The 144,179-nt window shown below is 34.0% G+C and overlaps 3 protein-coding genes across 5 annotated transcripts; 2 read left to right on the top strand and 1 right to left on the bottom strand.

The window, feature by feature from the left end:
- The first annotated feature begins 1,967 nt into the window (after positions 1-1,967).
- On the top strand, positions 1,968-75,694 carry LOC129233020 (UDP-glucose 4-epimerase-like). Of its 2 annotated transcripts, none has more exons than XM_054867102.1 (10): positions 1,968-2,090; positions 39,041-39,169; positions 41,444-41,559; positions 44,750-44,863; positions 47,346-47,522; positions 59,481-59,661; positions 61,850-61,935; positions 63,842-63,919; positions 70,651-70,765; positions 75,418-75,694. In XM_054867102.1, the coding sequence occupies exons 2-10, from the start codon at positions 39,043-39,045 to the stop codon at positions 75,492-75,494; spliced, it is 1,071 nt and encodes a 356-aa protein (XP_054723077.1). In that variant the 5' UTR covers positions 1,968-2,090; positions 39,041-39,042; the 3' UTR covers positions 75,495-75,694. The 2 variants fall into 2 exon arrangements, with proteins under 2 accessions (XP_054723077.1, XP_054723076.1); XM_054867101.1 differs by lacking the exon at positions 1,968-2,090 and adding an exon at positions 17,790-17,936.
- A 5,752-nt stretch (positions 75,695-81,446) lies between these two features.
- On the bottom strand, positions 81,447-101,672 carry LOC129233028 (UDP-N-acetylglucosamine transferase subunit ALG14 homolog). Of its 2 annotated transcripts, XM_054867112.1 has the most exons (5): positions 101,432-101,672; positions 97,534-97,658; positions 96,223-96,360; positions 85,567-85,626; positions 81,447-81,663 (listed from the first exon to the last, which is right to left on the bottom strand). In XM_054867112.1, exons 1-5 carry the CDS (start codon positions 101,592-101,594, stop codon positions 81,493-81,495), a joined length of 657 nt encoding a protein of 218 aa, XP_054723087.1. In that variant the 5' UTR covers positions 101,595-101,672; the 3' UTR covers positions 81,447-81,492. The 2 variants fall into 2 exon arrangements, with proteins under 2 accessions (XP_054723087.1, XP_054723086.1); XM_054867111.1 differs by lacking the exon at positions 85,567-85,626.
- Positions 101,673-104,420: 2,748 nt separating this feature from the next.
- Positions 104,421-140,809, top strand: LOC129233015 (deoxyribose-phosphate aldolase-like). The gene is made up of 7 exons (XM_054867095.1): positions 104,421-104,553; positions 104,628-104,731; positions 115,378-115,525; positions 124,117-124,356; positions 128,420-128,551; positions 133,588-133,700; positions 140,513-140,809. Exons 1-7 carry the CDS (start codon positions 104,508-104,510, stop codon positions 140,717-140,719), a joined length of 990 nt encoding a protein of 329 aa, XP_054723070.1. The 5' UTR covers positions 104,421-104,507; the 3' UTR covers positions 140,720-140,809.
- The last annotated feature ends 3,370 nt before the right edge of the window (positions 140,810-144,179 follow it).

Genomic DNA, 144,179 nt, shown 5'->3' on the forward strand with positions numbered 1-144,179 from the left:
CATTATTCATTTTTTTCATTTTAAATATTAAAGTATGAAATCTCTGGCATCTCAATGGCACCTTTATCTAAAGTTTATGAAGATGGGAAGAAAAAGAAAGTTTCTGATTAAAAAAAAAGCCTAAGAAAACATTATTTCTGTATCTACTGTACAGTACTATTATAGTTCAGCATTTTATCATTAGTACATACTTTGCGTACCGTGTTGTTTTATTTTGTGTCTATCACTCCCATTCAGTTTGTGCATTTAAAACATTTCATGTTGAATAAAAGTTTTTTTTTTATTTTTTAAATACGGTAGAAAGTTCCGTTCTTTATTTAAGAAACTGTAGTGTACAGTTAAGGAATTTTTTTAAAGCAGTTTGAGTGGTGTTAATAAGTGTCTAAAAGAATTTGGTATGCTTGAAAAAAATGTTTTACATATATTTTTCCACAACGCGAAATTTCGAATTACGCGAGGAGTCTTTGGACTCATCCTTCGCGTAAGTCAGAACTCGACTGTATAGTGTCGCAGGGTTGCCAACTTAGGGGTTTTCCCCCTAAATTTAGGGGGAAAATTTTAGAATGGGATTTTTTTAGGGGGATAAATTTTTTAGGGGTTTAAATTTTAGGGTTTTATTAGGTAAAAATGTTCTTCTTTTACCTATGAAAATGCTATTTTTCGATTGTTTCATGCATTTTTTTTACTTACATACTTTTTGAGCCTTGTAACCATTGGTTTTGATCAGAAATGACATAAAAATGATGATAAACGACTTTATTTCACTCAGCAACGAAAAATAGCAATGGTCACGTGATCTTTTAATCCCATATGTGACGTCACAGTTAAAGGATCACGTGACTTTCTGACGTCATTTAGGCGTTTTTAGGGGTTTTATGAGTTGAGTTTAGGGGGAAACATTTTTAGGAGTTGGCAACACTGGTATTAGGAGGCGTCTTTCAATTATGTACGTCATGCGGGGAGGGCGGAGGGCGTTTGTGAAATTGTGTGTCATCACACTTTTTTTTATAACACTATGCATATGAGAAACAACGTGACAAGTGGAGGGGGGAAGGACCGAAGTGTGACACCTAGTGACGGAGGGGCGGGGTGATGTCATTTTTAACAGGAATCAAAATTAGTGTGAACGATGCAGAGAGGACTCTGTGCGTCTTTTTTCTCTCCCCAATACTTGCGAATAGGGAAGTTTTCGATTTTTCAATTTTATTTTTATATGATAGAGTAACGTGTATGAACATCATAGGTGAAAAATTTTTGCGATACGATAAGTAGTTTTTTTTAAATTAATTTTTAAAGTTCAAGCCCTTGTGACGTCATGCGCTCTTCCGATAGGAGAGAAACGCTAGCGAACCGGTTCCCGATGGGAGAAACCGAAGAACGTGCATTCGACTTCGAAGACGGAACGTAAAAGGCTTATCTCCTCGCATTTAACTCCTCGTGTTTCTGGAACATTAAACCTCTCATCCTCTCTGAAATATTCGAATATCATCAATGATATTATTTGAGGAAGATTATTTAGATTGTGCTTTGACGAATCCGGCCTCCATAGTGTGTTCAAAAGGATTATTGAATTTCTAAAAAATTCAGCGCGCTCAAAATGTCCCTAGCGAAGACAAGGGATCTTCGGCGGAAGGCTGCCCATTCGCGCCCTGTGACGTAGGCTCGTGACGTTTCAGAAGCGCGCACTTTTGCGCGTGGATTTTTAAACATTCATTAAAAATCAACCACGGTGTTTTAAAATTCGGCGATGGTGAATTATTCAGTTTTGAGGGTCAATTTACAATATCCAATAGCCAAAATATGAACATTTAATAGGTTGCAACTTCCCTATTTCTTGAGGAGGCAAATGACCTTTGCCAATGTCCATCATCAATGTACGGAGCACAGTGGCGTGTTGAAAATGTTTCGTCTTTGACCTGAAGGCCGGGTGAAAGGGCTGCCTCAAGATGAGGGAAGAGAACCGGTTGCGAGTTTTTTTTTTCTTTTTTTTCATCTTCCTTCGTGCTCTTCCGTCTGCCTTTCACAATTTCACTTTCTCCTCGACGGCACTGCAAGGTGGGAATCCCTTCCGTGCACCCGGCATTTTCGAGGTAAGAAATTCTTTTACTATCGCTGTAGAAATTTTGCTTAGTCAAGGCGTCACAGTGGGGCCAAAACGCCAAAAAGCGCTTGTATAATTTTTTTTTTCCTATATTCAACCAATTGAGGATTGATAAATTTGTACAAGCTTACCAATCATAACTGGAATTTTAGAGCCCTTCGTCCACTACAAAGCTAAAAGAATCCTTTGGAAAGTTGATGAACCATAAGCGCGTGAATTAAAAAAAAAAAAAATACTTTTAAGTGGTCTATTTTTTTTTCTTATTAAATGCGGGTATATTTAGTTTCTCTTGTGTCCAACAACTGTAATAGGGCGAAAAAAAATTCAATAATCGAATACTCAAACCGAAAATCGGTTTTGATCAGCACCGAAAACTAGAGAATTCAAAGTTATTATTTTTTTTTTCAAAACACTTTACACAGAAATGTACTCTTATGTACTCTTTGAAACTAATATTAATTAGTCATCAATGGTCTGTAGAAAGCCCTGAAAAGGAATTAGCTGCAATAAACCTACGAACTTTGAACCCTAAGCCCAAACAAATCGAAAGAGAACGAAAACCCCACTGTGCGCTTGCCGTGGCCAAGGTGGCAAGTACGATGGGCAGGGGCGGATACAGAAAAATCTTTTGGAGGGGGCACGGGAAATTGAATACCCCTCTCGTTTATTTATTTATTTTTTAGGGGGGGGGGATTCCTTAATGTCAATGAATCTACTTCTAAGTACATGAATATTATGCACTAATATACTTTGAATGTGGACGGAATACATCTTTAACGTTTCAAGTCATTTAAATACTAAACCCAATATAATGTCACCAAGATGCTAGACAATGAGCGGCTTTACATAGGAACATTGTTACAATGATTATAACACGAGGGCAAGGGTATTAAATAAACCCATACCTCTCTTGAGTTTTTTAAAATTAATTTAATCATAACTTCATAACATATATAAGTTTCACTGAAGAATTCAGAAACTATTTCTGTGTGAATTTCAAAACAATTGCTGATTTGTTCTTAAAGCCATGATACAGTTGAGATAACATAGTGATACTACATGCCGTTTCTATTAAAAATCATGGTTTTTCAAAGAAACTACCACATGATTTCTTTCATTTTGCATCTTTTATTAGCTGAAAAAGAAATCTATTATTTCACAAATAGGTTCCTAGATAAAAATGACTATTTTAGGTGCGCCAACACATTTAAAAAAAATGTTAATTATTGATTCCATCAAAGAAGAATTGATGGACGAATCGCGATAATGCGGTCTCTTGAATTTGAAGCCAATGAGTTAAATGTATTCTGCAACTCTGGGCCTCTGACTCCAGTAATACTTCTTTAGCAAACAAAAATGCTTTTATTCAAAATATGCTGTGTGTTGAATACAAACTCAAATTCTAACGATGAGTTATTTTATCAGGACTGCATTAATCAATGCGTGGTGCTGGAATCCAAGAAGTTCACCTTTTCTTCATAAAAAAAAGACATTTATTTTGCTATAACTACCAGAAAACTACAGAGCCAAAAACATTTGTGCATTACAGCACCATTTTTAAACTCCGACTTATTTTAATTTTATTTTTCAGTGTTCTGACGATTTCTCGTGCACACATTTATCATTCACTTGGAACTCTCTTCACTTCAGTTTCTAACACTGTGTGTGTTTTGTGTTCTTTTTAATTAGCTACGTAAAAAAAGTGTAAAGGAAAGGTCAGTTAAAAAGTAATAAATAAAATAGTGAAAATAATTAATCCTTTTGGGGGGGCACGTGCCCCCTGTGCCCCCCCTAAAATCCGCTACTGACGATGGGGCAAGGGGGTAAATGCCCCCTCAGTAAAAGCAGTAGAACTTCCACTTTTTTTAGTTCAAAATGAACTATCGATCGAAAAATGATAAAATGGATCGATTCACGTGTTTAAAGAAGGAAAATTTGATTTAATATGCAGGTTTTTATTTTTCTCAAGTTATTATTTTATAAAAAGTAAAATGGAACTTAAATTTGGGAAGAAAGGAGTTTGCTGTGGCATTCCGTCTCGATTTCTGAGGCGTGTTCCGATTTTTTCAAAGGTCATTTTATCAATAATGGCATTAAACATTAATTCATTTTAAAAAATTAGCTGTAGGGACACCGCCCATCTAACCTGCCCCGTTCTACCTTCTTGCCCCCCCCCCCACTTTTTTGGTGACCACCAGCTGCCTATGTCGATTTGGCTTGGAGTTGAGAACATAATGCATCTTCAAGTATGTGGGTTGTATTGCTGTTTTTCTATATATCCATTTCTCAGGTCCGGCTCTTGGGGTAGGCAACCTAGGCCTCAGATTTTAGGGGCGGCAAATTTCGAAATTGATTTTTTTTTTCTTTAAAGTATGAATCTCTGTTTCGGCGTCCTGAGATTCACTGCATCAATGCTAAAAAAAATAATAATATTAATAATAATAATAATTTAGAGTGGGGTGTACCAGTGCTTGGATATGCAAAACACAGTTCGGAATTGAACTAGAAATTTCGATTTTAGAGGCGGCAAATTGCGCAATTTAAAAATCATTTGAAAATATTAATATCTGTTTCAGCGCCATAAGATGCACTACTTTAATGTTAAAAAAAATATATAATTTAAAGTGTGTACCAGTGCTTTTTTGAAACAAAGAGTAGGCACACCCTTCCCCCCAAAAGTTCGTAAACGCTTGCTAATAATGGAATTTTTAGCATTTTGAAAATTTTGTTGTTGTTTTTGCTATTACTTGGCAGGTAAAATTTAATTTTTTTGGAATTGTTTCGAACTTTGGGACATCCCTAGTAATTAATAGGCAAAAGTAAATAAACTCGCATGCAGGCCCATCATTTGGGGGGGGGGGGTCAATTATCCCCCCTGCTGTTTTGGCATTTCAATGACAGTCCTGCATTTCCTTCAGTTATACTTCGGAGCACCGCGAAATATTGCAAAAGTTTCGTTACTAACAAGTCTCGCATTTGAAGTTGTTGCAGAATTTCGCGGCCCGACTTCAAGGGTTCCCGGGGGGCCGCTGCGTACAGTTTGGGAACACTTATGGCTATTTTTTCCTTTGTGAAGCATTAGTCATGTTTTTTTTTTTTTTGCTTGATCATTTTTTCATTCTTTAGACATTTTTTTTCTTTTGAACATTTTTTTAGTCTTTTTTTTTTTTTTTTTGTGTGTATTTTGAATAATGCTTCCTATTTATCAGTACTTGTTTCTTCTGGAGTGGCTTGAAGCAACTTATGAATATTTTAAAAATAGAAAAAAATATTTAAGTAGAAGCCATTTCCGTAAGTGAATCTAAGTGATTCCGTTAGTGAAGTGTGTCCAATTGCAAATGCTGATGTTGGAGGGAGGTTTTTAAAATTAAAGAATTTGCTTTTGTATATAATGCTTTCTTTCGGTACCGTAGACCCTCGTTTTACGCCGGTGTTTACGCGGTTTAAACTTTACGCGCCTTTATTTTAGTTAACGCATATGAGTTTTGATTTTACGCGGATGCGACAATGCAAAAACAGGTAACATTTTTTCCTCTTCCAAAATCCAAACTCCTGAGATTGGAGATTACACGCAATAAACTGCATTTTGCCGTGCTAATTATAGGGGTGCCCCCCCCTAAAATGAGAAGAATATCCCTTAAAACACCCCCCTTTAAAAATTTCAATGGTGCGCTCTGTGCCATGACTCCCCTAGGTGGGCATCGAGCTTGGGCCATTGGAGACATTCAGACATTTTATGCGAGAGTTCTTTGCAAGAAGAAAGTTATAAAACTCATACAATTTTGAACTCACTGGAAGAAGAGCTTTTAGGAGTGACAAAGGAGGCCAAAACCAACGAGGGTACCTACATGCGACATCAATGACACAGAACCAAAAACGTTAACATTGAAAATTTTAAGTCATTCCTTGACAATAGCAAATGATTTTTCTGATTGTGACCTCTCCAATGAGAAGTGACGCGAGTGACCGTGAATGCGTTAAAGCTCTGCAAAGATCTACAGAGAAAAATTCTTAATGACTGCCAAAAGACTATCATAGCCCCCAGCTCCTTTTTATAAACAAAACACGAAATTAATTTATGTTTTCTTTATACATGTTGTGCATAGAAATCGATATAAGTACATAGTGTACATTAAACTTATCAGGAAATTAGTTATCACTAGAATGAAGTATTTTTTTAATCTAAGGAACCGAACACCTACTCTTAAGTCTTAATTTAAGCGGCATTTCCATGGAACGTAACCCCCGCGTTGAACGAGAGTCTACATTACACAGGCATGAGATTTTTCCGGCTTTTTCTGTTGGTTTTTAAAACCTTTCCTCCTTTTTTTGCCTCTTTCAGGAATTATTTTTCTCAAAAATCGGAAAAAAAAAACGATTTTTTTAAAATTTTCGGTCCCCGATTTCTTATTCTTTTCATTTTCCCCCCTCGAACCCTCATCCTCCGCGATATCTGCCAAAAACGTATGTTTTGGAATCATGCCAACGAAGTCAAACACGTGCTGCGCCGGAAGTTGCATGCCTCGCTTGAGATTTCAATCTTTCTGCATCCTGCAAGTATTTCAATTATTTTTAATGTCGGGTGGTTTTTCACTATATGCTACTTCATATCTGCTTGTTTTATTCATCATTTCAATAATATTTTTATTTCTTAAATTTATTTTAGAAAAAAGGCAAAAGTCAATCAAAAAACGTAGCTTAGCACCCACAGTCTCGAATTTATTGAAACTTGGCATGGTTACTTTTTTTGTGTATTTATGAAAGTGTAAAAAATATTTATGGTGAATCTCAAATGGTTTACAGCCTATTAAAGATTTTGAGATTTCATGATTAAATGAGGCAGCTGCAAGTTGTTCTTTTGATTCCAAAATTGTATTAGTAAGTTTTTAAAAACAAATTTTGGGTTCCAATGCAAGAAAAAAGATAACCAATCGTTTATATACATATGTATTTATTTTCAATTCTTACTATAAAAAGTATGTTCTACCACATAAAGAAATTTTAGATTTTTCTCTCTGTTGTAAATTTTTACTTAACAAACAGACCTAATTTTAAAATTTATGTTCTCACTCATTTAACACTATGAACTCAAATTTTTCATGATAAAAATGTATTTTTCTCTAAAAAAAATATGAAATGTTGACACTATTGTGTGATGCAGCCAAGATTGATCTCTGGATCCCCCAACAATCAATCAACAATCAATCCCCCAACCCTTTGTTCAGGGACTCAGGGGTTAGAAATTGTTGCCTCTTTTTCAAAATGTAGATTTATTTAGGAATAAGCCTTCTTGCAAGAAATGGTACAATGCAGCAAATTGTACAAAATTATTACGTATACTTAGTTAAATACGTATTACCTTTAAAACTGGTAAATTGGCCATTTGTTGTTGAAATTTTGAATATCATGGTTTCCAGGTTTTTCACGAATTTGTTTTAGATATCATCTCTTTTACGAAATTGTTTTGGATTTCCTCCTTTTTGCTCTCTGACCGCTCTCATCCCTGATTACAGTATTCAATTTATGATAGAGCATTTAATGATACAATCAAGGTAACTCCGAATCCATGAAGATTGTAACTAAGATGAACAGTGGCGGATTCACTCAGGGGCGTGCACAGAGGGGGGAGGGGGGAGAAAGACAGAGAGATATGGGACACCGGTTGGCTCGGGCCCGAGATTTACATTACAGTAAACTCCGGATTATCCGCGGAATTGGGTGGCACAAGTGCCGCGGATAATAAAAATCGCGGATAACCGCAAAAAGACTAAAATGGGGGACAAATCAGGTAAAAATTGTCCTATCTCAAATTCTTAACTGTATTGATGCATAACACTTTCTGCAAACAGTGAAAATATATAGAGAGTACAGTACAAATGTTTTGTATTTTTGCACAACCGAACTTAACATCAATAACAAACAAGTGTATGTACGATGACGAACACACAAAAATAATAATAATAATAATAATAATAAAATTAAATCAAATCAATCAATCAAGCAAAAACAACTGAGTGTAAATTTACAATTTTTCAAAAAAAAAAAACAGCCACTGGTATTCGTTTTTTACTGCGAAAATACATGTTCGTGATTGTTGATTGATTCGCGGATAATCCGCCCCGCGGATAAACCGCTCGCGGATAATCGGGAGTCTACTGTACATTAAAAGTGAGGGTTGAAATATATGTAGGGATATAGGGGTAAACAATATGGAGGAGCGCCCGTAAAAATCACTTGTGGCGGGCCTCCAAGTTCCTGTGCACGCTCCTAGATTCACCATGTCACACTTGCGAGGGGCCCCCAAGACCAAAGGGGGCCCTTAGGAGATAAAAAAATGCACGCGATAAATGTTTTATACAGTTCTAGGATTGACAAGGAGGTCCCCAAAAATGCGTTACGACAAATGGCGAGCCCTCACTAAAGACTAATTAATTCTTATTGATCTTGACGATCAGGCATTTATTTACATTTTAGTTTATTCACAAATTATTATGTTTTATTACTACTTGGTTTTTTACTAGTGGTACCCGCACGGCTTCGCCCGTAATAGCAAATTAAAAGGTCTTTTGATTCGCCTGTATATTTACAAATGATGTGTAGTGAATTTTCTCGCCAATTGGCTTGTGCCCACGTTAAGGTTCCACGTTATGATCATTTCGTATCTCGCCAATTGGCTTGTGCCCATGTTACGGTTCCACGTTATGATAATTTCGTAATTTACTCGTCCATCTTATGATATTTTTGTTCTTAAAATTGGAATAGAAATTTTGTTCTTAAAATTGGAATAGAAAAAGAACCACATCGAATTTTCGAAATATCTCTTCGAGGTGCACAGCCACATGCTACAAACTAACTTTGTGCCTAATTTCATGAAAATCGGCCGAACGGTCTAGGCGCTATGCGCGTCACAGACATCCTACAGACATCCTACAGATATCCTACAGACATCCAGACATCCTCCGGACAGAGAGACTTTCAGCTTTATTATTAGTAAAGAAGATTAAATTCGTAAATACCAGTTACGGTCCATTATTCGGGAAAAAAAAAAAGCTGATGCAGAACTATATTCAATCATTTTAGGGTAGTTATATCCATACAAAATTATTTAATACCGTTTACCTACTGAATTAAGATTAAAACATTCAAAATTATTCCGTTTCCAGTTGCAATAATTTTGCATGAAATGACTGAATTCTCTGGCACAAAAACTCAGTTAATACCTCCCCCTCTCTCTTCATCAGAAGCTTATTCTTGCGGGATTTTTTTAAATCATTTAATCATTAATTTTAATCGTTTGCTGCTGAAACGTGCACACTGCGTTTTAGCTATAGGATTCGCCTACAAGGGGGGGGGGGCATTGAAATATAAAAGGAGAGCAGGGGTGCCCACAGGGTGAAATTACAGCGCAAGTTGTGCCATCAACATTTGGGGGGGGGGGAGATTTTTAAATTTATTTATTTTTATTTTTTGTTCATTTATTTTTTACTAGTGGCACCCGCACGGCTTTGTCCGTGATAGAAAAATTAAAAGATTTTTGGTTCGCCTGTATATTTACAAATAATGTATGGTGAATTTTCTCGCCAATTGGCTTGTACCGACGTTACAGTTCCACGTTATGATAATTTCGTATCTCGCCAATTGGCTTGTACCGACGTTACAGTTCCACGTTATGATAATTTCGTATCTCGCCAATTGGCTTGTGCCCATGTTACGGTTCCACGTTATGATAATTTCGTAATTTATGATAGTTTTTTTTATTAAAATTGGAATAAAAAAAGAACAAAATCGAATTTTCGAAAAATCGCTTCGAGGTGCACACCCCCATGCTACATACTAACTTTGTGCCAAATTTCATGAAAATCGGCCGAACGGTCTAGGCGCTATGCGCGTCACAGACATCCTACAGACATCCAGACATCCTCCGGACAGAGAGACTTTCAGCTTTATTATTAGTAAAGATGTTTTATTATTTATTTTATTTTATTTTGTTTTGTTTATATTTTATTTCATTTATTTATTTAGTTTGTGTGTGTGTGTGTTTGTATGTCATTGGCTTAGCACAGAACTTTTCCAATAAATGAATAATAATAATAATAATTAAAATAAATAAACAAATAAAAAATATTTGAAAAAAAATAATACAAAATAAAAGAAGATAGCTGAAAAATAAAAAATAAAAAAAGGAAAGAGGGTTGAGAAAAAGGGGGGGGGGTTGCTCCATTGAACTTGGGGAGGGCACCCCTGAGGGAGAGTGTTTAAAAAGGTCTGTCGGTGAAGGAGGTTCGTCATCGCTTTTGGGGAGGGTCAGCCTTATTCTATTAACCAAAATAATAATTTAAACTCAGCTATCGATTTTAAACTTTTATTTTCGAGCAAATGTTGACGACTCATTTTTAGAATCTTTGAAGGAGTAATTAGTCAGTTGTAACATAAGTGCCTCGTCGCTAATGCCTTTGGACTTTCCAAAAAAAACAAATGTGTTCCCAGTTTTAAAAAGAGGAAATAAAAACAACGTATGAATGAAAAATAGTTCTGCGAAGAAATAAGTTACGAAGTTAAAATATGTCTTCAATAAATTGTACCAGTCTGCAGATATTTCAAGGATGTCGGCAAATAAAATAATAATTCAATGTGACGAAACTTCTGGTCGAATCCCAAACCTGCGAAGTGAAGAAAAAAGTTTTTTTCTAATATGTCTCTAATAAATACTCTTCTCATTTAATTAAAAAATAGATTAATTAGAAAATATTATTCCATGAAGTCGGACTTGCAACAACATCCATCCTGCAGTGAGAATGAATGGGTCCTTGGTCAAGCAGACTAAAAGCAAATGTCTAGCTCTCATTGCGTGATGATTTTACAAGTTGAGTTTTCTTGTTAATAATTCAAGAAGAGAGAACTGGAGAGCGGGGGACTTCATGGGGGGGGGGAAGCAAAGAGTCGAAATCAGTGAATTTTTTAAAAACGACTCCAATTTAATGTCATTTTCTCATTATTGGCAGTTTTAATGTGATTCAACAGTTTACTCTCTAAATATCACCAACAGGGGCCAAATTGAAACCAGATTAAAAAAAAAAAAATAATTTGAATTTTGACCTCTTGAATTCAAATTATGTTTTTCGCAATCACGAGTGTGTGTATGTAGGCGTGTGTGTTTGTGTGTGGGGGGGGGGTATGTGTATGTGGGGGGGTATGTGTATGTGTGTGTAGGCATATGTGTTTGTGTCTGTGTGCAGGCAGGAATGTGTGGGTAGTTGTGTGTATGTGTGTGTATGTATGCGTCTGTGTATGTCGGCATATGTGTTTGTGTCTGTGTGCAGGCATGAATGTGTGGGTAGTTGTGTGTATGTGTGTATATGTGTGCGTGTGTGTTTGTGTGTGTATGTGTTTGTGTGTGTAGGCATATGTGTTTGTGTCTGTGTGCAGGCAGGAATGTGTGGGTAGTTGTGTGTATGTGTGTGTATGTATGCGTCTGTGTATGTCGGCATATGTGTTTGTGTCTGTGTGCAGGCATGAATGTGTGGGTAGTTGTGTGTATGTGTGTATATGTGTGCGTGTGTGTTTGTGTGTGTATGTGTTTGTGTGTGTAGGCATATGTGTTTGTGTCTGTGTGCAGGCAGGAATGTGTGGGTAGTTGTGTGTATGTGTGTATATGTATGCGTGTGTGTTTGTGTGTGTATGTGTTTGTGTGTGTAGGCATATGTGTTTGTGTCTGTGTGCAGGCAGGAATGTGTGGGTAGTTGTGTGTATGTGTGTGTATGTATGCGTCTGTGTATGTCGGCATATGTGTTTGTGTCTGTGTGCAGGCATGAATGTGTGGGTAGTTGTGTGTATGTGTGTATATGTATGCGTGTGTGTTTGTGTGTGTATGTGTTTGTGTGTAGGTGTATGTGTGTGTATGTGTTTGTGTGTGTAGGTGTATATGTGTGTAGGTGTATGTGTGTATGTGTTTGTGTGTGTGTGTGTATGTGCGCGTGTGTGTGTGTAGTTGTGTATGTATGCGTGTAAGTGTAGGATATTGACGAAACCTGGAGACGGCTTTCGCTATAGGTGCAGCATCGTGAGGATCCGGTCGACGGTGATGCTGCGGAGGGTGGCGATGGTGGGGGGAAAATAAAATGATAGGAATTCAAAACAGTCAAATGAAAGCAATAAGCAATCGTGATTGCTCAAAAAAAAAATCGCCAAGTTGGCGACAAAACTTGGCGACCAAAAGACTGGCGATATATTGCCAAGTGTCCGGCAAATTATAACGCCACTTGAATTTACATCGAAATTAACAATAATTTCTCCCCAAAAAGGGGCAAGAGACTCCCTTTGGAGCATCCGAATGCAACCAAAAAGGGAGGTGCACAACGAGACCCCACTAGGAGTCTACGTACCAAATTTCAACTTTCTGGGACATACCGTTCTTGAGTTATGCGACATACATATGCACATCCGCACATACGTACATACGGACGTCACGAGAAAACTCGTTGTAATTAACTCGGGGATCGTCAAAATGGATATTCCGTGTGTCTGTGCGTTCCTAGGCACATATCCACGTGTGGTCGGGTTGAAAAAAAACCTCAACATTCATTCGGGGGTGAATAAAATGGAAATGAAGGCCGATTTTTGAGTGAAATTTTTTTCGCGAATACAATACTTCCTTTTTTGTAAAAGGAAGTAAAAAGCGAAAAAGGTGCTCTTGTTTGTGTAATCATCTGGCTTACGTCTGTGACAGCAAATTTTAGATTTTGAACGTTCAAAGTTTTTCTGAACAGCTCTTTGCTTTTATGTTTGTTCAGGAGTGTCATATCATAGACTGTATTATCAAAAATTTTGGGGGCGAACATGGGGCCCACATAACTGCGTCGCTAGTCCTAAAGCTCAAACTTCTGAAAATCCCCCCTCCCCCCCCCCCAAAAAAAAAAGAACTTACAAGCGGTGGAGTCGGAGGGAAAACGTTCGATTCACTCCTTTACCCCAAATTCATCACGACTCTTACTGTCTCCACAGCACTGGTAGAGTTCAGGGTCGGATACAGAAATAACTTTTGGTCGGGGCCGGAAATTGATTAACACCCTCCCCCCCCCATCCAATACAATGTTTCATACCAAAGTATTCATGACTTTATTTTTAAATGGTTGTTTTAGAAACACTTAAGCCCAATTAATCTACTTTTAGGTACATAAATAAAATGCAATAATATGCTTCGAATGCGGAGGTAAAATATCTTTAACATTTCAATCGAATTAAATACTAAATCCTATATAATACCGCAAAGGTGCCGTAAAATGAACGGTTTTAGTTAGGAACAGTGTCATAATGATTGTAACAAGAGGGCAATGTTATTAAATAAACCAATACCTCATTTGAGTTTTAATAGTTTAATTTAAATTTTAATTACAAATTAGTATATAATCAAGAAAATCATAACTTTATAACTCGAAAGTTTTATTGAAGAATTCAGAAACTATTTTTTTGCGAACATGGTTTTGCAAATAAATTGTCGTTGATTCTTTCATTTTGCATTTCTTACATATAAGCTGGAAAAAAAAAAAAAATCTATTATTTCGCAAATAACTCCTGCATTAAAAAAAACTCTTTTAGGCACGTCTACACACACTTTTTTTTTTTTTTTAAATCTGTTAATGGACGAATCTCAAAATTACGTTCCCTTGAATTTGAAACCAGTGTGTTGAATACATTTTGGTGCTTTGGCCTTTGACTCTAGTTCAGCAAACAAAAATGCTTTTATTCAAACTATGGTGTGTGTTTTGTGTTCTTTTTAAATATCTGTTTTAAAAAATATTATAGAGAAATCAAATGAAAATAATAAATGAAGTAGTTCAATTATTTTATCCTTTTGGTGGGAGCCAGCCCCCCCCCCCCCCTAAAATCCGCTATTGGTAGAGTTGCGGACTCTGAGAGAAAATGACTGACTCCGAATCTTAAAACCTTCGACTCCCCAACACTAATTTCTTTACTCCAAAACCAGTGCACGACTATGCTTACTTACAAGCCCCTTTCACCGCCTCTGTGCCAACTAATTAGTGACCGTTTTTCTTTACTAATAATAAAGCTGAAAGTCTCTCTGTCCGGAGGATGTCTGGATGTCTGTAGGATGTCTGTGACGCGCATAGCGCATAAACCGTTCGGCCGATTTTCATGAAATTTGGCACAAAGTTAGTATGTAGCATGGGGGTGTGCACCTCGAAGCGATTTTTCGAAAATTCGATGTGGTTCCTTTTCTATTACAATTTTAAGAACAAAACTCTCATAAGACGGACGAGTAAATTACGAAATTATCATAACGTGGAACCGTAACATGGGCACAAGCCAATGGGCGAGATACGAAATTATCATAACGTGGAACCGTAAGATGAGTACAAGCCAACTGGCGAGAGAATTCACCATACATTATTTGTAAATATACAGGCGGACCAAAAGACCTTTTGATTTTTCTATTACGGGCAAAGCCGTGCGGTATCACTAGTAGTAAATAAAAATCCAATCCTATGAAATCGAAGTGAGTTCTCCAAGATAACTTTTCCTCAACTACAGCGCAGGACAGGTTCCAATCTCTTTTAGCCAAGAAACAGTTCACAAATGATAAGGTAGAAAAGCATTACTAAATATATTTCACTTCTGAAGCAACTATTTCAACATCACGTGGTTTTCCGAAGTCACCCAATCAAGATAAATTTCAATGAGCTTGGGAAGATGTTACGAATGTGGAGAAATGAGTGCTTCTTGCTCAATACGAGTCGGACCTCCATACATCGAAGTAGCAAATTTCCAGGAAAAAAATTCGATATATAGAAATTTCGATATAAAGAAACGATTTTATTTTATCGAATCTCCTAAAACACTAAAATTAAAGCTAATTTTCGTGTATGAAACCCAATTTCTAATTTAAGAACTTTATTCTTATAGAAACAATTTTTACATGTAATGAAAGTTGAAAAATAAAAAAATTACAGAAATTTCATTTTTGCGTCGTCATACATCTTCATTCTTCGGCAATTAACTTGATTCGCAACATTTGGGGGGGGGGGGGGTTGTTTTGACAGTGTAATCGAGAGAAAAGTAAAAAATCAATCTATTTAACTTGAATGATTTTTACTGAAGCTGAAAAGACTAGAAAAAGATAATCAACAGACAAAAGGGATAACGTGAAACTGATTTTACAGTAATACTGGTTACAACTTAGATTTGAAATAAACTTGAGGGAATTTAAGAATTCCAAAACGGAAAAACGACCTATCTACACAGACCTCAACCCCAGATTCCTTATGAGTTTCGTAGCAACCTTTAGTGAACATAATTTTCTCCCCTAATTTTCATTTTTCATGAGACAAACAGTCTGAAGTGGAAAAAAATCTACGAATGTCTCGAAATTTTTTTTTTCGATATATAGAGATTTTTTCGATATATAGAAACAATTTTTACATGTAATGAACATAGAAATTTGCTGGGATTTCTATATGTGGAATTTCGATATGTGGAAGTTCGATACATCGAGGTTCGACTGTATTCTGTGGCATTACTTTTGCAACTTTTCGGTAGAAGACAATCTTACTTTAATTGGTCAATAAATTCCCTATTTGATGCAGCGATTCTCAACTGAAACTCTTTGCGGGAAAATCTGACCTGTTCTTGAAGATCTTTACTTGGCCGAAAAAGAAAAAAAGTCTCTTATTTAAAAAAATGAATATTTTAAATGAATAAAGTTAAAAAGAAATAAGTAAAACATAAAATGTACGATATTATTTTACGTAGGAACGGACACTCATTCATTCACATTCTATCTTCATTTTTTCCAAAAAAAAAAAAGCTCTTTGTATTTTGTTTATTTTCAGTGTAATCCACTGGTGGTGACTGGGGCTTATAAGGGGGGGGGGGTGATTTCTTTACACAAGGGAGGCAGTAAACAATGAAAAAATATATATATATATTAATTTGAATTTTTGGCATCTTGAATTCAAATTATGTTTTTCGCAATCACGAGCGTGTTTATGAATGCGCGTGTGTGTTTGTGTAGGCGCATGTGTGTGGGTGCGTGTGTGTGCGTGTTGTGTATGCAGTGCTGTGTGTGTACGCGCGCGTGTATTTGGCGTTCGTGTGTGTGTATGTAGGCATATGTGTTTGTGTCTGTGCGCAGGCATGAGTGTGTGTATGTGTGTGTGTGTGTATGCGTGTGTGTGTGTAGGATATGGATGCAACTTGGAGACGGTTTTCGCAAGAGGAGCAGCATCGTGAGGCCGGTCGACGCGACGGTGGTGCTGGCAGAGGGAGGTGGCGGGGAAATATAATGATAGGGATTCAAAACAGTCAAATGAGAACAATAAGCAATCGTGATTGCCCAAAAAAATGTACAAGATTTTGTTCGGGAAGTTTTCTGAGAGAATTGGAGCAGATAAGTGAAAATTGTGAGTTTGGTAACTTAGCTAGCGTTTTTCATTAGACTTTAATGAATTCTACGCACTATAATTAATGATTTCGATACTGGTAACTGATTTCTGAAATCAAACAATACCTCTAGAAATAAATAAATACCTACGTGTAGAAAAGTATTAAAAAAACAAATAAATAATAATACGTTATAATAATAACAACGTTAAATCGAAAAGAAATTGACAAGAATCGCAGACACGTGCAGAGGCGCCCCGAAGTTAAATTTTTGGCAACGCGGAAACTTTCAATCTGACAAAACGAATTCCGAACTTTGCCGAACAATCAGACAAAATTTGCCGAATCAAGAAACTTTTGGGAGGTCGTAGTGACCTCCCATAGGGTTGCCCCTCGGCACGTGTTTCGAGTTTTCAAGGAGCCCCTTTTCCAATGCAAAAAAGTGAGCATTTGGATAAAAAATCTTCCGGTAAACAGGGCCGACGAGCGGTCATGTCAACCTAGTCGGAAAACTAGGGGCCCGTCTCGGAATCGAAGTAGCATAAATTTAGCAAGTTTTAGGGGTCGAGGGGCCCGGTGACCAAACTAACAAGGTGTCCTCCTTGACTCTTGGCGACCCTCCCAATAGAAGCAGCGAGATAATTTTTGTCTCTCCTATAAAATTTTTAAAAATGGACTGAGCTGAGATTGAAACAAAGTTGACTTTTCGAGGGAAAAAAAAAAGATTTGACATCACTCAACTACTGTTTCAAAAATGGACTGAGCTGGGATTGAAACAAAATTCACTTTTCGAGGGAAAAAAAAATTTTTTGACATCACTCAACTACTGTTTCAAAAATGGACTGAGCTGGGATTGAAACAAAATTCACTTTTCGAGGGAAAAATTTTTTTTGACATCGCTCAACTACTGTTTCAAAAATGGACTGAGCTGGGATTGAAACAAAATTCACTTTTCGAGGGAAAAATATTTTTTTTTGACATCACTCAACTACTGTTTCAAAAATGGACTGAGCTGGGATTGAAACAAAGTTGACTTTTCGAGGGAAAAAAAAAAGATTTGACATCGCTCAATTACTGTTTCAAAAATGGACTGAGCTGGGATTGAAACAAAGTTGACTTTTCGAGGTAAAAAAAAAGATTTGACATCAGTCAACTAGAGAAACTACAGATTATTCAGTAGTTTTCACTGCAATGGGTCACAAGCGGAAACACAACAACAGAAGGCTTTGAAGCGATTATGCGCCTTCCATGTGTGACCTCTTAGCAAGGAAATTCATTCTGTCGACCTCAAATCGCCAATCAGAGTTGCCGTTACAAGAGGACTGTTTCGTTGTGAAGTGACATTAGCTCGCACGTCACTGGAAGAGGAACACATGGCGTTAGTGCAGGAACGATGGGGGTGTAGATGCGTTTACTAGAGTTGGAAGCCAAGCAACAGGTTGGTCTCTTGAATTCTCATCCGATTGTTTTTTCTGTGAACATTATTCTTTGAAAATTTTACTTTCAACTCAATGAACGTGTCTTGCTAATTGACTTCCAAATATAGCGGAAGTAGTTTTAATAGCAATAGTATCAGTGACATGTTGGTGTTGTTGGATTAAATCGACTAATTACGAATATATCGAGTAAATAGACTTGCATAATCAATGTTGGTCATTTGGATTAAACCGACTGATTACAAAATAATTTATCGAGTAAGTGGACTTGTAGAAACTGTTGATTACTCGGATTAAATCGACTGATTACAAATTTATCGAGCAAATAGACTAGTAGAAACAATGTTGATTATTCGGATTAAATCGACTGATTACAAAATAATTTATTGAGTAAATGGACTTGAAGAAACTTGATTATTCGGATTAAATTGACTGATTACAAATTTATCGAGCAAATAGACTAGTAGAAACAATGTTGATTATTCGGATTAAATCGACTGATTACAAAATAATTTATCGAGTAAATGGACTTGTAGAAACAGTGTTGATTATTTGGATTAAACCGACTGATTGCAAATTTAACGAGTAGACTCGTAGAAACAATGTTGATAATTCTGATTAAATCGACTAATTACAAATTTATCGACTAAATGAACTTGTAGAAAGTGTTGATTATTCGGATTAAATCGACTGATTACAAATTTATCTAACAAATAGACTAGTAGAAACAGTGCTGATTATTTGGATTTAACCGACCAATTGCAAATTTAACGCGTAGATTCGTAAAAACAATGTTGATAATTTGGATTAAATCGCCTGATTGCAAATTTATCGAGCAAACAGACTAGTAGAAACAGTGTTGATTATTCGGATTAACTCGACTGATTACAAATTTATCAAACAAATAGACTAGTAGAAACAATGTTGATTATTCGGATTAAATCGACTGATTACAAATTTATCGAGCAAATAGACTAGTAGAAACAGTGTTGATTATTTGGATTAAATCGACTGATTACAAATTTATCGAGCAAATAGATTAGTAGAAACAATGTTGATAATTCCGATGAAATTGACTGATGGCAAATTTATCGAGTAAACAGATTCGTAGAAACTGTTGATTATTCGGATTAAATAGAATGATTACAAATTTATCGAGCAAATAGACCTATAGAAACAGTGTTGTTAATTTGGATTAAATTGACTGATTGCAAATTTATCGAGTAAACAGACTCGTAGAAACTGTTGATTATTCGGATTAAATCGACTGATTACAAATTTATCGAGCAAATAGACTAGTAGAAACAATGTTGGTTATTCGGATTAAATCTACTGATTGCAAATTTATCGAGTAGACTCGTAGAAACAATGTTGATAATTTGGATTAAATCGACTGATTACAAATTTATCGAACAAATAGACTTGTAGAAATAATGTTGATTATTCGGATTGAATCGACAATTGCGAATTTATCGAGTAAACAGACTCGAAAGTGTTGATTATTCGGATTAACTCGACTGATTACAAATTTATCGAGCAAATAGACTGTAGAAACAATGTTGATAATTTGGATTAAATTGACTGTTTGCAAATTTATCGACTAAACGGACTCGTAGAAACAATGTTGGTTATTCGGATTAACTCGACTGATTACAAATTTATCGTGTAAATACACTTTTAGATACAAATCGATGCATTTTAAATAGGAAAACAAGTTGAATAAATGTGCCAGATTGTTGTACTTTTATTGACAACGTTTTTAATTAAAGTACCTAAATCCATGGCGTTTCAAGGGGAAAAAAAGAAAAAAATCAGAGGGAGATATGGATAGTTTTTTTTTTTCTGTGGTCTAAAAAGGAATAATTCTGAGTGTCGGGAGGAGCAAAATCTCCCCAAATCTCTCCCTTTGGATATGTCAGTCTTACATCTAATATCAATTTTTATGGTGCACTATGGAAATTGACTTTGTAATTTTGGGCTCATTACAAATATGTACTTGACATAATCTCAATTTTAGCAAGGTAAATATCGAGTTAATAAGTATGGAACTGGATAACAATTTTCGAAGCGCTTTGTATTCATTTAACACCAAATACAAATCCCGAGTTTTACCAACCACCTGTTTACGTAAAAATGCGGCATTCAGCGGAATTTAGAGTTTTCGACGTTCTTGTTTAATTACGATTCCTTCATAGAAAACATTTGCTTGCATTGTTTATTTTTATTTGTGAATTTTCGTCATTTATTTCGGGTGCTTCAGATTTTTCCCGTTCTGAAAACTTGATTTTGAATGAGGTTTTGAATTTTTGGGAGGGCGGAAATTCTTAATTTGCCGAATGGAACAAGCTTTGCAGAAGGATTGTAATTTTGCCGAATAGAGCTTCAATTTTGCCGAATAATGGTACTTTTGCCGAATCGTCAGAAAAATAGCTACAGTCGAACCTCCATATATCGAACTTCCACATATCGAAATTTTCTATATATCGAATTCCCAGCAAATTTCTACGTTCATTACATAGAAAAATTGTTTCCATATATCGATAAAATCTCTATATATCGAATTTGTTTTCGAGACATTCGTAGATTTTTTTTTTTCCACTTTAGACTGTTTGTCTCATGAAAAATAAAGGTTAGGGGAAAAAATTATGTTTACTAAAGGTTGCTACGAAACTCATAAAGAATCTGGGGTTGAGAGGTGTATAGATAGGTCGTTGTTTCGTTCTGGAGTTCTTAAATTCCCTCAAGTTTTTTTCAAATATCTTAGTTGTAACCAGTAACATTGTAAAATCAGTTTCAATTCATCCCTTTTGTCTGTTGATTATCATTCCTAGTCGTTTTAGCTGCAGTAAAAAATCATTCTAGTTAAGTAGATTGATTTTTTACTTTTCTTTCGATTACATTGTCAAAACGAAAATCCCCTAATATTGCGGATCAAGTTGAATTGCCGAAGAATAAAGGTACTTGAAGGCGCAAAAATGTAATTTCTGTTATATTTTTAATTAACTTTCATTTAATCCGATGCTCGTATAAATTAGAAATTGGGTTTCATACATGAAAATTAGCTTTAATTATAATGTTTTTAGCAGATTTTTAGGAAATAATAAAATCGTTTCTATATATCGAAATTTCTATGTATCGAATTTTTCCCGGCAATTTGATACTTCGATATATAGAGGTCTGACTGTATGTGAACCAGCTGCTACTCGCATACACACAGGTCTACACACACACACACACACACACACACTCGTGATTGCGAAAAGCAATTTGAGAATTCAAGAAGTCATAAAATTCCATGATTTTTCTTACTTTTTTGCTGGCTTTTCAAATGAAAAAAAAATGGTTGACAGCGGAGCGAAACTAGAAAGAAGAATTTTAATATGCATTACTATTTATTATAGTTATTTAAGTTTTATAAACGATCGGCCAACAGAGGTTTTTAGCGATTCGGAAAACCGGGAAATTCAGATATCCGGGATAGCGATGGTCTGGATAATTTAATTGATTCTCTATTGTAATAACAATGTTAATCTTACTAAATTTGTTTATGCATACATGTTTCGGAGTTTAAATAAACCCCTTTCTCGATGCAAAAAAGTAAGCTTTTGGGTGTAAAGACATCCGATTAACGCTTTTATCGGATATATATAGATGCGCGCTTATCTTTGCATCCAAAAGCTTACTTTTTTGTATTGAAAAGTCGGTTCCTTGAAACCTCGAAACACGTACATGCAATAACCTGCAAATCTTTTGCGATAAATATTATTTTTGCCAGTGCATATGTGACACCCGGGGCGGCGATAATTTATTTTGCGGGGTGGTCACCCCGTTCTACAAACGCAAAAAAAGAAAATTTTTAAATATTCTATGCAAACACGAAAACTTAAAATTCATACTATCTTCAGAATCAACTACAGTAGGCGCCGCTTGATGTGATCACGGTTAATGTTATCATTCGCTTAATGTTATCAGAATCACGAAGTCCCGGAACACTTGTATGTTAACTTTAAAGAAGTCGGATATTGTAATCAGCGTCTTCGTTTATTGTTATCACTTTTTCATAAACTTTCAATTTTTTCCCCGTTTCTGTTCCTCAATTAACAGAAATACGTAGGCAAACACTGACGAGACTAACTTTCTGTGTAGCATTTTGTGGTTTTCAATAGCAGTTCAAAATTTTTCTAGGAATGAAGTTACAGAAAGTTCGCCCCCCCCCCCAGTGACCACAGACTCCCCCTAAGAAAACTTTCTTTTGCACCTAAAAAAATTCAGTCGCTGGACATGTTGCTAACTAACATGTTGCAGACATTGATGTAGGACCTCCATTGTTGCCATTACTTTGTAAACTATCAAAGAATTGTGTCGAGGTTGAAAACAAAGCGAAGTTAAATTAAGATTTAAACAACAAGCAAAACCATGCTGGAAAAGATAGAAAAGCTGAATGTGCTTTGAAACTGGTTTACGAATGTCAGGGAAAACGGTCATAATTTACTTCACCTATTACTATGTGATTAAAAATTGCATAATTTAGCTTTAACTTTTTATAATTCAGATATTTCCATTCTGTTAATTTAATAATTTATAACTTAAAACTGCGTTCAGTTGAGTCATTGTGATTTTAATTTGAGATTGCCAAAATAAATTCACCTTAATTGGAAAAAAAAATCATTATTTTGTGTCTCCTGAATTCTTTTCGTTTATTGTTATCGAATTGTATTTGTCCCAAAGTGATCACATTAAGCTGCGCCTACTGTACATTTGTTTTTAAATGAAATTTTAAATGAACTAGCGTTCAAAAGACAAATAAAAACTATAAACAATTTTTATATAACATGACCTAGACGCAATGAGCAGGCCGTCGAGAGAGGTCAAAAAAGTAACGGGGTGTATGTAATTGATGGTCCCCTAATTACGTATCTCAAACACAGGGAAAGATAATGGGGTTTAGTGTTTTGGCACAAGAGGAAGTGACTACAAGGTCTAAATATTGACAATGCGAACCTAATCCTGAGTATAGTATTCACTTCATGATGAAGGGTGGGAAGGAGGGGGCCCGGAAAATTTTCAAATTTGAAGCCTTAAAAATGCTTTTTAACTTCATATTTTTCAAAAACTTGCAATTCCACTTTGAGTGACACCCCCCCAGTTGGGTGTCACCCGGGGTGGACACCCCCGCCCCTTCGTCCCCCCGTATCTCCGCCACTGTTTTTAAGGTATTTATTTTCCATTTTCTACAGAGGCTGTTTAATTGTCTGTTTTCAGCCAAATTTTGCGACTTTTTTTCCCCAATTTTCAGAAATTACATTTTACTAACACGGAAACGAGGGCAAAATACCACTATTTATTTCACTATGGTCTTTCAATCGCTACTTATTTTTAAAAAATTAATTTTTCACCAGTGTCAAGTGTTGGAGAGACCTCCTCTTGAAATATTTTCGTGAAACTTTCGAGTAAATGAATTGCGATTTTCGACAACAATCGATTCTTGGAAGATTTCTATGACAGCAAAAAGTTGAACAATAGGGAAGTGATTCTGCACTTGTTTCATCATTTATGCCTGTCATGTTCTGCAGATGTTTCAGCATTTTTTTTCTTCTTTTTGACTCCGGAAGTATAATGAAAGCTCAAGGTTGGGTTGCGTAAATACAGTGTTGCCAGATGGTCAAATCCAGATTTCCCCAATTCCCTTCCAACTTTTCCCCAAAAAGCGATGTGTTCTATCAAAATTCCCCAAATTCAAAAATTATTTTTCCACTAATGTTTTCATGAAATGAATCGACTTCCTCTGATAGTTTTGTCTCTTGAAAAAATTTTTTTCTCCCCAAATAGCCAAATTTTCTTATAAAATTCCCCAACTTTTTTTTTCTTCCCATTTTCGCTTTTTTTTTTTATGTCTTTATCTTTATCTTTTTTCATCTTTACAAATAATAAGGCTGAAAGTCTCTCTGTCCGGATCTCTCTCTCTGTCAGGATCTCTGTGCCGCGCTTAGCACCTAGACCGTTCGACCGATTTTCATGAAATTTGGCAAAGAATAAATTTGTAGCATAGGGTGTGCACCTTTGGGCGATTTTTCGAAAATTCGATTTTGTTCTTTTTCTATTCCAATTTTAAGAACATTTTCTCGAGCAAAATTATCATAAGATGGACGACTAAACTACCAAATTATCATAATGTGGAACCGTAACGTGGGCAAGCCAATTGGCGAGAAATTCATCATGCATTATTTGTAAATATACAGGGGAACCAAAATACCTTTTAATTTTCTACTACGGGCAAAGCCGTGTGGGTGCCACTAGTCATAAATACAAGCGCCTGTCCGAGAGATAAGAAATAGCCACATCTGTGCCATATCTGTGACGCGCACAGCGCCTAAACCGTTCGGCCGATTTTCATGAAATTTGACACAAAATTAGTTTGTAGCATGGGGTGTGCACCTCCAAGAGATTTTTCAAAAATTCGATTTTGTTCTTTTTCTATTCCAATTTTAAGAACATTTTCCCCGAGCAAAATTATCATAAGATGGACGACTAAATTACCAAGTTTTCATAATGTGGAACCGTAACGTGAGCAAGCCAATTGGCGAGAAATTCATCTTGCATTATTTGTAAATATACAGGGGAACCAAAATACCTTTAAATTTTTCTACTACGGGCAAAACCCGTGGGGGGTGCCACTAGTCATAAATAAAAGCGCCTGACCGAGAGATAAGAAATTGCTAAATATTTCTTTTCTACTTGCATTTGCTACTCTGCTTCTGTATGTTCAATTAAACTATCTTTTTTGTATATATTTATCCAAGAACATTCTCCATCAGACTTATTTTTACCTGTTTCACGTATCAACTAGTTACTCACGCAGAACATTAATGCGAATTCCGTAGCATAATATTCCACATAATGCGAAATGCGAATGCCATAAAGTTGAGCAAAGCTAAACCAACGCTGTTTGATACAATGTAACTACCAGATGTCAAGACGCGAATTTAAATATGAAATTTTTTTTTTTCCCAGAGGTTGTTTTTTTCCCCCAGGTTTTCCCCAAGAAAAAAAATTTTTCCTCAAAGAATTCCCCTCAAAACCCATTTCCCCAAAATTTCCCCAGAGAGCACCAGATTTCCCCAAAATGGGGAAATTTCCCCCAATCAGGGCAAAACTGCGTAAATATGGCGAATAATAAGGGTTCGGGAGTGAAAAGCCCTTTAGTTTTGTGTGGACAGAATAAGTGAAATTCGTTCAAGCAGATCAACCAAAAGTCGGCATATTCACCATGTCTTAATTTCTTGTTCTTAGATAATTATTCCCAGGCAACGAAAAATTTGCAAGCACTTCTTGAAGAAGTAAAATTGAATAGTTCTCTCAAGAAAAAAATAATAATAATAGTAAATTTGACATCTTGAATTCAAATTATGTTTTTTGTAATCACTAGTGTGTGTGTGTAGGCAGGCGTGTGTGCTTATATGTGTGTGTGGGGTATGTGTGTTTGTGTGTAGGGGGTATGTGTATGTGTAGGCATGTTTGTTTGTGTCTGCGTGGAGGTATGAGTGTGTGGGTAGTTGTGTGTATGAGTGTTTGTGTGTGGGGGGGATGTGTATGTATGTGTAGGCATATGTGTTTGTGTCCAGGCATGAGTGTGTGGGTAGTTGTGTGTAGGTTTCTGTATGTATGCGTGTTTGTGCGTATGTGTTTGAGTGTGTATATGTGTGTAGGCGTATGTATGTGTTTGTAGATGTGTACGTACGTGCGTGTATGTATGCGTGTAAGTGTAGGATATGGACGCAACTTGTTGACGGTTTTCGCTAGAGGAGCAGCATCGTGAGGAGCTGGTCGACGGTGGCGCTGCAGAGGGTGCTGGTGGGAAAATAAAATGATAGCATATCAAAACAGTCAAATGAAAGCAATAAGCAATCGTGATTGCCCCCCCCCCCAAAAAAAAAACTTGCGGAATTTTAAAGGAGATATTTCTTAAGACTTGGATGTTTTGATCGAACGAAATTTTATAAATGTTTTGAGTTATCACACATTCTTGGATGGTTTTATGATGAAAAAATATTGCAGACAAAAGTTTACCTTCATGGAATAGCATCGTAGATGCAGCGTCTTGTCGTATGTCAAAGTTTAGAAGATGGTTCCAAAAAAATAAAAAATAAAAAAATGTGGCTCCAAAATGTAACAGCCAGTTAATAGTGCATTTTTTTTTTGCAACGTCCATATTTTTCTGGGCAAGCTTAGTTCAAAATTCTTCGGCGGGTGCAGTTTTATATTTTGGCACCAAAATGTCGACCTGCCAGTGTGTTATCTCCATTTGTTGGTCTGTGAAAGACAGAACAAGATTTTTTGCTTCAACTTCTTTACCTTCTGCCAATTAAGGAAGTTTTCCGCGAATTCATTCTGCAGGTTTAACATAAAACTTGAAAAATTCTTTCTTCAAATTTAGCATGAAAATTGAACAAATATTCATACACTGTCTCTTTCAAAACTTTTTTTCCATTCAAAAAGTGAATTGCTTGACTTGCAGTTGAAGGGTTTGCAGCGACGAAGAGTTATCTCCATTTTCACTTCCTTTTACAAAAAAGGAAGTATTGTATTCGCGAAAAAACTTTCACCCAAAGATCGGCCTTCATTTCCATTTTGCTCACCCCCAAATGAATGTTGAGGTTTTTTTTCAACCCGATCACACGTGGATATGTGCCTAGGAACGTACAGACACCCGAAATATCCATTTTGACGACCCCCGAGTTAATTACAACGAATTTTCTCGGGACGTCTGTATGTACGTATGTATGTGCGTATGTGTGTATGTATCTCGCATAACTCAAGAACGGAATGTCCTAGAAAGTTGAAATTTGGTACGTAGACTCCTGGTGAGGTTTAGTTGTGCACCTTTTGGTTGCATTCGTATGCTCGAAAGGGGGTCTTTTGTCCCTTTGTGGGGGGAAATCATTGTTAATTTCGATGTAAACTCAAGTAGTGTTATAATTTAGCGGACACTTGGCGATATATCGCCAGTCTTTTAGTCGCCAACTTGGCGTCAAATTTGGCGATTTAAAAAAAAAAATTTTTGAGCAATCACGATTGCTTATTGTTCTTATTTGACTGTTTTGATGTCCTATCATTTTATTTTCCCACCGCCACCCTCTGCACCATCACCGACGACCGGGTCCTCACGATGCTGCTCCTCTAGCGAAAGCCGTCTCCAGGTTGCATCCATGTCCTACACACACGCGCATACATACACAACTACACACACACCCGCACACACACACAAACACATACACAAAAACATACACAAAGGCAATTACATACAGACACCTACACATGCACACAAACACATACACACAACTACTCACACACGTATGCCTGCACACAGACACAAACACACATGCCTACACACATACATACCCCTACACACAACACACATACCCCCCCACACACAAACACACACGCCTACATACACACACTCGTGATTGCGAAAAACATAATTTGAATTCAAGATGTCAAAATTCAAATTAAATTATTTTTTTTTACTTTTTTAAATCTGATTTCAATTTATCCACTGTTGGTGATATTTAGAGAGTCGACTATTGAATCATATTAAAACTGTCAGTGAAAATGACATTAAATGGGTGGTAAGTCACGTGATGCACGCTCATCAGCTCGCTTGGTTGTTGGGAAATCTCCATGTTGCCTCAAGCGAATGAAGCAGCCAACTCATTCCAGCGAATAACTTGAGAACTATCAACCAGGAGATAACTCCTTGTTGAACCAAACAACCGAAAAATGGAGTAAGCTCTTTGTTGCTGCAAACTCTTCGATTTGTTTTTGAGGTGGAATTCTTTTTGAGAAGGTTTTGAAATTCTGATCGACAAACTCTTGTGTGAGGAAAGTGACGTAGTTGTTTTTTATGCGACGAGAAGTGGCCAGATGCGCTCTTTTCGCTTTCTTTCTTTCTCGTTGTCCGTGGTTATGTGTACTGCGTTGAGCACGGCTGTCTTGTCAACAGAGCATCCGTTGAAGCACGTGCGTATAGCCAGCTCATTTCGAGTATTGTTTAACGGTCCCGTTGCTTATAATCTATTTTCTTCATTTAAATATATAATTTTATTGTGAATATGCCTGAATCGTCTTGGCATCAGATTGCACAGTGCGGCAATATTACTGTGTGTACGAAAACGGTAATTGAGAAGTTTAATTTCAAAGCGAATTGCATCCACTTTAGGATTTTTGAGCAATCACGATTGCTTATTGCTCTCACTTGACTGTTTTTGGCGTGCTATCATTTTATTTTCCCCCCGCCTCTCTCTGCAGCACCACCGTCGATCGGCCTCATGATGCTGCTCCTCTAGCGAAAGCCGTCTCCAGGTTGCATCCATGTCCTACACACACGCGCATACATACACGCACACATACATACACAAACACACACGCATACATACAGACACCTACACATACACGCACACAAAAACCTTTCACACACACATACACACACAGAAAAACATTCACACACACATACACACAACTACCTACACATTCATGCCTGCAAACAGACACAAACACATATGCCTACACACACATACACATACTCCCCCCTCCCAAACACATTCATACACACAGTGGCGGCGCGAGAGCAAAAGTAGACGTCGGTGACGCAGTTTTGCGAGGCCCTTTTAATCATAAAATATTCTCAGACAAATAATTGAATTCATGGAATTAATTTTTGTACTAACTATTGGCACTTAGGGTTCCTAATTCACTTAATTGCTAGGACGAAAACATTTTGTGATTAGTAGTGCAGTCTAAAAGAAGTTTTTTTTTGGTGGCGGGGGGAGGAGGCGGCACATTGACGAGGGAAAAAATTACCTGATAAAAAGGGGGTTCCGGGGGTTCTCCCCCGGAAAAATTTTGAAATTTATAGTTTAAAAACGCCATTTTAGGCTTTCTTTGCTGACATTAAGGGAAAAAAGGTACAGGGTGTCTCGGTGAAAATTTCTAGAAAATGAAGCATTAAAAACACAATTATAGGCCATATTTATTGACCTTAGGGTCAGAGACTGTCCCAGATCGATTCTTTAAAAAAAAAAAAAAAAAAAAAAAAGGTCAAAACCAATCATTTGCAAATTCTCTAAATTGAAGTTTCAAAAACGGAATTTTAGACAAACTTCGAAGATTTTACGGGAAGGAAAGGAGCTCTTCCCTCGAAAATTTTTGAAAATTATGGTACTAAAAACTTTAGCAATATTTTACATTTAGGAGCCATTCCACTTAAACTTTTTGTTAATGTAGTTTAAAAAGCCTAATTGCTTATGATATAAAAGAAAGACGGTATGGGGACCCTTGCCCGAATATTTTCTGAAATTCAAGCCTCAAAAATACGATTGTAAGGCTATTTTTTGTAATATTAGGCTCGGTAATTTTTGAAATTCAAACTAAAAAAAACGCAATTTTAAGCGATTTTCGATGTTGTTGAGTATTTGGTGGCTTTAGGCTGGAAATATCGCGAAATTAAGATCTGGAAACAAAATTTCAGTAGTTGCTCCATAATGCTTTCGATGTGTGCGTTTGTATGTGTGTGGAGGGGGGGGGGGAGTTCAGAGGAGCAGCATTTTGAATATTTTCTTACTTTTAGATGAACTTAGGAAACAAAAGAAAAAAGAAAGGAATTGAAAAGAAGAGCAAAAAGAAGGGGATGGGGAGGAGTAGAGTTAACTGATCAATAAGCTGCTGCCATTGAATATTTTTAACTCAGGCCCCGACAGAATTGGACCAAATATTTGCTAAGTCTGGACTCTGTGCACTCTCCCCCTGCACACACTATTTTGATTACTTTTGCGTCTGTTGTATTTAATAAGAGCTTCAATCAAAAACATGGAAATATCTTAAAACTTCTGAGAATTTTGCGAGGCCCTATCTGCGCGAGGCCGTCGGCAGCTGCCGACGTCGCCGACGCCTAGCGCCGCCACTGCATACACTCAACTACCCACACACTTATGCCAGCACACAGACACAAACTCATATGCCTACATACACATACTCCCCCCCCACACACACAAACACTCATACACACAACTACCCACACACTTATGCCAGCACACTGACACAAACTCATATGCCTACATACACATACTCCCCCCCCCACTCACAAACACTCATACACACAACTACCCACACACTTATGCCAGCACGCAGACACAAACTCATATGCCTACACACACATACACATACCCCCCCCCCCCCACAACAAACACTCATACACACAACTACCCACACACTTATGCCAGCACGCAGACACAAACACACATACCTACAAACACCCTACACACAAACACACATACCCCACACACATAAACACACACGCCTACACACACACGCGTGATTGCGAAAAACATAATTTGAATTCAAGATGTCAAAATTCAAATTATTATTATTATTATTTTCATTTTCAGAATCTCTAGTATAAGACCTATCGCGACCCATGAATTTCTTTCTTCTTGAAATGTTTTATATCTACTGCTACAAATTACATAAACATTGGTTTTACCATCACCTAAACGGTGCATATCCATTCCCTTATTTCTCGCCAAGTCTTTTACAGCAAAGTAGAACTTATCCCATATTTGCCAGTACTCACTCATTCACTTTCGTCTCATAAGGGCACAAATCCAAATTTGAACTCGCCACATCTCAGTCAAAAGTAGTTCGCAAATAAAACAGCGGAGCAAAGCACTGGTTGAGCACTTCCAATCAAGCATGATATTGTCCGTTTTTCACTAGTTGAGACTTGGCCACGCCCCCAACACGTGGTATCGGAAGATTTTATATGCGTCTTTTGGGGATGAGGCTTCAGACCAACACTGAGAAAGGTTGCAATTGGTCATCGTTATCGCGCTGTAAGAATACGAGTGTTCTATAATTTTCTAAGAAATTACCTCCCACCTTCTTTCCCGAAAAAAAGGTGTGCTACTAAGACAATTGTTCGACTTAAAAGTATTTTAAGATTTGCAGTGTATTTCTATACGTTTTGGGTTAAATTATCATTGATTTTGCGAAGGAAATCCTAAACTTTCTGTCTTTCACGCTAAGTAAACAATTTCTGAAAACACGGTGAACAGTTGCAGGTGAAATTGGAAGGAAAATTTTTCCTTCTATTCTGCTGAAACTTGCACAGCTCTCACACGTGGGTTTTTCATAGGTATTCTAATTATAAATCTCTAATCGCATATTGTTAACTTTGCTGGTCAACCATTTCTCACCTTATTTTCGATCCACTCACCTTATTTTCACCATATTATTCTTCTTTAAAGCGTTTATTCAATATTACACAGTGCTTAGGGATAAATGAACTACTTTTGCAATATTTCGAACTGTTTTACTTCGAATATAATGAAGAATTAATGCGTTTTTGAATTGTGTTTGTTGTTACTTTGCGAATACGAGTCATTTTTAAAATAATACGTAGATTTGTAAAGTGAACAAGCAAAAATTAATGCCAAAAGATTTTTTAACTATAACCGTATTGAAAAAATAACAAAAAAAAAAAGAAAGAAAGAAAGAAAACGACAGACGATAACTTTAATTTCGAATTTTTCTGAAAATATTTCTCTGTCACCTCATTTTTGGCCCATTTTAAACAGTCAATATTTTGTAAAAAAAAATGTTGAATTGATGTAATCATGTAGAGACAGTATAAAAAAGTATTGAACTACTAGTTCGATTCCTAGGCACTTCATTTTTAACCATACACATTTAAAGCCTACGAACAATTTTGGAAGCCTCAGTAGGTAAGTTGCACTCTGTGTGACACATTTCAATACTTTAATACTATTTTTTTTTCCAATATGGCTTTTATTCTTCAGAAATAAAAAAGGAACAAAACAAAAATTAAAGCTTTTCACATGCCAATATGGTTATCTACAGAATAATTGAATAAGTGCCTGAAACAACGTTTTATGTTACTGTTTTAACCTATTTATTTTTGTAAATACGAAAAAATAGACATGCTTTTTTAATTCAAGTTTTTTTCGATTACTCTAAAAGTAATTCAGTTCTTCCAGTACTTTTACGGAACAGCGTTACGTGTGGGGATCATAAAATAGGCAAAAGTTTGTTGCCCGTATTCTAATACAGATCCGAACAAGGACGGACACAATGGAGGGGCGATGGGGCGACCGCCCCTTCCTTGAGTCGAGATGCAGAACTATTCCACGGCATGTCTTTGATACTGAAGTTGAAAATTGTTTTAGCCTATCTTCAATAGTTTGACGAAGCTCTTGCTGTCTGGAAAATGAAAGTGTAGCACATATCTTATTCTTAACACATTACTGATAGAGATCTGAACTTTGTATAGGAAGTATTTTAAAGTTCCAAAAACTCAATTTTAGAAGATTTTAGATGGTATTAAATAGGGTTATAGGGTTCAAGTGCTCTTCTCAGGAAAGTTTGGAAAATTGAAGTCCCCCCCCCCCAAAAAAAAAAGAGGAACTTTAATGGGACACCTTTGATGGCGTTAAGGTAAGGGATGGGGTTTGGTACACTCCTCCGCAATTTTGTAGAAAAGGAAGTCCCTCCCTTTCCCAAAATAACTGAAATGAGACGATCTTTCATGGTGTTTGGAAAAGGGGGGCGGAGGTTTGCGAATTTATAAAAGGGTAAGGGTGTGAAATCAATCGCCCCCTCCTTGAATAGTTTCTGGATCCGTCCCTGGCTCTGAATGTAAAATGCGTTATTTTTATCAAGAAACGTTGCTATAGTCAACCTATTCAGTTGTTCAACATATCCCACACTGGCAAGGAAACTGACTCAACCACAAGAAGAAAAAAAAACAGCAATGGAGAAAATTAAGGTTTGACGCAATAGTAATTTTAAGTGATTTAGTCTCAAACATTACAATATGCGCAGTCAACTTATTATGTGATGTTTATTAATTAGTTTTTGAAGTATAGATACATAATGCATACTTTAAGCTCGAAAAATATTCTTCCAAATTATGAAATTTTAATGATGTGTCATTATTGATGAAATCGTTTCTACGCCCCCCCCCCCCCCCCGCACCATTTAGGTGAGCTAACTTTGCGGTTTTTGTGTCGAGAAAAAGCACTAAATTTAGATTTTAAATCAATAGCCGGTACGGTTTTCCCAGATTTTGAATTGTGTCACTTTCCTTGCCGGAGTGCGATATGATTCTTTATTAAAAACATACATGATCATAAACAAATTGTGACTAGAGCTATCCAGGAAGGAGGGGGGGAAGCCGGTCTTTTCCCTTAAAACAATTGTTACTGCGATTTTGGTGACTTAGAGCAAACCTAAGGAGTCGTTCACAAATGATGTCACGCTTGAAAGAGGTAGGGAGAGAGGGTTCGGGGTTCATGAACTTCGGACAGTTAGTCTCAAGGGGGAAGGAGGGGATTATAAGAAATATGACTTCACATATTTTGGTCCAAATAAAAGCGTTCGTTATAGCAATATGTTTATCGAACATTGCGTGAGATGTGACGAGGGGAGAGGCTAAGGTGAAGTGTAACGTCCTTTATGGACAATTCGTGTTTACGTTAGGCTACTGTGTACTGAAGTGTTATAACTAACTTCGTTTCTGCTCCCCCCCTAGAAAAAAAATTGGTTAGCCCCTCCCCCCCCCCCCGCGCTGGGAAATACTCGCCCTGGGGGTAGTCGTCATGTCTTAGGACGGCCTTACCCATGAACCTATAATTTTAAAACAGTATTCAAACCAAAGACACTTTTTATAACGCATCGCAAATTATTACATATTTCTAAACATTAATATTCATGCAATACTTAGAGAAATAGCCTTGATTTTAATAGTCAATTGCTTTAAATATTTCAGATTGATTTTTTATTGTTTTCTCATTTACTTTTATTTCTCACATGTAAATCCTTTCTGGAACAATTGCTCAGTCCCCGCCTTTGGTTCAACCAAGTTTTTTTTTTTGGGGGGGGGGGAGAGGGGGGACAACTTTTGTTCGAATAATGTTTTCATCATTTTTAAAAAATAACTGCTACTGTAGATCTACTGACTGTATATCCGCTCTATATGATCTGAAATTTTGTACAATCCATACAGATGCATCAAAAAGACCCAACCCGTAAGAGCTACTGAGTCACCCCCCCCCCCTCAAGAAAAGGGAGAGGGAGATGGAGAGAGATATTAAGTCTTCAAAACGAACGCAACCGTTAAGCATTTCAATGCCACAGTCTGTGTAGCAATGAAGTTTTCCTGTCCCCCCCCCCCTTTTTTTTCATCAGCGCACTTGCAATTTCGAATATAGGACGTTAGTGTTTAAAAGGATATCGTTCAAAATTCAGAAAACCTATCCTTAATAGAAATGTTTCATTCGGAAAACAGAATACCTTACTTTTTTTTTTGTAAATACAATATTTTTGTTCTGAAATTTTCAGTTTAAAAAGTGTAGATTCCCCGTAGACGACAATTACGCGAAGCTAGAAACGAAAGAACACAAAGACATTTTTACAAATTTAAATGCCCGCCAAATTTAGGGTTGTCTCAATTGAAAGCGGTAGCGATCACCCCCGCGCTTAACTTAGCTTTGCTTTCGGGAAGGCGTTCCGAAGTCTCTTCTCCTCATGAACGCACAATACACGTCCGTATTAAGCGATCGCTGCACCTTGCGCCTTTTGCAAGTCTGTTATCAGTTAAGCAAGCGCGACCTCAAATTGTGATTAGTAAATTAATGTTAAATAATTAATATTACTAAAGTAAGAAAAACAACTTTAAAAAAATATACGTCGGATGTCTTATGGATGAAAAGACATCCGACAAAAACGCTTTTGTCGGATGTCTTTTCATCCATAAGCTCATTACTTTTTGCATTGAAAAAGGCGTTCCCTGTAACGCCGAAACACGTGTCTGCTGTAATTGGCAGATTTGTGCTTTTTTTAACGTTGTTTTTCTTACTTTACTGTTTAGCACAAAGGTTTATATTTATCTTAATTAATATTACTATTTAATTGTAATCAATTAATGATTAAATTGCGATTAATTGTGATAAAAATTGATCTACTAATCTATTAATATTAATGCCTGTAACGCTGTTGTTTGAATCGGCTGGCTAGGGTGATTTTATTGTTCATACTTAATTAGATCGAAGGTCCTTTTTTTTTTTTGAAATGTTCAATGAAAAGAATAAAGTAAATAGTAAGGAATAAAGTAGAGTAAAAAAAAGAATATATTACAGAATCTTGAATATTTTGTTTCAATCTAATAATGTTTATTTCTGAAGAAAATACGTGTTTTTTTACAAAAAGGGATGATATCCACTGTTTTACACCAAAAGATAATGTATTCAAAATAAAATTGGCAATTTAGGTCTGGGGGGATAAAATTGAGGAAACATTTCTAGACCTATGCAAATACAGTCGAACCTTGATATCTCGAACCTCCTTATCTCGAAGCCCTTGATGTCACGAAAAAACATTTTCCCCTGCATTTTGTATAAAAACCCCAATGTATTTTCCATAGTTATCTCGAAATTTATTTTTCGAAACCCTTGATATGTCGAAATTTTTGCACAAAAGCAAGTTTCAGTTGTCGTTTTTCTTAGACAATTTTTGTAGTAAAACCAGTTCCAGGGACCAGTTTTCATCTCTCTTCATTTTCATCAGTCTGTTTTTTTAACTCCTACAAAATGGCTACTGAAAACTTTTTTGAATGTGGGGAGCTACTAGTTCAAGATAAGGATTTTTAAATTTTTAGGTGAAAAACCCAGTTGAAGTTGTTGTTCATTTCAAAATCTCTTCCTGTGCACTTTCGACAATTATAAAATTTCAAATCTAGTAAAATATTGAAGACTACTTTATTGATCGTAATTCAAAGTGGTCTCATAGTACATATATAAATGCATATAGCGTACGTGCATGTAATTGTGAGAATTTCTAGTGTAATTTTTTCAAAACCTTGATAACTCAAAAACTCGATATCTCGAATTTTTTTCCTGTCCCGAGAGATTTGAGAAATCGAGGTTGTATTGTAGTCAGTTGTTATTCTCCCCAAAACATAGTGAGAAATTCGAAATTCGAACAGTTAGTGTTTGTGCGTAAAAAGTTTTGTTTTTTCGTTTTGCCAAAAAAATACAAAACTGGATGTAATTCGTTTTGAAAGTAAACTCCTCAATTTCTCTTTTTAAGAACAAAGATGATGATGCAGAGTGGCACAGATGTATGTAATTTTATGTAAATAAACGAAAGGCTGATTATCTCAGTACTAATTAGAATGGCTATTTACCGTTTAGTTAACTTTCGTCGATTTCCATCCGCAGAATTGAATAGGGAAGTTTTCGATTTTTCAATTTTATTTTTATATGATGGTGTAACATGTATTAACAGCATAGGTGAAAAAAATTTTGCGATACGATAAGTAGTTTTTTTTAAATTAATTTTTAAATTCCAACCGATTGTGGCGTCAAATGGCACAGGAAGTGACGTCATGAGCTCTTCCGATACGGGAGAAGGCGAAGGACGTGCAGTTGGCTTCGAAGACGAAACGTAAGGCTTACCTCCTCGCATTTAACGCCTCGCGTTTCTGGAACATTAAACCTCTCATCCTCTCGGAAATATTCGAATACCATCATTGATGTTACTTGAGGAAGATTATTTTTTTTCTTTCTTTCTTTCACACACACAGATTGAGGTTTCTGCTATTCCACTAGGGAAGCTTATACCTCTATTAATCCACAACGTTTCCAGGATTTTGTTTTTCCAGGACAACACAAAGACAACACAATAGATGGTGGTGCCATCTATGGACAGTTCGAGAGACAATTTAGAACCAGGCCAGGAGCCGAATAACTTCCTAGTCTGGCACTCCCAGAGGTATCGTTTCACTTGGAGGACATTGTGACCACGAGCATATTTAACGTCGCCCAGTCACCATTAATGACGACGGTGGGTCTTCGACCAGTGGGGATCGAACCCGAGACCCTCTGGTTCCGAGTCCAATGCCTTACCGATCAGGCTACCGCGGCCCTAATGATTATTTTGATTGTGCTTTAACGAATCCGGCCAACATCGTGTGTTCAAAAGGATTATTAAATTTGTAAAAAATAAAAATATCAGCGCGCTCAAAATGTCCGTAGCGAAAACAAGGGATCTTCGGCGGAAGGCTGCCCATGAGTGCCCTGTGTCGTAAGCTCGTGACGTTTCAGAAGAGCGCTCTTTTGCGCGTGGAAAAATTCGTTTAAAAATTCATTAAAAACCAACCACGGTGTTTTAAAATTCGGCGATGGTGAATTTTTTAGTTTTGAGGGTCAATTAACAATATCCAATAGTCAAAATATGAACATTTAATAGGTTGCAACTTCCCTATTGTATGGTTCTAAGGGGCGCATCAACAAGTAACAAACTATTCTTTCGAAATTCACTATTGTTTGTTACAGAAACGTAGCTGATTAAAGAAAAGCACGATACGGTTGCGAGTTTTGCTTAGAAATGTGCACTACGGCTAGCGTATCGGTATGAGGAAGATTGGGAAACAACAAAGGAACCCCTATTCAATGAAATAGGGGTCGTTCGGCACAAGTGAATGGAATCGTTTCTTTTGAAATAGGATTTTTTAGTTTTAATTTTTTTGTGAGAATTTTTATGTATATCACTTCATTTTTACTTTCTTCTATATCTAATATATAGAAGAAAGTATTGGATTCGTGCAAATTTTCGAATTTCGACGGATTCGAACGTTTTGAGGTGTGCTGAGTCCATTTCGACTATTTTTGGAAAATGTCTGTCTGTCTTTCTGTCTGTGTGCGTCTGTGTGTGTGTGTGTCACGTCTGTGTGTGACCAGTTTTTTGTGGCCGCTCTACAGGAAAAACTACCGCATGAAATCGAACGAAATTTGGTACACATATGTGCCCCTATGTGAACTTGTGTCCATTGGTTTTTGGCGCGAATTCCTCCAAGGGGGATGGAGCAATGGGACGTTTTTTGAGTTACGCGTGCTTGCTATTCCTCAGGAAGTAACTGGCGGAATATAAAAAAAAAATGGTCCATATGTTGCCATTAACAGGAACAGGTGCTGATTCAATTTTGGTGACAATAACTCAAACGGGGGTTGAGCTATAGAACGTTTTTTGTCGTCCATTGTGACTGCTGTATCTCAAGAAATAATGAACGGAATGAAAGAAAAATTTATCGGCAAGTAGCCCTTAGTGGGTATAAGAGCTGATTTTATTTTAGTGTCAACAGCTAGAAAGGGAGTAGCGCAATCGCCCGTTCTTTTTTTCCATTGTGAGTGCCCTATTTCAAGAAGTAATGCTACGTTCTGGTTGAAATTTGGAATATATGTGAATTTATATGTAAGCAGGCTTTGGTTCAATTTTGACGCCGATCGCTCCAAGAGGTGTTGATTTTTTTTTTTTTTTTTTTGCGAATAAAAATAGCTTTATTAATGCAACAATAAGAAAGATAAATCGTAATAGATTGTCGTCTGCGTATTTCTCGTGATTTTAATTGTATGGAAATGATCGGAAATATTATCTCAATGATTTAAAATTTTTAACTGTTGTCATCTTTTGTTTGTTAACTAATAAAATATTTGTGATTAATTCAAGCAAGGCTTTTAAAATAACTTTCAATTCTCGCTCTTTGCTTTGCTTTTGCAATCATTCAGACATTGGGATGGTCGTCAAGTTTTTGCATGTGTCATTTCGTTTTTGTTGGGAATATTGCTTCCTCATCAAGCATGGGGAGGGATCAGAAAAAAAAAAAAGAAAAATATAGAAGAAAGTTTCATGATGGCCACAACATACTAGTTTAAAAATGTTTTTGGTAATGGCTTATTTATTTCATTATTTGCCAAAACTGGAATTTCGTTCGGCAAATTGAGAATGATCGTCATCCTGAAAATGTTAATTCGGGGCGCCCCGAGTATCTGAGCAAAGTTTTATTGTCGAGAGCTGCTCGAATGCTTGATGCTTCTACAATACATTCCTCCATAAACCAAAGGAATCTGAAAATGAGAGAACCCGAGGCCAAGTTGTTGACCTTGAACGAAAAATCTGAGACTGTTTCTTAACGATGACAACAATAGCGGTGATGAGAGAGAGAAAGAGTAATATAATTCTCTTCTTTCTCTCCCTCCAGGTATGAGCTCCAACAAGTGCGTGTTCGTGACCGGCGGAGCGGGTTTCATCGGTAGCCACACCGTCATCGAGTTGCTGCAGGCCGGATATGACGTCATCGTCGTCGATAATTTCGTCAATGCCGTCTCAGGTAAGGCTCAGCTGTGACGTCACGACCGCAGAAGAGAGGATGACACCCCACCATGTCAAATGATGTCATGCTTTCGGGGGGGGGGGGGGGGAGCTAGGGAAATTGTGGTAAGGGGGAAGGGATAACAAGGTGCGACATCACAGAATTTGGTCGAAATACGTTTCTTCTATTTTTTTGTAACAATATAGTATTCATCAACTAGCGCAGCCAGAAAACCTTCTGGAAGGGGTTTTTTCATCAAAAATACCTTCTGGAGGGTTTTTTTTTCATTAAAGATTCCCAATGGAGGGGTTTTTTCATAAAAAATACCCACTGGAGGGGTTTTTTGATTAAAAATACCTTCTGAAGAGGATTTTTGATCAAAAATACCTTTTGGAGGGTTTTTTTTCCATCAAAAATACCCACTGGAGGGGTTTTTTTCATCAAAAATTCCCAATGGAGGGGTTTTTTCATCAAAAATACCCACTGGAGGGGTTTTCTGATTAAAAATAATTTCTGAAGAGGATTTTTGATTAAAAAGCCTTTTGAAGTTTTTTTTTTGATCAAAACAGCCTTTCCATATGCAAAAACTACTGTATTATATTTTGCATTTATGTTAAAACCAATGCCTTTGGGGGGTGTTTTCACCCCCCCCCCCCTCACTGCGCCACTGTATTCATCTAATATAGTGAGAGATGTGACAAGGAGAGGTAAAGTGAAATGTGACACTTTGGGACAAAGGTGGTCAAATAAGTTGAAAAAATGTGAACATATATGGACAGATACCCAAATAACATGAAACCAATATAATATACAGGGTGAATTTGACCTAATCTGCCAAACGAGGGGGGGGGGGAGGGGTATAGGAGAGCCAAGTTGCAGAGAATTATCCATTATCTGTCCAATTTGTAACCGTAACCGAGTTACGGTAGATATAAGGATAATAAGCCAAAAAAACAAATTTCTGAGAAAAAGACCGGTTTCTGGAATTACTGGAACATTTACACACAAAATAAGTACATATTTGAAAAGAGCAGACAAACTCCTACAAAATGACTATTTTTTTTAAATCGAGGTTGTTAAATGTTTCAGCGGCTACAATCTTTGAAACATTCGAAGTACTCAAAGTTGAATTGACGCCAAAATCTTTAAGCGGCATTTTCAAAATTTATCGTTTGAGCTACAATCGGTTAAATCTTCAAAACACTTGCCCAACCCACTAGCTTTCAAATGATATCATAGTATATCATATTGGGATTTAAGTTCGGAAGAAATTCAGACTTTTGTTTCTAAAATTAAAATTATCGTTTGTCAAAAAAGGAACCTAAACATGCCATACCCCTTTAAGTACGAGATCCCCCTGCAAATGACTACCTCCATATGGTTTTTGAACAAAACACAATTTTTATACGTTGTTATGATAAGATGAAAGTTCTTTTGCCGTGTTATTTGTCAAAGTATGGCCGGACGTAGTGGGAACTAGAGATGAGACGGGCTCAGCCCGAGCTCGGGCTCTAGAACCAAAAATAGGTTTCGGGCTCGGGCTCAAGCACAGATATTCAATCGCCAATTCCATACAAATTCAAAGCAAATAAACATTTTCCTACTGTGAGAAAATGAAAGGAACATTTAAATCAGTTCAATCAATGTCAAATTTACCCACCCCCCCCTCTCTCAAAAAAATAATTAATTAACTCTTATTTATAGTGTTTTCTTGCGATTACTATTGCAATATGTCATACAGTAATGCATTTGAAGTGGAGCATTTTAAGAAAACTTAGAAACTTCTGTTAATGGAGAATATTTGACGTAACATTTTTCATTGACAGAGAGATCATGTCAGACTGTAGAAGGCTCAGTTTTTGATACGAGAAAGTTCCCTCCGGGACAATATCACTCGGGCGGGCTCGGTTACAAATTTTCGCGCTCGGGCTCTCAAAAATGAGCCCGAGCTCATCTCTAGTGGGAACTCGCTCCGCCATCTAGAGTTCTAGGTGCGTTTCTTCAGTTTTCGTTTCACATTGCAAACACAATTTACTTGCGGGTAAAACTATTCTTTAATGAATTAAAGAGCATAAAATTACCTTTAAAAAGTTATTTTTTAGTTTCATTGTAGCTGTAAGATGTGCTGAAAAATAATTACATTAAATAATTAAAATATCATAAAAAAATAGTTTACTGGACAGCTACGGTAATAATAGAAGGAGATTTAATTCAAAAATAGTGTTTTGTACATTATGGCGTATTATCTTTGTTATTGATGCTTTTTTTTTTTTTTTTAACTTGAACATTTAGGTCAGAAAGGTGAAGCTCCTAGCTTGCGACGAGTGGAGCAAATAACAGGCAAGAAGGTTCTTTTTTACGAATGCGATCTTATGGATAAACCCAAACTCTCTGGAATCTTTTCCAAAGTAAGTGATCGAGCTTTATTCGAGTTTATTATAATACTAGTGGTACCCGCACGGCTTTGCCCGTAATAGAAAAATTAAAAGGTCTTTTGGTTCGCCTGTATATTTACAAATAATGCATATTGCATTTCTCGCCAATTGGCTTGTGCCCATGTTACGGTTCCACGTTATGATAATTTCGTAATTTACTCGTCCGTCTTATGAAAGTTTTGTTCTTAAAAATTCGAATAGAAAAAGAACCACATCGAATTTTCGAAACATCGCTTCGAGGTGCACACCCCCACGCTGCAAACTAACTTTGTGCCAAATTTCATGAAAATCGGCCGAACGGTCTAGGCGCTATGCGCGTCACAGACATCCTACAGACATCCAGACATCCTCCGGACAGAGAGACTTTCTGCTTTATTATTAGCTAGTGGTACCCGCAGGGCTTTGCCCGTAGTAGAAACTTAAAAGGTCTTTTGAATCGCCTGTATATTTACAAATAATGCATATTGCATTTCTCGCCAATTGGCTTGTACCCATGTTACGGTTCCACGTTATGATAACTTGGTAATTTACTCGTCCATCTTATGATAATTTTGCTCTTGAAAATGTTCTTAAAATTGGAATAGAAAAAGAACCACATCGAATTTTCGAAAAATCGCTCCGAGGTGCACATTCCCATGCTACAAACTAACTTTGTGCCAAATTTCATGAAAATCGGCCGTACGGTCTAGTCGCTATGCGCGTCACAGACATCCAGACAGAGAGACTTTGAGCTTTATTATTAGTAAAGATAATATTTAAAGCTTATAATAGCTCCAGTCCAGAGTGTTGCATTTTTTGATGATGATACGTTGTAACAGCGGAAAAAGGTACAAATCAAGTGACTACACTAAAATGATATTCAGTAAAACATTGCATTCATCTTGTCCCAATCATTAAATGTTAGTGCCGTTGAATTATCATTCCGTTGACATTGTCACAATGTTTACTGTCAAGGCCTGTGCAAGAAAATCTCAAAGCCATATGGCAAGATAGGTTGAGTTGAAAACATTGTATACATCTTGTCATGACGACTAACATTGACGCGGCAACCTTTCTGCAATACCCTTGCAAGTATATTTTTGTAATATTTCATACACTTTGCAATTTTTTTAATAACATCGATATGATAAAAAAGTTTTGAAAACATTTAGGCGAGGTAGTTTATTTTTGCAGTACAGGTACTGCATACATTTTGCGCACTAGTTTCTATTAAAAGAATATCTAAACGAATTTCTGCAGAACATGCATAACTGTACAGGACCGTCCTAAGAAATGACGGCACACGGGGCGAATGTTTTCTGACCCCCCCCCCCCCCATACATACAGAATGGTGGGCGTATAATGGAAAATTACTGAGCACTTTTATATTATTCATTAGCAGTGATGTTCCCATCTAAGTCGAACCTCCATGTATCGAACTTCCACATATCGAAATTTTCTATATATCAAAATCCCAGCAAATTTCTATGTTCATTACATAGAAAAAATGTTTCTATATATCGAAAAAATTTCTATATATCGAAATTTTTTTCGAGACATTCGTAGATTTTTTTTCCTCTTTAGACTGTTTGTCTCATGAAAAATGAAGGTTAGGGGAGAAAATGATGTTCACTAAAGGTTGCTACGAAACTCATAAGGAATCTGGAGTTGAAGGGTCTGTAGATAGGTCGTTGTTTCGTTCTAGAATTCTTAAATTCCCTCAAGTTTATTTCAAATCTCTTAGTTGTAACCAGTAACATTGTAAAATCAGTTTCAAGTCATCCCTTTTGTCTGCTGATTATCGTTCCTAGTCGTTTTAGCTGCAATAAAAATCATTCAAGTTGAGTAGATTAATTTTTTACTTTTCTCTCGATTTGTCAAAACGAAAAACCCCTAATATTGCGGATCAAGTTGAGTTGACAAAGAATGAAGATGTATGAAGGCGCAAAAATGTAATTTCTGTTAATTTTTTAATTCTTAACTTTCGTTTAATCCGATGCTCACATAAATTAGAAATTAGGTTTCATACACGTAAATTAGCTTTAATGTTTTAGGAGATTTTCAGGACAAAATAAGATCGTTTCTGTATATCGAAATTTCTATATATCGATTTTTTTTCCGGCAATTTGCTACTTCGATATAGGGAGGTCCGACTGTATTTTTCTGAGGGTATACTCCCAGTAATCCACTACGCACAACATGTCTATGCGATCATATACGTAATATGTCACTATACAAAAATTTGAAGCTTGAGGGTATACGCTATATGTTCGAAAAATGGTTGAGAGTATACGGCGTATATGGAGTATACCCTATGGGAACACCACTGTACATTAGACAAATGAACATGTAATTCGAAATCTATACGCTCCAGGAATCTCTACTAATATTAAAGCTGAAAGTCTCTCTGTCCGGAGGATGTCTGGATCTCTGTGACGCGCATAGCGCCTAGACCGTTCGGCCGATTTTCATGAAATTTGGCTCAAAGTTAGTTTGTAGCATGGAGGTGTGCAACTCGAAGCGATGTTTCGAAAATTCGACGTGGTTCTTTTTCTATTCCAATTTTAAGAAAAAAAATATCATAAGATGGACGAGTAAATTACGAAATTATCATAACGTGGAACCGTAACATGGGCACAAGCCAATTGGCGAGATACGAAATGATCATAACGTGGAACCGTAACATGGGTACAAGCCAATTGGCGAGAAAATTCACCATACATTATTTGTTAATATACAGACGAACCAAAAGACCTTTTAATTTTTCTATTACGGTAAAAGCCGTGCGGGTACCACTAGTTGAATATAAAATTTTAGCATTTTAAAACTTATTTTTTAAAAAAAGTAGTTGCGTTGTTGTTGTTTTGTCCATGACGTGCAAAAGAAAAGCACTAGATTACTTCGAAGCTGTCGAAGATAACCTCGGCAACCTCTGGAAAAAATAAATAACTAAATTGTTGTGCAGTAAAAGTTTAGTTTACGGCGCGCCCTCTCATATCTCGGTTACCAAAGATTGCCCCCCCCCCCCCCTCTTTGGATGGCCCTACAACTTTAAATGTGAATTTGTAACCAATGAAATCTTTCTTTTCCCCCAGAGTTTTTTTTTTTTTTCATTTTTTGACGGAATGCATATGTAGAAAACAATAAAGAACTTAATTAAGAAAATAAAAACTTTTTATTGCAGCACAAAATTGATTTCGTCATCCACTTCGCTGCGGTCAAAGCTGTTGGGGAATCGATGCAGAAACCGCTCCTTTACTACAAAAACAATGTTGTCAGCACAATTTTTCTCCTGGAGGTAAGATCAATTGCATTTTCATTGGTTCTTTGACTTAGTTAAAAAGCTACGCTGTTAACACATGTTTCGATTTAATTCTCGCATTTTTTATCAGTTGGAATAAAAAACAAATGTTTGCAATGAAACTGTTTAATAACGCTCATTGCACGAACGTTTATGTTTATTGAAAGCATTAAAAGATAAATTAAAATATGATATTGCTACAGTTTTGGGCGCAATAAAACGGACTACACTCTTGCAAACTTAAAGGATTTTAGAGCAGATCTAACGTTATATTTATGAGCCCTTTATCAAAAGAATTTATAAAACCTCCAACATTTAGAATTACTGGTTGGGAGGGGGGCCAGTTTCTATTCATATTTACCTGGATACAGATGTTCACTACTTATTTCAGCGCTCTCTCTTTTTTATGTCTGTTTTTAGGGTGCTTTTTTCTAAAATTTTAGTTTTTATAATAAGAAAAAATCAGTTATGCTTAAAATTTGAACACTGTATCTCAATAAAATTTGGCGATTAACTCGAATAGTTTCAACTTTTTTTCTTCGAAATTCTAGTAAATTTCTCCTCGTGAAAAAAAAAAGAGAGAGAAATATGAAAGAAATTCAAAGCTTTTAAGTATATAAAAATCCCCAGAAATTCGGAAAACTAGTGTTTCGAATTTTTAATTTTTACTGTCTGAAACAAATCTAAAGCAAAAAAAAAAAAAAAAAACAGAGTGAAATTCGAAACCAATATTTAAATCTTCAGTACAATATTTAAATTAAAAAAAAAAAACCCTTCGAAATGGGAGCTAAGAAATGAAATCAAATACTGTAAAACGCTCTTTTTTACAAGGTGAGTACGATTGCAGTAAAGCAAACTTTACGCAATTCTGCGGCGCGCTAAGCACATAAGTAGTCGTATCTGCACTTTTTGTCAAAAGTTGAGTTACGGTCACCAGGTGGTTTTTTAGTACATATGTCACCTAAATTTTACATTTTACGGTCCTTTGTCAATGGGAAATATTCTTCTTCTTCTTCTTATTGTTATTATTTTAGAGGTGTGCATCTGAATCAAATACACGGAGGCACACGACTTTAAACGGAAATTTTCCCTTTTGAATTTAAGCTCAGTACGGAATTATTCTTGCCTTCTTTTTCCGTAAAAGTAAAAAAAGAAAAAAAAATGCATAAAAAATAATGTACTTTCTTTAAAATATTGCATTAAAAAAAATAAAAAATTCTAAAATTGGTAAATAAATTTTGGAAAATAAAGAATTAATAAGTAGGCTAAGTGAAATGGAAAAAATCTATCAGTTTGTTTTCCTGTAGTAATAAATTACAAGGGATTTCGGATTGATTCGGGAGGGTCAAAAATCTCTTTTCTACGATTAATTGCTATTATTTTTTTCACCTTTGAGCAAATCATCATTACAATAGTTAAAGAAAGAAAGGGGGAAAAAAACAAAAGGGTCGACCGATTTAACAGACATATTTGCTACAAATAAACTTTATAGTACTGTAGTTTCTGACGAAGAACATGTACAGAACATAATTTTTTGATTTGTTGATGGTTTTAAAATTGCTGCCCACAAAACAAATTCTAACCTTTTAAGTCAAAAATCCACAAACATGAAAAATTATTTCCCAGCACCAAAGTATCGAGAAATTTTAGAGATTCTGAATAGTTTTTTCTTCATGAAGAAATAAGGAAAAAAAAATTACTTTAAACCCCGAGAAAAATTATATGTAGACTTAAAAATCTTTTACTTTTAGCATAAGTGTTAAAATTAGAAGACATATTTTTTTCTTTTTTGAGCAACTGTCAAAAGTAAACCGTATTAGTATGGAATAGCTGAAAAATATGCGGCTTTGTAGGGGTTTTTTTTTTTTGGGGGGGGGGACTTAATTTGCGCGGTATAGTGTTGACTGAATCGTTCAGACGTACTGAGATGTCAGAAGGCTTAATGCTAATATAAATGAAGTCAGAAGACTTAATGTTAATATAAATGTTAGCCTAGCCCTTGAAATAAATAAATCAATGTTGTTTGAATTACGAAACATATAAAAAAAGTGCATTGCTCATTAAAAATAATAATAAAAAAAAAGGATCGGGAATTGAGTTACACTCCTTCAACGGAAAATATTGTGAAAACCACAATTTCAAAAAAACGCGCCTTAATTATTCCACTTTCGCTCGAAACAGGCATTATTGGCAAGCTGCCAGCATCCACATTGATCCGAACGCAGACGAAGATGAACGTTCATATATCTTCGTTAATTAAAGTCGTACAAAGATGAGACTGGGTTTACGAGGATCCCCGAAAATTGCGCACCTTAAATCGCTACCGTTCTCGAAAAGTGAGACTGACATACATACATAGATACAATCGGGTTTTAACATTGTAGATTTTAAATTCTTAGATTCGTATTAGACTTCTCAAGTTCTTAAAATAAAAGATCAAAGTATCATAGATAAAAAAAAATATTATCATTTCTTGCAGGTAATGAAAGAACATGGTGTTTATAACATGGTGTTCAGCAGCTCTTGCGTGGTCTACGGCAATCCACAGTACCTCCCTATTGATGAAGCTCATCCCATTGGAAATGTAGCTAATGTGTACGGAAGGACAAAGTATGCAGTTGAGCAGATGTTGGTTGATATATGTAGAGCTGAGAAGGTTAGTATCAATGTGATTTATTCAAATTGTAAATTGAATTGAATATACGTAGTCTGTCCAATAAATACGCAAACTGAGGCCATAAACGAGCTGTTGTGTGCATCACATGACTTCATTTTACTCCAATTTAATGTCATTTCCCCACTACTGGCAATTTTAATGTGATTCAATAGTTTACTCTCTAAAAATCACCAACAGTGGCCAAATAAAAATCAGATTAAAAAAAAAGAAGAAGAAGCCAAGTTTGTCGCCAAGTTGGCGACAAAACTTGGCGACCAAAAGACTGGCGATATATCGCCAAGTGTCCGACAAATTATAACACCACTTGCATCGTTTGCATCGAAATCTACGATTTCCCCCCCCCCCCCAAAAAGGGGCAAAAGACCCCTTTAGAAACACCCGAATCCAACCAAAAGGGGAGGTGCACAACGAGACCCCACTAGGAGTCTACGTACCAAATTTCAACTTTCTAGGACATACCGTTCTTGAGTTATGTGACATGCAGACGTCACGAGAAAACTCGTTGTAATTAACTTGGCAATCGTCAAAATGGTTATTTCGCGTGTCTATACGTTCTTAGGCACTTATCCACGTGCGGTCGAGTCGAAAAAAAAAGTCAACATTCATTCGGGGGTGAGTAAAATGGAAATGAAGGTCGATTTTTGAGTGGAAATTTTTTTGCGAATACAATACTTCCTTTTTTGTAAAAGGAAGTAAAAATTTATTTTGAAAAATTTAGTCCACATCGATTTTGTTCCCTTCAAAGTACTCTTCATTCGTTGCTATGCACTAATTCCATCTTCTTTACCACTCCTTAAAGCACCTTTGGAAGTCTTCAGCAGTTAGGCTCCTCAGTTGTCTCTTCGTTTCTCGCTTTATTGAGTCCAAAATTTCCCAGTGATGTCCCCTCATCACATTTTCCCTTTTGGGAATACTAAAAAGCCGCAGGGTGCAAGATCTGGCGAATAAAGAGGATGATGAAGGATGGTGATTGGTTTTTTGCCAGAAACTGGCAAACAATCAATGGTGTATGAGCTGGTGCATTGTCATGGTGAAGGATCCATCCACCGCCTTGAGTCAAATTTGGTCGTACACGATGTCTCAAACGCGTGAGAACTGTGATTTCATCAATTTCCATTTTTGACGAACAGTAAAATCAAGGACAACAGAAAATAAGATAACTTGCAACATAAGCGCAGTTTGGCGATTTGCCAAGCACTGAAAGCTCGTTGGGCGACAGGCAACTATCGGCGATAGTTAGTGAGACTATAACACGCGTCATGGCCGCTAGACTGCATTAGAGCCGCTACATAGACAGGCCGACGCATCAGCTTAATGTAGCCATTTTGGATCGGATTTTTCATTGTTGCACTGCTTGGGTTACCACAGCAAAGTTTCAGATTTCGCCAAATTTGCAGAAAATAATACTTTATTTAACAAACAATTCACGTGCCGCTAGTAATCGCTCACAGTGAACAATCACCAAACGCGATAACTCGCCAGAAAAGACAACCACCCAAACACGCGCTCCGATCCAAAATGGCTACTCTTCAGCTGATGCGTCGGCTCGTATATAAAGGGGCCTTAGACTGCATGAGTTGGCGTATTTATTGGACAGACTATGTATGCTGGTCGCCTCGTCTGGTGATCAAAGGACTCTGATTGCGATGAGGAGGTGCCGGGAACGAATTTCGGCTTGGGCAAGGAAGTACTTTTTCTCTCCTGCCCTTATCTTTGTGTGAATGTGTTGTGCATGGTTACCTACCCTATAAAGTATTGTAGAAGACAAACTTCACACTAAATGACGGTACAGTTGGAAAAGTGAAGCAGCACAGACCAAATAGGGAAGTTGCAACCTGTTAAATGTTCATATTTTGGCTATTGGATATTGTTTAATTGACCCTCAAAACTAAATTCTCCATCGCCGAGTTTTAAAACACCGTGATTGATTTTTAATGAATTTTTAAAAATCCACGCGCAAAAGTGCGCTCTTCTGAGACGTCACGAGCCTACGTCACAGGGCACGAATGGGCAGCCTTCCGCCGAAGATCCCTTGTTTTCGCTACGGACATTTTGAGCGCGCTGATATATTTATTTTTTAGAAATTCAATGATCCTTTTGAACACGCTATGGAGGCCGGATTCGTCAAAGCACAATCTAATAATCTTCCTCATGGAACATCAATGATGGTATTCTAATATTTCCGAGAGGATGAGAGATTTAATGTTCCAGAAACGCGAGGAGGTAAGCTTTACGTTTCGTCTTCGAAGTCGAATGCACGTCCTTCGGTTTCTCCCCTATCGGAAGAGCGCATGACGTCACTTCCTGTGCAATTTGACGTCACGAGCGCTTGAACTTTAAAAAGTAATTAAAAAAACTACTTATCGTATCCCAAAATTTTTTTTCACCTATTATGTTCATACATGTTACTCTATCATATAAAAATAAAATTGAAAAATCGAAAACTTCCCTATTGAATACACGTCCAAATGAACCAGATTTAGAAAATTAGGTTTGTTTTCATGGGAAGATATTTACTGCTTTCAATTTTTAAAACTGTATTGTGAGTAGGAGAAATTGTGAGTTTTCAAGACACAAATAACAAAAAATATGATTCTGCAGAAAACTAAACAGTAGCAATAAAAATTATAATGCTACAGAGACAATAGCACACTATCTACTTGAAAAATCACTTTCTTTATGTGCCTATAACTCTTTACCACCTGTATACCTAAATAATTATGTATCTTTCTATACATCTATGCATTTATCTATACAGACCCTAATTAATGCATGGGCCCACACCTAAGGGCCTTCATTTCTTTTCATAGTCATATTATATGTGATAGAATTTTCATTTATTAGGCTTTAAACATTAAATTCCTATAAACAAAATACTAGGGGTCGTACAAAAGTTCGTAAACACGTTGCAAAAAATTGAAATTTTACTTGCCAAGTATTAACAAAAACAACAAAAAAATTTACAAAATGCTAAAAATTGATTCAATTTTTAGCAAGTGTTTACGAACTTTTGGGGTACTCTAAGTAGCTGTTAAAGTGCTTATTGTTCCTTTATCTTTAATTTTCCTCTTATTTGTAATTTAAATCAAACATTAAATATCTTTATCTTTACTAATAATAAAGCTCAAAATCTCTCTGGATATCTGGATCTCAGTCTGAATATCTGTGACGCGCACAGCGCCTAAACCGTTCGGCCGATTTTCATGAAATTTGACACAAAATTAGTTTGTAGCATGGGGTGTGCACCTCGAAGAGATTTTTCAAAAATTCGATTTTGTTCTTTTTATATTCCAGTTTTAAGAACATTTTACCCAGAAAATTATCATAACGTGGAAAAGTAGATTATCAAATTATCATAACGTGGAACCGTTACATGGGCGAGCAAATAGCCATAGCAAATCGGCGAGAAATTCATCACCTATGTTTAAGCTAGAACTTCTTTGTATACAACATTTTTATTTTTTTTTCTGGTGCTAAAATTATTAAGCTGCTTGATGAACTGATTTTGGAGCAAGCTACATAACATTGGCCATGTGAAAAAAAGTCTTCTCTTAAATCGGTCCCTGCTACTTTTAATGTCTGTCCTTGTCACTTATTAACGGTTATTGCAAAGCTAACTTTAACAGGAAACTGCACTCTTATAAATTCAAAAGGATAGTCCACCTGTGATGATGTTCTTAAAAACTTCGTTTCTAGTTTTGAAAAAATGAAAGCAAAAGACAGCAACATTATTATTTGACTTGAGAAAAGCCTCGAGAATCACGTGAGAAACAAAAACAGTATCAAATTTAAAATTCGCTATCGAGCAAAAGTTGAGATGAAGTATTGAATAATGATTTGAATGGAGGAAAGCCTCCAAAAATAAGGGATTTAAATTTCAATGACAGGTATTACTTTCACAGAAATTAAGGGGTTTTAATTCATTTCTCTTGAACTAATTGATATTTCGAAAAATCCTTTCTTAGTGGATACTTTCGTAATCATGTGGACATGCCTGCCAAATTTCAAGTCTGAGGCTTCAGCGGTATTGGCTGTGCGTTGATATATATATATATATATATATATATATATGTTATCTCAGGACATTGATTTTTATATATATTATCATTTGCGTAAATAGAGTAGCACTTAAATAAGAAAAACTTGATTTCGGAGCACTCCTTTACTTATATTCTGGTCACTAATAGTTACAATTTTAATATTTCAAGAGAAATTCACACATGATGTTTCTATTTGAAATGAGAGGTAGGAATTACAAGGCTGATTTTCAATACGATTGACAGTTTCGTGTCCTGACTTTTTCCATTGAATTAAATGTTAATGAAATTATTTCTTTGGTATTGCATATGCATGTGTAGCGAGGCATTGTTTTTACATTAAATTCATTGCATTCAGTGTCTTTCTTCATGTTTGCTTAATTGATAAGCCTTTTCTCTTACTTTAGTTAGCTGGTAATGGAAATGTCCTTGTCCTTATTAAAAAGTTCGCATAATCTTTATTACTTCCTTTTTACAAAAAAGAAAGTATTGTATTCACGAAAACATTTTCACGCAAAAATCGACCTTAATTTAAATTTTGCTCACCCAACAATGAATGTTAAGTTTTTTTTTTCAAGGCGAGCTACAAGGCTAATAAATGGACTTTCTCACTTAGACTACGATTCCTGGCTTAGAAGGTTAAAAATGTACAGTCTCGAGCAAAGAAGAGACCGAGGGGACATGATTCAGCTGTTTAAATTTATTAAAACGAAAGATGTGACGGGGCTGAAGTTTAGCACTGAAAACAGGACAAGGGGTCATTGTTTTAAGCTATTTAAATCTCAGGCTAACATGGATATTAGGAAAAATTATTATTTTAGCAGGGTAGTGGAACCTCGGAACAGCATACCGGAAGAGGTGGTCATGAGCAAGGGAGTAGACAGTTTTAAGAGGGTCATTGATCTTCACTGGGGATTGTAAATGGACTAGGACCAGTCTAGCTGGGCCCAGAGCCTGTTGCTGGTCGTCACTTTTGTATTTGTATTTGAACGTATAGACACGTGAAATATCCATTTTGACGATTCCCGAGTTAATTACAACGAGTTTTCTCGTGATGTCTATATGTACGTATATATGTCGCGTAACTCAAGAACGGTATGTCCTAGAAAGTTGAAATTTAGTACGTAGACCCCTAGCGGGGTCTAGTTGTGCACCTCCCTTTTTGGTTGCATTCGGATACTCCAAAGGACAGCTTATGTAATAACCATAACTGAGGCAATTAAAGTTAGCATTACAAGTTAGCTAGTAATGGAAATGTTCTTCTCCTTACTAAAAAGTTGGCATAAACTTTATCTTTTTTGTAAACTTTCAAGCAGATTTTTTATTTTTTGTGCATTAAAGAAAGAAGTAATACACCCAAACCTGTTTTTATACGGTGAATAGAGACAACATAAAAAAAAAATTGTTCGAAATATTACGAGTAGCTTTAAAAAGTTGTTTTCGCAACAGAGTTAAAAAATACTTTTTTTATGCGGTGGATAAGGACCGCATAAAAAAAGTCCCACATAAAAAATAACCCAAAAACTTACAAAATGGGGGTCGTTTCCAAAATTTTAAAAGTATTTTTTTTTTTCGGAAAGAGCATGCTTAAAAACATAGAATCTGACCATTTTTTAAATAATATCTTTAAGTTTAATATTTTAAAAAAATTACTTAAATCGGTGCTCTTTCATCGTTTAACGCTTCTGCCGATGACATCACAAAGGATGAAATGCCATTCCGTGTTGCCATTCACGGTCCAAAATATTTATTTCGCATCTTTACTCACGTGGATTGGCAACGATAGGATTGATAGCAAGCGCAGAGCGCAATTTCATTCGATGCTTGATTATCATAACGTGGAAACGTAGTAGAAAGATGCGGCAAAGTGCATCATTTGTGACGTCATCAAAACCACGCCTTGTTTGAAAAATCGGACAGTTAAAAAAATAGTTAAAAAAAAAAAAACTGTTGGGAAAAGGAAAGTAATTTCTGGGTCCATGTTATTTTTGAGCAATCACGATAACTTATTGTTCTCATTTGATTGTTTTTGACGTTCCTTTGATTTTTCCCACCGCCACCCTCCGCACCATCACCGTCGACCGGCTCCTCACGATGCTGCTCCTCTAGCGAAAGCCGTCTCCAGGTTGCATCCATGTCCTACACACACGCGCATACATACACAACTACACACACACACACATACACCTACACATATACACACCTACACATACACACACATACACACACGCATACATACAGACACCCACACATACAGTCACAAAAACATACGCACAACTACCCACACATTCGTGCCAGCACACAGACACAAACACATAGGCCAACACATACATACACATACCCCCCCACACACATTCATACACACAACTACCCACACACTTATGACAGCACACAGACACAAACACACATGTCTACATACACACACTCGTGATTGCGAAAAACATAATTTGAATTCAAGATGTCAAAATTCAAATTAATTTTATTTCTTTTTTTTTTTTTGCTCATTCTATCCATTTTAATGACTAAAAGTAGTACTTTTGACTGAAGGAAACCACCCCATTGTAATATTTAAACGAAATAAAAATAAACCGAGTGATAATTTTTGCCGGGTTGTCAGACAAAAATTCCCGAATAAGGAAATTTTTGGGAGGTCACAGTGACTTCCCATCGGGGTGCCTATGTCGTCACTTGGAAGATACTATCCTTGCACTCGTTTTAAAAATAATTTCGTCAATTGAATCCCAATCTGGTTGAAATTTTAATACAACGCAAAAAAAAAAAATCGCATAAAAAAGACACATAAAAACAGTTTGGGTGTACAGTCGACTCCCGCTACAACGCGATTCGAATTACGCGACCTGACTATAACGCGAGTTTTTCCAGAGTAACGAATTTTATAGCGAATTCCTCGTCCGCAATACAATTTTTTTTTTTTTTTTGGAAGGAAGTATCTGTTTCGTTATTCGGTCCTAAATATTGATTTCATGAATATATTTTTTCCTCATATTGCCATCGATAGCGCCCCCCCCCCCCTTCACCATACTGGTCCATGCATCGCTTTGTTAGTGCATCAAGTAACCACTCGGCGTCTTTCTTTCTTTTTTCTTTCTTAATATTAAGGTTGATGAAATAAAATGGCACCTTAGTGAACTGTTTCATCTAAAGTTTGTAAAGATGGGAAGAAAAAGAAAGTTTCTATCAAAAAAAAAAAAGAAGTTCAAGATATTCGATATGCTTGAACATAACTAAAAAGCACGTCGACGGTAGCACGACAATAAGTATAAGTGATGTACGTGCTCGACGTTAAATCCCGGTTATCACAAATTTGCCATTTCAACTGCGCTTGCGCACGGACTTAGCTTTTTGGGCTTTCTGTTTTAAGATTTCGTGTTGCTTGTTTATATTTAGGTTGTGCTAGAGTCCCAACAAATTAATGAATGCGATAAGAGTATTTTCACAGCGATTTCGGGATACATTATATGAAACTACGGATATGAATAACTGATAATCTTTATCAAGAAAAGAGAAAAGTTACACTTCAATATTTATTGGTTTGGAAATAATTATTTAACGTAAACGTAAAACACGTTATGTACTTCAAAAATGATCGGAATATTACAAATATCCGTCTTTTGCGGATATTTTACGTTAGGCGTAAACAGCTTATTATTATACATTTGTATTTAGGTTGAGGGTTCGGCTTTGTATTGGAAGTGATGCTGCAGATCGAGTACGCTCTTCTGAGGTTAAAAATTTGGCCCTGAAAAGGGCCTTTGTTTGATAGAAAAATCAGGCTCCGAATCCATTAATAATTAAGACGCAAAACTCAATCTTTACCGAGGCGTAAAAACTAAATCAAAGACAGCTTTGTAATTTCTAATTTTTATCTGTTCTTATCTCATATTAGCAAATTTAAATGCTTTTCATTAGTTTGAGCAAGAGTTTCGAAATCAGCAAAGTCCGCGCGCAAGCGCAGTTGAAATGGCAAATTTGTGATAACCGGGATTTAACGTCGAGTGATGTACGTACCTTACGTACGTAGTTTTATTTTATGTCTTTCCCTGCCATTGATCATTGTGCATCCTAACAGTTTTTTTACGTTGAATGAAGAAGCTTTTTTATTTTTTTAAGTACAGTAAAAGTACAGTTTTTAATAATAAGAAAAGATTTAATTATAAGTATGGTTCAGGAATGTCTTAAAGAGGGGGTTGGGGGTGTTTATAAGTGTCTAAGAGAATTTTGTATGCTTCTAAAAAATTTGTATACATATATTTCTCCACAACGCGAAATTTCACTCGACGTTAAATCCCGGTTATCACAAATTTGCCATTTCAACTGCGCTTGCGCGCGGACTTTGCTGATTTCAAAACTCTTGCTAAATTAATTACAAACATTTTAAATTTGGTAATAAATATGAGATGGCAAGAGATAAAAATTAGAAATCACAAAGTTTTTTCTGATTTAGTTTTTCGGCCTCGGTAAAGATTGAATTTTGCGTCTTAATTATTAATGGATTCGGTGTTTGAATCGTCTGTCCTTTTTCAGGACCAAATTTTTAACCTCAGAAGAGCGTACTAGAATTTCAGCATCACTTCTAATACAAAGCCGAACCCCCAACCTAAATAAAAATGTATAATACTAAGTTGTTTACGCCTAACGTAAAATATCCGCAAAAGACGGCTTTCTGTACTAATATTCTAATCATTTTTGAAGTAAACAACGTGTTTTACATTTATGTTAAATAAATATTTCCAAACTAATAAATATTGAAGTTTCATTTTTCTCTTAAGATTATCGGTTATTCATATCCGTAGTTTCATATAATATATCACGAAATCGTTGTGAAAATATTCTAATCGCATTCATTAATTTGTTGAGACTCTAGCTCAGCCTAATTATAAACAAGCAACACGAAATCTTAAAACAGAAAGCCCAAAAAGCTAAGCCCGCGCGCAAGCGCAGTTGAAATGGCAAATTTGTGATAACTGGGATTTAACGTTAAGTGAAATTTCGACTTACGCGAGGAGTCTTGGAACGCATCCCTCGCGTAAGTCGAGGCTCGACTGTATTTGTTATTTAAACACAGCTGAAATTGATTTTATAGAACTGCTCATCTAACATTTAAGAGTCCAGAGGGGGATAACCTGCAACATTTAGAATTATTAGGCATTAGAGGGGCCAGTTTTGTTCATATTTAACATTTTTTTAAGGATACAGGCGTTCACTACTTATTTCAGAGTTCTCTTTTTTACTTCCTTTTACAAAAAAGGAAGTATTGTATTCGCGAAAAAAAATTTCACTCAAAAATCGACCTTCATTTCCATTTTTCTCACCCCCGAATGAATGTTGAGTCTTTTTTTTGACCCGAACACACGTGGATATACGCCTAGGAATCTACAGACACCCGAAATATCCATTTTGACAACCTCCGAGTTAATGACAACGAATTTTCTCGTGACATCCGTATGTACGTGTGTATGTATCTCGTATAACTCAAAAACGGTATGTCCTAGAAAGTTGAAATTTGGTACGTAGACTCCTAGTGGGACCTAGTTGTGCACTTTTAATTTTGGTTGCATTCGGATGTTCCTAAGGGGGTCTTTTGCCCCTTTTTTGGGGGGAAATCATTGTTAATTTCGATGTAAACTCAAGTGGTGTTATAATTAGTCGGACACTTGGCGATATATCGCCAGTCTTTTGGTCGCCATGTTTGTCGCCAACTTGGCGACAAATTTGGCGAATTTTTTTTTTAAATTTTGTTTCAGTTTGGCCACAGTTGGTGATATTTAGAGAGTAAACTATTGAATCACATTAAATTTGCCAATAATGGGAAAATGACATTAAATTGGAGTAAAAGGAAGTCATGTGATGCACACATCCGCTCGTTTATGTCTGTTTTTAAAAGATGCTTTTTTCTAAAATTTTATACTTTTAATATTAAGAAACGATCAATCGTGCTCAAAAATGTGAACACTGTATTACAATAAAGTTTGGCAATTAACTCAAATAGTTTCAACTTTTTCTCTTTGAAATTCTGATGAATTTCTCCAAGAAAAAAAAAGAAAGAAAGAAAAATATGAAAGTAATTCAAAGCTTTTTGGTACATAAAATTCACCAGAAATAAAAAAAGAAAGAAAGAAAAATATGAAAGTAATTCAAAGCTTTTAAGTACATAAAATTCACCAGAAATTCGAAAAACTAACTATTCAAATTTTAAATTTTTGTTCCTTGAAAGAAACAAAAAAAAAAAAAAAAAAAAAAAAAAAAAAAGAGCGAGATTTAGTAACAATAATGAAATCTGCAGTACAATAATTAAATTAAAAAATATATATATATTGAAATGTTATCCAAGAAATGAAATGAAATACTGTAAAACGCTCTTTTTCACAAGGTGAGTACGACTGCAGTAAAGCAAACTTTACGCTATTCAGCCGCGTTAAGCGCATAAAGTATTATATCTGCACTTTTTGTCAAAAGTGAGTTACAGTCACAGGGTGGTTCTTTGTCACATATTTCTCTTAAATATAACGTTTTATGGTCATTTGTCAACGGGAAATATTAGAAAAAACATTTTTTTAGAGGTGCATCTGAATCAAATACATGGAGGCATAAGACTTTAAACAGAAGGTTTTTTTTTTTGACTCAGTCAGCCAGACCACTAAAGCATTGTGATTTGGGTCTAAAATATTATTGTTTATTAATGTTGCAAAGATAATAATAGGGTGATGGGACGACATATTCTACATAGAATTAAAGGTTTAAAAAAAATAATTTTGATAATAATAAATGTAAAAAATAATAAAACTTGTTTACGCCATGGACAGGATTGGCTTTCTGCCGGCATAAACTATTTTTTACCGTGCCAGTGTCAGAAACTGGTTATAACCGGTAAAAACCGGCAGAAACTGGCAAAAACTTAAAAGCACCTTTAATTACTTAAGTGATTGCTAAAATGATATTCGTTTAAGTGAACTAAAAAATTAAACTTCATTTCATCATTTAAAAAAATAAAATCCTATGCTAGTGCCCTTGATTTAGTTCAGAAAGGGAACTTTCTAATTTCAGAGGTTAGTAGTATTTGGATTAATTTAACAAAGGACGAAAAATCATATAGGTGCTCAGGAAAGAGGAGTGACATACAGAATCAAAAGGCAGTTACTGATTTTAATTTGCTCACTTATATGCTTCATCTAAATTGTTTGTGATCGAAATTATCACTTGCTTCAAGAAGAAAGTGCCAGAAGTTTACTTGCCAATATTAACATAGATTTTGTACCTAATATCACAGCTTTGCAAAACAAATTGGCCCTATTTCTCGAAACTTATTTTTCCAGTTAAATTTCTCCCACTACCCCAATTACTACATTGTGAACCAGTTAAAAAAAAAAAATACAATAGATGAAAGTTTCACGAACGTTGCTTGTTTCTTCATGCATTTCCTGCTAGCTCTTCTGTTGCAGGAATATTCTAAAGTTTCTCATTTGTACATCTTAGATTGAGAAACTGTTTAGATTTTAGAAACCACCTTTTCTAAAGAAGCAACTGCAGGGTCCAAACAATATAACATTTGATTTTAAATTGTGGTAATATCGTAATTAAATTGTGCTCTGGTTAATAATTATTTTTTCCATGCACTTTCTATTGCATGTCAATAATTTAATTTGTTTTCATTTTGTGAGTTTTTGCCCGTTTCTGCCGCAAGTGTGGCAGAAAGTGGTTTTTGCCATGCCGGTTTTAACCGGTTTTTACCAGTGGTTTTAACTGCCTCGGCCGAAACTTGCCAACCCTGGCCATGGATAGACATTGGTTAGAATTATTATAACTTGAGTCAGTTTTTCTTTTGAACCATTGTCTAATCGCTTGCTTGGCAATCCTAAACAATCCTCTACGATATTTTCAGCAATGGAATATCATCTCGCTGCGATACTTCAATCCCGTGGGGGCTCATCCTTCCGGGTTGGTGGGGGAGGACCCCACCAGACCCTTCACCAATCTCATGCCATTCATCGGACAGGTGGCCACTGGCAAAAGGGAAGAACTCGTAATTTATGGGGGAGATTATGACACGGATGACGGAACAGGTAATGTGGAAAACTTTCGATCCAGATGGCTTTCGTAAGTCTACTGTGTATTGTTAATAATAAGTTATGTTTTAAAAACTAGATTTTTTTTTAAAATCTCAGCATTGAATTATTGATTTGAGGTGTTTTTTTTTTTTTTTTTTTCTAACAGTAACAATAATCTGTATATATAAAAATGAATGTTTGTCTGTATGTCATCCATGAACTCAAAAACTGCCCGGCAGATTTGGCTGAAACTTTCACCGTTTGTTATTTTTGGTACTGGGAATGTTTATAGACCCATTCGAAAAACATCCGATCGATCGTTCCTTTTTTATTCCAATTTAAGTCACAATCCATTGGATAAATACGAATAAAATGCAGAAATTAATTCGCGTGAAAGATCTCATTGATAAGAAGTTAGCATTTTTCTTGAGTTTGAACAAATAAATTCTTTCTTTATTGTTTTATGGCTTTTCATGCAACGGGGGGATTTAAAACTTTTTCTATTTGATATTTTTAGCGATGGATTGATCTTGCAAACTGCGTGAGTACAAAATGTGAGGCTTCGCTGGATACCTGGACCGATTATTATGAAAATTGCTATAGATATGTATTTTTCCACGGAGAAGGTGCATAATAGGCTCATTGAAGCCACTCGCCATCAGGTGGCACTGCAGAGTAGCAACTTCTGCCCCGTTCAACCGATTGTCATGAAAATCAGTATAATGATGGATTTTTTTGTTGGCGTAGCAACGCGCGTCGGGTACAGCTAGTTTTTAATAAAAAATTATCAAATAAGCTTCGTGCTACAATATGATTAAAGTGAAAAACCAACGTAAATAAAGCAAATTCTGAAGAAAATACAGCATATAACTATTTTAAGGCTACAATGGAGCCTCTTCATCAGTGCAAGAAGCTCACCAACACAACCAAAGGTCGTGAGAGAACTGAGGAAAACTTTTTCATCAGAATTTTTGTTTTATTTACATTGGTTTTTTACTTTAATCAATACTATTTCACTTAAAAAGTTAGACAAAATTTAGTGAAATGTAATGTAAAATCAGCAAACTGAATGAAATTGTTTAAAATAAACCTACAATTAAATTCTGTACCTTAAAGCCAGCCTAACATAAGTCACACTACTTTACAGGAGAGAGGAAAAACATTTGTTTGGTGCATACAAAAGATGGGATGTGCCCCTTTTTAACACTGGAAAATAATTACAAAGGAATTTTCTTAGAATTACGTTCATATGGGCCGATGCAGAATAGTCTTCAACATACATTGCACTAATAAACAAAAAATGACAATTTTCAGACTTAACGTTGGGCAGGCTTTGGGGTATAGAATAGGGAAGTTGCAACCTATTAAATGTTCATATTTTGGCTATTGGATATTGTTAATTGACCCTCAAAAATAAAAAATTCACCATCGCCGAATTTTAAAACGCCGTGATTGATTTTTAATGAATTTTTAAAAATCCACGCTCAAAAGTGCGCGCTTCTGAAACGTCACGAGCCTACGTCACGGGGCGCGAATGGGCAGCCTTCCGCCGACGATCCCTTGTTTTCGCTAGGGACATTTTGAGCGCGCCGATACTTTTATTTTTTAGAAATTCAATAATCATTTTGAACACACTATGGAGGCCGGATTCGTTAAAGCACAATCTAAATAATCTTCCTCATGTGACATCAATGATGTTATTCGAATATTTACGAGAGGATGAGAGGTTTAATGTTCCAGAAACGCGAGGAGTTAAATGCGAGGAGATAAGCCTTTTACGTTTCGTCTTCGAAGTCGAAAGCACGATCTTCGGTTTCTCCCATGACATGGGAAGCGGTTCGCTAGCGTTTCTCTCCTATCGGAAGACGCATGACGTCACTTCCTATGCCATTTGACGTCACAAGGGCTTGAACTTTAAAAATTAATTAAAAAAAAAAACTACTTATCGTATCGCAAAAATTTTTTCACCTATGATGTTCATACATGTTACTCTATCATATAAAAATAAGATTGAAAAATCGAAAACTTCCCTATTAATACACTTGAAAAGAATACAAATGTGTTAAGTAATATTCTCGGCTACATACTGTTGATTGCCCCTCACACTTTACTGTTAGCGTCGCTCTGTGCTTATCATAAAACTAAAAACATATTCAGAAAATATATTCCCACAAAATCCAAGACTAAAAATGTTTCTTTCCAGGCGTGAGGGACTTTATACATGTGATGGATTTAGCCAAGGGCCATGTTGCTGCTTTGAAAAAACTTGAAAAGAATCCTCGATATAAGGTAATTCAATCCTTTTCATATTTCATGATAAATTTTATCTAATACAAATACAGTAAACTCCCGATTATCCGCGGAATAGGGTGGCATGGTAACCGCGGATAAGCGAAAACCGCGGATAATCACGATAATAGTTAAAAAACGATACTACTGTATACAATAGCTAAAAAATATGAATAACTCTTACACATACATTTACATTTTTGTTAAAAACATAGCTACATTCCATTTGCTAACATTGAAAGTAAAAAATATACATATGTAAAATCTAAAAACGAACAATAACACGATCAAAAGTTTTAAAAGCATTTAATGACTGTTAAAGAAATAGTGAAAAGACCCGCGGATAATCCGAGCAGCGGATAACCCGACCGCCGATAATCGGGAGTATACATATACATATATACATATACATATATATACATATACATATATACATATACATATATATATATATATATACATATATACGAGATACAGAATATGCCTGAACTAGGTTTGAAGGAAATTTCTGTAAAAGATATTGGTAAATAAATAGTAATAATAAATTGAGCAACATTTTGATGTCATTCAGGAACATATTACTGGGTTATAAAAAACTAGGACCTTAAAAAATTGATGTTTGCTTTTTTCTTTTGCAACCAGTTAAGCTTTTTACTTTTTGTAGAATGGCTTTTTATATCTGAAATTTGGCTATCAACATTGATTAGGCATATCCAACACATTTAATGTGAATATCATATTAGATTGCTAAGTTGTTTCACACAATAATTCTTTAAATATGTGATCAAAAAGAGTTTTTGGGCAAAAATTTATTGTTTTGTATATGGTTGGTTAAATATATACATAGTGGAATACATACAGAAAAGTATTTTAGTTGAATATAAATTTTTGAAATAAATACCTGGGTAAATACCCATTTCGGGTATTTACCCCTGAAAATAAATACCCGGGTATTTTACATCAGAAATTACCCAGAACCGAAGTTTTCTCCATAAGTAGCTGAAGCAACATTCTTGAAATGCTTTATTTATACAAATACAAAAGTGACGACCAGCAACAGGCTCTGGGCCCAGCTAGACTGGTCCTAGTCCATTTACAATCCCCAGTGAAGATCAATGGCCCTCTTAAAACTATCTACTCCCTCGCTCATGACCACCTCTTCCGGTAAGCTGTTCCACTACCCTGCTAAAATGATCATTTTTCCTAATATCCATGTTAGCCTGAGATTTAAATAGCTTAAAACAATGAACCCTTGTCCTGTTTTCAGTGCTAAACTTCAGCCCCGTAACATCTTTCGTTTTAATAAATTTAAACAACTGAATCGTGTCCCCTCGGTCTCTTCTTTGCTCGAGACTGTACATTTTTAGCCTTCTAAGCCTGGAATCGTAGTCTAAGTGGGAAAGTCCACTTATTAGCCTTGTAGCCCACCTTTGAACCCTTTCCAATACATTAATGTCTTTCTTAAGATAAGGAGACCAAAACTGAACAGCATACTCCAAATGGGGTCTTACCAAACTTCTATATGAGGGCAGAAGAACTTCTTTAGATTTATTTGAAATAGATCTATTGATAAACCCAAGCATCTTATTGGCTTTGTTGCTATCTTATGTAGATCAATGACAACTTATTGAATATTAGTTTTAAAAATGAGATTTAAATTGGTTCAGCAAACCTAATTTTAGCACCAAAAGAATTTAAACTTCATGATTTCAACCTATTAGTTAGTTGGCATTTAAAGATTGTTTTTGATATTAAAAAAATTGTGTATTCTTCACATTTTTTACTCAAAAAACTTTTAAAATATTACGTAGTTTCCATAATTCCTTCAGAATACATATTACTTAGGCAATAAAAAAAAATAATGAATTAAATGAAATGCTTGTTTTAAAAAAATCTTGTTTTTTAGGTTTACAATTTGGGAACTGGTCAAGGCATTTCTGTGGCACAATTGGTAGAAGCTTTTGAAAGAGTCAGTGGCAAAAAAGTAAGTCCTATGAAATATTGTAAAAAAATTCTTTACATTTTTGTTTTTTCCATTGTTATATAACTAGTGGAAAATCAAATCTTATTTCTGAAAATGTGAATTGAAAAGTCTTTATGATGCATTCAAATCAGGGCTGGCTTTCTGCTGGCAGAAACTAGTTTTTGCCATGCCAGGGGCAGAAACTGGTTATGACCGGTAAAAACTGGCAGAAACTTAAAAGCGTCTTTAATAATTCAAGTAACTAGTTACTAAACGAAAACTAAGTTACTAAATGATATTTGTTTAAGTAAACTAAAAAATTAAATTTTATTTCATCATTGTAAAAAATAAAATCCTATGCTAGTAACCTTGATTCAGTTTAGAAAGGGAACATTTCAATTGCAGACGCTCGTAATGTTTGGATTAATCTAGCAAAAGACGGAAAACCATATACAGTAGAAGACCGTTATAACGCACACCTTGGGACCAGAGCTTTTGCGTTATACAGGTTTTTGCGTTATATAGATCATTTCAAATTTTGAAACTAATATTCAGAATAGATCTATATATTAGCATTTCAGAATGAATTTTATCTGCAATGAGTATTAAAGCACCAATATTACAATTAGTTATTGACAAATAAATATGTGTCACAATCAAAATCTTGCACTTCTGCTAGCTTCATGGTTTGTATAACAGCTGCATTTTCAAGAGCCATCTGGTATTTTCTGTTTACTATGAGTCCTCATTTTCAATTTAAAAGCTCTGAATTAAGATGGAAAGATGAAAAACTGTTTTAAAATTTAATTTGCCTAACCATTTTTATGTTTGCAAGGCAAAACAGAGGGATTTTTTAAACTTCAAAACCTATTGTTTACTTTTGAAAAGTAGTGTGGTTTATAGAGAATTGTGTTATATAGGTCGGCGTTATAATGGTCTTCTACTGTATTGGAAAGAGAAGTGACACACAGAATTAAATGGGCATTACTGATTGTAATTCCTGTGCTTCAAGAAGAAAGTGCAAGAATTTTACTTGCCAATATGAACCTAGTTTTGTACCTAATGTCATAGCTTTGTAAAACAAATTAACCCCATTTCTTGAAACTTACATTTCTCAATCAAATTTTTACCACTACACCAGTTACTACATGGTGAACCAGTTTAAAAAAATATGCAACAGATGAAAGTTTCACAAACATTGCTTGTTCCTTGATGCATTGCCTGCTAGCTTTTCTGTTGTGGGAATATTCTATAATCATTTGTGTGTGCATAATAAATTGAGAAACTTTAGAATTTCAAAACCACCTTTTCTAAGAGGCAACAGCGGGGTTCTGACAATGTAACGTTTGATTTTGAATTACACATAATGTTGTAATTAAATTGTGCTTTGGTTGACAATTATATTTTCCATGCATTTTCTATTGTATGTCAAAAATTAATTTTTTGGCATTTTGTGAGTTTTTGCCAGTTTTTGCCGCAAATGTGGTAGAAAGTGGTTTTTGCCATGCCGTTTTTAACCAGTGGTTTTAACCGCCTCGGCAGAAACTTGCCAATCCCGATTAAAATAAAACTCAAAACATATTATTCAACAAATTCAATACAAAATTTAATTAATAGTGATGGAAGAATTCTTAAAGAACGACTGATTTATGCACTCAACAGGCGTTTATGACTTTTCAAAAGTTCTTTTATGTCCTAAGTTAATGCTTTTTGATGAATACTTTCATGCTACAAAGCAATTTGGAGTGCATCTCAGGGTTGGCCAGATTGGACCCAATGGGTTTTTTTGAAAAAACCCATTTAAAAAAACCCACTATTTAGCCCACTTTTGGGATTTTTCAAATTTTCTGAGAAGTTTTTAAAAAAATTAAATTGTAAAAGTATTTAAATTAGTTAAACTTCTTTTTTATTTGTTCTTCACCACAGACAATGGACATAAAAAATGAATTTTGAACTTTAATAGTATTTATTAACTCTTAACGGCATTAAAAAAATACTCCAAAGATTTTAAATAAATATATTTAACTTTTTTCTTTAACTGGTCAATAAGTAACTCAAATTTTCTGGACTAAGTCCTGTCGCGTCTGATTTTCTCAATATTTGTAGATTGTACAGAGGAAACTACTCTAGCTAAAAGGTTTTCATTTGAATTATTTTCTGCAACCCAACACGTCGCAAATCTTGAATAAACAAGGTATATTTTTTAGAAATGAACAGGTGTTACAAACGGTCGGACAGAAAACAGAATAGGATGTACAGTATTTTCATTATCTTACGAAAAAGTTTAATATTTGTTACTCTGTACACAGAAATAGAAAAACAGGCAACATAAAGTTCAAAGAAATGTCTTGATTAGGCTGGAATCAGTAAAAAGGGATTTAAACTACTTGAGTTTCTATAGTAGTTTTGCATAACAAAATGAAATGCAATAAAGTAAAATTAAAAAAAAGGGTAATTAAAAATGAACAAACGCACAATAGATTTTATCACTCGAGAAATAACTTTGCCTTGACTGTTGATGATCATGGAAACTAAAAAATCTGAAACTTGACCATTCGGGTTTCGTCGTCTTTTATATTTTTCTTCAGAAAACGCTGAATTTTCCAAATTTTTTTACCCCAAGACAATTTTTGTGCTTTGTCCTTATACTTACGCTACAATATGATACAAGTACCCACATTTTCCCTAAAAAAAGACAAAAAAAAAAAAAAAAAACCACATTTAAAAAACCCTAAAAAACCCTGGGTTCATGGGCTTTTTTTAAAAAACCCGGGGTTTTGCCAACCCTGGCGCATCCTGTACCATCTGTTCAAAAACTGGTTTTCAAAAGGAAAAAGTCTAAACGTAGAATGTTTTCCGCTGCTCCTGCAAAATTTCAATAATGGTCCTAAGATTTAACTTAAGATGGCCTACCCTTCTTGAGTTTTCTAATAAGTTAGATATAAAGTTTATAAAAATATTACAAACACGATGGTGTAGGGTTGTCTCCCCAATACTGGTCCGATCATAGGGTCGTCACAATTTGAAGTTTTAATAATTGATTCATTCTACTGAATTTTCTGCAGGCAGCTTTAAATTTTACAGAAATCTGAAAATTTTCTGCGGATTTCTTAAATCGGAAGTAGAACTAAATTCCCGACAAACAACACTTATTCTGCTCGAAATTCAACATTTTCGCAAGAAAAAGATGACGGGATGCCTTTACAAAATTCTGCAAGATACCTGCTGAGATTTTGCAGAATTCTGCAAAACATCTTCTCCTTTTGAAGATACAGTAAAACCTGTAAAGTTGACCACCTTTGTAAGTTGACCACCTGTCTAAGTTGACCGCTTTTGTCAGGAACGGACTTAGTCCTGTATTGTATAATGAAGGAAAACCTCTGTAACTTGACCACCTCTCTATCTTGACCACTAATATACACCAGCTTTGGTTTGGAGTATTATAAAAAACCATTCGTAAGTTGACCACTTGGCAAAAGCATTAGTTTGTACTAAAAGTTGAATCAGTTATGCATCAAAAAAAAAAAAAAAAACCTAAGCATTAAAAAAAAAAAAAAAAAAAAACAATGAATATTTATGTTTTTATCGAAAAACATTGGGCTCATGTTAAGTCCCAGAAAATGCACCAAAATTCATTAAGGAGTTATTTTGTTGAAAAGTAGATTACCATTGTTACAAATGTACAAGAAAAAATCAAATGAAGAATTTAAGTCACTTTTGACTTGTTATGAATTTTTAGGAATTGTTAATGTCAAGTAAGTAGTTTTTCATAAGCAATGAGACATTTTTTCTTCGGTCGATTTACAGAAATTTTAAATTTATTTGATATTTTACGCATCATTCTGGTAAATAATCTCTGAAAATATTTAAAAACATTTTTACTTTTTGTTTTAAAGTAATTTTAAACAATGTAAGTTAGTTTAAAGTACAGTAGAAGACCGTTACAACGCCAGCCTATATAACGCAATTCTCTTTAAACCTCACAACGTTTCAGAAGTAAACAATAGGTTTGGAAGCTTAAAAAATCCCTCTGTTTTGCCTTGCAAACATAAAAATGGTTAGGCAAATTAAATGTTGGAAGTTTTTCATCTTTCCATCTTATTTCAAAGCTTTTAAATTGAAAATGAGTACTCATGGGAAACAGAAAATACCAGATGGCTCTTGAAAATGCAGCTGTTATGCAAACCATGAAGCTAGCAGAAGTGGTGGTTTTTGATGGTGAAACATATTTATTTGTGAACAACTCATTGTAATATTGGTGCTTTAATACTCATTGCAGATAAAACTCATTCTGAAGTGCTAGAATATAGATATATTCTGAAGATTAGTTTTAAAATTTGTGAAATGATCTACATAACGCAAAAACTTATATAATGCAAAAGCTCTGGTCCCAAGGTGTGCGTTATAACGGTCTTCTACTGTATTCCAATTAGTTAAAAAATGAATGCATAGGGCAAGAAATAACAAAAAAAAAGTTTTCGTTATACCCTCTATCAGTTGACCACCTGTCTAAGTTGACCACCTAAGTACTGCACCACAAGTGGTCAACTTACACAGGTTTCACTGTACCTGCAGAAAATCTACAGAACGACTCAACTAGGGCTGGATTTGGAAGTGTGGGGGCCCCGAAGCAAAGAAGGAATGGAGGCCCCCAATCAGGGTTCGAAAAGATCATCCTATTTTCGAAAATATCCAATACTTTGATATATATCCGAATATTTTGATATATATGTATATATCCGATATTTTCGATCAGCACTTTAATAGTAAATTCATCCTGAAATTACTACTATTTATTTTTTTATATTACAGTGGAGCATCAAAAATCCGCCAACATCCAAAATCCGCTTCGATTTTCCCCAAAACTTAATTTTTTAAATGATGAGGATGAAGAAGAGGCAGAATCTAAAAAAATTCTGATCTCGGAGGGTGTGCAGGTAGGAGAATACTACTTGGAATTTTTAAAACAACAAAATATTGTGTCGGAGCGAGAACTCCTAATGCTGTACAGCATACAAAAAAGACTTAAGCTTAAACTATCAAAAAATATGAAACAAGCTACAATTTCTGAAATGTAAATAGCTAATGATTTGTAAACTTGTATATATTAAATAATGTAAATAACTGTAACTATTATATTTTTACTCCTTGTTGTTTTTATTTTTCCAATTTAAAGGTACAACTCCCACCTATTTCCTCAGTGACCCGAAATCCGCAAAATCAAAAATCTGCACAACCACTTCTCCCGATTTGTGTGGATTTTTGATGCTCCACTGTATTATTATTATAATTTATAGGGGAGATAACACGTAAAATTTGCCGACCCGCGAAAGTTAGGATATTTTGAAAAAAATGTATGGGGGGGGGGCCCCTTTGTTGTAGAGGCCCCAGGGCAGTAGTAGCCCAGCCTGCCCTCCCCTAAATCCGGCCCCGGACTCGACTATCGAAATTTTGAACTGCGCACAGCCCCAGCAGACTGCTTTAGCTTAGACAACCCTAAACCATTGTGTGTGAAATATCGTTGTCTACATTTTTATGTATAACTTATAAGGTAACTCCATAAGGGTAGGTCAGCCTGTGTCAGATTCGTAAAATTACAGTAGAAGACCGTTATAACGCCAACCTGTATAACGCAATTCTCTATAAACCGCACTACTTTTCAAAAGTAAACAATAGGTTTTGAAGTTTAAAAAATCCCCCCCGTTTTGCTTTGCAAACATAAAAATGGTTAGGCAAATTAAATTTTGAAAGTTTTTCATCTTTCCATCTTAATTCAAAGCTTTCAAATTGAAAATGAGTACTCATAGTAAACAGAAAATACCAGATGGCTCTTGAAAATGCAGCTGTTATGCAAACCATGAAGCTAGCAGAAGTGCAGGATTTTGATTGTGAAACATATTTATTAGTGAATAACTAATTGTAATATTGGTGCTTTAATACTCATTGCAGATAAAACTCATTCTGAAGTGCTAATCTTATACATATAAAATCTGAGTATCTATCTATCTATGTCCAAGCTTCTTCTCCCGAACGACAGTGAACTGACCATCGAACCAGATATCGATGGATTCGTCATCTTCCCGTCTTCATGTTTGGCTATTTAACATAATCCTCCGATAATAATTAAAAACTATTAATTATGACTCTTAGATTTCAAAATCAAATCCCTATTTTTCGAAGGCTTTCCTCCATTCAAATTATTATTCAGTGCTTCATCTCAACTTTCCGCAACAACGCTTTTATTAAAATGTATATCGGGTGAAGAAAATCATTGAGATGAAAGATTTGTTGCCATTTCTTTTTCTCGAATATGAACAGGTAAAATTCTTGTTTTTGTTTTGAGGCTTTTCCTGTAATCAGGGGATTTAAATTGTTTACTTTTTTGGGGGGTTTTCCGCAATCTGCCGCAAAACTACACTGACTTTTTTTTTTTTTTGGTTCAAGCCTGAGTGTTGAACTCGCGTCACTTGACATAACTTTTATTTTTGAGGTGGACCGTGCAAAGCCGGGCACGCAGCTAGTATATAGATCTATTCTGAATATTAGTTTCAAAATTTGTGGAATGATCTGTATAACGCGAAAACCTGTATAACGCAAAAGCTCTGGTCCCAAGGTGTGCGTTATAACAGTCTTCTACTGTATATTGTTTTGATACTCAATGCCTCAAATAAATAATTGGTGCAAGATTTGTTTTGTTAATGTGGGTTGATTTGAATTGAAAGATGTTTATTTAAAGGAAACACTTTTGTCAGATTTCATACAGGTTGGCTGACAGAAGACGAGGAGACATCCCGGCCATCTGGGGAGATTGCAGTCTGGCCGAAAAGGAATTGGGATGGAAAGCAGAGTTTGGTCTCAAAGAAATGTGTAAGAAATATTTTCTTTTCATCACATTTGGATATCCATGATTAAACAAACAAACTTGTAGTTCTGCTAAAGATAAAGATTAGGAAATGTTTTTCGTTGCCGGTAGAATCAGATTTATTAGCCGACGTTCTTTTTTTTTTCTGGTTGCCGTATTTTTTGTAAACCAAAAAAAAAAAAAAAAACAACTGACCAATAAATTGGCTTTTAAATCGCTACAAAAACATAAAAAGTATCAGTTTAAATAAAGGTTAATGTGACTAATTTATGCAGGGGTTAGAGTTGTCCAAATTTTCTTAAGTTTTTGAAGGGTCCTAAAATTCCTAATATTTTGAACTTTGTTGTAAATATCCCAAAAATTTGCATTTTTGTTTTGCATTTTTGCAGAAAAAGAGATAATCCCAACCAGATTTGATTCATACCTCTTCTACTAGTCTTGTTCATTTATATTCTTTATGCCTCGCAATTCTGATTGAAGCTGGATTTTTTGTTTATTTATGTATAATAAAATATCGATGATTTGTACATAAGAGATTTATGGGGAAGGGCTTAAAAATAGTGTGACCTTTCCACATTCCATAGTGGACAAAGGAGCCCTTAAAAATTGTTCTTATCATAAAAAATCACAAACACAGAACAAGCATAAAATGAAATGGTGTAGCTTAAAACTGTTATTTCATCTAACAATTGAATAAATAAGTGGATATTCAACAGTACAAATCAATTTAAAAAAAAGTGTTCTCCTTAGAATTTAAAATGGAAACTATACATTGTAGTTTAACTACAATAGTTAGGCATCCTAAAAGTTTTGTCATACATAATATAATTGTTTATTTTGTGTTTGAAATAGCTGTAACAATGTGAAAAGATAAACTGCAGAAAAGTATTGGAACAAAATTAAGTTTAAAACTTAAGGGGACTATTTTTTTTATATTAATTGATTGTATTGCTCAAATCATTTTTATATGAAAGATATAATTTAACTGATATTTTATGTTGTTGATGCATTTTAGCACACCATCCTAAATCACATTTTAAATCCCCATGACTTGAAGCATGGCCGCACTTAATTCTTGAAGGCCGTGATAATCGCTGAAAATCATGGCAACAAAGAGGGCGCTACAGGGAACCCGTTGCCATTGATTGGTGGATGCAAGGGTTCTGCTCAGCGCCTCTTGCAGTCAAAATGCGCCACGTCCAATCAAAAATAAAGACTTTGAAACATTGGCATTAATTGGTGGATGCATGAGCTGCATCGGTTTAACACAGAAAAGTCATAAATTGTCAAGCGTCAGCGCCATCTAGTAGGGCCATGCTTGAAGCTGGCCCCAGACAGTCAAAGTCGAATAAAGGTTTTTCACATACGCTGATTTGGGGGTCTTAGTAAGTCAGGATTTAAAGTTTAGCCAACAGTGCTGCATTGCTAGTAACAAGGCCAATAAGATGCTTGGGTTTATCAATAGATCTATTTCAAACAAATCTAAAGAAGTTCTTCTGCCCTTATATAGAAGTTTGGTAAGACCCCATTTGGAGTGTGCTGTTCAGTTTTGGTCTCCTTATCTTAAGAAAGACATTAATGTATTGGAAAGGGTTCAAAGGTGGGCTACAAGGCTAATAAGTGGACTTTCCCACTTAGACTACGATTCCAGGCTCAGAAGGCTAAAAATGTACAGTCTCGAGCAAAGAAGAGACCGAGGGGACATGATTCAGCTGTTTAAATTTATTAAAACGAAAGATGTTACGGGGCTGAAGTTTAGCACTGAAAACAGGACAAGGGGTCATTGTTTTAAGCTATTTAAATCTCAGGCTAACATGGATATTAGGAACAATTATTATTTTAGCAGGGTAGTGGAACAGCTTACCGGAAGAGGCGTAATGAGCAAGGGAGTAGACAGTTTTAAGAGGGCCATTGATCTTCACTGGGGATTGTAAATGGACTAGGAACCAGTCTAGCTGGGCCCAGAGCCTGTTGCTGGTCCTCACTTTTGTATTTGTATAAAAGTGTTGTTCCAAGACGATGAATATTTTAAAGCCCTTCATAACAACTTAAACTTTTCATACATGATTATACATAATTTAATTGATTAATTGGTAGAAAGTATTAAAATTAGACAAAAAATTCAGAAGTCTCAGACATGATTTGTACTATTTTCAGAGCTGCTATGAAAAAACCGTAGTTCCTCCGAACAAAAGTCTTGAATCACGAGTCTTTTTATCTATATAAGCCAGGTTTGGCTGGATTGGACCCAATTGGGTTGGACCCAATGGTTTTTTTTTTTTGAAAAAAACCCATTTAAAAAACCCATTATTTAGCTCACTTTTGGGTTTTTTCAAATTTTCTAAGAAGTTTTTTTAAAAAAAATTATTAATTTAAATACTTTCACAATTTAAACTTCTTTTTTATTTGTTCTTCACCACAGACAATGGACATAAAAAATGAATTTTGAACTTTAATAATATTTTTTAACTCTTAATGGCATTTAAAAAAAATATACTTCAAAGATTTTAAATAAATATATTAAACTTTTTTCTTTAACTGGTCAATAAATTACGCAAATTATCTTGACCAAGTCCTGTCACGTCTGATTTTCTCAATATTTGTAGATTGTACAGAGGAAACTACTCTAGCTAAAAGGTTTTCATGTGAATTATTTTCTGCTAACCAACACGTCACAAATCTCGGATAAACACAAGGTATATTTTTTAGAAATTAACAGGTTTTAGAAACGGTCGGACAAGAAACAATAAGATGTACAGTATTTTCATTATCTTAGGAAAAAGTTTAATATTTCTTACTCTGTACACAGAAATAGAAAAACAGGCAATATAAAATTCAAAGAAATGTCTTGATTAAGCTGGAATTCAGTAAAAAGGGATTTAAACTACTTGAGGTTCTACAGTAGTTTTGCATAACAAAATGAAATACAATAAAGTAAAATGCAAAAAAAAAAAAAGTAATTAAAAACGAACAAACGAAGAATAGATTTTATCACTCGAGAAATAACTTTGCCCTAACTGTCGGTAATCATGGAAACTAAAAAATCTGAAACTTCACCATTCTTCTGTTTCGTCGTTTTTTTCCCTTTTTTTCAGAAAACTCTGACTTCCCCAGCTTTTTTTACCCCAAGACAATTTTTGTGCTTTGTCCATATACTTACGCTACAAAATGCAACAAAAACCCCACATTTTCAATAAAAAAAGACAAAAAAAAAAAAACCCATTTTTTAAAAAAACCCAGTTTTAGTTGGGTTTTATTTAAAAAAAACCCTGGGTCCATGGGCTTTTTTAAAAAAAACCTGGGTTTTTGCCAACCCTGATATAAGCTCACTTATTTTGCATTGAAAAAAGGCTTTCTTGTAACCTCAAAACATGTGAATGTATTAATCTGCAATTTTACGTCGTTATTTCTTACTTTTACTACTTTACATCAGGGTTGTTTTTTTTTGCCAGGACAGTGGAAAAAACCATGGCAAAAATGGAAAAAAATGGCAAAAACCTAATTGCAAATAAAGTAGCATTATAGTGTTAATCAAGAAATAGTGACAATATATAATATAAATAATTCATTTTAATATTTTAGGTATGTCTCTCCATGTTACTTCTCATTTATAAGGTGAAAAATAAATAAAAAACAAATGTTGGGATTGCAAAACTTAAGATTTTAAATGTTTGCTAAAACATTTTTTTCAGAAAGAGCCAATTCCTTCAATGCTAAAACAAAGAATGTTTACTTAAGCTTAGTAAATTAATAAAAAGATTGAATTCTAATTATATATATTTAATTAATCACTTTTTTTTCATCCCACTAAGATTTTTAAGTTATTTAATTAATAACAGAATATTTACTTGAATGTAGAAAAATATCAACTTTTCATTAGTAAAGAAATAATGCATTTTTTCTCACTTACTGGGAAAATGGAGAAGAATTTAAAAAGAAGAAAAAAAACTGATCAATATGTGCATTCTATCTTCACTCTACTTTTTAGTGATACTAGCCCACTCTACAGAATAGTGACACTATAATATAAATAATGCACTTTAATATTTTAATTATGTCTCACCTTGTTACTTCTAATTTATAAGGTGAAAAATAATTAAAAAAGAAATGTTGGGATTGCAAAACTTAAGATTTAAAATGTTTGCTAAAACAATTTTTTCGGAATGAGCCAACTTTTACGTCTTTTATTTTATAGTTGCATCTTGATTAAGTATACTTTATATAGATATTTAGTATTCTGTAAAAAATGCTATAATAAACAGGCTAATTACATTTTCATTGCAAGTTAATTATTTGTCTTAGATGTTACAAACTGAAATTTTATGTTAATGTTTAAAAATTTAAAAGTAAAAATGCTCCATAACTTTAAAAGTAAGTTAAACCTTAATTTTTTTTTAAACTAGAGAAATAATTAAATTAAAATTTTATCAAAATCTTTTCATGCTTCTACTTTTATATCAAAGGAAAAAAAACTGTCCGTAAGTTGTTAACACAATCTATTTTTGCCACTTTGGCAAAAACTGGTAAAAACCTATTTTTGCCGGGCGGTAAAAACTGGTTTTTTCCGCCTCCGGCAAAAACTTGCCAACCAACAGACCAACACTGTATTTCTGTTTGCCAACAAGAAATACGGGTACAGTTTTCTTTCTCTCGACAGGTGAAGATTATTGGAGATGGCAAACCATGAACCCCGAAGGGTACAGGACTGAAAAGCAGAACGGAGTTTGCGAATGAGATGCAGTTAGAGTATTCTACCGTCTAAAAAGTGGTTTCTGTCACCAAAGAGCAAGGTGTCGGAAGAAAAATCCTTCATATGTACATAGTACCATTAAATGTCAAAACCTTAGGAAATTTATTTTCAAATAAAGAAACGCTATTGGTGATTTTCAGGGGATGAAAGTTCAGATGCTGATCAAAATAAAAGTATATTTTCTCAGAAATTAAACAATTCATTTGTGAATAATTGTTTGTACACCAACATTTTTTGAAGAGAAACTTGTTGGGTGATGGCTTTGAAATGCTGATCTGCAAGTTATTTGAGTGATGGAAGAGACGTAGTTGTTTTTACTTTCTTCTATATCTAATATATAGAAGAAAGTATTGGATTCGTGCAAATTTTCGAATTCCGAATTTTGACGGATTCGAACGTTTTGAGGTGTGCTGAGTCCATTTCGACTATTTTTGGAAAATGTCTGTCTGTCTGTCTGTGTGTGTGTGTGTGTATGTATGTATGTGTGTGTGTGTGTGTATGTATGTGTGTCACGTCTGTGTGTGACCAGTTTTTTGTGGCCACTCTACAACAAAAACTACCGCATGAAATCGAACGAAATTTAGTACACATATGTGCCCCTATGTGAACTTGTGCCCATTAGTTTTTGGCGCGAATTCCTCCAAGGGGGGTGGAGCAATGGGACATTTTTCGAGTTACGCGTGCTTGCTATTCCTCAGGAAGTAACTGGCGGAATCAAACAAAATTTGGTCCATATGTTGGTATTAACAAGAACAGGTGCTGATTCAATTTTGGTGTCAATAACTCAAACGGGGGTTGAGCTACAGAACGTTTTTTGTCGTCCATTGTGACTGCTGTATCTCAAGAAATAATGAACGGAATGAAAGAAAAATTTATCGGCAAGTAGCCCTTAGTGGGTATAAGAACTGATTTTATTTTTGTGTCAACAGCTAAAAAGGGGGTAGCGCAATCACCCGTTCTTTTTTTCACATTGTGAGTGCCCTATCTCAAGAAGTAATGCTACGTTCTGTTTGAAATTTGGAATATATGTGAATCCATACGTAAACAGGCTTTGGTTCTATTTTGACGCCGATCGCTCCAAGAGGTGTTGATTTTTTTTTTTTTTTTTGCGAATAAAAATAGCTTTATTAATGCAACAATAAGAAAGATAAATCGTAATAGATTGTCGTCTGCGTATTTCTCGTGATTTTAATTGTATGGAAATGATCGGAAATATTATCTCAATGATTTAAAATTTTTAACTGTTGCCATCTTATGTTTGTTAACAACTAAAATATTTGTAATTAATTCAAGTAAGGCTTTTAAAATAACTTTCAATTTTCGCTCTTTGCTTTGCTCTTGCAATAATTCAGACATTGGGATGGTCGTCAAGTTTTTGCATGTGTCATTTTGTTTTTGTTGGGAATATTGCTTCCTCGTCAAGCATGGGGAGGGATCAGAAAAAAAAAGAAAAGAAAAATATAGAAGAAAGTTTCGTGATGGCCACAACATACTAGTTTTAATTGCTGTGAAAAACAATGAAAAATAATGGTAGTCACAGGGTTCATACTCAATTTGGATAAAAAATTTCCATGACTTTTTCAGGACTTCATAAAAATTTTCATGACCTTGTTACATGAGGAGAATAGGGCTATTCGATGTAAAACTTGACAATTTCTCGAAATTGGCTTTAGAAAAATTGTTACAAGGTTGCCACTACCTCATTAAAGCACTTACTTGTGACTGAAAAAATATCAGTGCACAGTGCAGAAACTGATAAATAATTCTTATTCGTCTTTATCATATAAATTCAAGCAAAATAAAAATATACTGAATGCAATACACAGTGATGTTTAGATGTCTAATAAATATTTAATAATTAGGGCCAAATAGAAGTGAATGGGACAAAATTTGAATGAGTCATTACCAAGTTTCCAATAATGAATTTACTTCATAAAAACAGTCCTTTGGTGTCAATAGTGCATCTAATCACCCATGTAACTTGTCAGTACATATTCGTTCATCAAAGTAAAGCCACATTTTTCAGTAAATTCATTTTTCTAAACCAGATATTTCAGCTGGCCACAAGGGATCAGTTTTGCGAGCTATAAATTGGGCACCACTGTTTTAGAGTATTAGAATTCCCTTATTTCTATGTTCTATTGCCTGGCTAAAGTCTTCATTTTCTAAAACCTTCAACAAATTTAGATAAACCCTGGTAAATTTCATTATGAATTTTTTACAAGTAGTTGAAACGAACTCGGATCCAACTGAATTACACTTTTTGAGGGGGCGTGGGAAAATCAAGAATGTGCAAGCCCACAAATATACAGAATACAAAAAGTGCAGAAAATAATGGTGAATTCAAAATTAGTAACGCCTCAGTAGTAAAATCACATTACAAACAAAGGCGAGGGGCTGTTACAGAAGCCGATGAAATTGGATTACAAAATTTGGATTTGTTTTTGAGAGTGTTCGACTTATGTGCAATATCACTAAATCACTCAATATTTCTAGCGTTCTATAAGCATTTGTTACTTTTTTACTGCCCAAGATATTTTTCCATGACTTAATATTTCCATTAAAAGTCGTGGAAATTTATTTTATTTTCCAGGTCTGAAATTTGTTTTTTTTTTTTTCCATGACTTTCCAGGATTTCCATGACCCGTACGAACCCTGTAGTTAGATTTTTAACCTTTACGGTCGTGGTTCGTCTTCTTAGCACTCCAGTGTCTTTATAATGTGACACCGGAGTATCAGATGGAGGATCAAATTATCATGTTTTTTTTTTTTTAATCTGATTTCAATTCAGCCACTGTTGGTGATATTTAGAGTAAACTATTGAATCCAGGGTTGGCCGGATTGGACCCAGTGGGTTTTTTTGAAAAAACCCATTATTTAGCCCACTTTTGGGTTTTTTAAAAATTTTCCGAGAACGTTTTTTTTAAAAATAATTAATTTAAATACTTTCACAATTTAAACTTCTTTTTTATTTCTTCTTCGCCAGAGACAATGGATATAAAAAATGAATTTTGAACTTTAATAGTATTTCTTAACTCTTAACAGCACTAAAAAAAACACTTCAAAGATTTTAAATAAATATATTTAACTTTTTTCTTTAACTGGTCAATAAATGACTCAAATTATCTTGACTAAGTCCTGTTACGTCTGATTTTCTCAATATTTGTAGATTGTACAGAGGAAACTACTCTAGCTAAAAGGCTTTCATGTGAATTATTTTCTGCTAACAAATACATCACAAATCTCGAATAAACAAGGTATATTTTTTAGAAATTAACAGGTTTTACAAACGGTCAGACACAAAACACAATAGGATGTACAGTATTTTCATTATCTAACAAGAAAGTTCAATATTTCTTACTCTGTACACAGAAATAGAAAAACAGGCAATATAAAATTCAAAGAAATGTCTTGATTAAGCTGGAATTCAGTAAAAAGGGATTTAAACTACTTGAGGTTCTACAGTAGTTTTGCATAACAAAATGAAATACAATAAAGTAAAATGCAAAAAAAAAAAAAATGTAGTAATTAAAAACGAACAATAGATTTTATCACTCGAGAAGTAACTCTGCCTTAACTGTTGATAATCATGGAAACTAAAAAAATCAGAAACTTCGCCATTCTTGGGTTTTGTCGTCTTTTTTACTTTTCTTCAGAAAATGCTTAATTTTCCAGCTTTTTTTACCCCAAGACAAATTTTGTGCTTTGTCCATATAGTTACGATACAATATGCTACTACCCCACATTTTCCCTAAAAAAAAGACAAAAAAAACCCCACATTTCTTTTTAAAAACCCAGCTTTAATTGGGTTTTTTTGGGTTTTATTGAAAAAAAACCCAAAAAACCCTGGGTCCATGGGCTTTTTTAAAAAAACCCGGGTTTTTGCCAACCCTGATTGAATCACATTAAATAGCAAATAATGGGGAAATAACATTTAATTGGCGTAAAAGGAAGTCATGTGATGCACACATCAGCCTGTTTTTTTTTTTTCTATTTTGCAGACAATATTGATAAGAAATAGTTACTTCTACTTTCATGAATTTGTACAGTTGAATATTTAAATGCTTCAACCAAAAGTCACTGAGTGGGGCTGTCGAAGCATTCAATAAATTAAATCATTCACAAATACTTGGTATTTTATATATTTCCAGGTCATAGAAAGAATATTTTCGCTTAGGACTAATTCATAGGCTAGCAAAAAAGCACAGTTGCAAATCCTAGTACTTAAAGCAACCATTTCAAAAGAAAATTCAATTCTGTCAAATATTTCACTATTTAAAATTAGCACCCAACATGCTCAAGCACATTTGTATATTTAGCCTCGGTTTAGAATTTGTCGATTGCACTGAGTGGTTTGTTTTGCAGTGTCAAAATATGCAACTAGTTGAACAAATTTTACTGTGTTTAAACTAGTTTCAAGCAGAATATACAACGCCCAATTTACATTTCACGTAGCATTTTACGGCACAGTCAAAAAATCAGAACACTCGAAAAAACAAATTTTAACATTTCACGCATAAACAAAAAAGAAAATTTCCTCCATTTCACATAAAAGCATAAACAAAAAAGAAAATTTCCACAGCAGTTCATTGAATTTTCATCAAAAGAAATATATGGACCATTTTTAAAAGGAAAATAAAACAGACAAATATGGGAAGCATACAATTAATAAATGTTTCATGACTTTTAATTCTGGAAAAAAAAAAAAAAAAGATCAGTTTTAAAATTTTAATACAATTTGATTTTATTTTTAACTTAAAAGGACTTTTAGAGAAAAATAAAGCCCTACATAAAAATAATTAAAAATTTTAATTTATTGACCATTTTAAGGGGTCTGTCACTGGAATAAAGCAGTTTGAAGGACTCGTGGCCACTTTGGTGAATCCACTTTGGCATGCATGCATGTTAACAAATGACTTGTCTCCATAATTATTTCAACATTTTAATTAAATAACACAACACTTTCAACACTTTAATATGAAATATAAAAATGTGCACAATGTAACAAATTTCTAAACATTTTCCATTTCTATAAAAAAACTTCATTCTTTCTGATGACGATGTTTTAAAATAAATGGCCAATGACATTTCCTTCTCGGTTCAATTGCGAGTCCTCATTGCACTCTTGGTTACTTTCAGATAAAACATATAAATACAGTAAGTAGGAACACTATAAAACTCTGAATCACATCGAAACTTTAAGGGGTTTTAGGACCTTTAACCTTCAAAATTTTCGATTTTCTGGAAAAAATATACGTTATGCGCAATTTAATTCTGAACAATTTGATGCCTTATTTATTACCATACGCCAAAAAACATTTCCAGTTATCGTAAAAATGCGTAACCTCTCCCCATAGAGATTTATGTTAACAGCAGCTGTTTAAGCCTCTTTTTCTCAGGTGCCGGTTTCTTCGGTTTTCTCGTTTTGCGCGCATGATATCTCAGAAAGTTTCTTATATATTCCCGTAAAACTTTTCATGCATGTTTGTCTGGTATATTTTTATGATCTGAACATAAATTTCAACTTGAAATGAAAGTTAATAGTTGAAAAAAAAAATATTATTGCACAAAATTATGGAAATTTTCAATATTAACTTATAAAGTAAAAAAAAAATAAATAATTAATTTAAAAAAATAAATAAATTTAGGTTCAGGTCATCAATATAAACCAGATAAACATACATTAAAAGTTTTACAGAAATGTATGAGAAACTTTCTGAGATATCATGCGCGCAAAATGAGAAAACCGAAGAAACCGGCACCTGAGAAAAAGAGGCTTAAACAGCTGCTGTAAACATAAATCTCAATGGGAAGAGGTTACGCATTTTAACTTGAAAAGTTTTTTGTGTACGGTAATAAATAAGATATCAAATTGTTCAGAATTAAAATATGCATAACATATATTTTTTTTCTGGAAAGTCTAAAATTTTGAAGGTTAAAGGTCCTTAGAGCACTTTGCACTTCTTCGATTGAACGGAGTTCTTACATCAACTTCCCGAGATATCTGGAGCGAGGATATTTCTCTTTCAGCTGCGGCCATTGCACCAGAAAGTAATCGGCGATGGGGTACAGTATTTTACCCGATAAGGACATGGTTTTGACTCGACAGATGCTTTCCACATAAATGATCTTTATGTGTTTCACACCCAGGACCTGAAAGGGAGAGAGAGGGAAAATAACTTAATTGGTCATCAAAACAAAGTTCAGTACTAGAGACGTACCGAGTACTCGGTAACTACTCGGTACTCGGCCAACTCGGTACTCGGCCAATTTGCCGAGTACTCGGTACTCGGCCAAATTCTGATCAGATACTCGGCCAATACCGAGTAGTTGCAAAAAATTGAATATTGTCAAAGACAGATACTAAAATTTATAGAAAAAAGAGCACGCATTATATTCTGCAATCATTTACACAATTAAAATTTATAAGTCAAATTTTAAATTTTGAGAATAATGAAGTTTGTAATGCTTCAATGGAATACATCTTTATTTTAATGTCCCCAAAGTTAATGAAACTTATTTATTAAAAAATATGCAAAAAAGGTAAGTATAGAAAATATGAAATTTTTATATTAAAAATGGATTTTTGCAACAAACAAAACTGAGTTATAAAAAATATAAAAATACCTCTGCTTAAAAAATAAAAGGAAATAAAACAACGTTAAAAGCACAGTGCAGGAACACTGCAGACACATGTTTTGGCATTACAAGGAATTCCTTTTTCAATGCACAACATAGAAGCTCGTGGATTTAAAGGCATCCGACAAAAGTCAGATTTTTTTGTCGAATGTCTTTACATTCTTTAGCTCACATGTTATGCACTGAAAAAGACGTTCCTTGTAACGGGGGGGGGGGGGGGGGCAGCAACACATGTCTGCAGTGTTCCGACACATTTGTTGTATTAAAATTATTTATGTTTGGTGGACTAAAACTATAATTGATTGGTATAAATTTGTTTTAATTCCAACTTGATTAATCATACCTTTTATTTATTTATTTTTAATTTTAAAAATAACTTTTTTGTAAAATTTTTGACACAAACAAAATTGTTTATATAATGCGTAAATTGAATTTCAGCAGGAATTTAGTTTTAAAAACTATTGTATGGACAAGGAGGCCAATACTCCTATTCCAATAAGTTCAAAATTCATCACATGTGTGTCGGTGGTTCTTCTTAAAACATATTTGGTACTCGTTAACTTGGCCGAGTAGTGAAAGGCCGAGTACTCGGTACTCGGCTACTCGGCCAAAGTGCTACTCGGTACATCTCTATTCAGTACTCTTTAAACAAATGTTTCTTAATTTTTTTAATAAGTGGAACCCTTTCAGATAATCTCCCAAAACCGCAGTTTTCTCCGTAAGCAGTTGAAGCAACATTCTTGAAATGCTTTACCAGGGTTCATACTCAACTTTGAAAATTAAAAGTAAGGAGTTTTGCAGGAGTTCATTTCACTTTTTAAGGAATAGTTTCTTGTTTAAAGAAGCATTTCTTTTTTCAACATATTTCAGAAAAAATATGTACAACTCTATCTTTTTTGCTTTCATACAATCAGGGTTGGCCGAATTGGACCCAATTGGGTTGGACCCAATGGGTTTTTTTTTGAAAAAACCCATTTAAAAAAACCCATTATTTAACCCACTTTTGGGTTTTTTTAAATTTTCTGAGAAGTTTTTAAAAGTTAATTAATTTAAATACTTTCACAATTAAAAACTTGTTTTTTACTTGTTTTTCACCACAGACAATGAACATAAAAAATGAATTTTGAACTTTAATAGTATTTCTTAACTCTTAACGGCATTAAAGAAATACTTCAAAGATTTTAAATAAATGTATTTAACTTTTTTCTTTAACTGGTCAATAAATAACTCAAATTATGTTGACCGAGTCCTGTCACGTTTGATTTTCTCAATATTTGTAGATTGTACGGAGGAAACTAATCTAGTTAAAAGGCTTTCATGTGAATTATTTTCTGCTAACCAACACGTCACAAATCTCGAATAAACACAAGTTATATTTTTTAGAAATAAACAGATTTTTCAAACTGTCGACAGAAAACAGAACAGGTACAGTATTTTCATTATCTTATGAAAAAGTTAAATATTTCTTACTCTGTACACAGAAATAGAAAAACAGTCAACATAAAATTCAAAGAAATGTCTTGATTCAGCTGGAATTCAGTAAAAAGGGATTTTAACTACTAGAGGTTTTACAGTAGTTTTGCATAACAAATTGAAATACAATAAAATAAAATGCAAAAAAAAAAAAATTGTATTAATTAAAAACGAACAATCGATTTTATCACTCGAGAAGTAACTTTGCCTTAACTGTTGGTAATAATGAAAATTAAAAAATCTGAAACTTCACCATTCTTGGGTTTTTTCGTCTTTTATACTTTTCTTCAGAAAACGCTGAATTTAAACTAGTTTTCCAGCTTTTTTTACCCGAAGACAATTTTTACACTTTGTCCATATACTTACGCTACAATATGCTACAAGTACCCCACATTTTCCATAAAAAAGACAAAAAAACCCACATTTCTTTTAAAAAACCCAACTTTAGTTGGGTTTTTTTTGGGTTTTATTCAAAAAAACCCAAAAAACCCTGGGTCCATGGGCTTTTTTAAAAAAACCCGGGTTTTTGCCAACCCTGCATACAATACATTGAATGCACAAACATACTAAATTTATATAGTAAAATATGCATTTACTGCTTCTTAGACTTGAGCAGTCTCGGAGTCAAATTCAAATGCTAGGGGGGGGGGGGGGGGCGTTAATCATTGAAATCTGTTTTATTTTGAAAATGAATAAAAAGTTAGTGATATTGATTGAAAATTAGTACAACTTCCAACAATCAAAATATTGTTGCCTGTTGTATTTATTAAAGCAGAAATTCTTTTAGAATTGTACTTTAACAAGTCTACAAGATGTCATATTATTAATAATTATCGACATAATCATCAGAAACTTGGAAAAAAAAATTCGGATGTGGGTATGAAAATAGTCTAACGAAAAAATCGGATTTCCGACATCAACAGACGAAAAAAATAGCGGAATTCCGGTAAAATTCGTAATAACGTAATCACTCGTATCGGATTGGTGATAGAAGATAACCTTTCAGGTGATGTAGAATAAAGAAATAAGGAGTTTGTAAAGAGATATTAGCAAAATTCAGGAGTTTTAAGGGCCCTTATTTTCTTTTCTTAAAAAGCAGGAGTTTATAAGGAGTTAGTAAGGAGCGTACGAACCCTGTTTACTGTTTGACCACGGATTGTATGTAATTTGGCAATGAGCCAAGTAAATACGATTCCATCTTTATGAGTCTAGCAGGGGAGAAGGGAAAATAACGATGGGATTTTGATGCACGCGTTTTATAATGTCACTAGTGCCTTATTCATTTATTGCATTTTCAAAAATAAAAGGGGAAACAAAAGTAGTTACCGTGGAAACAACAAAAATAAAATAAAATATTTTCATTTCATTCAGGAACGCAAAAGCAAAATGGTAAGCTTGAAACTTTGTTGTGAATAAACAAATCAATTAATTTTCGCCCTGAGAATATAGATCGAATCTACTTTAGATTTAAAAAATGCTGCTGTGAGCAAATTTTCATTTTTACAAAACCAAGGCTAAATAATAGATAGCCCAAAGAGCACATCTGAAAGAAACCAACTAATAGCCCTATAAACTAATAGATACGTCCATTTCCGCCCATAAACCGGATATTAGCCCTTTCCATGTAATCGATGGTCAGACAGCACCTATAGTCAAAGTAAAATTGTTTCAAGTAAAATTTTTAATGCCAGAAAGTAATTTTAAAAATTAACAAAATCTGAAAACAACTTTGAAAAAAAAATGCAAACACAAAAAATATTAAAAGCTTAAAAATTAAGCTTAAGTTACAAAAATTCATTATTATAACAGATTTTTTTAGTTTTGTGGAAAGCAAGGGAAATATAGATTGAGAGTTTTTAACTGATCTCCATGGAATGTCTGGGTTCAGCAGAACACGACTTACGAAACTGCATCGAACCGAAGCAATAGTCCGCAAAAACTTACATGAGACAGAAATGCTGCGACACATACAGGAACACAGGTGCCCGGCCCATTGTTGAGGATCTAGAAGGGAATAACGTTTTATGTTAAAAATAGCAACACTTTTAAACTGATTCAGTGGGGAGGGGAGTAACACAACTAAACCCTATGCTAAAATGAACAATATGTTTAGAATGTTGAGACATGGAATAACATTGTTTTGATGATATTAAAAAATGTTATGATTATCCACTATAATATTAAAATCTGTTCGCGTCCGTCTGTCTGAAGATCGATCTTCTCGAGAATCGCTGCGAATCGAGAGTCAAACGAGATACCGATCAATTCGAAATTTCCCAAAGAAAAAACAATAGGAGCAATCTCGTAATTGTGCGACTTTAATTAGCAGAGATATTACTTAAAACGTTAATTAACATGACGTCATTCAGGCATTTTTATTTCTTTCCTGTTGCCATTTTGCATATGTGAGCAAGTAAAATTCTAATAATTGTTTTTAAAGAGATTTTTTTGGCTGCTGTCCAAATCTTAAAACAACGTTTCCATCTAGAATCAGGGTTCATACTCTATTTGGATGAAAAAATTCCATGACTTTTCCAAGACTTTTTCATGACTTCAATGAAAATTTTCATGACCTCGTTGCACGAAGAGAATAGCACTATTAAATCTCAAACTTGGTAATATTTGGAAATGAGCACTAAGCAAAATGTCTATATGAATGCCGCAGCCTCATTGAAGCACTTACTCGTAATGGAAAAAATATAAGTGCACACTTAAAAAACTAAACTATTCTTATTCGTCTTCATCATATAAATTTAAGTAAAGTAAAAATTCAGTGAAGCGAATATGATGATGCTTAAATGTCTGATTTTTTTTAAAAAAGAGGCTGAATGATATTGAATGGGACAAAGGTTGAATGTGTCATCACTAAGTTTCAATAAATTTGCTTAATAAGTTACCTTCTAGTGTCAACAGTGTCTTTAATCATCCACGTAACTTGACAGTATTTTGGTTCTTTGAAGTAAAGCCACTTAGTTTAGTTCTTTATGTTTCTAAACCAGATCTTTTTTGAAAAAACCATTCAGTAATGAATCAATCTTCTGATTCAAAAGTATATTTGTTTTGTTTACAAATTTGCATATTTTCAAATGCATATAAATTAATAGGTTCAGAATTTCCAGAACACATTTAATTCCCAACATTGAATGTAGCAGTGGGTCGCATGGATTAATTTTGCGTGCGGGTCATTCCATATCAAATTAACCAATAAAAAATAAATTTTGAAGGTCAATGTTTTGGATTGTTATGGTTTTTTGTCTGTTTATTATACTTACCTCCAGGATGAAAAAGCTGAAGATTCAAATTTTTTCAACAATTCTTTGCAAAGTTATGCATTTTTTAAATTTTGGAGAAATCCGAAATTTTGCATTGATTAAAATCTTAAGAGGGCTATTATTAGAGTACTATTTGACTTAGAAGTTTACAATTGGTGCTGTTTTGTTCAGTCTTTTATAAGGTTTTCAAAAATATATAACAAAGCCCAGTTGCTAAAAAAAGTTTTAATAAATTTTTTAATAAAAAAGTGTTTTTTAATTTGTAAAAATTCAAAATCGAAATTTTTAATTTTCTTGAAAAAAAATATATGTTACTTAGCCTTTTGTTAGCAACATTTATTCAAAATTTCAAGATGGCATTCTTTTGATATCATGCAGAAAATTTTTTTTTCCTCTTTCAACAGTGGGTCATTCCATGTCAAATCAATCAATAAAAAATAAATTTTTAAGGTCGATGTTTTAGAATGTAATGATTTTTTATCTGTCTATGATACACATCTCAATGATGACAAATCTGAAGTTTCAAATTTTTTCAACAATTCTTTCCAAAGTTATAAATTTTATTAACTCTGGAAACATCATAAATTTTACATCGTTTAGTAATCTTTAAAAGGCTATTATCAAAGAACTAATTGACTTAAAAGGTTAAAACTTGTGCTGTTTTGTTTAGTATTTTAGGAGGTTTTAAAAAATATGTAACAAAACCTAGCTACAAAAAAATTTCATTTATTTAAAAAAAATTTTTGTAAAAATTAAAAATCAAAATTTTTAATTTTCTTGGAAAAAAAAAAGCAGGATACTTAGTCTTCTTTAAGCAACATAAATTCAAAATTTCATGATGGTATTTTTGTGGTATCATGGAGAAAAAAAAATTTCTCTTTCAAACAGTTGCTTTAATTTTATTTGTAAAAAACATTTGTTCTAATGAAAAGTAGTTAAAGTTTAAACCGGGACTATTGAGTAGAAAAACAAGTACTTGGCAGTATTGCAAGCATATTAACAAATTCAAACAATTTTTTTGGTGAAAAAATATTTATTATTGAATAAAAAATCAAAAATTTTATTTAAATTTGAAAACTTCATTTTAAAAGTTACTGAAGCTTTTTTAGCCATATTTTAAAAGCAAATTTAAGTTTTATTTATACATAATTTAATTGCTACAATATAAAATTTAATATTTTTTTAAGCCCATTAAGAAGCAGTTTGAGATGTGTGTAACTCACTTTGCTACTATAGAACTCAATTTGTAAGTCCTAGTATAGATATACTTTCTTCTTACGTAAGATTTCAGTTGCTTTTTCCATCTCCTCTTTCGAGACTTGGTATGTTCTGCTTGTAGCAGTGACAGGATGTAATTTGCACAGAATAAAATTTTTAGGAATGGTCAAAATGTCTGCTTTTCTTGGATAAATGAATGATGATGATGGTTCGCTAGAATGAAGGAAAGAAACCTGGATTTCTTCTTCTACCTGATCTGTTGAAATTACATATCCTATCCACCATTTGCTGTCATAGGCACAAGCAATATAGCCCACAATTTCTTCAAACTGTACATCCCCATTATGAGGGCTCATGAACTCGGGATCCTCTGTACTGAGCCTGGTTTTGGATCTTTGCGGAACTCACTCATAACATCATCAGTTTCAGGAACTGAAGAATGTTTTTGCTTACTTAATTGTATGCGACAAGCAGTACAAATTTTGATTCCTTCTTCAATGCCATATGTTAGAGTTGTCATCCACAAGCTTCCAGTTCTTAGATCTTTTTTCACCCAATGTCCTTCCTTTTTAAATGGATTACAGCAAAATATGCTCCATTGTTTATCCATTTTCAACTGAAAGTTGGCTCTTAGCAACAAAAATATGCATACATTTAACATTAAAATAATAATAAAACTTGGAAAAAAATTTCTCAAAGAAAGCAAGCAGTAAAATTTAGAATGTGCACTATCCAAGAACATAAAAAGTACTGAAGATTTCAATGCCTCTGTAGTGGGAGAAAGCAGACGGGTTCGTTACAGCAGGCAGCTGATGAGTGGGAGTGGCTACTTAGGGGATGGATAGCAGGGATGTAGGTGCTGAAGCATGATTCATGATGGTCAAGCCCTCCCGCTGTATCAACCCATAAACATAGGATTGAAAAAATGTTGATTGGAGACCTTTGCTTTACTGAATTATTTTGACACTTTCGATTACGGACCATTTGCCATCGATAAGTAGACTAATATATTTTCAGTTAATAAATTTTAATTCTTGGCTATTTGAAAAAAACCTGCATATATATATATATATATATATATATATATATATATATATATATATATATATATATACATATATATACATATATATAAAGAAATCAAGCCAAGGGTGCCAATAACACCTCCTCAAATACTGTACAGCACCCCCCCCCCCACAGGGATGAAACCTCTTTACAGAGAAAAATGCCCCTTAAACATTTCCTTAAAAATCTTAGTGGCACAGTCTTTGCCATCCCCCCACCCTCCACCCCCTTTGGATGATCCAGCTGATCAAGCAGTATGAATTGTTACATGGATAAAGATGCTGAAAGAGGAAATTTTTTTTTTCTTATGATACCACAATAATGCCATCATGAAATTTTGCATAAATGTTGCTAAAGTAAGACTTAATAACATAAATTTTTTTCAAAAAAATATAAAATTTCGATTTTGAGTTTTTTTAAATTAAAATTTTTTTTTTCAAAAAAATGTTAAAAAAAAAAGAAAAAGGTAGAACTAGGTCATGTCATATATTTTATAAAACCTTATTAAATACAGAACAAAACACTACCAGTTTTAACTCTTTGAGTCAAATAGTTTTTTAATTACGGCCTTTAAAGAAAACGTGTCAGGAAAAATTTTCAACTTCGTCAAAACTTTAAAATATTATAACTCAAAAACAAATGAGTGAAAAAATCCAAAACTTTGTATATTTTCTCTGTTGTGGTAATACTCCATTGGAACAAAAAATGAGCAAAATCTAAAGACATGACGTTTTGACTATTGGTTGATTTGACATGGAATTACCCGTGCCGTATGTTGGGCACTACTGTTTTAGAGCATTAGAATTCCTCCTTTCTGTATTCTATCGCCTGACTTAGGATTTTTATTTTCTAAAACATTCAACAAATTAAGATAAACTCAGATAAATTTAATAATAAAGTCCTTACGAGTGATGGAATCGAATTCGCATGCAATTGAATTGCTTTTTTTTTTGAGTGGGCGTGGCAAAACTAAGAACGTGAAATTTTGCTACTACAGAATATGAAACATAAGAAGTGTTGAAAATAACAGAAAATTCAAAATAAGTGATGTCCAGGCAGTAAAATCCCATCGCAAAAAATGGCAAGCGGCTGTGACAGAAGTGGATGCAATGAGATTTCAAAATTCAGATTTGATTTTTGGATCGTTCAATTTTCCACTTTTAATAGCTTTTATGTGCTATACTGTTAAATCACTTAAGATTTCTAATGCTCCTTTAGCTACTGATCCTTTCTCTTTGTCCAAGAAATTTTTCCATGACTTGAAATAAATTTCCATGACTTTCAATGAAAATGTCAATTTTCCATGACTTTTCCAGGTCTGAAATTCTGTTATATTTTTTCCATGACTTTCCAGGATTTCCATGACCCGTACGAACCCTGTAGAATTTCATTTTAAATTAGTTTAAAATGGGTTGCTCTATTCGGATATAGCCTTTATTTTATCGTCTGTCCTTTTTTTATTTTTTACATTCAACGTTCTTAACTCTTTTCAACATATGAAAGCGGTTTCTTCAGCTATGTTTATTGATTGTAGTGTAAGTTTATCATTCACCGGCCTCATATTTTGGTACATTTAGGATGTGCGACTAATTATGTTTATTTTGTTGACCTTTTTCCGTCACATGGGTGAGTTTTCAAATTGTAAAAACTCTCTTTTTCCTTCCTATTTATATATTTGAAATACAGTTTGTATCGTTAAAAGAACATGTTAAATTAAGAATGTTTGGATTTCTTTAAGTGAAACAGAGTTGAACAAAAAAGATTGTTTTTTAGGATTTTAACTAAAGCTTAATTGGAATCTAAAGACTTGATATTAAATTAATCCTTATTGGTAGTTATTAAGTCTTGGTACTTTAGTTTCACGTAATCAACCAAAAAGTATGTGTCATTTTATGTAAAAAGCTGATTGTAATTGTACATAAATATTTCAGATATATTCTATCAGATTTAATTCAGTTTAAAGTGAGCAGATATTATAGTTGAGAATGCATATATTTTCATCTTTTGTGCTAATTGAAAATACTCATAACTTGTATTATTGATAACTATGATTAACGTTAAAGAGGTTTTTGCCAAAAATATGCTCTACTGGTGTTTTGCAAACCTTGCATTACGCGTAATTATTTACTCCTTAGCGCTTTAGAAACTGATGTCAGACAGAGTAATACAAAAACATCAATTGGACATCTCTTTCATTTTGTAAGTAGCCCGTGCAACGCCGGGCACGCAGCTAGTGAGAAAAGAAAAGTTGTAGACAAATAAAAAAAGAATGTTTTGAAATTGAGTGTGATTTTCACATTTTAAAAAGAATATACAGAATACAAATAGGTGAGTTTTTTTCCCTCAACTTACTTAAAAACTGCAAAGCTTAAATATTTAAACTTGCAGTTTTAAAGTATCAATCAAATCATTGAGCAGTAAGTGAACGCCCATAAGGCAGGCCCCTATGCGCAGTATAACGACAGCATGGTAATCACATCATTAGTTATAGATAACAATGATTTCCCCCCAAAAAGGGACAAAAGACCCCTTCAGAAACACCCGAATGCAACCAAAAGGGGAGGTGCACAACAAGACCACACTAGGAGTCTACGTACCAAATTTCATTTTTCTAGGACATACCATTCTTGAGTTATGCGACATACAACGTACACACAGAGGTCACGAGAAAACTCGTAATTAACTCGGGGATTGCGTCAAAATGGTTATTTCGAGTGTCTATACGTTCTTAGGCACTTATTCATGTGTGGTCGATTCCAAAACAAAAACTCAACATTCATTCGGGGGTGAGCAAAATAGAAATGAAGGTCGATTTTTGAGTGAAATGTTTTTTGCGAATACAATACTTCCTTTTTTGTAAAAGGAAGTAAAAACGTTGAGCCCTTTTCAAAAAAAATACTGTCCAAATTTTCAGTTAACAAACACAAACATCTGATTCCTTTGCTTTAATAGTCATTAGGTTTACTAAATTTTAACTGCTAAGAAAAACACCAAAATAAAAAGACACTTTTTCCGCACTTTTGATATTCAAAGGTAGGCAGCTTAGTAATGCCTTAAAAAGCAGAGGGAAATCATCTGGTTTCAGGATGCCAGAGACTGCACCATGGGTACCCATATGCAAAGTCGCAAGGGGGGGGGGCTCAAATATTTTCCCCGTGGTTTAGCTGGATATTTTCCCCGTAGAAAACAATTTCAGGACAGATTAGAGTCATTAAAATTAGACATTTTTAATAACTTATTCATTAAAAGGGATGGAGAAGAAATATTTTTACATTTGTGCAAAGAAAAAAGTACTAAAAGCAAGGAAGTTCTAATTTGAAAAGGGGGGCTCGAGCCCCCCTGGCCCTCCTATATGGGCGCCCTTGGACTGAACCAAGAATTCTCCAAGATGGGTGAAATTGCATTTTTAGAACATTTTTTCAGAAAAATTACTGAGAGTTTCCGAACCCTCTTCCTTTAACAAAATTGAATATCACATGAAACAATTAACCAACATTTTGACGCAAAAAAATGCAAAATTACTGCACTGCAGCAATTTGCAATTTTTAGGCATCAAAATGTTGGTTAATTGATTCATTTAATTTTCAAGCACAAGTTATTTATTCGTTAAAATCAAATATCCTTTAAAAGTGCAGTTCTGTCACTGGAGTTGGAAAGATTGGCAGAGGAACTAAACCTTCCTCTAACCTTTCCAAAGATGTTTTAAAATCATGATTTTAAGACTTCACGTTAAAAATATTTAGAAACACCTCTGGAGTTGAGCGCTCCCTTAAATCTTTTGCAGACTGTCTAAAAATACTTTTGAACCTTCAATGTATTAAAATTGCCAGTAGAGCCCCATCAAGAGAGAAGTGATTGCTCCCATCACCCCTCACTTGTATCCGTTCATGGACTGGACACTAATGTAGAATAGTTGGCACGTCTGTGAGATGAATAGGATCAAATTGAGTGTAACAACTATTTTAATTATCTTCAAGACGGTTTATTAATTTTCACTTTCTGAGAAATAAAACTGCTCGATTTTAACTAAGCTAAAAACAAATTACTATTGTTCAGAAATCTCAAGAAGTAAAAACCGGACTGCCCTCACGGAAAGGACCAGGAATGAACACGGAAGTGAGTGTTGGGCTTTGACTAAAGCAGAAGAAGAGAGATAGATGGTTTTTGGAAGGAAAATTTTAAGAAGAATTTTTGGTGCTGCCCAGGAAAACTGATACAGTAAAACCTGTAAAATTGACCACCCTTGTAAGTTGACCACCCTTGTAAGTTGACCACCTGTCTATGTTGACCGCTTTTGTCAGGAACGGAATTAGTCCTATCTCATATAATGAAGGAAAACCTCTGTAACTTGACCACCTCTCTATCTTGACCACCTGTCTATCTTGACCACTAATGCTCGCCAAATTTGGTTTTGAGTATTGTAAAAAGCCCTTTTTTAAGTTCACCACTTTGTTTATTTATTTATTTATTTTTTTAAACTTTCTTCAGCAAATTATTTTATTTTATTATTTATTAATTATTATTATTATTATTATTATTTGATAGCTTTCCAAGAATGTTTTTAATGCTTTGATAACAGACTAGCATTTTACTAACTAAACAGCAGCATAAAGCTTATGCTGCTCTTTATTCTCCAAACTTGTTTTTCATTTGTTGTTCTATTTGAGATAGCTTTTTGTACTCTGTTCAATGAAAATAGGTGTCAGTAGAAAAGTTCAAAGTCTTTTCTTTCAGTTGCAATATGTTGTGACACAGGAATTGTGTAAAAAGAGCAGGCCCGGATCTATACATTTTGATTCTCCTGCAACAAAATATGTAGGGCCCCTCCCTAGTGGCCAGCAGTGTTAATTAGTGAAGTGAATAAGCCTTAATGCTAGTTTTTTTTTTTTTTTTTGCTTTTTTTTCTTCAATTTCTAGGGCCATTAGCTCTTTTAAAGGAAGCGGGCCTCTCGGACAGATCTGGGCCTGCTAATGAGTAAAGTTACATGTTTCTGGTGCAAGGGATTAAGAGATAGGACATTTTAATTGATTTTGCCTTTATGAACTGGGAGAGTCGCGCTTATTGCTCTCTGTGCTATAAGTTGTACAAGAAAGGCTTGAAAAAGAAAGTTAGTTGAACTTGAGATTAATAAAAAGTATGAAATATTATATTAAAATTAATTGAAAATGGAGAAAGCCTGAGAAAATTAGCCAGCACATATGGAATTTCTAAAACTACAGTGTCTAATACAATTAAAAACAAGGAAAAACTAACAAAATTATTTGAATAGTATTTTTAATTATTGTTTCACTTTCAATAATATTAAACAATGAAAGTGAGTTGAACAGCAAGAGTAAGGGTTAATTCCTCAAAAAATGAATACATGGTGCAAGAAATGACAAAAAAAAAAAAAGATAATTTATTACCGCCCGTTATAAGTTGACCACCTGTCTAAGTTGACCGCCAAAGTACTGCACCGCGAGTGGTCAACTTACACAGGTTTCACTGTAGCCAAAAATGTCTATTTGAGAAATATTCTCAACAGTTCATTTTGAAAGCTAAGTGTAAACTAAGTGTAAATGTTTTTACTCACTTGTATTTCTTTAATAATGAAAAGGCAGTTAATCTTGTCCTTTAAAGGATGCTTGTTTCAAATCGCGTATCGGGAGAATCAACGTGTAAACATCAGAACGACTTCGAACGACGTGTTTCGTCAGGAAGGAGGATGTGACCTCAGAGCACGAGATGTAATCTCCCGATAGCTCCGCGGCAAATCGAATGTTCTGGAAGCATCCAGACTGCTTACCAGAGCAGTCCAGGCTTAGGCTACGTAAGCCAGCTCTTACATAGGCATATCCGGCGTGACATGCATTGAGTGCGCTGTATTATATAAGCGGAGGGGAAATGAGAAGGAAATCACTTACTTCTTCTGCTCGCGTTTCTCATTTTCGACTGACGATAGTCGTATTTTTGAGAGCAGTGGCGTAGCTAGACCTTTCGGAGGGGGGGGTTACTTCTTTTATATATCTCTCTCTCTCTCTCTCTCTCTCTCTATATATATATATATATATAATATATATATATATAATATATATATATATATATATATATATAATATATATATATATAATATATATATATATATATATATATATATAATATATATATATATATGTGTGTGTGTGTAATCGCTTGGAATATTTTCCTTTTCTTCTTTTTTTTTTCTTTCTCTTCTCTCTTCTTTTTCTCTTTTTTTTTTTGAGACTAACTTTTCGGGGGGGGGGGGGTTTGTCCCCAACCCCCCCCCCCTAGCTACGCCCCTGTTTGAGAGAATCGTTCGCTGTTGAGGTGACGTCCTGCACTTAGGGGATGGCTTTTAGAATTTCGCCATGAGAGTTAGGGACTTAAAATTTTTTGAAACATTTTAGAGTAATTTATGTTAGGGTGTCAAATATTTTTTTTGAAAAGATGTTCTTTTGGAACATGAAGGATGATTTTGAGTAGTGTTGAAATCCCTCATACTTGTTTATACCATTTACTCATGTTAAAGTTTGTTTTACAGTTGTTAATTATTGGATTATTATAAATAAAATGATTTAGCCATATAACTTGAATTCTGACATTTCATTTCACTTGATAGCTACAGAAATGTGAAACAGAAAGGTAAACCTGGTGTTTACCTTCCTTGCGGGAGTTAGACACAATTTGTTAGGTCAACAAAAACAACAGATGGCGCACTCTCTATAATTTTGAGATACATAAAAAATTCTATAAACAGCCAGATATTATCCACTTAATTCAAGCCAATCGCATCAGATGGCTGGGGCACCTTTTTTAGACTAGGTAGTAGGGACCCAGCCCATAAAGTCACCTTCACAATTCCAGATGGTGCCCACCAACCAGATGGCTCGATTGTGCCGAAAAAGACTTAAAAATTGTTGGCCTCAGTGAATGGAGGAAATCTGTTTCTGACAGGGTGGGATGGAAGAAACTGATTGAGACGGTCTTGGCCTGCCCTAGGCTGTAGTGCCGAAGAAGAAGAAGAAAAACAAAATTAATGCTTACAGCATCTGGCTTATGTTTGAAGACTAGTTGAAGGCACTTCAAAAATGAGACGAATGTAGTCATGACTGATGAAATCCATGATTGGCCCACTTCTCTGCTACGTGGTATCTTTTCAATTGTGTACGCATCCGTTACGGGCTAAGTAAGGATGACAAAAAAAATGGCATTAATTGCATGAATATCTTCAACAATACTGTACTTATACATTCATGCATTACATAATAGTTTGGATGGCCCAAAATAAAACATCACTTTAATACAATTGTAATTAAAATATTATTGTTTCGTTAAAATTACTAACTTCGATAGCTTTCGATTAATTTCATGTCATGTTAAAAATTTCTTTTACCAAAAAATGTTAAGTTTATTAAAAAAACAATAAATCTAAATACAATTAAATTAGTCATAGTTTTGAAATTTTTTCAATTATTTAAATAAAAATAGTAACACATGGTAGCTACTAGCACGTTAATTTAAATCTAATAGGCATCTATAAAAAGCATTAAGTGGTATGTAAGTATTTATATTTTAACTGCATCTTATTTTATATATTTCATTAGTACTAAGAAATCTTTTATGCTACGGATGGAATTTATGAGTGCAAATATTCTCCCTACCTAAAAAAAATAGTTTGCAAAAGACAAAGCATATGCAATTGCACATAAACAATTAATAAGCAAACCAATGTATTGCAACAAATGCAGTTAAAAAAAGACAGAAAAAAAAATGTTTCAGCATTACAATTGAAAAATCCATAGTAAGATAAGTCTTTAATCGATAAAAATGCTTAACATTTTCATAACTTGATTTTATTTCCTAATGTATAATGCTGTCTTAGTTTTAATGACAGCAAACAGGAACTTTTTACAATCATACCAAAAATATCAATCTACAATGCATCATATTTGGTGAATGAATAGGCAAAATGAACAAAAAAAATTCGGCTCCTTAATCAATTTCAAAACTAAACATTTATTTATTTTATATTTAGCAGTTAGCACTTGAACCATTCAGGTAATGGGGGGAGGGGGGGTCAACCCCTCCTAAATTTTAAAGATATAATTTAATTATTCATTTTGCATGTATTTTGGCGATCTTTCCAATAATAATCATTGAATAAGTACCCTTGCCCCCCCCCCCCCCCCCCCAATGGAAAATTTTGAAATGACAGGCCTGACTTGAACACAGAAAATTTCATTGACTAAGAAGTGTGCAAATATCATTCACAACACAAATAACGTGAAGACAAGTAGTTACGAATGTAAAATGTAAAAACAAGTATTATATATGAACTAAACATTTATAACATACCATAGTTTCCAGAGATAAAACTTTTTTTTCACTCAAAATATCTGAATCGGCAATAATATAAATTCTAGGCCTGAATTTGGGTCCTATATGCTTCAAAAGATGTAGCATCTCAAATGTATGGCCACCTAAAATGAAACATTTTTTAAAAAAATGTGAAACAGTTACAGTGAAACCTGTGTAAGTTGACCACTTGCCGTGCAGTACTTTGGTGGTCAACTTAGACAGGTGGTCAACTTATAGAGGGTAGTAACAAAAACTGGTTTTTCTTTTTTTTTTAGTCCTTTTTTTTTTATTCTCTTTTTTTTTTTAGTCCTTTTTTGCCCCATGCATTCATTTTTTAACTAATTGGAATAGTTTAAACTCACTTTCATTAAGATAAATAAATACCTTTGTGCTGAATAGTAAAGACAGACCAAACAACGTAAGTAGAAGCACAAATTTATAAATTTGTGCTTCTACTTACGTTGTTTGGTCTGACTTTACTCACTTTCATTGTTTAACATTACTTTAAAACAATAAGTAAAAATATTTTTAGAGATTATTTACCAGAATGACAAGTATCATACAAATTTAAAATGTCTGTAAATCGATCGAAGGAAAAAAAAAGTCTCATTGCTTATGAAAAACTACTTACTTGACATTAAGAATTCGTAAAAATTCATAACAAGTCAAAAGTGACATAAATTCTTCATTTGATTTTTTCTTGTACATTTGTAACAATGGTAATAATGCTTTTTCCATGTGGTCAACTTACAAAGGGTTTTTTACAATACTCCAAACCAAAGCTGGTGTATATTAGTGGTCAAGATAGAGAGGTGGTCAAGTTACAGAGGTTTTCCTTCATTATATAAGATAGGACAAATTCCGTTCCTGACAAAAGCGGTCAACTTAGACAGGTGGTCAACTTTACAGGTTTTACTGTATGTGTTGTTTACAAAAGATGTCATATTTTAAGGGAGGAGGGGGCTCTCATGAAATTATGAGTTTAAGACAAGAGGAGGAAGGGTGGTAACAAGAAATATGAAATCAATTTTTATAAGGAGAATTAGCTTGGTGCCCGGCGTTGCACAGGCTACTTAAAATTTTGTATTACTCTGACAAAAAGTTCTGTTTTCTAAATGTTTTCTGAAAATTGATGTTTTCTGTTTCTAAAGCGCTAAGGAGTAAATAAATACGTGTAATGCAAGGTTTGCAAAACACCAGTAGAGCATATTTTTGGCAAAAATCTCTTTAAAGTTAATCATAGTTATCAATGATGCAAGATATGCGTATTTTCAATTAGCACAAAAGAGGAAAACATATGCATTATCAACTATAATCTGTGCTCACTTTAAACTGAATTAAATCTGATAGACTATATCTGAAACATTTTGTATGTACAATTACGATCAGCTTTTTACATAAAATGACACATTCTTTTTGGTTGCTTAAGTGAAACTAAAGCACCAAGACTTAATAAATACCAATCAGCATTAATTTAATACCAAGTCATCAGATTCGAATTAAGCTTTAGTTAAAATCCTAAATTAATTATCCCTAAATTAAGCTTTAGTTAAAGTATTGTTATCCTTAAAAACAATATTTTTGTTTAACTCTGCTTCACTTAAAGCAATCCAAACAATTTTAATTTAACATGTTCTTTTAACGATACAAACTGTATTTCAGAAACAGGAAGGAAAAAGAGAGTTATTACAATTCGAAAATTCACCCATGTGACGGGAAAAAAGTCCAACAAAATAAACATAATTAGTCGCACATCCTAAATGTACCAAAATATGAGGCCGGTGAATGATAAACTTACACTACAATCAATAAACATAGATAAAGAAACAACTTTCATATGTTGAAAAGAGTTAAGAACGTTGAATGTAAAAAATAAAAAAAGGACAGACGATAACATAAGGCTATATCCGAATAGAGCAACCCATTTTAAACTAATTTAAAATAAAATTCTAGATGGAAATGTTGTTTTAAGATTTGGACAGCAGCCAAAAAAATCTCTTTTAAAACAATTATTAAATTAATTATCTTTTAAAACAATTAACTGACGAACTGACTGACTGACGTACTGACAGAATTTTACTTGCTCACACAAATTCAAAATGGCAACAGGAAAGAAATAAAATTCCCGAATAATGCTATGTTAATTAACGTTTTAATTAATATCTCCGCTAATTAAAGTCGCACAATTACGAGATTGGTCCTATTGTTTTCTTTGGGAAATTTCGAATCGATCGGTATCTCGTTTGATTCCCGATTCGCAGCTGTTCTCGAGAAGATAGATCTTCAGACAGACTGACGGATGCGAACAGATTTTAATATTATAGTGGATGTGTTAATGATAAACAGTGACATGTGATGAGAACAGGGTGACACTCTGAGCAAGGTGGGAAGAGCGTGAAAATTGTTGAAAAAACATGTACAGTAAAACCTGTGAAGTTGACTGCCTGTCTAAGTTGGCTGCTTTTCTCAGGCATGGAATGAGCCCTTATCATATAAGACAACCTCTGTAAGTTGCCCACTAAAGTTGTTCACTGCAAGTGGTCAACTTATACAGGTTTCACTGTAACATCAGTTAAAAGTTTTGGGATTGGTCCAACCGAGGCTGCTGGTCTCACGAGCTGCACTTCCCTCCATTCGTAAAACATAAAATTTACATTAAAATTGGGGGATATTTCGATAATTGGGAATCTGGCGCAGTCGTCTTATTTTTGGCGTAAAACTTTTTATTTTGGTAACCCTGCTGATTTATTGTAACCCTATGTGAATAGATGTTTCCGTGGTATAACTTTGATATACCCCCCAAAAATTACGCGCCAAATCTGGCACTCCCTACGGACTTTTTAGGGTTGCTGTCTCTTATTTTGGTGTTGCCAATTTAGGATTTTTCAGCTTTTAGGTTTTTGTTGGTTCCAAATTTAGTATTTTCTTGTATTTTGTACCAGTTTTTGAGTTTCTTTCTTTTTTTTTAAGTTTTGTGGCAACAATTTTTGGATTTCATATATGTTTTAGCGCCATTTCATTTATTCGCCATTTCTTTGTGAAGTGATCAAGCAGATTTCTGACTTGCTGTATTTTGCTGCAAATCTGGTTGTATTTTCCAATTATATTTCTTTTTCTATTAATTATTTTTATCTTTTAGCTTTCAATATGCCTACTGTATGTAGTGTTGTTGAATAGTTTCAGGGAATTTTGAGCCATAAAACAGGTATTTTGCTTGGCGAGGAAAAAAAGTCGCCAAATTTCCGATTTGGGGGGGTATATCAAAGTAGTTCCGTTTCCGTTCTCTTTGTTTAGATTTGCAATGAAAAATACCTCTCGCGCAGGCGATGGAGCCAAAAATTGACGCCAATAAAGAAAGATTGTCAAATTCCCAATTATCGAAATCTTCCCTAAAATTGCACAAAACTGTTCAATACTAAATGAAAATTGGGGATATTTCGATAATTGGGAATCTGGCACGGTCATCTCATTTTTGGCGTAAATAATTTTATTTTGGTAACCCTATGTGAACAGGTGTTTCCGTGAACAGGTGTTTGGATTTGCAACGAAAAATGCCTCGCGCGCTGGCGCAGGCGCCAAATATTGACGCCGATGAAGAAAGATCGCCAGTTTCCCAATTATCGAAATCTTCCCTCAAAATTTAATTTAATCAACAAAACTTACTCATTGTAGCACATGGGTATCTGCCACCTGGGCATGTATGCAATCAATAACAATAAAAATACATGAAAAATGCAGACAAAATACGTAAATACAAATGTATTTGTATTAATTTCGTTTTCTGCAAACATGATCAGAAGAATTGGGAGCATTTACATCTTTATTTCTAAAAATATAGAGTAAAATGGAAAAATGTTAAATAATCTAGATGTTTTTTGAAAGCATAAAACCTTACCAGAACCTAAAACCACCATCAGTTTCGCTGGGTTAGAATTTGCACGCGGCATTATTTTCATCGGTTTATGTATCCTCTGATAAACAATAAAAATGCGTACAAGAAATAGGCAGAGAAGAGTACAAACTATGTTTGCACAATAATTGAAAAGTACGTGCCACATTCTTTACAATAATTTCTTTATTTGATTTGATTTATTTCGAGGTTTATTTTTAAATACAATTATTATGTACACCTTGATTTATTTCGAGCATCGTCTGCATTTCAAAAAAAAAAAAAAATAACTGATTTCGTTGCCACACCACAGCAGCAAAATCTGACACCAAGAGCCAAAAAAAAAAATAAATAAATAAACAACTGAAGATTCGCCTTGAATTTGCTGAAATTTTTTGCAGTAAAAATGTAGGGTTTTTTTCCATAAATAATTGTTTATGATTCATAGATGAGCATATAGATGCATTTTTACCTCAAATCAGATTTCCTATTCCTATTCAGAGTCACAAATGACTACAACTATTTATGTCGAGGACTGCATACCAAGTGCCTTGCCTCCACTATTTTTTTTATACCGATAGGTGACAGCACCATCACCGGATCGAACAGTTAATGAGAATTTAGAACTAGTCCTGGAGCTAATAGCTACCTGGAACTAGCACCCCCAGAGGTATCGTTTCACTCGGAGGACATTGAGACCACGAGCCTATTTAACGTCGCCCAGTCCCCTTTAATGACGACGGTGGGTCTTCGACCAGCGGGGATCGAACCCGAGCCCCTCCGGCCCCGAGTCCAATGCCCTACCGATCAGGCTACCACGGCCCCATCGTCTGCATTTCAAAAAAATTCGGAATACTGATTTCGTTGCCACAGCAGCAAAATCTCATACCAAGAGCCAAAAAAAAACAACAACTGAAGATTTGCCTTTAATTTGCTGAATTTTTTTGCAGTAAAAATGTAGGTTTTTTTGATAAATAATTGTCTATGATTCATAGATGAGTATATAGATGCATTTTTATTTCAAATCAGCTTTCCTATTCCTATTCAGAGTCACAACTGACTACAACTGTATTTATGTCGAGGACTGCATACTAAGTGCCTTGCCTCCATTATTTTTTTTTATACCGATAGATGGCAGCACCATCACTGGATCGAACAGTTAATGAGAATTTAGAACTAGTCCAGGAGCTAATTGCTACCAGGAACTAGCACCCCCAGAGGTATCGTTTCACTTGGAGGACATTGAGACCACGAGCCTATTTAACGTCGCCCAGTCCCCTTTAATGACGACGGTGGGTCTTCGACCATCGAGGTTCGAACTCAGGACCCTCCGGCTCCAAATCCGACACTCTACCGATCGGGCTACCACGGCCCTATCTGCATTTCAAAAATATTCGAAATAACTGATTTCGTTGCCACAACAGCAAAATCTCATACCAAGAGCCAAAAAAAAAAATAAATAAACAACTGAAGATTCGCCTTGAATTTGCTGAAATTTTTTGCAGTAAAAATGTAGGTTTTTTTGATAAATAATTGTTTATGTTTCATAGATGAGCATATAGATGCATTTTTACCTCAAATCAGATCTCAAATGTAGTTTAAATTCTGCTGAACAATTTTACTCTCAACCGAAACTCAACCTTTGGTTGCGTTTGACGAGCACGACCGAGAGCGATCGGTTAGTTAATCACGTGACAACTAATAATCACGTGCTCCAATCAACCAATCAACTGCTTAGAATGATAACCGGTGCTGTAAACGGTTGATCATAGAACGCTGCGGTTTGTACCGGTTACTTACCGGTAGACCGGTGAGGTTCGTCGAACGCAACCACAGATGACGTCACAAAATATTCGACCAATGGCATTTTTCACCAGTATATTTTTGTTATCGGTTAGCAAAATCAAGAAGTGATAATGTTTTGATTTCGTAAAAGATGTCCTGAAGCAGTTTTCGAGTCTGGATTTGATGTCGTGGTAGCCCGATCGGTAGAGTGTCGGATTCGGGGCCGGAGGGTCCTGAGTTCGAACCTCGATGGTCGAAGACCCACCGTCGTCATTAAAGGGGACTGGGCGACGTTAAATAGGCTCGTGGTCTCAATGTCCTCCGAGGGAAACGATACCTCTGGGGGTGCTAGCACCGGGAAGCTATTAGCTCCTGGACTAGTTCTAAATGGGGAAGTTTTCGATTTTTCAATTTTATTTTTATATTATAGAGTAACATGTATGAACATCATAGGTGAAAAAATTTTTGCGATACGATAAGTAGTTTTTTTTTTAAATTAATTTTTAAAGTTCAAGCGCCTGTGACGTCAGATGGCATAGGAAGTGACGACATGCGCCTTCCGGTAGGGGAGAAGTCGAAGCTCACGCATTCGACTTCGAAGACGAAACGTAAAAGGCTTATCTCCTCGCGTTTCTGGAACATTAAACCTCTCATCCTCTCGGAAATATTCGAATATCCTCATTGATGTTACTTGAGGAAGATTATTTAGATTGTGCTTTAACGAATCCGGTCTCCATAGTAGTGTGTTCAAAAGGATTATTTAATTTCTAAAAAATAAAAATATCAGCGCGCTCAAAATGTTCCTAGCGAAAACAAGGGATCTTCGGCGGAAGGCTGCCCATTCGCGCCCTGTGACGTAGGCTAGTGACGTTTCAGAAGCGCGCACTTTTGCGCGTGGATTTTTAAAAATTCATTAAAAATCAACCACGGTGTTTTAAAATTCGGCGATGGGGAATTTTTTAGTTTTGAGGGTCAATTAACAATATCCAAAATATGAACATTTAATAGGTTGCAACTTCCGTTTTCTCATTAACTGTTCGATCCGGTGATGGTGCTGCTACCTATCGGTAGATAAAAATATAAAATAATGGAGGCAAGGCACTTAGTATGCAGTCCTTGACATCTACCGAAACTCAACCTTTGATGACGTCACAAAATATTCGACCAATGGCATTTTTCACCGGTATATTTTTGTTATCATTAGCAAAATCAAGAAGTGATAATGTTTTGTTTTCGTAAAAGATGCCCTCAAGCAGTTTTCGAGTCTGGATTAAAGTTTTAAAATAGTGAGAAATTGATGAAAATGCTTTTGAATCCGAACAAAAATCCTGGAGTGTCCTACGGTCAGTTTTTACTCTTCGTAATGTTTCGTGTGGATTTTTATTTTTCCTCTAACTGCTGGTTTCTTTCTATTTAGATGTGATAAACACGAAGTTGTTGAATACTACAGTGAATTATTCTGCCGTTAATGACTATGTGAAAAGTTTGTGCTGCCGGAGAGGGAAGGATAAAAACTGTCAAGTTAGTATAGAGGTTTTCTAGTTTAATTCTTTTTTATTTGTTTCAGAAATAATCAAGGTCACCATTAATTTTGAACAATTGTATTATTTTATATATGCACGGACACCCGGGGGTCACTGATTTTTTCCTTATTTAAAACATTTGTCCTTGTGTGGCGAATTTTCTCTCAGATTTGGCAAACTTGGAGACAGCATTGCAAAAGTGCAATTTACTAAAAAATTTTATAATAATACCTCCTCTCAACTTATTAGGTGCATCTATATGTGTATGCTTTTATCTTATTCAGCAAAAGTTGGAGTTTCAATTAGAGACATACCGAGTAGTACTTTGGCCGAGTACCGAGTACTCGGTTTTTTACTACTCGGCCGAGTTACCAAGTACCAATTATGTTTTAAGAAGAACCACCGACACACATGTGATGAATTTTGAACTTATTGGAATAGTAGTATAGACCTCCTTGTCCATATAAGAGTTTTTAAAACTAAATTCCTGCTGAAATTCAATTTACGCACTATATAAACAATTTTGTCTGTCAAAAATTTTACAAAAAAATTATTTTTAAAATTAAAATAAATAAATAAAAGGTATGCTTAATCAAGTTGGAATTAAAACAAATTTATACCAATCAATTATAGTTTTAGTTCGCCAAAAATAAATAATTTTAATACAACAAATGTGCAGGAACACTGCAGACATGTGTTTCTGCCCCCCCCCCCCTGTTACAAGGAACGTCTTTTTCAGTGCATAACATGTGAGCTAAAGAATGTAAAGACATCGGACAAAAAAATCCGACTTTTGTCGGATGCCTTTAAATCCATGAGCTCCCATTTTGTGCACTGAAAAAGGAATTCTTTGTAACGCCAAAACACGTGTCTGCAGTGTTCCTGCACTGTGCTTTTAATGTTGTTTTATTTCCTTTAATTTTTTAAGCAAAGGTATTTTTATATTTTTTATAACTAATTTTTGTTTGTAGCAAAAGACCATTTTTAATATAAAAATTCCATATTTTCTATACTTACATTTTTTGCATAATTTTTAATAAACTAGTTTTATTAACTTTGGGGACATTAAAATAAAGATTTATTCCATTGAAGCATTGCAAACTTCATTATTCTCAAAATGTAAATTTGACTTATAAACAGGGTTCGTACGGGTCATGGAAATCCTGGAAAGTCATGGAAAAAAAATAAACAAATTTCAGACCTGGAAACGTCATGGAAAATTATTATTTTCATAAAAGTCATGGAAATTTATTTCAAGTCATGTAAAAATGTCTTGGGCAGTAAGAAAGCAACAATTGCTAAAAGAGCGCCAGGGCTGTATCCAGAGGGGGGGCCTGACGGGCCCGCCCCCCCCCCCCCCCCCCCCCGAAACCCGAAATGTTTTGTACTGTAAAACAAATTTTTTTTTTTTTTTTAATTCCTAATGTCAGAAAAGGAAAATAACAAAGTTTTTTTTTTATTCTTAATTTTGCTACTATTCAAAATTTATAATATATTTTGCAGAAATACAGAAAAAGCAGTTCTAGTTCTCATTAGCTGCACGGCACACTTGAAATTCAGACCTTTAATTAGGACTTCCTGCTATCTTTCCCAATTCAATTCAGGGCAGACCAGGGTTAAAGCAGGCTCTTTGTCAGTTTGGTAGACTTTTCAAGTTTACCAAACTGACTTCTGTGCACTTCCTCCTCCAGGGGCGTGCACAGTAATTTTGGGGCTGTCACAAATGCTTTTTTTTTTTTGGGCCCCCTCCATATTGTTAACCCATATTTTTAACCCTAGGTTTAAAAATATTGAGCCCCATTTAAGCTCGGGCCCGGGCCAACAGGTGTTCCTTCTCCCCTCTGTGCACGACCCAGCCCTCCTCCCCTAAAACTCTTATAAAACTTACACTGTACTGATTTCGAGCCGGGGACTCCCCAAATATTGGGCCCCTAGTTTCTGATTAGGCGAGTATCTTCTTACCAAGATGTGCCAAATTCAGCTCCTTGATACATCCTGAGAAAAAAATGCAAAAATCACGATTTTGGCGTTTTTGTAGCATAATTTTCAAGATCATTTTTGTGACTGATATGTTTCTTGTCTTGCATTTATTTAATGACGAATTCAGTATCATGAAAGTTCTTTTGTTATTGCTTGTTTTTTTTCTTACTTCTACTGCATAGTTAATACCCTTAGTATGAGTTAAAAAAAACACTTACTCTACTCTCTTTCATTTTCTGCACTACTTGTGATTGAAAAAAAAAAGTTTGTTTCGAGAAATATTTCGTTGCATTTATTTTTTACTTAAGACGGGTGCGTCTTACAAAGTTATAATCATTTTGTAAGACTGTGCAATCAACTTTTGAAAAATGTAAATAAAGAGCTTCAAATAATTTCCCCTGTTCGGGAGTCTTTGAAAATTGTTTAAGTTTTTAAAATTCCTTGAAAAGTTCTTCAGTTTTGTATCTTATCAAGAAAATAAAGTATGAATTGTCCAAATGGCCAGAATATTACTCTTCCGTTCTTATTTTCTGAATGTCTACACCATTTCTTTTAAACTATTTTGTACAATTTTCATACTGTAGGGCATTTAATGGAAAAAAAAGGGGGATAGGGGGAGTGATCAAAAACAAACTTCACTAAAAGCCGATATGAGCAGATGACGGGGTGCTTCTCTTTTCTCCTTTCTCGTTTTTCCTCTCTGTCCATTAAGTTCCATGATTTGTCGAGCAAGCAATTTTTATTTTGTTTGATCTTGATTTGCAAAAGAATGTATAACTTTTAAAAGACTTTGTTTGCCTAGTTTTTTTCATATTTTTGAAGTCTCAATCTTTATACATAAAGGGCTAATCTCTGTCCGGATGTCCGGGGTAAACTTCAAAACTACAGGAGGGATTTTTTCCATTTTTTCACCATAGATAGCTACATAATCGGGGAACAACTTAGGCTATAATTTATTGCTAAAAAACTTAGTTTAAGAAAGTCGTGATCGAAAACTGTAAATGTCATGTAATTTCCACATCAAATGATTAAAGATTAAACCCATCGTTTCGAAAATTCGTTGCCTAACAACAGCATTATTAAAAGTAATCTTAATGTAAATTTTGAATCAAGGCCTCTCTGGAGTAAGCATGACATTGATTTCTTAGGAATTGCATCCTCATCTTTATACATAAAGGTCTAATCTCTGTCCGGATGTCCGGGGTAAACGTCAAAACCACTGGAGGGATTTTAACCATTTTTTCACCATAGATAGCTACATAATCAGGGAACAACTTAGGCTATATTTTGTTCCTTAAAAACTCAGTTTTCAAAAGTTATGGTGGAAAACAGCAAATTTCTGTAATTTCCCCATTGAATGATTAAATATAAAATCCATTGTTAGGAAAATTCGTTGCCTAACAACAGGAACATTAAAAGTAATCATAATGTAAATTTTGAATCAAGGCCTCTCTTGAGCAAGCATGACATTGCGTACTTAGGAATTGCATCCTCATCTTTATACATAAAGGGCTAATCTCTGTCCGGATGTCCGGGGTAAACTTCAAAACTACTTGAGGGATTTTAACCATTTTTTCACCATAGATAGCCACATAATCGGGGAACAACTTAGGCTATAATTTATTGCTAAAAAACTTAGTTTAAGAACGTCGTGATCGAAAACAGTAAATGTCATGTAATTTCCACATCAAAAGATTAAAGATTAAACCCATTGTTTTGAAAATTCGTTGCCTAACAATAGGAACATTAAAAGTTATCATAATGTAAATTTTGAATCAAGGCCTCTCTGGAGGAAGTATGACATTGCTTTCTTAGGAGTTGCATCCTTATCTTTATACATAAAGGGCTAATCTCTGTCCGGATGTCCGGGGTAAACTTCAAAACTACTGGAGGGATTTTAACCATTTTTCACCATAGATAGATACATTATGAGGGAGCAACTTAGGCTGTAATTTATTCCTTAAAAACTTAGTTGTAAAAAATTATGGTGGAAAACAGTAAATTTCATATCATTTCCCCATTAAATAATTAAATTCGCAACTCCAATAAATTATAGGGGGCGCAGCAGCCACTGTCTAATGGCGGATGAAAAAAGGTGAAACAAACAAATGCCATAACTTATAACTTGCTTTGACGTTTAGTGAATGACAGTACTTTTTCATCGTATTTGTGCGAAGCTTTCTTTTTTATTCTTCTGAAATTACATTACACCACAAACTGCTTGAAGCCGGAAATTTACCCCAAAGAAAACTCGTGGAATGGAATATTTTACCTTTTTCTTTAGTATTGGTAATCACCGCAAGGTAGCTTATTCGAGCTTTGAAGTTGCGAATATGAAACCCATTGTTACAAAAATTCGTTGCCTAACAACAGTAATAATAAAAGTAATCATAATGAAATTTTTGAATCAAGGCTTCTCCGGAGCAGACATGAGTTTAAAGTCGTTTAAACATTTGGAAACTCTACTTTTTGTATCCTTAAAGAAACATAGTATAGAGCTTTTTTTTTTCTTTTGAGTATGTACTATTTAATTAAATAAAACGCACGGTTTTTTCAGTGACCTTTGTTTTTGTTAGTTCATATTTTGGAAATTCTTCAAATTTTTATATGCTTAAATTCCTGCTTTCGTTTCTAAATGAATATTCGTCGTTCTTTATACTTATTGCTATTTTACTTTAATGGGTAAGGAAGAAGCTCGATTTTTAATCACGTCAAAGTGATATGTTTTGAGTTCTTTCAGTTAAAACAGAAAACGAAAGGAAGTAGCGATTGTTTCTTATATTTATTTCTGACCCAGGCAACGCCGGGTATTTTTGCTAGTTACCTAATATAAGGCCTCAAAATACAGATTTTTTTTTTCGAAAATTTCTCGGGAAAAAAACTTTCGGACCCCCTGAAATTATGGATGTTCGACATCCGACTTAAAGGGACACTCTCCTGTTATCCTTACCACTACAAGGTGAATAAGAAAAATAATAAGAAATTAAAATGACAACGTCCAAACAGTGGAATCATTAAAAATCGAAACAAAAAGTCTTCAATGTTAACATTTTTATGCGTTTGTTGTGTCTATATGTGTGTGTGTGTTAGGGCAATGTGCTAATCCGGGCCCCTCCCGAAAAAAATTTCTGGATACGGCCTTGAAGAGCGCTAGAAATATTGAGCGATTTAGTGATATTGCATATAAGTTGAACGATCTCAAAAACAAATCCAAGTTTTGGAATCCAATTTCATCCGCTTCTGTAACAGCCGCTCATTTTTTTTTGTGATGTGATTTTACTACTGGGGCATTACTAATTTTGAACCCACCATTATTTTCAGTACTTCTTATATTTTATATTCTGCAGTAGAGGACTCGCACTTTCTTGATTTTGCCACAGTCCCTCATAAAGTGTAATTCAATTGTATTCGAGTTCGTTTCAACTACTTGTAAAAAGTTCATTATTAAATTTTTCAGAGTTTATTTTATCTTGATATGTTGAAGGCTTTAAAATGAAAACTTTAGTCAGGCAATAGAATATAGAAATAGGGGATTTCTAATACTCTAAAACAGTAGTGCTCAACATATAGCTCACAAAACTGATTCTTTTAGCCAGCTGAAATATTTGGTTTGGAAAAATGGATTTACTATAAAAAGTGGCTTTACTTTGATGAACGAATATGTACTGACAAGTTACCTGAGTGATTAGATGCACTATTCACATCAAAGGGCAATGATTTTATGAAGTAAATTTATTATTTTAAACTTATTCAATTTTTATCCCATTCATTCAGGGTTGGCAAAAACCCGGGTTTTTTTAAAAAAAGCCCATGGACCCAGGTTTTTTGGGTTTTTTTTAATAAAACCCAAAAAAAACCAACTGAAGCTGGGTTTTTAAAAAGAAATGTGGGTTTTTTTGTCTTTTTTTAGGGAAAATGTGGGGTACTTGTAGCATATTGTAGCGTAAGTATATGGACAAAGTGCAAAAAATTTTTTGGGGTAAAAAAAAGCTGGAAAACTAGTTAAAATTCAGCGTTTTCTGAAGAAAAGTATAAAAGACGACAAAACCCAAGAATGATGAAGTTTCAGATTTTTTAGTTTTCATGATTACCAACAGTTAAGGCAAAGTTACTTCTCGAGTGAGAAAATCTATTGTTCGTATTTAATTGCTACTACTTTTTTTTTTTTTGCATTTTACTTTCCTGTATTTCATTTTGTTATGCAAAACTACTGTAGAACCTCAAGTAGTTTAAATCCCTTTTTACTGAATTCCAGCTTAATCAAGACATTTCTTTCAATTTTATGTTGCCAGTTTTTCTATTTCTGTGTACAAACTAAGAAATATTAAACTTTTTCGTAAGATAATGAAAATACTGTACATCCTATTCCATTTTCTGTCCGACCATTTGAAAAACCTGTTAATTTCTAAAAAATATACCTTGTGTTTATTTAAGATTTGTGACGTGTTTGTTTGCAGGAAATAATTCACATGAAAGCCTTTTAGCTAGAGTAGTTTCCTCTGTACAATCTACAAATATTGGGAAAATCAGATGTGACAGGACTTAGTCGAAATAATTTGAGTCCATTTATTGATCAGTTAAAGAAAAAAGTTAAATATATTTATTTAAAATCTTTGAAACATTTTTTTAATGCTGTTAAGAGTTAAGAAATACTATTTCAAAAAATTCATTTTTTATGTCCAATGTCTGTGGTGAAGAAGAAATGAAAAAGAAGTTTAAATTGTGAAAGTATATAAATTAATTTTTAAAAAACTTCTCAGAAAATTTAAAAAACCCAAAAGTGGGCTAAATAATGGGTTTTTTTAAATGGGTTTTTTCAAAAAAACCCATTGGGTCCAATACGGCCAACTCTGCATTCATTACTATTCTGTCCTATTTATTAAATATTTATTAGACATTTAAACATCAGTGTATTGCATTCATTATATTTTTTATTTTACTTGAATTTATGTGATGAAGACAAATAAGATTAATTTATTACTTTCAGCAGTATGCACTGATATTTTTTTCAGTCACAAGTTAAGTGCTCCAATGAGGTAATGGCACTCATGTAGAAGTTTCCCTAATGCCCATTTCCGTAAAAAGGGACAAGTTTGACATTAAATAGTGCTACTCTTCGTACGTATAGTTACGACTTCGTGTAACAAGGTCATGAAAATTTTTATGAAGTCATGAAAAAGTCTTGGAAAAATCATGGAATTTTTTTATCCAAATTGAGTATGAACCCAGTATAAATTTTAATTGTAAATGATTGCAGAATATAATGCTTGCTCTTTTTTTTTAAATAAATTTTAGTATCTGTCTTGGACAATATTCAATTTTTTGAAACTATACTCGGTATTGGCCGAGTATCTGATCAGAATTTGACCGAGTACCGAGTACTCGGCAAATTGGCCGAGTACCGAGTAGTTACCGAGTACTCGGTACGTCTTTAGTGGAAATGTTTCAGTAAAAATTGTGATACATTTTCATTTAATCTGTCGTCATGTCAGCGCAACTGTAAGACATCTAATCGCAGGTATAACTATGATATCCTACTCTTTGCTATTTGGCGACAATATATGCAAATCCATTGCATAACAATAATTCACAAAAATCACATCTTACTCAAAATTATTGGTGAATGGGTGATTTGCCTTCTTTAGATAATTTTTGAAGAACAGAGTGAAGAACTACTGACTTTTTTTTTTTAACTGACATTTCAAATATATTTCTGTAAAAAAAAAAAGCCTAGCAGGCATCGTATATATGTTTAAATAATTAACAATTTTCATGTTTTCTTTGAAAATATATCTATAAAATGTATTTTAATTTGTAAAACTCCATTTTTCCTGAAAATTTACATCCCTACCTTCAGGTGATAAAGAATGCTCCCAAATCCCAATTTAAAAGATCATAAATTGGTTGACCGCTCAGAGCATTGTTTGGAGTTAAATCGATTTCCTTTTTGAATAAATATTAGCTTCAAAACATACGTATTTTACTCTGGCGCTAAAAAGTTTGTTCATTTTTAGATCACGCTGTGCATGCTTGTGTTTCATCATTTGGTAAAATTCAAAGTTTCGCTTGATAGATTACGAATTTCCTCCTTCCCAAGTTTGGGGCATCCTTGAATGAGTGATGATCGAATACCGTTTGAAAGATTTTAAATATGCAAACCCTATTAAATAATTGATTAATATATCTACAGTGGCTCCCAAAAGTGTTCGTACACTTTGAAATTTTTTAATAAAACCCAAATAACGCAAAATTGAATTCGAATATGACGTCCAATATTTTTTCACATCATTCCTATTTCATTCTAAATACAACCCAGTAGTTTTTTCAAAATATTGATGGATCTTCTTTTTGAAATGGGTCAGAAAACGAAGAGACAGAGAAATAACACGCCACAAAAGTCAACATACACTCAAATATTTTCGAATAAATTCATGATTAAAATTATCATACGTCGTATTTTTATTATTTTTGCATTGTGTTTACCCTTAAAAGTCATTTGGCTTTAATTTTTTGCTTATTTATTCTTTAACATTGTGCTTATTACTTTGAAATGGCTGGTATTCGTAAAAAACAACAAGCACCATTCAAAATTTGAATTTTTCCCTCACAGCAGCGGTAAATTGATTTGAAATGTCTCTAAATTAGCTAATTTATTCCATTCTATAGTAAAGTGCTTGATAAAATGCTTTAAAGAAAAGAATCGAACCAAAAAGAAGGCAATAAAAGGTCAGCCGGCAAAGTTGACCAAGAGTGATCGGAGATTTAAAGTTGAAAAATTTATGAAAAATACACATTTGAGTGATGTAAAAGTTTCTACAGAGTCAAATGAAACATTTTACATTTAATTTTCACCTAAAATTATTCGCCAAGTTCTCTGGTTAGCTGAATTAAATGGGACCTCTTACAGCAGAAATTTTCTTGGCCGTGCGAAAAACAGAAAGCTTACGCTTTTCGTAGCAAATTCAATGATAAATAAGCTAAAAACGTTTTGGAATTACGTCTTACTTAGAGATAAATATGAATTCAACATTTTTGGTTAAATTGCTGTATAATTGTAAATAGAAGAAAAAATTAGGAAATTAATCTTAAGAACTTAGTTGGATCAGTTTAATCAGGACAGTGAAGGTGTTCTTGTGTGAGGGTGCACATCAGCATCAGGACTTGGTAGTTTGGAATTTTTTGATGAAATAATGAATCATGCTGTTCCTTTAATTATTTTAAAAACCAATTTTAAACTCTTAGCCAAAAATTTGGTTATCGGGAACAATTTTGTTTTTTATCAAGATAACGATAAGATGCACACGGTTTTCAACGTTTGCGTGTAGGTCCTCGAAAATTGTCCTAAAGTTTAGAAAATACCCTCTCCATCTCCAGATTTAAACTTAATGTAACATATTTAGAGATATCTGGAGGCTAGATTACAAAAATATAGCTTTGAAACGAAAATAGAGCTAGAAACAGAAAGACTCTAAGAACTGTTGAACACTTACTTAGTTATACGCAAAAAAAAGGAAGAAAAAAAGAATGAAATCTATTCCCAGACATTTAAAAGGTGTTGTTGATATTGCATGATATTCTACTCATTCATAACTTAACAAAAAGTTAGATTATTTAATAATATATGTACATTTTTCAAAGTGTACAAAGACTTTTGTGAGATAAAATTTTCGGCACTTTTTGGTTTTTGATTTTTAAAAAATTAAGTTTTAATATTTTTCAGAAAATTTTCGGGTAGTTTTGTTAAAAATTGACCATAGATCTTATAGTTAAATACCTATTCTGAAATATTAATTCTAACCAATGGATAGGGGCCTATTTCATTGAAAGTTGTAGGTGTACGAACGCTTTTGGGAGCCACTGTGTATATATCAGGGTTTAAAATAGAGCGCGGGATTGCGCGAAACGCACACAAAATCGGTAAATCCCGCGCAATCCGAAGGTCCCCTGATCCGATTCCCCCCCCCCCCCACCCACCCGTAAATTCTTAAACTCTATAATGAACCCCATACCGGAAAAGCGGAGAAGATAAAAAAAATTTCAAAATCCATTTTCATTTTGGAAAGATGGAAAAAATTTAATCTAGCGTCCGTCAATTCAAAGCAATTCAAGTTACATCGACAAATTCCGATCCGCCGGTCGAAATGAGATCCGAAAGCTGCTGGAAACGACATTCCGTTTTCGAAAGGTATAGGCAATTTTTCACTTTAACTTTTTGATTGTCAGAAAAAAAGTCTTTGTGCGGTAGAAATATTATTCTAAACAATGGGGACCGAACACCATTCGGATAATTAGATCCAGAAAATGGTCTATTTAAAAAAATAATTGAGTGTATGTGTATGTTACTCAGTTGTAAAATATTTTATTAAAAATGAAATAATAAATGAAATTGCAAAATTACTGAATAATTATTTGAAAATGGGGTTGATATTATACTAAAAAATTATAATTTAAAAATAAATAAATTTAAAAAAAAATGATTTAAAAAAAAATTCTAAACAAATTTTCAAAACTTATAAAAATTCTCCCCCAAATTCAAAAAATCCCCCCTGGAATCTGAAGTAAAGGGGGACATTCCCCCCTAAAAATTGAACCTTCTTTCAAACCCTGTATATTGTTTGTTTTCATTACGCTTTTATGTACTTACTTTTTTTATTAAACTTTCAGATTGCTTCGTTGCTTCGTGCCGTCACTTGCATCGACCTGACCACATTGTGTGGGGATGACGCTCCATCCAATGTCCATCGATTGTGTTGTAAAGCTATGTTCCCCATACACGAAGAAATATTACTCGGAATTGGATTGAATCCGAGTGGTAAATTGGAAGTTGACTAACCACTTACCGTTTTTTAACTAGAATTTGTTTTAGCTGATTATTAATGTTACAAAAGAGAAATTGTGTGCTTGTGCCACATAATCTAAATTGTAACCAGCATTTAACTTGTATCTTTTCGGTAGAAACTAAAAAAAATAGAGACGTACCAGCGTTAGAAATTACTGCTGGTCCACTGGTCCCAGACCAGTGAAACCTGCCTCGGATTACCATAAAAAAATAATTGATGGTCCCCTGGGATCACCAATAGCTGTCTTTTTTTTTTTTTTTTTTGATCACACTCTGCTAAAAAAAATCAAAAGCATTAGCCTAGTCAATGTTTAGCTATTTATTAGTCAAACCGTTGGTTGACTTCGTTTACAGTTAATTTTATTTTCAAAAGTTTTATCGAATTTTAAATCACACATTTACATTTTACTCACACTTGGAGGGAAAAATAATGTCCTGAAACAAAGTAAAAATGGTCAAATTAAGTTCACAAATTTTTAGTAGCCCATTTTAATCGTTGTTTAATGAAATTTGTTTTCAAACTGTATGCTTGGCTGTTTAAGATTGAAGATTTAAATGTTTATTGCCAATTGCCTATTAAAAATTTTCAATTTTTAAACATTTAAGTTATATTAAAAAATTCTCATCAGAAGAAAAATGTTTTATACTGTTTATCTGTTTTGCAATGTTATTTAATAAGTGTTCACATTCACACATTGTTATTTAATATTGTGTTTACCATTTTGAACTTTATTCTCAATACATTAATTTTGCAGTTAAGTCTTTTATCAATGAGCTAAAACTTAATAAATGTAATCATCAAAAAGCGTAATTTTTTGGTACGAACATATTTAGTGTTCAATTTAAAGCAGACTAGTGATGTTGTTTGAGGACCAGTACATATTCACGTTGAATGGTCCAAGGGACCAGTAGGATTTTTTACTGATTTCTAATGCTGCGTACCGAGTAGCACTTTGGCCAAGTACTGAGTACTCGGCCGATTAGTGAGTTACCGAGTACCAATTATGTTTTAAGAAGAACCACCGACATATACGTGGTACATTTGAACTCATCGGAATAGTAGTACAGACCTTCATGTCCGTATAGTAGTTTTTGAAACAATATTACAGCTGAAATTTAATTATGCATTATTTAAAAGATTTTGCTTGTGTGTGTCAAAAATTTTAGAAAACAGTTATTTTTAAAATTAAAAATAAACAAATAAATAAAAGGTATGATTAATCAAGTTAGAATTAAAACAAATTATACCAATCTATTATAGTTCTAGTCCGCCAAACATAAATAATTTTTAAAAGCAAATACAGGAACAGTGCAGACACGGGCTTCTGCGTTACAAGGAACGTCTTTTTCAGGGCATAAAACGTGAGCTAATGAATGAAAAGACATTCGGAAAAAAAAAATCCGCCTTTTGTTGGATGTCTTTAAATTCATAAGCGCACATTTTACGCATTGAAAAAGGCGTTTCTTGTAACGCCAAAACACGTGTCTGCAGTATTCCTGCACATTTGTGATTTTAACGTTGTTTTGTTTGCTTTTATTTTTTAAGCAAAGGTATTTTTCTATTCCTTATAAATAATTTTTGTTCGTAGCAAAAATCAATTATAAAAATTCCATATTTTCTATACTTACCTTTTTTAGCCCAATTTTTTATAAATAAATTTTATTAACTTTGGGGACATTAAAATAAAGATTTATTACATCGAAGTAATATAATCTTCGTTATTCTCAAAACTTAACCTTGGCTTGTAAATTTAAACTGTTAGTGATTGCAGTATATTATATACCTGCATTTATTATTAAATGTAATATCTGTCTTGAACAATATTAAATTTTTTGCAACTACTCGGTATTGGCCGAGTATCTGATCAAAATTTGGCCGAGTACCGGAATAGTTACCAAGTACTTGGTACGGTCTCTAAAAAAAGTAGAAGAAAATACATTCTCCAATAAAGAGAAAAAAGCATTCCATTTTTTTTTGTATGAAATATTTTGAAGCAAAGTGCAGCATATACCCAATATTGCAAGATTTTCACATATAAATGACCCCCCCCCCCCGGTCTGTTATTTAATTTTAGCACAAATTACTGCACATAAAAAATTAATTTGAAGTATTCTGGTTTGCAGGTACTTAGGCACTCTAGGTTATGGTTGAATTTTCAATTTTTTACATTATTTTTACTTTAGTAGGATACATTAAGAAGCAAGAAGCACGCGAGTAAACCTCAATCATTATTTAATGTTGAGAAATATTTTAAAACAACTCATTTCTCAAAAGTAAGGATACTTTTTTCATGCATATGGCAATTGAGCTTGTCTTTTTATTTTGCTGTCCCCCCCCCCCACTCGTGTGTAAAATTATTTTCACCTTTTAGGCAAACAACCGCTTCTCATTGAAACTAATTTTTCTTGCCAGTCTGTCACACATTTTGACACATGGAATTTCATTTTTTGTTCATTTTTAAAAGTCGTTTCTATACCTTCACAATTCCTGTCATGCAGGGTTGGCTTTTTCCCGCCCAAAACTTGTTTTTCCCATCCCGGCGGAAAAAACTGGTAAATACCGGGGAAAACTACCAAATAACAATATGTAAGAAATATTTTGACTTTTTGAATCTGATGTGTAAAATGGAAGTTAGAAATAAATAGTTATTACAAAATTCCCTTGGGTTTAAAATTCAGGGTTCGTACGGGTCATGGAAATCCTGGTGAAGTCATGGAAAAAAGATAAACAAATTTCAGACCTGGAAAAGTCATGGAAAATTAATATTTTCATTATAAGTCATGGAAATTTATTTTAAGTCATGGAAAAATGTCTTGGTCAGGAAAAAAGTAACAATAGCTAGAAGAGCGCTAGAAATATTGAGTGATTTAGTAACATTGAATATAAACTGAACGATCTCAAAAAGAAATCCGAGTTTTGGAATCCAATTTCATCCGCTTCTGTAACAGCCGCTCGTCTTTTTTTGTGATGTGATTTTACTACTGGGGCATTACTAATTGTGAATTCACCATTATTTTCAGCACTTCTTATATTATGTATTCTGTAGTAGTGGACTTGCACATTCTTGATTTTGACACGCCCCCCCCCCCCCGCAAAAAAAATGTATTTCAATTGTATCCGAGTTCGTTTCAACTACTTGTAAAAAATTCATTGTTAAATTTACCAGAGTTTATCTTAATGTGTTGAAGGCTTTAGTGAAGAGAAGAAAATGAAGACTTTAGCCAGGCAATAGAACATAAAAATAGGGGAATTCTAATACTCTAAAACAGTAGTGCCCTACATACAGCTCGCAAAACTGATCCTCGTGGCCAACTGAAATATCCGGTTTGGAAAAAGGAATTTACTGAAAAACGTGGCTTTACTTTAATGATAGAATATGTGGTCCAGTTATATGGGTGATTAGATGCACTATTGACACCAAAGGACAATGTTTTTATGAATTAAATTTATTATTGGAAACTTAGTAATGACTCATTCAATTTTTGTCCCATGCATTACTATTCGTTTCTACTTATTAAATATTTGTTAGACAGTTAAACATCAGTGTATTGCATTCCTTGCATTTTTATTTTGTTTGAATTTGTATGATAACGACAAATAAGAATAATTTATATTAGTTTCTGCAGTGTGCACTGATTTCTTTTCAGTCACAAGTAAGTGCTCCAATGAGGTAGTGGCATTCATGTAAGAATTTTTCTAATACCCCTTTCCAGAAATTGTCAAGTTTTACATTAAATAGCATAATTATCTTCGTATAACAAGGTCATGAAAAATTTTATGAAGTCCTGAAAAAGTCTTGGAAAAGTCATGGAAATTTTTTATCCAAATTAAGTATGAACCCTGGAAATTATTCTGTAGGAAAGATATAAAAATTAAAAATAATTATTGCATAAAACATAAAATTTGCTCGCGAAAGTTTTTAACAATAATTAATTTCCTCAATACATATTTTAGAACAGAATAAAATAAAATCATTAAACCTAAAAATACCAGGGTCATCAAGAGAAGCAATAAATAAATTGTGTTTACTTGAAATAAAATTTTCATTATATTTTTAAGCAGACCTATCAAACAGATTTTTTTTTACTAGCTGCGTTGTCCGACATTGCACGGTCCACCACGAAAATAAAAGTTACGTCAAGTGACTCGAGTTCAACACTCAGGCTTGAACCAAAAAAAAAAAAGTCAGTGAAATTTTGCGGCAAATTGCGGAAAACCCCCAAAAAATAAACATTTTAAATCCCCTGATGACAGGAAAAGCCTCAAAACAAAAAACAAGAATTTTACCTGTTCATATTCGAGAAAAAAAATGGCAACAGATCTTTCATCTCAATGATTTTCTTCACGCTATACATTTTAATAAAAGCGTCGTTGCGGAAAGTGGAGATGAAGCACTGAATAATCATTTGAATGGAGGAAAGCCTTCGAAAAATAGGGATTTTATGTCCAAATCTAAGCAACATAATTAATGGTTTTCAATTGATATCTCCGCTCATTATTATCGGAGGATTATGTTAAACAGCCAAACATGAAGACGGGAAGATGACGAATCCATCGATACCTGGTTCGATGGTCAGTTCACTGTCCTTCAGGAGACGAAGCTTGGACGTACATAGATACGCTCAGTTTTTAATTATATAAGAGACTAGCACTCCCGTACCCGGCATTGCTCGGGTAATGGAATTAGCAGGGGTTAACAGTGCTTGGTGCACCTTGTTTCGAAAATCCCCTATAATAATTACTTATTACCTATAACTTTTTCTAATTTGGGGAGGATCCCGGGGCCCCTGGACTCCTTACATATATGCCTTTGTCCTTAACTGATCTTTAACTGTTATTAACGATCCTTTTAAAGCATTGATTATCTATGCAAACACAGGCCATCCACATTTTATTGATATACCTATGTTTAAGCAAGAAATTCTTCGTATACAACATTTTTAGTTTTTTTTTTTTTCTGGTGCTAAAATTATTAAGCTGCTTGATGAACTGACTTTGGAGCAAGCTACATAACATTGTCCGTGTGAAAAAAAGTCTTCTCTTAAATCGATCCCTGCTTCTTTTAATGTCTGTCCTTGTGACATATTAACGGTTATTGCAAAGCAAACTTTTACAGGAAACTGCACTCTTCTAAATTCAAAAGAATGATCCGCCTGTGATGATGTTCTTAAAAACTTCGTTTCTAGTTTTGAAAAATGAAAGCAAAAGACAGAAACATCATTATTTGACTTGAGAAAAGCCTCGAAGAATCACGTGAGAAACAAAAACAATATCAAATTTAAAATTAAAGCTGAGATGAAGTACTGAATAATGATTTGAGTGGAGGAAAGCCTCCGAAAATAAGGGATTTAAATTTCAATGACAGGTTTTAATTTCACAGAAATTAAGGAGTTTTAATTAATTTCTCCTGAACTAATTGATATTTCGAAAAATCCTTTCTTAGTGGATACTTTCGTAATCATGTGGACATGCCTGCCAAATTTCAAGTCGGAGGCTTCAGCGGTATTGGCTGTGCGTTTATATATATATATATATATATATATATATATATATGTTATATCAGGACATTGATTTTTATATATTAAGTTTTTTTTTAAATTTTGGTTTAGTGTGATATTTATGCAAAATGTTCTTTTGCATCATCAGTAACAGTTGTTGCCATATTCTTGTCCACTCAAATGGAATATTTGAAAAATCAGTCAAAGACATTTTTCTCTGAAGGCATTACAAACGATATTTCACCAGCACTACGGTGGCAGAATTTATAGTAAAATTTTTGCAATTAATAGAACATCTTAGCAGATGTCCTCCGTCCTACACCATCAGCATCTCCCAAACATATTTTTTCTAATTTTTAATTCATCCAAAACAACATTAGAAACAGACTGCATTTGTTTAATGTTTTGTTACATGATCCTAAAACCTAATGTGGAAGTAGAAGACGAAGAATATGGATAGTTATGATTCATAAATCGATGTATTGTGTAAATACTTATAAATAAATTCCACTTCAATGTTCATTTTTGGAAATTTTCTTCTATTTTTCAATCTTTCAAGCTCTTATTTATTTATTACTCAATTTTGATATTTTTAAAGATTGTTTTGAATTTATATTTATGTTTTAAAAAATCAGTTCTTAGCCAACTTTCCCAGTAAAAGTCAGAAAAAGAAGAAAAAAAAAGCATGAAAAGAGGCTTAATGCACCTTAAAAATATTGCAAAGAATTAAAAAAAAGTCAAAAATAAATAAAATAATTAAATAAATATTGAAAAATTAAAAATTGGAAAGTAGGGTATTGAGATGGGAAAAAATGTCTGTCTGCCCCCCCCCCCCCAAAATAACTTTTGAATGAATAGTTCTATTCGAACAATCTTTTCACTGTTCGAAAAATCTTGGCGAGGACACCTCATTCTCATATTTCAGTTTTTAATTTGAACTATTTTTTGTTCAATTTTGAACAGTTCAGAAAAACTTAACATTAGCGCCTACGGGGAAATTCAATGCAATTCCGAACTGTGAAGCGAATTCGCTTCAAACAAACTTTGTAGAAAAAAGCTTTTGATGAAAAACTTGTATATAAAATACCTTTTTGATTTGAACAATTTTCCGCTCAATTTTGAACAGTTCAAATCCCTTAACATTAGCGCCTACAGGGAAACTGAAAGTCAATGTAGATTCCGTACTTGAAGGCGGATTTATCTCAAGCAAATTTTGTTCGAAATAGCTCTTGATGCCAAACTCCAGATTCTGACTCCAAAAATTTAGTGGCACCTGACTCCGACTCCTATGCCCAACAATTAATCGGAGTCCGACTCCCCGACTTCGTAGCTTTGGCAAAAATCAATGCAAGGAGGACAAATGACTGACTCCGATTCTTGGATATTTTACTCTGAATCCTTTATCCCAAAATGAGATTGACTTCGACTCCGCAGCTATGGTTTTAACTGTGAAATAATTATTGTTAATATGACTTGTTTTTATTTTTACGCTAAAGTTTTAATTTAGGTATTCAGTTTTCGGCGGATAAACTCGAAGTCATTTATGTTTGTACATAAAGATATGCGCAGATGATTTTTTTTTTTTTATGACAGTGAAAATTATTTAAGTTTATATTTTATTGTTTTTATTTATTTTGGTAAGTGCATTAATTAATTAAAAAAAAAATTTTGGCAACAGGGGAAAAAGAAACGATTTTTTTTTTTGACATGATGTATTTGTTTTAATAAGCTTATTAATTCTAATTGTTATTTTTTCGTTTTGAAAGCTGTTAAAGAATTTTTTTTAATGGTAAAAAGTTTATTAGCTGCTTTGTTTAAAAGGTGCTGCTATTTTATTTGTCCGGTTTTTTTTTTTTTTTTTTTTTGATGAGTGAGGAATATTTTATTCCTAGAAATCAGCTTAAAGTACTTTAAAAGTATGTTTGCAAAAATTTGCAATTTTAGCTATTTTTGAGAATATTGATCAGGTACTAGAAAGTAGTATGGGTATACGGGAAAGTAGGCTCGTCTAGTTCTAGACAGAACTTCTTGTTTAAATTCGAATTAGTTTTTTTGTAATTAATTTCGTTTTGAAAGCTGTTAAAGAATTTTTTTTAATGGTAAAAAGTTTATTAGCTGCTTTGTTTAAAAGGTGCTGCTATTTTATTTGTTCGTTTATTTTTTTTTACCGCATCTAATTTTTTAGATGAGTGAGGAATATTTTATTCCTAGAAATCAGTTTAAAATATTTAAAAAATATGTTTGAAACAATTTGCGATTGTAGCTATTTTTGAGACTATTGATCAGGTACTAGAAAGTAGTATGGGTACACGGGAAAGTAGGCTCGTATAGTTCTAGACGGAACTTCTTGTTCCCATGTCTGAAAAGCAGTATTTCCCAGGACGGTTAATACCGGTTTTTACCATGGTATTTACCAGGGACGAGGAAAACCCTGCCAACCCTGCTGTCATGTCTTTTGTTGTATTCATTATTTAAAATACAATAAGTATAACTTTGATATACCTCCCCCCCAAAAAATTACGCACCAAATCTGGCACTCTCTACGGACTTTTTAGGGTTGCTGTTTCTTATTTTGGTGTTGCCAATTTAGGTTTTTTCAGCTTTTAGGTTTTTGTTGTTTCCAAATTTAGTATTTTCTTGTATTTTGTACCATTTTTTAAGTGTTTTTTAAAAAGTTTTGTGGCAACAATTTTTGGATTTCATATATGTTTTAGCGCCATTTCATTCATTCGCCATTTCTATGTGAAGTGATCAAGCAGATTTCTGACTTGCCGTATTTTGGTGCAAATCTGGTTGTATTTTCCAATTATATTTTTTTTTTCTATTAGTTATTTTTATCTTTTAGCTTTCAAAAGGCTTACAGTATGTAGTGTTGTTGAAAAGTTTCAGGGAATTTTGAGCCATAAAACAGGTATTTTGCTTGGCGAGAAAAAAAGTCGCCAAATTTCCGATTTGGGGGGGGGGGGGGTATATCAAAGTAGTTCCATACAATGCATTAAATAAAATACAAAACCATTATATGCCATCATTTATTGATGCACTAACTTTGCCATGTTTTCTGTCAGATGTCAGAGTGGGAGCCGTATGCGTGTATCCCGCCAAGGTTTCCGATTGTGCCAAAATGCTAAAGTGCGCCAAAGACGAGGAAGCGACCATCCCCATCGCTGCCGTGGCAACCGGGTTTCCCACCGGACAGTATCACCTGCATACGAGGCTTCATGAAATCACCGCATGCGTAAATGACGGTGCTGACGAAATTGACATAGTCATTCGCCGTGATTTGGCACTGTGCGAGAAATGGAAAGGTGAGACTTTTTGAGCAATCACGATTGCTTATTGCTCTCACTTGACTGTTTTTATGTTCCAATGATTTTATTTTCAAACCGCCACACTCTGCAGCATCACCGTCGACGGGCTCCTCACGATGCTGCTCCTCTAGCGAAAGCCGTTTCCAGGTTGCATCCATGTCCTACACACACGCGCATACATACACAACTACACTCACGCACACACACACACAAACACATACGCATACACACACGCATACATACAGACACCTACACATACACACACATACACCTACACATATAAACACACACATACAAACACTTACACATACATAGACACATACAAACACACACATACAAACACTTACACATACATAGACACAAACATATACAGACACACAAACACATACAGACACACAAACACATACAAACATATACATACATACACAAACACATACATACACGTATACATACAGACACACAAACACATACACACACGCATACATACAGACACGCAAACACATACACATACAGACACAAACACATACTCACACGCATACATACAGACACAAACACATACACACACATACATACAGACACAAACACATACACACACATACATACAGACACAAACACATACACACACATACATACACACGCATACATACCCACACAAAAACATACACACACACATTCATGTCTGCACACAGACACAAACACATATGCCTACACACACACACATTCATACACACAACTACCCACGCACTTATGCCAGCACAAACACAAACACACATGCCTAAACACATACACCTACACACAAACACACATACCTCCCACACACAAACACACATACCTCCCACACACAAACGCACACGCCTACATACACACACTCGTGATTGCGAAAAACATAATTTGAATTCATGATGTCAAAATTCAAATTAATTTTTTTTATTTAAATCAATTATTGAAACTTGTTTTGTATTGACTATAATCGTTAATTGAAGTGCTTTGTATAAAAACCAGCTCATTCCACTTTTTAGCCTACTTTCCCAGTAAAAGTCAGAAAAAAAAGAAAAAAGCATTAAAGAAGGCTTAATGCATCTTAAAAATATCCCGAAAAACAAAAAAAAAGTCAAAAATAAATAAATATCGAAAAATTAAAAATTGGAAAGTAGGTTATTGAGATGGGGAAAAATGTCTGTCTGTCTGTCTCCCCCTAATAACTTTTGAATGAATAGTCCAATTCGAAAAAACTTTTTTTGTTCGAAAGATCTCAGAGAGGACACTTCATTCTCATATTTCACTTTTTGATTTGAACTATTTTTTGTTCAATTTTGAACAGTTCAAAAAAACTTATCATTAGTGCCTACGGGAAAATTCAAGGCAATTCCGAACTGTGAACTTGTTCCTTGCTTCAAACAAACTTTGTAAGAAAAAAATTTTGACGAAAAACTTATTCAAATCAAAAAGATATTTTATCTGCAATTTTCCGTTCAATTTTGAACAGTTCAAATCCCTTAACATTAGCATACGGGGAAATTGAAAGTCAAAATAGATTCCGTACTTGAAGGCGGATTTACGTCAAACAAATTTTGTTGGAAATAGCTCTTGACGCCAAGCTCCAGACTCCGAGAATTTAGGGGCACCTGACTCCGACTCCGACAATTAATCGGACTCCGACACCCCGACTTCGGCTCTGACTTCGTAGCTTTGGCAAAAATTTATACATGGAGTTCAAATGTCTGACTCCGATTTTTGGATATTTGACTCCGACTCCTTTATCTCAAAATAAGATCGACTCCGCAGCTATGGTTTTAACTGTGAAATAATTATTGTTGATATGACTTGTTTTTATTTTCAAGCTTAAGTTTTAATTTAAGTATTCAGTTTTCGGCGAATAAACTCAAAGTCATTTATGCTTCTAAATAAAAATATGCGCAGACGATTTTCTTTTTTTTTTTTTTTTGACAGTGAAAATTATTTTTTTAAGTTGACATTTTATTGTTTTTATTTATTTTGGTAAGTGCACTAATTCATTTAAAAAATTTTTTTATATGATGTATTTATTTTAATGAGCTTATTAATTTTAATTATTATTTTTTCGTTTTGAAAGCTGTTAAATAATTTTTTTTAATGGAAAAAGTGTATTAGCTGCTTTGTTTAAAAGGTGCTGCTTTTTTATTTGTTCGGTTTTTTTTTTTTAAATTTAAAGATGAGTAAGGAATATTTTATTCTTAGAAATCAGCTCAAAATATTTAAAAAAAAATATGTTTGAAACAATTTGCGATTTTAGTCACTTTTGAGAATATTGGTCAGGTACTAGAAAGTAGTACGGATATACGGGAAAATAGGCTCGTTTAGTTCTAGATGGAACTTCTTGTTAAACATTTCGTGGAGAGTCGGAAAAGTTCAGATATTGAGCTGTTTTTTGCCGGTCATTAAATGATTGAATTTATACTTGATGAGAGCTATGTCAGCTTAGTCAAAAACTTACCAGAACTTTGACCTTATGGGGCCTTGTTTCAATTGAAGAAGATGCAGTTTTATGATTTTTATGTAGGGAGAGGATCCAGTGACAAAGGGGACCTCCGCAGCCTTAAAATATTTGTAGCTATATATTTAAAAAAAAATAATACAGTGGCCGCCACTTACACAGATCAAATTTGTTCTTTACGGTTTTTATTCCTATAAAGTGGCTAGTTCAATAAAGCTGGATTTTATTCTGTTTTTGACCATTTGATTTATTAAAGCGGTTGATTCAATTAACCGTTGATTCAATCAACCGGGATCCACTGCAATAATAATTTATGCTAGTCTCTTTTAGCAATCTTTTAAAATTTATAGTTAAAAAATCTAAATTTTTAGTTTATAATCTCAAGACTGAAATCTTTTTGACTGCTATTTTTATTTAATTCTTTTTACTTTCTTCTATATCTAATATATAGAAAAAAGTATTAGATTCGTGCAAATTTTCGAATTTCGACGGGTTCGAACGTTTTGAGGTGTGCTGAGTCCATTTCGACTATTTTTGGAAAATGTCTGTCTGTCTGTGTGTGTGTGTGTGTGTCACGTCTGTGTGTGACCAGTTTTTTGTGGCCGCTCTACAGCAAAAGCTACCGCATGAAATCGAACGAAATTTGGTACACATATGTGAACTTGTGCCCATTGGTTTTTGGTGCGAATTCCTCCAAGGGGGGTGGAGCAATGGGACATTTTTTGAGTGACGCGTGCTTGCTATTCCTCAGGAAGTAACTGGCGGAATCAAACAAAATTTGGTCCATATGTTGCCATTAACAGGAACAGGTGCTGATTCAATTTTTTGTCAATAACTCAAACGGGGGTTGAGCTATAGAACGTTTTTCGTCGTCAATTGTGACTGCTGTATCTCAAGAAATAATGAACGGAATGGAAGAAAAATTTATCGGCAAGTAGCCCTTAGTGGGTATAAGAGCTGATTTTATTTTGGAGTCAACAGCTGAAAAGGGGGGTGGCGCAATCGAACGTTCTTTTTTTTTTGTAATCTTTTACAGGGGCGATTGTGTTTCGGTATTTTACCGAATTTCCGGTATTTTCGGACGTCTTTCCGGTATTCTTATGTCCGAAAATACCGGAATTATGTTTTTTTTTTGTTATGCTTTTATCTCCCTACCTCCGCCATTTTTTAAAAATTATATAATACTCATCAAATATTCCTGCAAGAGCCTTAAGATGGACACCTATCCCTTAAGATGTACAGATGTCAAGATAATTTGTATAACACCAGCTCAAAAGTAACTTTGTAACCCATTAAAAATTTAATCAAATGTACACACACTATTTTGACTCAGAACTATTTAATATTATGGCAAAAGTGCACTTAAGTAATAAGGGTCAAAGATTACCCCCCCCCCCATGTTCTTGCTTTGAAACTTTCAGGTATTTTTTGATGAACTTACAATCACCCCTGCTTTTATTACATTAAAATTCTTTTCCTCGATTATGACTAGTGGTTTGATCACATAATTTAACCACCAACTCGTCGTTTAATTGTACCACAAGATAAAATTTCTGCCACTCAGCTCTATTTTCCATCCTCGCCCAGAACTTTTCGAGGAAGTCAAGCAGATGCGAGAAGCCTGTGGGCCCTCCGTCAAGTTGAAGACCATTCTGGCCGCAGGGGAACTGGGATCCTTCACCAATGTGTACAAGGCCAGCATGATATGCATGGCAGCAGGTGAGCATTAAAAAAAAATAAATAAATAAAAAAAAAACTTTTTTTTTTTTTTTTTGAAAAATTAATTAATTCATCATTATTGAATAAAATTTTGAAAAACATTGAAAAATGCTCGCAAAAATCATTTAAAAATATCTACAAAAACCTTTAATTTTTCTGCATCAGACAACATTTGTTCCAATGTAATTAGAACAGGAAATATAATTGTTTTTAACTAATTTCATGCCGAAGTTTAGGTGAGCCTTCCATTGGGAATTCATTGCTGATCAGACCATTGTTGAACAAAACTTTTATTCAAGTGCATCTCAAATTTTCAAAGTAATGTAGATATGATTTCTGCAAACATACATCGATGACTCACAGTAGCTTCCCATCGGGGTGCCCTTGTCTTAACTTTAAGATATTACCTCGCACTCGTTTTATAAATGATTTCGTCGCCTGATCATTCTCCAACATAAGACTAAAAAACAGAAAAATAAAATAATAGTTTAAAAAACTAAAAAAACACGCTTTCGTAGCAAAATGAACTAAAGAGTGAAAAATAATCTTTGGATGATAGTAGTTGACCAATCACTTAAGTTTAATGTAATACAAAAAAGCATGGGGGGCTTGTTATCAGTTGTCTTTAATTTCTTCCATTTGTTGTCCAAGCAAAATAAGTAAATAGACAGCCCCCCACGCTTTTTTGTATGACATTAAAATGAAGTGATGGGTCAACTACTATCATCCAAAGATTATTTTTCACTTTTTAGTTCACTTTGCTACGAAAGCGCGTTTTTTTTTAGTTTTTTAAAACTATTATTTTATTTTCTTCTTTTTAGTTTAATTTGTTTTACGAAAAAATATTCATTTCAACATTATTCAAAATCTTTTATGCTAATCCATCTCAGTCATCGATGTATGTGTGCGGAAATTATATCTCCATTACTTTGAAAATTTGAGATGTATTTGAATAAAAGTTTTGTTCAACAATGGTCTGATCAGAAATGAATTTCCCATGGAAGGCTCACCTACATTTTGGCATGAAATTAGTTAAAAACAATTACATTTCATGTTCTAATTACCTTGGAACATTGGAACAAATTTTGTCTGATGCAGAAAATTTAAAAAGGTTTTTGCAGTGAAAATTTGAGATGCATTTGAATAAAAGTTTTGCTCAACAATGGTCTGATCAGCAATGAATTTCCAATGGAAGGCTCACCTAAATTTTGGCATGAAATGAGTTAAAAACAATTATATTTCATGTTCTTATTACCTTGGAACATTGGAACAAATTTTGTCTGATGCAGAAAAATTGAAGGTTTTTGTAGATATTTTTAAATAATTTTTGCGAGCATTTTTTAATGTATTTTTAAAAAATTTTCCTTTTTCACATTGTTGGATTTATGCCAAAATATTGATTAAAATTGGAGGAAACTAACAATTAAAAGAGTTAATTAATTAATTTGATTACAGAATATTGCATTGTCATCGGGTCTGAGGTCGCGTGCCAAATTTCAAAAGAATCCGATCGCAGGAAGTGGGCGAAATTTGAGCTGCAAGATTCCGTTACAAGATACATACATACATACATACATACAGGTGAAGCTAATAAAAGCATGTTTAAAAAAAAAACTCCTAGCAAGCAGGGTTTGTTGATTTAAGGGGGGTATGGACCCTTAACCTTCAAAATGCTCAACTTCCTGGAAAAAATATATGTTATGCCTAGTTTAATTCGGAACAATTTTATACAGTAGAAGACCGTTATAACGCACACCTTGGGACCAGAGCTTTTGCGTTATACAGGTTTTTGCGTTATATATTTCATTTCACACATTTTGAAACTAAGATACAGAATATATATCTATATATTAGCACTTCAAAAGGAGTTTTATCTGCAATGAGTATTAAAGCACCCATATTACAATGAGTTGTTCACAAATAAATATGTTTCACAATCAAAATCCTGCACTTCTGCTAGCTCCATGGTTTGCATAACAGCTGCATTTTCAAGAGCCATCTGGTATTTTCTGTTTGCTATTTTCAATTTAAAAACCTTTGAAATAAGATGGAAATATAAAAAACTTTCAATATTTCATTTGCCTAACCATTTTTATGTTTGCAAGACAAAACAGAGGGAGTTTTTTAACTTCGAAACATATTGTTTACTTTTGAAAAGTTGTGCGTTTTATAGAGAATTGCGTTATATAGGTTGGCATTATAACGGTCTTCTACTGTACCTTATTTATTACCATATGCAAAAAAATTTCAAATTATCGAGAAAATGCTTAAACTTTTACCATAGAGATTTATGTTAACAGCAGCTGTTTAAGCCTCTTTTTCTCAGGTTTCTTTGCATGGTATCTCAGAAAGTTTCTTATATATTTCCGTCAAACTTTTTTTTGCATGTTTTTCTGGTTTATTTTTATGATCTGAACCTCTAAATTTATTTATTTATTTTTAAATTATTATTACTTTTTCTTTTTTGAAATTTTATAAGTTAATATCAAACCTTTCCAAAATTTTGTATGAAAATATATTTTTTTTAATATTAACTTTTATTTTTAGTTAGAACTTAGGTTCAGATCATAAAAATAAATCAGACAAACATGCACGAAAAGTTTTACGGAAATACATAAGTAACTTTCTGAGATATTATGCACGCAAAACGAGAAACCGGCACCTGAGAAAAAAAAAAGACTTGAACAGCTGCTGTAAACATAAATCTTTATGGGGAAAGTTTAAGCATTTTCTCGATAACTTGAAATTTTTTTGCGTATGGTAATAAATAAAGTATCAAATTGTTCAGAATTAAACTATATGTAACATATATTTTTTTTAGAAAATTGAAAATTTTGCAGGTTAAGGGTCCTTAGACTCCTTAAGGGGGTATTCTAGTCTAGAGGCTTGATTTTAAGGTGATTTTATGGGCGTAATAGAAAAAAAAAAGTAGTTATTTTCATTATCCATTTTTATCAGTTTTTTATTGATACTTTAAAAGTATAAAAATGCATAATAGTTGAAAAAAAAAAATCAAAGTTGAAGTTGGTGGAGGCTGGCAAAGTGGGGACTAAAGAAAAGGGGGTCTGCTGGTTGACATGATTCTAATCCTCCAGGTGGTCTGAAGCATATAGTTAAGGTTACTTCTTATTAAACAAGGATGTAGAATTGTCTGGACGTAGCCGATTTGAAAACACAGTCGAACCTGTTTATCTTGAACCTGCCTATCTCGAAGTTTTTTTATTTTCCCTGTACCATTAAGTATTAATTGAATGTTTTCCCCCATGCTTGGCTCGAATGAAATTTTCTGAAAAACTGTATATATCTCGAACTTCGACTAAAGTGTCTTTCTTGAATTCGATCCACGACGATCTTTATTAACTGGAATTTTCAGACAAAAACCCTTTTTCTTAATATTAGCAGTCACATAATGCTCCAGAATTAAAACTTTTTGTACAAAAAGCAAGTTTTCCAGCAATTATATCCATTCTGAAACTGAGAGGAAGGGGACATTGTTGATTAGTAAAATTGCTTCCAAAGTTTTACTTTCGAGTCATTGCCCCAATTTCTTATTTTTAGAACGTTTTTCAAAACCTCTGTATCTCGAAACCTCCATATCTCGAATTTTTTCTTCTCTCCCGTAAAATTCGAGATAGACAGGTTCGACAGTATTATTTTTTTCACAAAATGGTGTGGTTTTGAAAAAAAAAAGTTCAATTTTTGGACAAGAACTGATGACGGGAGTTCTTGCAGTGACATTGCGACTATTTGGGAGAATAATCGGCTGACGCAGCATTCGGTTTCTTCTTACGATAACCCCATGTTGTCTAAAAATAACGATATGTCTGTGATGAGATGAAAATATTTTCCTTATTAATTAAATATGTGACACTTAAAATTTTTAATACTTAAATATGTATTTGCATCCTCAGAGAAAGCAGGAGTTGTGTTTTCTCTGGATGGAACCCTAAATTTTCTCCTGCTTTAGTTTTTCATAACCTTTTAATTTATTTTTTTTTACAATCTTTTAAATATACCTCAAAAATAAAAATTTTTAGCCAGTGGCCTTTAGACACTTTTTCATTATTATTGATCAGATTCAAAAGATGGACAAAGGAAATTTTTAAAAATGAATATTTCTCCAGCCATTAGTTCTTGGAAAAGAAAGTTTAATGCATGGTTATATTTTTTAAAAACCAATGCCGTCGACTCTCGATAATACAAAGCCTTAAAACTTGAATATTTCTTCACATCAAACTTTTCATTGGGTCCCAAGCTCTCGAGAAGGTTGTGGGAAATTTCCATGCCTCAAAGGGTTTCTCCGAGATTTCAAATTATTGAGAGTTGACCGTATATTTAGTAAAACGCTTTATCAAATGACAAATGCTCCTTTTTATTCTAAACTAGAGCTACTTCTTTTTGGCTCTGGGTCCCTGTTCTCATGTCAGTATTTATATTGTTAACTAGCTGCGTCGCCCGGCTTTGCACGGTCCACCTCGAAAATAAAAGTTACGTTAAGTGACGCGAATTCAACACTCAGGTCTTAACCAAAACAAAAAAAAAGTCAGTGAAATTTTGTGGCAGATTGCGGAACCCCCCCCCCAAAAGTAAACTTTTAAATCTCCTGGTTACAGGAAAAGCCTCAAAACAAAAACTAAGAATTTTTCCTGTTCGTATTCGAGAGAAAAAAAATGGCAACAGATCTTTCATCTCAACGATTTTCTTCACCGCTATATATTTTAATAAAAGCGTCGTTGCGGAAAGTGGAGATGAAGCACTGAATAATCATTCGAATGGAGGAAAGCCTTCGAAAAACAGGGATATTTTATGTCAAATCTAAGTGTCATAATGAATAGCTCTTAATGGATATCTCCGCTAATTATTATCAGAGGATTATGTTAAATAGCCAAACATAAAGATGACGAATCCATCGATCGATGGTCAGTTCACTGTCGTTCGGGAGAAGGAGCTTGAACATACATAGATACATACGCTCGGTTTTTAATTATATAAGAGATTGCCATATTTTATGTGTTAATATTAAATTGAATTCACAGGTGCCGATTTCATAAAGACGTCGACCGGAAAAGAGTCCGTCAATGCAACCCTACCCATTGGAGCAGTCATGACTCGTGCCATTAAAGATTATCACTCACTTACTGGATATAAGGTTAGTAAATTTACATATACTTAGACATTGTTACTTTCCATTTTTATATATATATCTCTTCATAAAAGACTGGAAGATTTGGAAAATCTATTTTGCTTGATCCTATTGCTTTAGGACTTTAAGCAACCCAGATCTATATATATAAAAATGAATGTTTGTCTGTATGTCATCCATGAACTCAAAAACTACCCGGCAGATTTGGCTGAGACTTTCACCGTTTGTTATTTTTGGTACTGGGAATGTTTATAGACCCGTTCGAAAAAAATCCTTCCTTTTTTATTCCAATTTAAGTCACAATCCATTGGATAAATACGAATAAAATGCAGAAATGAATTCGCGCGAAAGATCTCATTGATAAGAAGCCATTTTTCTTGAGTTTGAACAAATAAATTCTTTCTTTATTGTTTTATGGCTTTTCATGCAACGGGGGGATTTAAAACTTTTTCTATTTGATATTTTTAGCGATAGATTGATTTTTAGAAAAAGCATTACTACTTATCATAAATTACTGTTATGATGTACGAAATCAATAATCAATGAGCGATATGAATTAAGCAGTACGACACTTACGTAAGTACACAACTGGCATTATAATAGCACTGAACAGTAGATATTGTAAACTTAATTATAATTTTTAAAATGATGAAGATGATGGTTTATGGGAATACCCTTCTTTCTGACTTCTTTTAGCCACAATGAAAGAGCAGCTTCCATTTCCATGATGTTTGTATTTTGCTCTTCAGACACTATTCCGCCAGCTTCAGGATTAAAGCTAAGTTCTGAACTTTTACGGATTTCCTTTTCTTGAATTTTAATGGAACGTATCGAAGATTCACTCATACCTGATTGTCGCGCTAACTTCAAAGCACTTTTTAATTGTTCACTCATATCGAGAATCTTGACATTCTCTTTAATGCTCAGAAACTTTCTTTTTCTTTCCACTTTCACCAACTTAAAATGAAAATGCGCATTTGGGAGCCATTCCATTTTAACAACGTTCATTACGTAGAATGAAGGGGGGGGGGGGGAAACACGTATTGTATAAACTAAAGCAAAGCGTTGTTTAGACTAATGCAGTGGGTGAACTTCCGCTTTCAGTGATGCTAAAGGGATGAAAGTCCATTCACAAAACCAAAATGTAGTGTCAGTGAAGCCCATTCTAACGCTCAGCTACTAATTTAAAAAAAAAATTCATGTTGCAGGCGAGTAATTCGTGTCCGCAATAAAAAATTCATTATTCATGAAAAACTTGCGTTATAGGGATCCGAATGTACTTGATAATTCATAATTTTCTACTGATATACATCTCAGCTTATCCTTACTTAGAAAAATTCGTTTAACGTTCCTAAGTCAACCAGTAATTGGTCATAAATCCCGGGAACAATCAGGGGCCAATCCAGGATATTTTTCTCGCTACCTATTTTTGTGAAAGTATTGCATCATTCTATTTTTGTGAAAGTTTTTTTTTTTAATCAGCATTGTTTTTGTGAACTTTTATAGAGGCATCCAAATTTTTGTAAAAGACAAGTAGAACAAGTGAAATTTTAGTTTGAAAAGTGTAAATGTCATCTAGTATTATTTTTAGCAGGTTTCGTTTTTTGGGGAGGGGGGGGAGCTAAAAACCTAAGAAGTACCAAAAATACCATCGTAATTTCAGCTTAATGGGCTATGTACTGTGTACAATATAGGAAATTATGAGAAAAACGGTTCCCCAAAACATGTTAAAAGATTGCGATACTATTGCATAAATACACTTTGGCGAGAAACAGCAAAAAATTAGTTAAAATACCACAGAAAGGTTTCTATTTAAGCGGTGGTTCATATGAACCTGCTTAGAATTTTATTTTATGAGTAAATTTTGTTTTAAACAGAGAAACAAATTTTACATTTTAAATTGCGAATTTTTGTGAAATTTTCGATGTTTTTGTGAAGCTACTGATTTTATTACTTGATTTTTGTGAAAGTACCGATTTCAAAACAAGATTTTTGTGAAGGTACCGAAAAACGGTAGCAAAATCAGCCTGTATTGGGCCCTGACAATAGATGACATCTCTTTTTTTTTTAAAAATAAATTTGTGAAGTAAAGAAATATTTAAAAATTATACATTTCTTGACATTATTATTCCAGATACTTGCTTCTAAGGATATTGTAGCTCAAATTTCAGCTAAAGCAAATGAAAAAAGTAATGCAAGCGATAACAGTAACGACAAACGTTGCATAAAGCAGAGGCAAGAATTTAGTTCTGAAATACTTGTTGTAATTTAAACTAGAACACAGTTCAGTTTCACCTCTAGATTGAAAATTTAATCCCATTCCTTCCAATTTCTGTGATAAAAGATTTAAAACTTTTTAATAGCGATAAAAATTAAGGCTGCAAAATGTGAGTTGTGAACAGTGTTGGGCATTAATCAATTATTTTTTCAATTGCCTTGTTAATTGATTAAAAAAGTAATTGCGATTAAATCAATTGCAATAAAATTAATTGCAATTAAACTATTAATTGCCCTTTACAATTAATTGAATTGAATTAATGTACATTTAATCGGTTTCTCACAGTTAAAATAGTTGCAATTGTTTTATGAAACAATTAAAACTAACGATTAACTTTGTATTGATAGGTACAGAGCCCAAAGTATTATTCAATTCTGTTTTTTTCATTCAGTTCTGATTACTTGCTCTCCGCGTGAACTAGTCTCGTCTAGGCAAGCTTTTTTCCACACGTAAATGTTTGTTTTAATTAAGTGTTTTAAGTTTGTGTCAGTGGCGCACACCAGGAATTTTTCAAGGGTCCAGGTTTTAAAGTCCCGTTCTTGAACCATACACCAATACGCCGCCAAACATATTCCAGGGGTTGATTGTGAGTTCATCAAAAAATACCTGAAAGTTTCAAAGCGAGAACGGGGGGGGGGGGGGGGGTAATCTTTGGCCCCTGTTACTTAAGTGCACCTTTGCCATAGTATTAAATAGTTCTGAGTCAAAATATTGTGTGTACATTTAATTAAATTTTTAATGGATTACAAAGTTACTTTTGAGCTGGTGTTATACAAATTATCTTGACATTTCTTTGTCCATCTTAAGGGATAGATGTCCATCTTAAGGCTCTTGCAGGTATATTTGATGAGTATTATATAATTTTAAAAAATTGCGGAGGTAGGGAGATAAAAGCATAACAAAAAAAACAACATAATCCCGGTATTTTCCGACATAAAAATACCGAAAATACCGGAAATTCGGTAAAATACCAAAACACAATCACCCCTGCATATTCAATTAATTTTGTCGATTGTCGGGTACAAAAACCAATAAAAAGCAAAATATTGATTCAATACTTGGCATTAATAATGAAATAAATCATTAATAATTTTCTTACATTTTAATTATTTATAACAACATAATAAATTTTAAAACATTAATAATAATATGCCATTATTGAAATACTAGAAAACACAAGATTTTATGTAGGGTAACCAGTGGCGCACACATGAATTTTTCAAAGGGGGGGTCCACATTCTCATATTTAACTCCAACACGCATCCAAACATGTTCTTTTGATTTTATCCATTTTCGTGAACAAAAAACATTTTACCAAATATTGAATTATTACTTGGCATTAAAATTATTTTTTTAATAACAAATACTTAATTAAAATACCAGCAAGCACAAAAAATGAATGTATTTACTTTTCTCATAATTAAAAGTAAAAACAGCGAAGCAAAATCATCATTCTAGAACAATTTCTGTTCACATACAGTGCGAGGCTGCAGGGGAAGAAAGAAAGAAAGAAAATAAATTTTATTTTTTCATTTATACTAAATCTGAAATGATTGATACGTTTACTTGGTATTTTACGTACTGCATACAGCAGGTTTTTTTTAAAAAAAGCCCATGGACCCAGGGGTTTTTTGGGTTCTTTTAAATAAAACCCAAAAAAAACCCAACTAAATTTGGGTTTTTTTGTCTTTCTTTAGGAAAAATGTGGTGGTACTTGTAACATACTGTAGCATAAGTATATAGACAAAGTGCAAAAATTGTCTTTGGGTAAAAAAAAAGCTGGAAAACTAGTTAAAATTCAGCGATTTCTGAAGAAAAGTATAAAAGACAAAAAAACCCAAGTATGGTGAAGTTTCAGATTTTTTAGTTTCCATGATTACCAACAGTTAATGCAAAGTTACTTCTCGAGTGAGAAAATCTATTGTTTGTTTTTAATTGCTACTACTTTTTTTTTTTTTTGCATTTTACTTTCCTGTATTTTATTTTGTTATGCAAAACTACTGTAGAACCTCACAAGTAGTTTTTACTCCCTTTTTACTGAATTCAGCTTAATCAAGACATTTCTTTGAACTTTATGTTGACTGTTTCTATTTCTGTGTACAGAGTAAGAAATATTAAACTTTTTCGCAAGACAATGAAAATACCGTACCTGTCGACCATTTGAAAAATCTGTTTATTTCTAAAAAATGTACCTTGTATTCATTCGCGATTTGTGACGTGTTAATTTTCTGAAAATAATTCACATGAAAGCCTTTTAGCTAGAGTAGTTTCCTCTGTACAATCTACAAATATTGAGAAAATCAGACCTGACAGGACTTAGTCAAGATAATTTGAGTTATTTATTGACCAGTTAAAGAAAAAAGTAAAGCATATTTATTTAAAATCTTTGAAGTATATTTTTAATGCCGTTAAGAGTTAAGAAATACTATTAAAGTTCAAAATTCATTTTTTATGTTCATTGTCTGTGGTGAAGAACAAATAAAAAAGAAGTTTAAATTGGAAAAGTATTTAAATTAATTATTTTTTTTTAAAAACTTCTCAGAAAATTTAAAAAAACCCAAAAGTGGGCTAAGTAATGGGGTTTTTTTTAAATGGGTTTTTTCAAAAAAACCCATTGGGTCCAATCCGGCCAACCCTGGCATACAGAGGATTATAATCAAACAAAAAAACTCAAGGGCGATGGGAGGGGTTCAGAGCCCCTGGACCCTTCCCTTGTGTGCGCCACTGGTTTGTGTAATCATTGTTTCAGTTTAACCCATAACAGGGGAGGTGAGAAAGAAGGACATAACAAGGGATGTGAGGTCTCAGAGACCGCTCTGTTTTATTTTATTTTTTTTAAATCATGTACTAATCAAGATGCATTTCTGAAATTTCTCTCAGATGTTATTTAGACTTTCATTAGTGAAAAAAAAATTAAGAAAAAAAATGTTTTTTGAATTTTTAATTGAAATACAGTAGAAGACCGTTATAACGCACAACTTGGGAACCAGAGCTTTTGCGTTATACAGGTTTTTTGCGTTATATAGATCATTTCACAAATTTTGAAACTAATATTCAGAATACATCTATATATTAGCACTTCAGAATGAGTTTGATCTGCAATGAGTATTAAAGCACTAACATTACAATTGGTCATTCACAAGTAAATATGTTTCACAATCAAAAGAAAATTCATTATCCTGCACTTCTGCTAGCTTCATGGTTTGCATAACAGCTGCATTTTCAAGAGCCACCTGGTATTTTCTATTTACTGTAAGTACTCATTTTCCCTTAAAAGCTTTGAATTAAGATGGAAAGATGAGAAACTATTTCAAAATTTGATTTTCCTTACAATTTTAGTACTTGCAAAGCAAAACAGAGGGATTTTTTTAAGCTTCAAAACCTATTGTTTACTTTTGAAAAGTATATAGAGAATTGCATTATATAGGTCGGCGTTATAACAGTCTTCTACTGTACATCTTTTCTGAGGAAATTTCGCTGGAGCCATAAGATTTTTTTGAGAAAAGTCATATGCTGCAGTAAATAATTTATTGCTCGTAATAAAGTTACTGTTGAGCATTGATCTTTTATTAGTTGCTAACATGTGTATTTAAATAGATAATAATATGGTACCCGTCCAGCGTCCACATTCCAGGTAGATCTGTCGCCTGTACAGTATATTACACAAAAGCAGTAATTTTTTTTAAGAGTTAGTTTTAATTAAAATCCACAAAACAATTGACAATTTTTAATTGTAGCAAACTACAACTAACAATTAATTGTTAACTGTAGCAAACTACAACTGACAATTAATTAATTGTTAACTGTAATTTTCCACAATTACAATTGATCAATTGTTAGTTGTTGTGGTTACGTTTACCAATTAATCAATTGTTAATCTTTAATTGTTCATGCAGTTAAAATTTGCCCAACTCTGGTTGTGAAGAAGCTGAGGGGGGAAAAATCTAGTGTAAGCTTGCTTCAAGTAAATTTTGATGTTTATTGTATATACAGTAGAAGACCGTTATAACGCCGACCTGTATAACGCAATTCTCTATAAACCGCACTACTTTTCAAAAGTAAACAACAGGTTTTGAAGTTTAAAAAATCCCTCTGTTTTGCTTTGCAAACATAAAAAGTGCTACGTATATTAAATCTTGAAAGTTTTTCATCTTTCCATCTTATTTCAAAGCTTTAAAATTGAAAATGAGTACTCATTGTAAACAGGAAATACCAGATGGCTCTTGAAAATGCAGCTGTTATGCAAACCATGAAGCTAGCAGAAGTGCAGGATTTTGATTGTGAAACATATTTACTTGTGAATGACCAATTGTAATATTGATGCTTTATTACTCACTGCAGATAAAACTCATTCTGAAGTGCTAATATATAGATATATATTCTGAATGTTAGTTACAAAATTTGTGAAATGATCTAGATAACGCAAAACCTGTATAACGCAAAAACTCTGGTCCCAAGGTGTGCATTATAACGGTCTTCTACTGTATATTATTTTTTAACTTAGTGCGCTGAAATAATATTCTTTAAATTTATTTCTTAGGTTGGATTCAAGCCAGCAGGCGGCATTCGCACAGCCAAAGACGTTCTGAATTGGCAAGAGCTTATGGAAGATCAGTTAGGAAAAGAATGGTTATTTCCCGATTTGTTTAGAATCGGAGCCAGCAGCTTACTCGGAGAAATAGAAAAAACAATTTTTAAATTAGTTACTGGGCATACTGCACCAAGTTACATGTTTCAATATCAATGACCTATAAATGCGATTCATTTTATGACTCCAATATTATTCGATTATAGTTCGTTTGTATTTTATTTGTGTTTGAAATAAATATTTTTGTAGTTTTGCATTTCTTGAATGTGGTTACTAATCTTTTAAAACAAATGAGCAGTATATATAAGTTGGATATTGGAAGTTAGAGTTTAATTAACCTATAGTGTGCTCCCGGTTTTATCTTCCTTTTCAATTTGTTTATCTGTGTCCTTCAGTCAATAGAATTTCATCTTTTTAGGGGAATATGGGGCTAAGTGAAATAGTTAAAATGCTTTTTCAAAATGAACAAATTGGAATTTTGTTTTGAAAAGTACCGAACATAAAGAAAGAATAATCTATTTTGTAATAAAATTTGCACTAAAACGTTATTTTTAAAATTTTTGGCAGTAAATTTGTGCTTTCAAAAAAAAAAAAGTAAAAAATTAATTTGAATTTTTGTCATCTTGAATTCAAATTATGTTTTTCGCAATCACGAGAGTGTGTGTTTGTGTAGGCGCCTTATTTTGGATATGTGCCCTTTTGAACGAAAATCTGAATGTGAAAAATTCCAATTTCACAAAAACTAATATTTCACCTTCTCATGTTCTCTTATCAAAGTACATGAACCAAAAAGTAGTGGATTAAAATTTGAGGATTTTGGACATGTGTTCCTTTGGGTCTAAAAGTCTTTGTGCTACAGATTCTTTCAGGATATGTCCTCTTTTGTTCAAAACGTGCAGAGGACGGATTTGTCACCTTTTGATCAAAAAGCCACACTTGACCCTTAAACAAAAGAGGGTTTTCCAGGGTTCGTACTCAATTTCAGAAATAAAATGAAGGAGTAAAATGAGATTTTGAAGGAGTACTAATGGAGTGTCATTAAATGATGTCGCACTTTTTTCCAACATATTTGACCTCCTTCCCCATTTATCACAAAGTGTCACATTTCACTCCAAACTCCTCCTCTTGTCACGTGTCATATTTTTAATAAACATATTGTGACAATAACTGTGAGATGTCACTTTTTGTCACCCTCTGTCTTCCCCTTGTCACAATTTCATGAGCCCGTCTTCTCCTCAAGGCATGACATCAAACGTGGATGACCCCTTTTCACTGTATCATAACTGCGATTTACTAAACAATTATTTTTTTAACGCAATCACTTAATGTAGTACATCGTTATGTTAAAACTTAATGTAGGTGGAAAAAACAATAATCATAAAACTTGAAAAAATAGCCAAGCACCATTTAAGCATGTTTTACTGCAGTTATGAAATGTCTTAGTCTTCTAATAAAATTTTCAAATTCAACTTTTATGACTTAACTATGATCAATTTGTAAATCACATCTTTATGAAAAAAATAAATGCACGAAATGACTACATCAAAATTGCCCTTGTGACAAAGTTAGTTGTCGATCAAAGTATTATAAGTTACTGTCATAGAGGAGGATGATGTAGTCTTGAACTGAAAAAGAAGGAGTTTTGAAGGAGTTAAAACCAAAATGAAGGAGTTTGAAGGGCCCTTCAAATTTTTTTTATAAATGAAGGAGTATTGGAGGAGTTTTGGAGGAGTAAAATGAGATTTTGAAGGAGTACTAATGGGCTGTCCTTATATAATGTCACATTTTTTTCAACATGTTTCCCCTTTGTCACAAAGTGTCACACTTTATCTTACTCCTCCTCTTATCACATGTCATATTTTTTAAAAACATATTGCTTTTATAACTGCGTGATGTTACTTTTTGTCACTTTCTCTTCCCCTTGTCACATTTTCATGAACCCGTCTCCCCCTCAAGGCATAACATCACTTGTGAATGACTGATATCATAACGGTGATTTGCTAAACAATTTTTTTTTAACACAATCACTTAATATAGTACATTTGCTAATGTATTTTTAAATATTTAAATAACAATTAGACAAACTGACTTTTGCAGCTGAGAGTGTGGTGGAGGGAAAAGGAATAATCATAAAACTTGAAAAAATAGCCAAATACCATTTAAGCATGTTTTACTTCACTTATGAAATGTCTTAGTCATCTAATAATATTTTCACTTTCAACTTTTACGACTCCTATGCTCAATTTGTAAATCACATCTTTATGAAAAAATAAATATACGAAATTACTATATTAAAATTTCCCTTATACCTTCACCCTTGTGACAAAGTTTAGTTGTTGACTGAAATATTTCAAGCTACTGTCATAGAGGAAGATTATGTAGTCTTGAACTAAAAAAGAAGGAGTTTTGAAGGAGTTCAAACCAAAATGAAGGAGTTTGAAGGGCCCTTCAAAAAAATTTCATAAATGAAGGAGTATTGGAGGAGTTTTGAAGGAGCGTACGAACCCTGTTTTCCACCTTTGGACTTCTTGAGAGTACGTGATTCGGTAAACGTCATCTGAAAGATTTAGAAAATGTCATGAAATGATTTTTTCTAAAAAGTTGATGCGAAACCTTCGGATAAATGACGCCTCAATTGCAAAAAATATTCAAAATATAAATATGCTTGGCAGTAACTAAATGACGCCTCAATTGCAAAAAATATTCAAAATATAAATATGCTTGGCAGTAACTAAATGAAAAATGCTGCACTGAATATTAGTAGGTCTGAATTAGTATTTAAAATGTTAGCAAACGAGAACTTTATCATTTAATATAATAACAAACATTTTTTAACTTACAATAAAATATTACACCATACCTGCCAACCTCCGAGAAAAAAAATCCCCCAAGATTTTTTTATTTTTATCCACAAGATATTAACGCAAAATAAAATCAAACGGGACACCTACCCTCTTTACATTTAACAATATGAAATTAATTATGAATTTCATATCAATTGAACTTACTTTCGTTTGGTAAATATTACTTGTATTGCTTTCTTTAAAAGTTTGGAAATAACATTTACTCGTCTTTTTTAATCTTAAAAAAAGAATGGAGCAAAAACGGCTGGAACCGAGAGAACGAGAAGATAATTGGCTCCGAAATTGTGCCCCTAGTTGCCCGCCGCCACGCTTGCTTTGATTGGATCCTGATGAAGTCATGCGATGTATCCAGGGTTGGCCAAATTGGACCCAATGGTTTTTTTTGAAAAAACCCATTATTTAGCCCACTTTTGGGTTTTTTAAAATTTTCTGAGAAAATTTCAAAAAAAAATAATTATTTTAAATACTTTTACAATTTAAACTTCTTTTTTATTTGTTCTTCACCACAGACAATGAATATAAAAAATGAATTTTGAACTTTAATAGTATTTCTTAACTCTTAAGGGCATTAAAAAATACTTCAAAGATTTTAAATAAATATATTTAACTTTTTTCCTTCAACTGGTCAAAAATGAACTCAAATTATCTTGATTAAGTCCTGTCACGTCAGATTTTCTCAATATTTGCAGATTGTACAAAGGATACTACTTTAGCTAAAAGGCTCTCATGTGAATTATTTTCTGCAAACCAACACG

This window comes from Uloborus diversus, unplaced genomic scaffold (assembly GCF_026930045.1).
Source record: "Uloborus diversus isolate 005 unplaced genomic scaffold, Udiv.v.3.1 scaffold_15, whole genome shotgun sequence".
NCBI classification, from domain to species: domain Eukaryota; kingdom Metazoa; phylum Arthropoda; class Arachnida; order Araneae; family Uloboridae; genus Uloborus; species Uloborus diversus.

What these genes read in the sequence shown, in the direction of transcription:
- LOC129233020 (XM_054867102.1), top strand. Translation starts at nt 39,043, where the DNA reads ATGAGCTCCAACAAGTGCGTGTTCGTGACCGGCGGAGCGGGTTTCATC. An exon ending in AAAAGAATCCTCGATATAAG is followed by an intron (nt 61,936 to 63,841) that starts GTAATTCAATCC and finishes CTTGTTTTTTAG; the next exon opens with GTTTACAATTTGGGAACTGG. An exon ending in GTTTGGTCTCAAAGAAATGT is followed by an intron (nt 70,766 to 75,417) that starts GTAAGAAATATT and finishes TTCTCTCGACAG; the next exon opens with GTGAAGATTATTGGAGATGG.
- LOC129233028 (XM_054867112.1), bottom strand. Translation starts at nt 101,594, where the DNA reads ATGTGGCACGTACTTTTCAATTATTGTGCAAACATAGTTTGTACTCTT. An exon ending in GATGGTGGTTTTAGGTTCTG is followed by an intron (nt 97,659 to 101,431) that starts GTAAGGTTTTAT and finishes GTTTCATTTTAG; the next exon opens with GTGGCCATACATTTGAGATG. An exon ending in TCGCAGCATTTCTGTCTCAT is followed by an intron (nt 81,664 to 85,566) that starts GTAAGTTTTTGC and finishes TCTCCCTTTCAG; the next exon opens with GTCCTGGGTGTGAAACACAT.
- LOC129233015 (XM_054867095.1), top strand. Translation starts at nt 104,508, where the DNA reads ATGAAAATGCTTTTGAATCCGAACAAAAATCCTGGAGTGTCCTACG. An exon ending in AAATCCTGGAGTGTCCTACG is followed by an intron (nt 104,554 to 104,627) that starts GTCAGTTTTTAC and finishes CTTTCTATTTAG; the next exon opens with ATGTGATAAACACGAAGTTG. An exon ending in CATGATATGCATGGCAGCAG is followed by an intron (nt 128,552 to 133,587) that starts GTGAGCATTAAA and finishes TTGAATTCACAG; the next exon opens with GTGCCGATTTCATAAAGACG.